Source organism: Adiantum capillus-veneris, chromosome 3 (genome assembly GCF_014529385.1).
Source record: "Adiantum capillus-veneris isolate H3 chromosome 3, ASM1452938v2, whole genome shotgun sequence".
NCBI lineage: Eukaryota > Viridiplantae > Streptophyta > Polypodiopsida > Polypodiales > Pteridaceae > Adiantum > Adiantum capillus-veneris.
In genome coordinates, this window is record NC_140933.1 from 87,253,046 (window position 1) to 87,397,224 (window position 144,179).

Below are 144,179 nucleotides of genomic sequence, written 5' to 3' on the forward strand. Positions count from 1 at the left end.
GGGTAACTTCAAGATTGCCACGATCTTCTCTGGGTTTGGTGCTAAACCTTTGACATACACCACATGGCCTAGAAGTGTGCCCTCAGTGACCAAAAAGTGACATTTGTTAGGATTGAGTTTTAGCCATGCCTCTCTGCACCTGAGGAAGATAGCAGAGAGCTGAGTGAGGTGTTCCTCTAGATTTTCCAGTGGGGTTGAACATTGAGCACCTGAGAAGGTCGAAAAATTGTCCATGAAGATGCAAAGATGACCCATAAGCAGAGGACAAAAGATGAGATGTTCCGCTCGATTGAAAGAAGGTGGAGCGTTTTTCAACCCAAAAGACATTCTAGTGTAGATAAAAATACCCCAGGGAGTCACAAAAGCCGTTTTCAGCTGATCACCTGGATGGATGCCCAACTGATTGTATCCACTAAACCCATCCATGAAACTGTACAAAACATGCCCTGCTACATCTTCGAGCACACGCTCAGTGAAAGGTGTGGGGAAACCATCTGGAATAGTTACCTTATTCAGTGCGCGGTAATCTACACACTCGAATTTTATTGGACTGCTTCTTAGGCGCTATCACCATGGGTGATAACCACTCAGAGTGCTCCACATGTACAATGATTCCTGCCTCTTGCATTTTTTCGAGCTTTGACTTGACAGCTTCTGCATACTTTGGGTTGAGCTTATAAGCTTGGCCTCTGATAGGCTTAGATCCTTCAACCAGAGGGATTGTGTGGAGACCCAATTCTGGTGGGATCCCTTCCAAATCCTTGTAGGACCAAGCAAAAACATCCTTAAAAGAGTGAATAAAAGAAACTACCTGATCAAGTAATGCGTGATTCTCCCATAACCAAGCTACTAAGAGGACGTGCTGAGGGTTGTCAGGGTCGCCCAGGTTGACTTTTTTGACAGAGTCAGGAGGTGTAACTGTGGAGGGTACTTCAGAAGTTGAAAAATGAGTTGACTCTTGGAGCTTCGAGACATCATGTGCTGGCGTTTGATCGATTGGAAACTCCGCATACTCTTCTTGTAACCATCCTGGTGGAAGCTCATCGAAGGGTAAATCTTCAGACTCAGACATAACGGAGTGCTTTTGAGTGGGCGGGGCATCCGACCTGGGAGATGTTAGAGGAAGGGGGGAATCATTGGCAAGTTCATGCAGAGGAGATTTTCCCCCCCTTCTGTGATGTGTGATAGGTTCCCCGAGGCCGACGGCTTCCATAGGAGGATCATCTGAATCATAAGAATTTGGGACTGACCCACTTATTTCTTTGACTGGTCCACTGTCTGCTGTAGGACCACTGTCTGGTATAGGACTTGTGACATCTTTTTCCACCTGAGGATTTGGGAGAGAAAGTGTTACCGGCACATGTGAGTTTTGAATAGAGACCACATAGCATGGCATCGAGCCGGTAGCTTCCAACCACTGCAGCAGGTCTTCGTCAGACCCGTCAGGTGGGATGGGCTGCTCAGGGTCGGGGTTGGACTGTACTAACAATGAGCCGTGATGAACCACTGGATCCGTACCTCCTTCGAGCCGAATTGGTTGCATGGGGGAGCCAGGAGTATGTATCCACATGGCGTCGTTTCCCAATCATGAAGTGCCTTAGTATGCCGCAACCATGGTCTACCAATCAGCAAAGGAAATCCTCCCTCCACCTGAGGAAGACTGACCACCACAAAATCCAAGCTAAATGTGAAGTCTTGTACCATCAGAGGCACCTTTTGTACTATGCCCACAGGGTAGATTGTCCTCTGGTTTGCCAATGTAACAGTGAATGGAGCAGGGCGAGTAGGCTGCAGACCTAAGGCCAACATAGTAAATTCTGGCATCAGATTGATCCCAGATCCACCATCCACTATGACGCCTGAGAATTGATGCCCAAGAATAGACATAGTGAGGCAAGGACTTTTGTAGTCGATGAGGGGAGCAGCTGGATATAAAATCATGTAGGACTCCAAGGGCTGCACAGGTAGGTGCCCGCCACTAGGTCCTGCACCAGGGTACAGAGACTGGATGATGGAAAGGGTGTCACTTCTAAAATTTGCATCAAGTCGAAGCATGTCGTACAGTGACACTTGCTGAAAAGTGTTTTTCAAGATAGACTCTGATGTGGGCTTGTTTCCTTTGATTAGAGCTTGCTCTGGTATCTTAAGCTTCTGCAAGTCCTCTACTGCTTCGATGAAAGCACCATCAATATCTGATAGAAGCGATGTAGGTTGGCTCTTGACACTACCTGCTGGTTTGTCAGCTACTACTGGAGTTTGACTCATTTGTGTGACAGGAGATGGAAAGATTGGACCACTAGGGAGGCTGAGGCCAAGAGCAGCTCTCTGTGCCTGTGTGAGCACCCCAGCCGACTCTCCCACTTGCTTCAACCCTTCTTGAGAGGCAACTACAAGAGTGGAAGGCGGTGCCTGTGGAATGGAGCTTACTGTGATGAGGTTAAACTTTGGAAATGTAAACTCTTGTTGGCTTGTGCTTGTAGATGTGGACGCTCGTTGTTTTGGAAAATCCTTAGTATAGTGATCCTTAGCTTCAGGGCAATGTCGGCAAGGAGGGGACCCTTCTGGTAAGGGACATTCGCTCTGATAGTGCCCATACTCCCCGCACCTGTAGCACAAAATTGGCCTATTTGAGGGCCGAGGTGGTCTCGGCCCTTACTGCATTGGACCGGATGCTGACGTATAGAAGCTTTGGGGAACTGAAGGAGTACTAGCATGATAAAAGCTGGGGGATGTAAAGTTGTTGTGCATACCTTGCATAGAGAGGTGTTGTCAGCAGAGGTGGCATCAGGTTCTGATGGCTATATGGTGACACCAGGTTTGATGCAGGTGTAAGCCCTTGTTGGAGAGAAGGACCTAGACTTTGTTGTATCTGTCGTAATCCCTTGATATAGTACCAATCCTTGTCTTCATGCCCAGACTTCTCGCAGAAGTGACAATAAGCCCGAAGGGGGCAGTCCTGTGGAGGATGTCCTGGAGAGCGACACGAGCTGCACCATACCATAGCCTTAGTCTCCTGTTGAGACCGCAGCTCTTCTAGCTCTCTCTTGATTTGATCCAAAGCCTCAAGATGTGGGGGTTTCTCCTGGCGAAGAGAGATATTTTTCTCCTCTTGAAGAGCGCGTTGTAGTTTTAGGGCTTCAAGTTCTCTACGTAAAGAAGTCAATGGATCAACAGGACTTTCCGAAGACATAGAGGGGGTTTCTATGTGAGGGGAGTTGTTGAACAGCCTCCTAACCCCCTCTATCCTAGTAGCAGTTGCGATGAACTCCTCCAAAGTGGCGTCGGGTCACAGACTCTCTCGGAGTTTTTGTTGAGAAGTTTTGGGAAGCGCCTTCTCCACCATGAATTCACCGGGTTGCTGAGGAAGCTTGGCAACCAAAGACTTGGTCTTAGTCATAAGCTCTGCAAAAGTCTCCTCTGGCTAGAGCACCATGTCGGCTAACTCATCCAACACCTTCTCCTGGTAGTCACCGGGCCTGAAAGCTGCACAGAACTGTTGTCTTAAGGCTGCCTAGGTTGCAAAATGGTTCTCTGCAAACTAGCTGTACCATTTGTTTGCTAAGCCATCCAAGGTGGATGGAAAGAGTACCAGATAAGCATCTTCCCTGTTAAGACCACGACCCCTACAGAGAGATACAAACCTCCTTGCATGGTCATCAACATCTTCTGAAGAGAGTCCTTTGAATGTAGGGAACTTGATGTTTACCTTAGCCAAAACGCTAGCCAACGGCTCCATGGCTCCTTGCTGAGCCTGTTACTTAGTAGCTTGCTATAGCAAAATAGGAGAGAGCTTTACTGGAGAAGGTGATCTGGAAGATGTGGAACCAGATGAAGGAATGGGTGATGTATGTGGAGGTATAGGTGATGAGGTTGATGGACTTCTACTAGGTACCAAATGTCGTCTTCTATTATAGTACTTCAGAGGGCTCAGTAGTGCGCTTTGACGCTCGACTCACCGCCTTGTATGTGTCATGCAGTGACCACCAATCCAACCAACCTTTGGGCAAAAAAACCTTGAACTGATTGAAGACTGGTCTAGACTCTACTAGACCAGGCAAGTGACTAGACCAGGCTGGACCAGGGACGAGGAGGACTAGACCAGGGACAAGGAGGACTAGACGAGGGTCGAGGAGGTCTAGACCAAGGACGAGGACAGGTTGGACCAGCGCGAGAGATGACTAGGGCAACAGAGGACTAGACCAGTTGGACCAGGCGAGAGGAGAACAGTGCAAGCCAAGGTCGGCGAAGCTAGCAAGGTATGCGAAGCTAGATAGACCCAACTAGCTTCAAGATTTGCACCTCAGAGAGTGAGATTTCAGTTGAGGTCCCATTGTGATCGCCAAAACGAGAGCACCTATAGCGCCGAAAGTGTGTCGTGCTCTCTACAGTGGGTGCTCCTCAGTGCAATGTGCGTGACAATCTCACTCAAAATAGATTGAAAACAGGAAACAATAGACAACGACTGAACTCACAGAGACACAACAGCAACAGTAGACCACAACAAATCACTCGACTATCTCAAGAACTGATACAGACTCTGGCATGGCAGCACACTCAACTCCAGCCCAGGGCTCACAGGTACAATGGGGTGTCGAGGCTCAGATGTGCAGGGATGGTGAAGACGTGCTGTGTGTAGACTCACTCTAAACGACCACGTGAAGATGATCCAACTAGCCCAAAACGACTACTCATATGCACAACCATAAAGAGCCACCAACGGCTCATAAATGTCTAGTCAGCTAAGCCTATCTCCAAACTGAGTGGTGGTGGTGACCTGGCCACGATGTCCACTAGACCACCGTCGGTACCCTGCCACGTGTCACCCCCCAGCCCAGAGGGTCCGTCTAGTGTGAACCAAACGCCCTGCTACACTCTCAACCAGCATTTTTATTTTCAAAGCCGCACTATTGTAAGTTGAGACACTTTTCCCAGACACCGTCTCGAACTATCCTCACCTGTATTCTATCTAGTAATAATCCTAAACTGTACCGAGTTTATCATAGCCAACAACCATCAACATGGCTCATCAAGTCATACATACATGAGGAGCAAAGAAAGACAAAGAGGTCACCTTTACGCCAACTTGTTCCATAAGAAGTGCAAGCTCGTATGGAGTGATAAATTTAGACCATTCATGGGTCCCCTTAGGTACCTATATTGCAATGGAAAGAGTGAAAACTTTAAACAACTTCAATGCTTAAGAATCAGCCAAAATAACTAAATTATGTAACCCATAATAGCACTCCTTAGAATACTAGGTTCTTGTATCAAATAGACATGCAATCACCCAAAATGATATTGGCTAGGAAACACAATCTCATGCAGCATTATACCCGTCTTAGATTGTATGTATTCTGGCCTACTGACATGGGCGCATGAAATTTCAGCTACTGATGTGTCCATCATCGAATGGATGCATGAAAAAATTGCAGGTGCTGACTTGTTTTAGTCATCGGAGGAGGTTCAGTCTTATTATTGCTGACGTGTTCGACATCCGTGGGCTACATGTGTTTATTACGCTATAGAAAGTGCTACTGATGGAGCGCTCACATGCAATGCCCACTGACCTCTAACTGCATAGATGTGTATATCAAGCTACTTTGTATTTTTGTGGCATGATTATATAGAAGGGATATTTGATGGCGAATTTGTAAGTGTAGGTATGTATCCTTGCAAACCATGTATTTATGGAGTGGGCGGCGGTACATGGTACAGTCGTACGATGAAATATGGCAAAGGGTTGTGATGTTTTTTTCAAAGAACTTCTAAAAACTATTTAATAGGTCGTTGTGTTATATCACATGGTCACACAATACAATTATTGGTGGACAGACTTAATTGGAAAACAAGGGCATTCGTTCTCTGAATGGAAACTTCTTTGAGAGGGGTGTTAGCTTGGTGTCGAGAACCCTTTTTGGTGAAGTCAACAAGCATATTTGGCATTAGATGAAGCCTTCATTTCTGTCCTACGTTCTCCCCATTACAATGAATGTAGGAAAGTTTTGCAGATATTGTAGCATTATAAATTTGGTTGTTTAATCGAGTACGTTGACCTTGCATTCCTATCAAGCTAACCTTCTATAACTTCAAACTAAAAGATTGAAAGCCCTTTGACAGAACATGCTTTCAATATGTAAAAAATTTCATTTGCAAATCTTGATTCCAACCACAACTGTTGTTTTAACACTTAAAAACATTCTTTTACATCCAAATTGATATGATCAATTGCTCTTGGGCCTTTTTTCGATGACCTCTCATGCTCTTTTCCACTTGACGGACAAGGACTCAAAGTGAAAGATTGGCTTACATTTTGCATGCCCCACAAAATGAATCCCAATGAGAAAATTAATAAAGCAAGCGCAAGCTTGACACGGTCATTGTCCATGTGCAAATACCAATTTCTTTCAACCCTTGGGACATTAAACTATCATCAAAGAAAGGTGGTAGTTGTTGACAAACTATAGAGAGGCTGGTATTTATAAAATGTAACAAAAAGTTTTCTTGTTTCATATACTACATTAAGGTCTTACAAAATTGGCCTTGTAAAAGTAACAAGATGATGGACAAGTCATGTGAATGGTCTTTTGAAATAATTACAAACTAGAATTTTTTTGGTGAAACAAGCACAAGGTTCATTAGAAATTTTTCGAGTGTTTAGGTTGGTATGTTATTTCTCAAATCTGGATAACATAAACAACCATTTTTTCTCTTGTTGGACTATATTAACTTTCAAAAGCCTCTATTGAGATCTAAAACATGGCTTTCACCCATACGGACTCGGATATATAAGAACTTGGAATCTAACCCAAGGTTTTGGCATGCTTCACATGCTAATGATATCATATTTCTACTATGAGTGCTGCGGTGCGGGTATGTGCTTTATGACATAGCCGCCATAGGATTTGATACATAAGCTAATTGTACATAGATAATGACATCATCTTACTACTACGAGTGTTGCGTGCTATATGCCATAGCCGCTACAGGGTTTGATACATAAACTATGTAATTGTCCATAGATAATGACCATTCCATGTCCATAACCGTTCATCTTATGCCGTAGTCACTACAGGCTTTGTTCCATAGGCTATATAGTTGACAGTGGTATTTGTGGATAATGACCATTTGCCGCTTATAGGATTAAAGACCATTCCAGCCATCTCCTGAAGCTGCATACACAAAACAACTACTAAAAAAACTTCAAAAATCATCTCATTTGTAGTACTGGCACCATATCAATTGAACTAGAATCCAATGCAATAAAGAATACACAATTCCTTTTTATGATTTTTCCAAGAGGAAATTTCAACCAGCATTTTTATTTTCAAAGCCGCACTATTGTAAGCTGAGACACTTTTCCGAGACACGGTCTTGAACTATCCTCACTTGTAGTCTATCTAGTAGTAAACCTAAACTGTACCGAGTTTATCGTAGCCAACAATCCATCAACATGGCTCAACAAGTCATACATACGTGAGAAGCAAAGAAAGACAAAGAGGTCACCTTTAGGCCAGCTTGCTCCATAAGAAGTGCAAGCTCGTCTGGAGTGATAAATTTAGACCATTCATGGGTCCCCTTAGGTACCTATATTGCAATGCAAACATTGAAAACTTCAAACAACTTCAATGCTTAAGAATCAACCAAAAGGACTAAATTTATGTAGTCCATAATAGCACTCCTTAACTAGAATACTAGGTTCTTATATCAAATAGACATAAGCAATCACCCAAAATGATACTGGCTAGGAAACACAATCTCTTGCAGCATGCCATTATATTAGATTGCTCATAAAGATAGATATGACAGTTGTACAGACCTTGTAAAACTGGCAGCCATTCGCAACACTCTCAAGTCATGATAGTCTTGGCCAACAATGGACTGTCTCTAAGTTTCAACTACTAGTAAGGAATACATCTTTGCACTTGCCTTAAACCCTCCCCCCCTCTTTGACAAAAGAACAGCTTGAGAAAACCCTTTTCTTCTGGGCCCCTATGCCTTCAGAGCATAGAGCTCAAGATTAGTAGCATGTTTAATGATAGCCTTTCCCATTCCCCTTGTTCTTTGTGCTTTGCCAAAAGAGTGAAGCCTGCCCAATGTTGTCTAATTCATATGACATGAACATAACAATAGGTAATTCTTCTTCTGAAAAGCATCTTTAAAAAAAAACCTTCTTGTTCCACCAAGCAGCTTTCCAAAAAAAGGAACTTCTGTAAAAAGATGCTTCAAAAGTGATTTCTGTAAAAACCTTTACCTTCAACACTCGATTGCTACAATTCTCAGCCGGATTGCTTTGAGAAGAACAATCATTTGAGCTCTGATACCACTATCTGGCAAGGCGTACTAAAGTCTGGTGCCTCTTTCGTATTTCTTTTTATATTAAATAATCCAGAGTACGACTGCTAGGGAGTCCCTCTAAAGATGTGCAACCATGATAGGCACAGACATGTCTCCTAGCGCCTGGAAAGGTACATCTACTTCAAATACGGCCGGACACAGCCGCAAAACAGCTCTTACTCCCTAAGTTTTGCCTAGGAGATACTGGAGCCACCACTGCATAGAAGATGAAACTCTTAACAATCTCAAGTCTAGAGCCCACGATCTTTACAATACAAACACGAATACACAATTTCTCTCAAAAATCGTTTTCTTAAAGAAAAATTAAATGGAAGTAGAGAGATGGTAATTGGACTATATACGAGTAAAAAAAACTCAAAACAGCTCACAATTATTCAAGATGTCTCACAACGAAGATAGACCAAAGCTCTGACCCAATGAACTCAAAGTATTGCATACTCCACAGATGTGCACAACAAAGACACAGCACACAGACTCCAGAGGTGTGAAAGATGAGGACGATTGCTGAAAACAATAGAAGATTAGGATGAGTGTTGGTGGTAGATCCATAGTCTGGAACTATTGGCAAGGGGAAGTAGCTAACCTGCAACATTCTCTGGTTGGACCACACTAAGGGACAGGATTTCTTGGACTTTAAAAGGCCCTTGCCAAGCCAGGAGTACCTTTTTAGCCCTTTACAGATATTTGGCTTGGTATCACAACACCAAGGAGCCCCCATAACAAACTTTGGTTTTCGAAGATGGCAATCATGACAAGCTCTGCGTCTAAGTTGCTTAATTCTCAGAGCTTGCACAGAGAGCAACTTGGTCTCTTCTAGAAGACTGCTGACTAAGTCGAGACAGAAGTAATTGTTGCAAACCATCTTCATCCCTAACTGTGGCCACATGCAAAGAACCTGCATTGAATTCAAAGGGAGCAATGGCTTCCTTTCCAAAAGCAAGTTGAAACAGAGTACCTCGGATAGTTTGAGCCCAAGTGGTTGGGTGCTTTCCAAAGTAGAGCAATCGGAATCTTATTTGTACTCTTGGCTTGCCATTGGCCAATAGGGTAGTAGGAGCAAGATTTACTGTGACAGGTGTTTTAGTGAGTTACTACCCAAACCTACAAAAGATACTATTAAAGTAGATACCCAGAGTGCAAGCTTTCTGGTCGGAGCTGACTCAGAGGACAATATGATTGGATCCAGGGCAACTCTGACAGGGCTGAAAAATAGCACCAAGCTTTCATTCAGTTCTGGGGGCCTAGACCGTTTTTCACTGCGGGTCATGGCATTCACTGGTACTCTCTCAAAACGAATGACAGAGGTACAATGGTGGAATCACAAAGGTGGCCTGTAGTCTGCTTCCTTTTGTACAGTGTACCCTCTGGGTACGGAACATGTAGCCCTTGGGGCAGTTTAAGAACTCAAAGAAGGATCTTTAAAAAAAAAAAAAAAGCGCAGGTTTTCATTGCAAGGAAAGGTTTGGAACCTGTGAATATCTGAAAATCCAGCCCCCCTCAAAGAGATTTCCCTCTTGAAGAACTGGAGACTGATTGAGATCTCTTGGTGCTAACTTGAATAATTAGAGCAATTGGAAGAGGGAAATGAAACCTTTCTGTTTTTCCGTTTGCCATGCTTCTAAAAAATTTCTCCTTCATAGAAAATCTGTGCCCTATTGCCCAAATTGTTCAATTTTTGTGTATTCCATTGGGTCTGCTGCTCCCATCTCATGATCCACTGGATAGTAGTACAAAATCTTCGAGAGAGAGGCAGCAGCACCTCACTTGAATTTCGAAGGAAATTGTACGTCAGCCTGTATAGTGCTCCTCTAACTCTACCTCATGAAAGCAATACTAGCATGATGAACTGTTATATCTACCTTGCTAGTAATTCCACTTTCAGATTACCTGAAGAGGGGTGGAGCTACTCAATGGCACTCTAGGAACGGTGTATGAGCTATGTCCATATGTATAGGATGCATGACAAATCCTTCCAACAAGAGCCATAGAAACTGGCCCTTATACTAATGGCTGTGGTGGGCTGATAGATGTCCTTGCTGTGTCATGACCCATTTCTCAAAATGTCAGTCCTGATCACCTTCAGACAGAGCGGCTAAGGGGCTGTCAATGGTGAAACCACACCACTAGTCATGTCCTGCAAGATGCACTTAGTACATTATCTGTGCATTTTAATGCTGGGCGAAAACACTGTATGAGTTTTAGGTAGGGCTGTTCTGTTGAGGGAATTCCCATAACATAAGGAGAGAATAGTCACTCCTCTACACAAGGCACCAGTGACCACTCATGCCATGAAAATTCATGTAGTGTTGATGATTACTCCCAATCATACGTGACACCATCATTACTATTTGGCCTCTTCATATGCTACTACCCCTCACAATGATCTTTCCCTTAGGTCAAATTATAAAGTCACATCAAAGATGGAAAACCTGTAGACAACTCTGAAACTGCCCGTAAGCTTGAAAGCAAGTCAACACTCAGTCTTGTTTTACAAGTCAAAATGCCATCCTGCCAAAAGACCAAAAAACCCTCCATAATTTTTATGTTTTATGCATTCACAGACCCATGAGTACATGAACCATATCCCATAAAGTTTAAAAAGAGGGAACGTGGGACAATCATCATAAATTATGCTTACCCAGTGCAGCAGGTGCTCGGCTGCAACGATTGCCAAAATGTATGCACTTAATGATCTGTTTATGGTAGATAGTGTGATAGCTCCATCTGTTTTCGTTAATGCAGACAAGGAATCTAAGAATGCCTTTGGTTCTGTCACATGTTCAATTACCTACACATCGTACAAGATATACGCCCATTGTTCAAATTGAGTTATGGTTAATCTAAAACTTACTACCATTCAGACAGATGAAATATGTCATGCTGGTACCATCAGTTTGGATTACCTCAAGGGAGATGACAGCGTCGAATTGTCCATAGCTTTCTGAAGATAAGTTATCTGTTGCAAGTGTAATATATCCTGTAAACTCAGAAGATCAATCAAAGCAAATAGAATTGGCGAGGTCAGGTTCACACCAGAAGTACAGCAGATATATTCAATTGAAGCTGTTACAGGATCTTTGAGCTGCAAGTGAAGAACTTGCTCAGTCAGAAAAAATAGTACCATGAAACTGTAATGATACGCGTGCAAAATACATACGAACTTGGAGGTCTATTTATTTTTTGTGTCAGAAAACACAGTGGAGGCCTGATTCTAGGGTGTTCGAAATACACAAAAAGATAATGTTGCATTGTGTGCTATACTCGTAATCATTACAGACCTAGGTGCTCAAATTCCAACACAATTTTCTCATTGTGACACACTCGACTTGTACAACAATAACGAGGGGTAAAGAATGAAGGGTTCACAACACACACGATTGTTACAAACTCCTACATCGGACCATGAAGATTTCAGGTTCATGGGACCTAATGAATGCACCAATTTGCTCATTCTTCTCAAATTGCACTCTGAAAGAGCTTGCTCATGTGATGATGACGCTAGTACGGGAAATGGCGTCACTTTGACCGATTACACAATTGGATAACCCTTCCGAAGAAAGAGCTTCTATAGAGGTGTGCAATGGGATTCTGGTAGTCAACTTCTTTGAACCACCATCAGCAACACGTAAAAAACATCGCACGGAATCACAGAATAAAGAAATAGGATCGCTAGTTGCTTCTGCTCCCCCTGCCCCCCCCCCCCCCCCCCCCCCCCCCCTCGCATTGCCACGCGCTGTCCCTCACCTGCCTATCTCGCTCGCTGCCACTTTGCTCGCACTGCCTCCCCCCACCTCAGCCTCCTCACCTGTTGCCCTTCCACCCGTGCCGCCTCTACCTGCATTACCCGCAGCCCCCCCCCCCCTTTTCCTCTTTCACTCCGAACTCTTCACTGCTTGGCCGGGTATCGTCGGGGGCTCCTTGGTTTTGTCGGCAAGATTCGCCCCAAGTTCCAACATGAACACTTTTCTCGCACTCATTTGTAGTAGCAGACAGATGGAAGCTAGTGCTCCGCCTTAGAGGAACTCAGATGAAGTCTCCTCATCCAACCCCGCCAAGCCCACCATCCGACTTGCTCTGTTGCTAGCAGAGGAAGCGAGCCTTGCAGTAGAGGTGGAGCGCCTTCAGGCTACCTCTCTTATCTGCAAGATCATTGGCAGTCGACCTAGTAGAGGTGAGGTGCGCGACCTCCTACAGGCCCGTCTCCTAGTAGAGGTGAGAAAGATCATCGACATACAGCTTCTTGGGCGAGGGTCGAGACACCCACACAATCCTGAAGGTAGTCCTTCTACCTAGGGTGAGTGGCGGGTGGCTCTGCTAGAGGGTGGAGAATTCGGGACTCCCGAATCAGTGCTTCATTTGCAGACAGATGGGCCATTAGCGAAGGCCTGTCCTCGTAGGAGATCTTGAGATTCATCCGCAGCTCGACGCTCTCTTGGTAATGCTTTCGCTATGAGCCGAATGGATCGGGAGGGACAGCCCTACTTGAGGACACCACTTTTGGTATAGGTCTCTCCTTTTGCGTCAGTCCCCCGTGGGCCGATCAGTTTTGACATTGGCCCGACGATGGGATTTCCTTGACCACAGCTTTACCTGATTTCTCGGCGATGCATCTCCCGACCTTGAGGCAACTTCTTTCCGTGTACACGTTCTCTTTCTAGCCGCCAGAGGCACCAAGGCTTTGTATACAGCGGTAGGCTTTTCCTTCCCGTTGTGTGGCAAGGATCACACAAAGTGGACTTTGCACAAAGTCCTTGATCTGCTTCAGGTCCAGGCTTTAGAGTTCTCACACCACACAAGGGACTTGAGGGTGATAGATTTGATACACACTTTGGCTGCTAGCCAAGTTCAGTGTGGCGCCACCAGATGCAGCTGGATGTAGGCATATTGTGGTTCACTTCTTTGCCGACACTCAGAGTACCCCTTACTATGCATATGTACACGAGGATTCTTGGACAGAGGATGTAGCCCTACGAACTGTACGCTTTGCTTGGGCTTGGGTGGGTAAGTCACTACAGACACGGCTATATTGGGGGGGTCGCTCGGATGCGGATTACTCCCCATTCACGCCGGCCTCGAAGATAGCGAGGTTCGTTGCTTTTGCAACATCGATCTTCTCTCACTGATCCCATGAGGATTGTCTCATGGAATGTGCAGGGTTTAGGTGGACCGCAGTTCTAGCGTCAGGAGCTTCAGAGATGACTTGTGGGTGGTATGATTGATATACTTATGCTTTAGGAGCACCATCTTTGTGAGAGTCGCATTCGGCGTTTCGACCAAATTCTGTGTGGCCGCTATGAGACCTTTTGGTCACCAGCTTTTGGGCTTGGAGGCATCCAGGGATAACTATCGTGGACTCATGGCAGCAGGCCATTGTGGGCAGAGGTATTATTGTGCCAGGTAGGGCCTAGTGGGTTACTATGCAGGTTCACGATAGCCTCATGGGCTTCTTGAACATCTATGCGCCCAACCATGCGAGTGCACAAGTTGAGTTTTGGTCACATAGTGTGGAGCTTTGCCTCATGCAGAGCAGTGGTGTGTTGGGAGTGACTTCAACATGCTGGAGGACCCCTTGGATAGGATTTGGAGGCAGCCATGCTACTATGCACGGGGCTGAGTTGGCAGCTTGGGAGTGCTTATGTACGACCTTGAGGATTTCAGATGTTTGGCACCATGCAGGCTTTGTATGACCCCCAGAGAGCCTATCTTTCTCTTGCTCTGACCGCAGAGTAGGGGGCGTGAATCTATCTCGGATAGATCACTTCTATGCCAGTGACCACATCTGTGACATGGGAGGATCTGTATGTATTTTGGCAAGGACTACCTTTTCAGATCATGTGCCAATGAATCTTTGTCACAAACTACGGACGTGTCAAAGCCCTGAAGAAGGGAGCCAACTTGCAGATGTCGGCCGAGGGGCCTAAACCCTAAGAAGAACAAGTAACAGAAGAAGAAGAAGTCCTACCAACTTATAAGGACCCCGTCCGATGGGGCCCCAAGTGACATAAAGGATTATTCTTCTGCCTCGGGTGAGTGGGGTTTGGTTTAGACAGAGCGTGGAGTATTCGGGCCTCCCTAACCAATGCTTCATTTGTCGACAGATGGGCCATCTTGCGAAGGCCTGTCCACGGAGGAGGCCCCGACCTACACCACAGACTCAGCCCTAGCCTGCAAAGGCTGGCCAGCAGCCACAAGCAGAGACACAGCGCACACATGCAGAGCCACCCACCGAGCCTAAGGCTCCAACGGAGGAGGGATGGCAGCAAGTTCGTGGTCGATGACGACAGGGGCCACAACGACAGCCTAGCACTCAGAGTGGTCCTCAGGCGCCTGCCCAGTAGCAGTGGGTTCCGTTTCGGTCCTCTTGAGCAGGATGAGGCCCCTGCCCCAGCCCCCACCTCAGCTTCACCCTCGGCAGCCCCTCCCCCCCAGAGTTCCCCCCTCCTCATCATCCTCTCCCCCGCCTTTTGCTCCTGCCACTTCCCCTCGCCCCTCTACCTCTGCCGCTCCCCTCCGCCCCTCTTCTCCCCCTCCTCCCCCCCCCCCCCTCCCGCTCCAGTTCCACAGTCGACCCAGGGGGCAGGGACATCTCCGGCTACTAGGAGATCTCTTGGCAGCGTCTTTGACACGAGTCGCTTGGCGAGAGAGGGACAGCCTTTCTTGCGACCCCCTCTACAAGTACAGACGTCTCCCTTTGCCGCAGTCCCTCGTGGTCTGACGAGCTTCGACATTCGGCGCCGATGGGACTTCTTTGACTACGACTTTACACGTCTTCTCAGCGACTCCTCGACAGACCATGAGGCAGCCTGCTTCAGGGTTCATGTTCTGTTCCTTGCAGCTAAGGGGATTGAGGCCTTGGACTCAGCGGTTGGCTTCTCTTTTCCCCTTTGCGGCAGGGACCAGACTGAGTGGACTCTTGACTCAGTGTTGGAGTGGTTGCATACACATGTCCTAGAGTTCTCTCACAACATGGGAGACCGAGGAGTTACAGACTTTCTTTCTACTCTCTGGCCATTGGCCAAGTTTGCGGTGACTCCTCCAGATGCGGCAGGATGTAGACACACATGTCCTAGAGTTCTCTCACAACATGGGAGACCGAGGAGTTACAGACTTTCTTTCTACTCTTTGGCCATTGGCCAAGTTTGCGGTGACTCCTCCAGATGCGGCAGGATGTAGACACATTGTGGTTCACCTCTTTGCTTGATACTCAGTGCTCGCCATGCTATGTATTCATTCATGAGGACTCCTGGACAGAGGAGGTTGCTTTACGTACGGCTCGCTCTACTTGGGCTTGGGCCAGGCACTCGCTGCAGTCATGCCTATCTAGAGGACGCTCGGATAAGGATTCATAGTTACAGGGGACGGAGGGTACGGACCCTAGGGACGAGGGACGTGAAACCGGCCTGTTCAATCCAAAAAGGGCGGTAGACTTTAACTTAAACCTTATTTGCTTTCACCCATTTAATTTGTCGTCCACTTTACCTGTACTTTCAAGACACAACAAAAGGGGAAGGGATACAGGCTGCTAGATTGCACCTGTATGAGTAGACCGACACCAGATTGGCCCCTAACTTAGGCGCCCCATTCAGTATTTCTTTATTGTTCTTTATTGTTGTGGTTCCCTACAAGCTGCCCCGCACAAACTTGGCTGAATTTCAACTGTTCCGGCCCGATTTCGGCAGCATAACTATACTAGGACCCTTCACAGTCAGTATTCCCACGCATTGAATGACTTTCCCAACGCATACGGGCACTTTGCAAAACCTCGCGAGAATCTGCAGCACGCTGAATTCTCTGTTTTCAGCCCCGAAAATGCGCCAGATCACCTGTACAGCAGTCCCCTCGCGTCCCCGAACCTCCTGGGGGTATTAGGGACCGTTTAGGGCCAAAACCCTAAACCTGCAAAAATACACAGCAGGCTGTAATTTACTGTTTCGGGCTCCGTTTCGCGTGCCGGTCGCATCCGTAGCAAGTCCTCGAGCTCCCGCACCTGTAGGGCTACTTGCCCTTTGAATCGGACGAGATTTCTGGCGTGAAACCTCTCCGAATTCACCTGTACCTGCGGGGGATTAGCCGCTAGCTACTCCAGTACCTGTGCAAGAGGCTCTTGCCTCGGCAATCGCGCATGAACCCACACAACTGTACATTGGTCAAATGAAAAGCCCGCTAGAGGGGCATAACATACTGCCATAGGGGAGAGAGAGGGCAGTGCGTAGCGTGCAGGGCATCACTCCTGGCACCGCACTGTACATAGGAGGGAAAGGAAGCACTCCATAGCTCTTAACCTGTTGACAGAAGCTGAAAATGAGCCTCTCCCAACTTAAAAATCAGCGCCACTTCTTGTTGCATGAGGAAAGTGCACCAGAAGGTGCCACTTGGCACATTTACAAGCATTTTCCCGTTTCAGGGTTGCCGCCTAAAAATCTCCCAACCGGTTGCCCAGTTGACTTCACGGCAGAGTAAGAAAATGTTCCCCTTGTCATTCCGGAGGTAATGACGCAAACACATTTTCATGTCCCAAAATAGCAGTCCCCTAAATTTTAGGAGATGCTGCCATTGTATCTTTCTAGGTCATCTGACCCCCTTTGTACATTGCAACCACACCCGAAACTGAAATGTAGCCTCTGTAGCAAAGGATTCCACTTTGGCTAACCATAGTCTTTGTCCAACCTTAGTGCTCTCTTGCCCTCAGGCCTAGACTCCCTCTGGACAGTTCCACACTAGCTATGCAATGCAAGGCAGTTAGATTTCCCGAGGGGTGTTTCCAAAAAGTGAAAGTAAATACATAATAAGAAAGAAATCAACAAAAAGGATAGATAGTAGTCACACGCTCGTGACATACCCCCCTCTTGAAATCTCAAATGTCCTCGTTTGCATCTATGTCGTACATGCTCACAGTGAACACTGATGTATTCAACACCTGTCGACACATGTACGATACATACATGCTCATTGTCAACCCTGGTGTATTCAACACCTCGTCGACACATGTATTGCCTGCGTGTGAACCCTGTCCCAATGACATAGTGGTAGCTTCGAACTCTGCCATTGCTTTGAGTCACTAACTTTCCAATGACAAAATGGTAGCTGCACATTTTGCCACCGTCTTATAGTACACGTTGGATCCCATAACACTTTCGAGCATACCCAAACCGACAGTCTAGGAATGCAGTTACACATGTACTCTTTAATAGAAGCAATTACTGTATCCTTGACAAAGTGACAAGAAATACTCACTTCTATAGCACTAACCAAACTTTTGGACATTTCCATAAGAGCAATTGCCAAACTGACAATCTGTACAGCTCTAACATTCATGTAACATTTATTTGATTTGAGCTCACTTTAAATACCATGTACATTATTTGTTTCAGAAGCCATTGTCACACTGACAATCCATGTAGCTTAGAAACTCAAGGGGTCAAGGTAGGTCGCAAATCGAAGGCTTCAAGGTAAAGTGATAACACAGTTGGTGACTCTGCAAGTTCACCTTCTTCCATCCACTTAGCATCCATTGGTGGATAGTTTCTGAACTTTACCAAGTAACGCCTAGCAACCTTGCCTTTCACTTTCCTTTCTTTGTGTGCCAAAATCTGTTCGGGGACCAAGATCTCGTCAAGTTCCTCGACTTCTGGCTGATCTTCAACTGGCATATCCTCTGGCACATCACCCACATAGGGTCTGAGAAGACTCACATGAAACGCATTGTGAATCTTCCAACTGTCAGGCAATTTCAGCCTATATGCAACATCACTAATTATGTCGCACACTTGAAAAGGCCCATAGTAACGCATGCTGAGCTTTGGAAACAATCTTTCCTTGCCCTTCATCTTCTTTAACCTTGTCTTTTCAAAGCGTAGAAGCACCCAATCACCAAGTGAAAATACCACTTCACGACGGTGATGATCAGCTGCTTTCTTTTGCTTTGCATGAGTCTTTTCCAAGGCCACTTTGACCTTCTTGTACATTTCATCCATGTCCTGAACATACTTATCTGCTTCAAATATCTTGTCCTTTGTATGCAGTATGGGAGGAACTTTCTTGCCACCTTCAACTATCTCAAAGGGTGCCTTGCCAGTTGATGAATGCACTGTATTATTGTATGCATACTCCACCAATGGCAAATACAGCTCCCACTTTCCTTTATGCTCTGACACATAGCACTTCAGCAGATCTAGGACAGTAGAATTTGCCTCTTCTGACTGCCCATCTGTTTGAGGATGAAATGACGAAGAGAATTTGAGCGTGGTGCCCATATTCTCAAACAAGCCTCTCCAGAACAAACTTGTCATGCGTGGATCACAGTCGCTAACAATCGACTGTGGCATGCCATGATACTTGAAAATATTGCTCATAAACAAGCGTGCCATTTGATCTGGCTTTATCTTCTTCCTGACAGGAATAAAATGAGCCTGCTTGCTGAATATGCAAATAATGGTCCAAATACCATCGTTTCCTGTCTGCGTTCTCGGAAGATCAAAGATAAAATCCATAGCAATACTTTCCCATGGTTTGTCTGGAATAGGTAGTGGTTGCAATAACCCTGGTGCCTTTTGCCTGTCAAACTTGACCTTCTGGCAAATTAGGCATTCTCGCACAAAGGCATCCACATATCTTCTCAATGTAGGCCAATAGAAAAATGTCTCAACCGCTTTAACTGTAGCATCGATACCACGATGCCCTGCATACGGTGGGACATGACTCTCTTCCATAACTTTGCGTCGCAATGGCTTTGTGACACACAATCTGCCATGCATCATCATGAACCCATCTTTGAGAAGATAGTGTTCATGACGTTGTCCTTGCATTAGCTGCTCGAAGACCCTTGCAAAATCTTCATCATTTGCATACTATTCTCTCATATCATCAAATTCATGATGATAAGGAATTGATACAGCTGAAATTTGTGGCTTCCTTGACAAGGCATCAGCCACAACGTTCTTCTTGCCTTCCACATGCACAATCTGAAAATGGAACATGGACAAGATATTTGCCCATCGCATATGCTTCTCAGATAACTTTGTCTGTGTCAAGAAGTATCGCAAGGTCTGATAGTCCGTTTGGACAACGAAATCTGCACCTAGCAGGTAGTGTTTCCAACTTAAGAGCGCATGAATCACAGCCAGTAACTCTTTCTCATAGACCTGCACGGTCATCTCTGGCCCTTGCAAAATTCTGCTCTCATAGGCTACTACCCTGCCATCTTGCATTAGCACTCGACAATGCTACTACCACAGGCGTCACATTGGACCACAAATGACTTCCTAAGATCTGGCAACACAATGACTAGATCTGAAGTCATCTTTTCTTTTAAGAGATTAAAAGCTGAAATCTCTTCCTGTGTCCATCTAAAGGTGACTGCCTTCTTTTGAAGAGCATGTAAAGGTGAAGCAATCTCAACGAAATTTCGGATAAACCTTCTGTAATAGGAGCATAGTCCCAAGAAACTTCGGACATCATTCACCGTCTTCAAATCTGGCCATGACTTGATCGCTTCAACTTTTGCAGGATCCATTCTGACACCATCCTTTGAGACAATGTGTCCCAGAAAGTGGATCTCTTCCAGAAAAAATTCACTTTTCTTTGCATTGATGAGCAACCTATGACTGCGTAGCTCTTCGAACACAATGGCCAAGTGATGCCTATGCTCCTCTTCATTCTTTGAGTAGACTATCATGTCATCAAAGAATGTACCAACAAACTGTTGGTGTGGACGGAAAATCCTGTCCATCATCCGATTGAACGTAGCAGGAGCATTTGTGAGACCAAAGGGCATCACTAAAAATTCGTAAAGGCCAAACGTTGTTCTAAAAGCAGTCTTGTGCACATCCTCTAATCTAATGCGGATCTGATGGTACCCACTCTTTAGATCTATCCTGCTAAACATAGCTGCTGCTCCTAATTTGTCCAGAATATCATCAATTCTAGGTATAGGGAACCTATTCTTGATGGTATTCTTGTTCAGTGCACGGTAGTCGATGCACATACGCCATGAGCCATCCTTTTTCTGCACCAACAACACTGGAGAACAGAATGGGGATGAATTGGGCTGAATCAGCCCCTTTTCTAACAACTCCTGTACTTGGCCCATTATCTCTTTCTGCTGAGCCGCACTAACCCTGTACGGAGGCTTATTTGGTGGGCTACCGCCTGGCACCAAATCTATCGCATTGTCCTCGGGTCTTTCTGGCGGTAATTGAGACAGTAATGAATCGGAAAAACAGTCACTATAATGTTGTGAAAACATTGACCTTTCTTTATCTACCACAGATAAATTTGATTCATCACAATCTGACACTTCACGTGCAAAAACCAAGTACGCAGAAAGATGCTTTTTCATTACAGAAGTAATAGCAGAAGCTGATACAGTGGGAATAGACTCCCCTTTAAGCTTTACATCCAGAATGTGAGTCTTTCCCCTACTTTGTACAATGATCTTTTTGTTGTAGGCATCCATGATTCCCTGTACACGGAATAACCAAGGAATACCTAACAACATATCACATCCGTCCAGTGGCATGATGTAAAATTCTTCAGCATCTACATAGGACTGGATATGTAGACGCAACTTTCCAATGATGGGTGTCACAACCTCTGTATGGCCAGGACATGCCAAACCTGCCTCTGTTGTATACCCAATCTCTTCAGGTCTGATTCCCAACTTTGAAGCCAATTCTGGGGAAATGAAGTTGGCTTTGGCACCTGGATCAAAGAAGATAAGCACTGTTTGATCCCTGACCTTTCCCCATGCTCTGCAAAGCTCACTTGCATCTGAATTTGGCTTGTCGCCCACCATATCTGGCACTAGACCAGCCATGGGCTTCTTTCCTTTCCTGTCCTCCTTGTCTTCAGAATCAGCTGGCCTTTTCTTTGTAGGACAGTTGTCAGCAATGTGGCCAGGCTGCTCACAGATAAAGCATTTGTTCTCTGACCCGAGGACCTTCTTTTGCTCTTCCGACTTGCGAGGAAAACGTCTTTTCCATTTCTTCGCTGGTCCCTTTTCTGATTCAGCCGTAGCTTTGTCTTTCCCTGCGTTGGCTGGCTCTTGAGTCACTTTTGGAGCCTCCTTGGCTGATCCTTCCTTGACGCTAGTATTGAATTCACAATCTTCGCCCTTGAGCAAACCATTGCCAGTGTTTGCTACCTCGATGAGCTGCGTCAAAGTAGTGACTTTGGTCTTCGTGTAGTATTTTCTCAATCCTTTGGGTAGGCCACAACAGTATTTTTCAATCTGTTCTGTCAATGGCACAAACCTATAGGAAGTTACTGGAAGTAGAGCTTTCCAAAACTTCCGATTGTAATCATCCAGATTCTTACAAGTAGCAGCATTAAGCTGGTGCCATTCTGTCGTGACATCTGCTTCAAAGTCATCAGATAACCATGCTGTTGCAAAAATCTGCTTGAAGTAAATCCATGTGGACGGAGCTTGCCCTTGAAGCAATAAAGTTGTCCACCATTGTCCCGCATTCCCTGTCAAGAAAGTGGCTGCCTTGCGGACCTTTGAAGCCTCTGTAAAGTTTCCCCCTGCATAGGCCTTGTCAAACTGCTGGAGGAATGAGAGAGCCTTCTTCTTGTCATCAAACCCTGTAAAGGTCGTGAAAGTCACACCTTTGCCACCTTCTTTGTACGGAGTTTGCCTCTCCAACGGCGTTAAATTGTCATATGGAAGTGACTGAAACATGGGAACACTGTTAGGGTTCATTTGTGTTCCCTGACCGCAATTAAGTTGACCTAGAAATGCCATATTTGGTTGCTGATTTGTAATTCCAGCCATACCAAAATTTGCCTGTGGCATCCCAAATTGGCCCTGAGTACTCTGAAACCCTGGTAGCATGCCCGTGACACCATACATCGGGTTAGGCATCATCGTTTGAGCACCCTCGAACACTGTTCCTGGCGTGTAAAACTGATTTCCAGGTGCATGACCAGCCATGCTCTGGAATACCGATCCACCTCCAAAATAGCCAAGGTGTACTGAAGGTGGTGGGAAGACTTGTTGCATAGCCTATAGGTTGCTTCCCTGCCCATTAGAACCAGCTATAGGCTGCTAAAAAGTGGCTGGCTGAACTGGTACAGCTTGAAAAACTGACATCTCAGCCACCTGTGCTTGCACCTTAGGCACAGGTTGTGGAGACTACATGTTCTCCGTCAAGTGTACAGGTGTTTCCATTGACTGTGCAGTATGAATCACCTGTGCTCGAGCCTTAACAGGCTTTTCAATATGATCCAGTGACCCAACTTGCTGAGACGGAACAGGAGGTTGCAGAAAGGCTAAAAACCTCGGGTTCTGCATTACTTGTGTGAACATAGCCACAGCAGTAGCCAACTGGGTCTTGAATATATCATCATCCGTCTGTGGTGGTCTTGAAGACTCACCCACTTCATGTGTCTATTGACCCTGTGAAGAGGAAACCTCTTCAGTCACATCATCTGGTCTGTTAGCCATAATTGCAATTCCCTGTGTCTGGTCTATGATCCCCTGTGTCTTCAAGCCCAAACTGACCAAGGCTCACTTCTATGGGAAAAAGTGATTTAATCCCGTCGATGGAACCATGAAACCGGCCTGTTCAATCCAAAAAGGGCGGTAGACTTTAACTTGAACCTTATTTGCTTTCACCCATTTAATTTGTCGTCCACTTTACCTGTACTTTCAAGACACAACAAAAGGGGAAGGGATCCAGGCTGCTAGATTGCACTTGTATGAGTAGACCGACACCAGATTGGCCCCTAACTTAGGCGCCCCTTTCGGTATTTCTTTATTGTTCAAAAGAGGGAATAAACGTTGTGGTTCCCTACAAGCTGCCCCGCACAAACTTGGCTGAAATTCAATTGTTCCGGCCCGATTTCGGCAACATAACTGTACTAGGACCCTTCACAATCAGTATTCCCACGCATTGAATGACTTTCCCGACGCATACGGGCACTTTGCAAAACCTCGCGAGAATCTGCAGCACGCTGAATTCTCTGTTTTCAGCCCCGAAAATGCGCCAGATCACCTGTACAGCAGTCCCCTCGCGTCCCCGAACCGCAGTGCGTAGCGTGCAGGGCATCACTCCTGGCACCGCACTGTACATAGGAGGGAAAGGAAGCACTCCATAGCTCTTAACCTGTGACAAAAGCTGAAAATGAGCCGCTCCCAGCTTAAAAATCAGCGCCACTTCTTGTTGCATGAGGAAAGTGCACTAGAAGGTGCCACTTGGCACATTTACAAGCATTTTCCCGTTTCGGGGTTGCCGCCTAAAAATCTCCCAACGGGTTGCCCAGTTGACTTCACGGCAGAGTAAGAAAATGTTCCCCTTGTCATTCTGGAGGTAATGTCCCAAAATAGCAGTTCCCTAAATTTTAGGAGATGCTGCCATTGTATCTTTCTAGGTCATCTGACCCCCTTTGTACACTGCAGCCACACCCAAAATTGAAATGTAGTCTCTGTAGCAAAGGATTCCACTCTAACCATAGTCTTTGTCCAACCTTAGTGCTCTCTTGCCCTCAGGCCTGGACTCCCTCTGGATAGTTCCACACTAGCTATGCAATGCAGGGCAGTTAGATTTCCCGAGAGGTGTTTCCAAAAAAAGTGAAAGTAAATAGATAATAAGAAAGAAATCAACAAAAAGGATAGATAGTAGTCACACGCTGGTGACAGGACGCCCATTTCCGGGACGGGTGGGGATGGATGGAAAAAGGGTTGCCAAGTGGGAACGCAAGCAAAACATCCCGGGGACGGCAGGGGACGGTAGGGGATGGGAGGAGACTTTTTTTAAAAATTTGAAAACCTCATAATTTCTAGAGGCTAGTTTCTCTCCAATAGCCATATGTTTGAACTTTGAAGCACCCCAATGGCTATAAAAGCCACCCTTTGGGTCCTCATTTCTCGATGTTTTATTAGCACATTTGCATCTATATGACTCATGTTCTTTGGTCTATTTAGTGTAAATTTGTGGTCAAAGTGATGCTCTCTGTGCGTGGCATGTGTATAGGTCAAAAAATGCCAAAAAAACTCTTTTTTTTTTTTGCCTTCCCGACCCTCGTCTCCGTTTCCTGACTTTTGCCGTCCCGTCCCCGTCCCCGTTCTCGACCCCAACCCGCCGTCCCATGTAACTATGTGCGGATTACTCCCCATCCAAGCTAGCCTCGAAGATAGCACGTTTAGCTGCTGCGGCAGCATCTTTTCTCTCTCGCTCCCCATGAGGATAGTCTCATGGAACGTGCAGGGACTTGGTGGGCCCCAGTTTCAGCGTCAGCGGGGCCGACTACGTCAGGAGCTTCAGCGCTACCTTGTGGGAGGAGAGATTGATCTCCTTATGCTCCAGGAGCATCATCTGTGTGAGAGCCGCATTAGACGTTGTGGTCAGCTCTTGCGTGGACGATATGATACTTTTTGGTCAACTGCTTTTGGACCTGGAGGCATCCAGGGTGGGATATGTATGACTATTGCGGATTCTTTGCAGCAGGCCATTGTGGGCAAAGGATTATTGTGCCAGGCAGGGCTCAGTGGATCACTATGCAGGTTCAAGGTTGCCTTGTGGGCTTCCTGAACATATATGCGCCCACTGTGGCGAGTGCACGAGCAGAGTTTTGGTCACAGATTGTTGAGTCTCTGCCGCAAGCAGAACATTGGTGCATAGGGGGTGACTTCAACATGTTGGAGGACCCTTCTGACAAGATTGGTGGTAGCCATGCTACTGTGCATGGAGTTGAGCTGGCAGCTTGGGAGAGGTTTTGTATGACTTTGAGGGTCTCGCATGCGTGGCAGCACTCTAGTTTTGTGAGGTCCCCAGACAGCCTGGCCTTCTCTCGTTCGGACCGCAGAGTGGGAGGAGTGAATCTATCGCGGATAGATCGCTTCTACACTAGTGACCATTTCAGTGACTTGGGTGGGACAGTTGGCATTTCGGCAGGGACCTCCTTCTCGGATCATGCACCAGTGATCCTCACAGTGGCAGACAGATAGAGGAGGGGGAGCATGATGCTTCGTATCCCTAAGAGGGTCTTGTTGGACTCTGCACTAAGAGAGCGAGTAGAGGCTCTCTTGACAAAGAGGTAGGACATGCAGGATTCTCCTGCTGACAGAGTGGCCTCAGGACTTGCTCAGATAAGTCGTTTCTTTCTCCAAGAGTCTTTGGCTCGCCTAGCTACAACGAGAGAGGAGGAGCAGCGTCTCAGACGGGGCGTTGCTTCCTTGCAGAGGATGCAGGAGCAGCATCCAGACAGTCCTTGGTTGGAGGAGCAGCTACAGCAAGCTCGCCAAGAGCTTGTTAGCACAGAGGAACGGCGCCATGAGTTTGCTTTCCATCCACAGGTTTGCTTTCCATCCACAGGCATCTTAGTGGACACAGGTGGGTGACAGAGTGGGTGACTGGTGCTTTCTTCGAGGCAGTGGGACCTCGGCATACGCATGCCAAGGTCAGTCAGTTGAGGAGGTCCGACAGGTCAGTTGCTTCTAAGCCAGAGGACATGCATGCAGTTGCTACTAACTTTTACCGTGAGTTACTGTCTGCTGCAGAGCCTCAATCAGAGCGTCAAGATGCATGTAGGGAGCAGGTGTAGGCACAAATGCCTTGCCTTGTGACTGAGGAGATACGTCAGAGGCTTGAGCTGCCACTTCAGCTTGAGGAGTTGCACACGGCTCTTAGTGCACTCCCCCGTGGTAGCTGTCCAGGTGAGGATGGCTTGACTCCCAGTTTTTTCTTGGAGTACTGGGACTTGCTTGGCCCAGATCTCTGTAGTGCTTTTCAGTACATCTTGCACACAGGAGAGATGCCTGACAGCATGAGTGAGGGTCTCATCTACCTCATTCCCAAGGAGGGTGGCTCCTTGGATGAGATTCGACAGTGGCGCCCCATAACCATCCTCAACTCAGCCTACAAAATTCTTGCCAAGGCTTTGAGTTTGAGGATCCAGCCACTTCTTGAGAGCCTTATACATGGGACTCAGACACGTTTTGTCAAGGAGCACAGTATCCTTGACAACATCTTTACTTTTTGAGAGGCTTCTGCCCTAGTGCGGCTCCGTGGTGAGGATCTAGTGATTCTGCTTCTCGATTTTGAGAAGGCCTACGACAGAGTTGACTGGGACTTCCTAGAGGGCACTCTTCGCAGGATGGGCTTCTCAGATGCTTGGATCAGAGGGGTGTCAGCTTTATATAGACGGGCACACAGTCAGGTTCTTTTGTCTGGAAGTAGAGGTGATCGTTTCATGCTCACACGTTTAGTCAGACAGGGCTGTCTTCTTGCCCCCTTCCTCTTTCTATTCTATGCTGAGGCGATGAGCAGGTTTTTGGTGTCGCAGCAGGTTGGTTTATGGGGTTTAGCACTCCCTATTCGGGGAGATGAGCTACTGGACGCTGAGTTTGCTGACGACTCAGCCTTGTACTTGGATGGCGAGGAGGCCAACCTTCACAGGTGTGAGCAGGCTCTTGAGAGCTTCTGTTGTGCATCTGGCGCACTGATCAACTGGAGAAAGACAGTCGCTTTTTCGGTTGGTAGTGCTCCTGTGCATCTGGCGCACTGATCAACTGGAGAAAGACAGTCGCTTTTTCGGTTGGTAGTGCTCCTGTGCCCGACTGGATGCTAAGTGAGGCTTTCAGGTGGATTCCCTCAGGGACTGCAGTTTGGTACTTGGGCTGTCAGGTTGGTTTGGACTTGTCTCCCGAGCAGCAGATTGCTCCCCTCCTCCTGTCTATCAGGAGGAAGTTATTACATTGGAGCTCCGCACGACTTTCTTTGGCTGGCAGAGTTGTAGTGGCCAATCAGGTGTTGTTGGCTACTATGTGGTACATCACTTCTTGCTGGATCTTCTCGAGTTCTTGTATCAACTAGGTAGAGCGGCTAATCAGGAATTTCCTTTGGTCAGGGCGAGACACTCTGATAGCCCGGGCCAAGCCACTAGCCCGGGCCAAAGTGGCTTGGCCCGGGGAGGGCTTGGGATCATAGACCCAGCACAGCAGAGCAGAGCCCTTCTTGGGAAGTTCATCGTCCGAGGTCTTCTTCCAGGTGAGGAGCCCTGGAAGGAGTTCTTGTTACAACGGCTTCGTGCTAGGGTGCCTCAGGCAGGAGGCCCAACCTTCGACCAGATGGATCTTCACAGAGATGCGTAGAGTTGGTTTGAGCAGGAGACTGGAGGATCGCTTCGCTGTGGGGTTGCTTCGATCTTGGGAGCACTTGCGGCGTGGCCAAGAGCAGCATTAGCCTACTTGCACGAAGGAGCGCTTGCGACAACCCCTTGTTTGGAACCCCATGGTTAGCACTCAGAGAGGTCACTTGGTGGGTAGTCGGCCTCATGTTTCCTGGGGTTCCATGGCAGCGGGTCCAGCACGCTCTTTTTTTAGGTGACTGGTTACAGTTTTCAAGTTTGTCAGAGGAGCTACAAGGCTTTCAGCCACAGGGCATGAGAGGGGTGCAGAGCATGTGCCAGGACATCTCAAAGGCAGTACCAGCTGAGTGGCTCACGCCTCTCGAGTCAGCAGCGCCCACATGGATGGGCGCCTTCACGCGACTGGAGGTTCTCATTTCTGTTCGGGCTTGCTCCAAGTTCCCTCCCTGTTTTTCGAGCTACATGGTGAGAGACGCTTACAGCGAGTTGCAGTAGAGGCCCCGCGCACTCAGAGAGGTCACTTGGTGGGTAGTCGGCCTCATGTTTCCTGGGGTTCCATGGCAGCGGGTCCAGCACGCTCTTTTTTTAGGTGATTGGTTACAGTTTTCAGGTTTGTCAGAGGAGCTACAGGGCTTTCAGCCACAGGGCATGAGAGGGGTGCAGAGCATGTGCCAGGACATCTCAGAGGCAGTACCAGCTGAGTGGCTCACGCCTCTCGAGTCAGCAGCGCCCACATGGATGGGAGCCTTCACGCGACTGGAGGTTCTCATTTCTGTTCGGGCTTGCTCCAAGTTCCCTCCCTGTTTTTCGAGCTACATGGTGAGGGACGCTTACAGCGAGTTGCAGTAGAGGCCCCGCGGGTGGCAGAGTGCTGTTTTCAGAGAATCCGAGTGGTGGGCATATGTGGGAGGACTTGTGTCATCGACCCTGACCCAGCTGCTCTTGCGACTGGACATTGGAGACTGTGGACTTGGGAGTGCTGTCCACTGGCACGAGTACAGTGGGATCCTGGAGAGTGGCTCTGGAGGGACCCCTCCTCTTTTGCAGACCACCCAAGTGTCCCTTTCTTTCAGTACCTTGTTCGACTGGGATGTCACATACTGGTAGCACAGAGAGAGGCTCGCCTTGCTGCAGCACCTCATTGGTAGGAGGAGGGTCTCACAGTTGAATTCTTGGCAGCTTTTTGGGAGAGACTGTGGGCTCCAGACTGTCGAGGCGAGTCATTTTGTTTCAGTGGCTAGTCGCACACAGAGCTACAGCAGTTGGGAGTTGGCTTGTGCATAGTGGCCTCTCGTCCGCATGCACAGCTTGTGACCACCTTGTGGAGAGTGAGCAACACTGTCTTTGGGACTATCCCTTGGCACAGCAGGTGTGGCTTCGTGTTCTTCGGCTGATGCCTGCTCTTTCCACGGCTCGACAATACACTTTGGGGGCAGCTGCTTGGTCCACGCTCACGGGCCCGGCACTTCAGTTTGAGCTATCATCCACCAGCAGGATGATAGTGATGCAGGGAGGGCGGCCTACGCTCCAGCCTGCCACAGAGCTTACTCCACAGGAGTGGTGCAGTGAGAGAGAGGTGTGTTGGGAGCTCATCAATGGCCTAACACTCTGGTTCATCTGGCGGGCCCGTTGTTTCTGCATCTTCGAGGCGTGGCCTATACCACCAGCAGAGATTGTTCGGGATTTTTGGCTTGAGGACAATTTGAGAGACTCCAGGGCAGTTCCGACCGCATGCGGGAGCGCAGAGAGGCTCTCCTTCAACTTTGGCATCCTGGGCCATTTTTCACCATGGACCAGGGTGTGCTCAGATGGCACTACCGTCCACCTGTGTGGCTCTTCCCTCCTCCCATTCCCCGATCTAGCCTCATTGTACATATGTTGTTTTTTCATTGGGAGAGTCTCCCCATCATGATTGTTGTAGTCCTCTCTTGTAGAGGAGGTTGTAGCCCTATGGGCAGTTTCATTAACTAATAGAAGGATCTTTTTCTCGGAAAAAAAAAAAGATAAACCTTGGCTCTGAAGATGTAGTGGTAGCATGTCCATGTGGCACATCAAGCCATGTGTACGTGATATCTTGTCCTCCTTAACGTGAGAGAATGGTGGCAAACTCCAACGCTCACCTCAAGATTGTACTCCCTGAGACCAATTCACTCCTTGAAGAGTCACAAGGATTACAAGGTTGAAGGGAGGCTAAGTCTGACACCTTCCATGGTACACAAGACGAGGTTGATCCTTGCTTCCATTCCACAATTTGATACAGATTTTTTAGGAGGGAATTTCACCGAGGCATCCAAAACGACAAAGGCCTCTTCTTTCTTTAAGGCAAATACATTACAATTCTGGTGCACTCTACTGATTCAACAACTTTTGCCAGTTTCTTTGGAAAAGCTGCAAGACCTACTACAACTATGGACCAGCTCCACAGTATATGGCAAAACAGATAATTAGACATCTAATGAACGCAAAAAAACCCGGCAATAACTTACAGCATGGGCAGAAGCGATTTTGATGTTCTTCTCAACTGCATCAATTCCCACTACTTCAGCTCCCAGCCTTGCTAAAGGCTGATACACGCATATTATACATCAATCCAGCTTATAAGTAATGATGGCAATTCTAAGAAATAACTAGTAGATGCAGGGGAAGGAAAATAAATGACACAATTCTCACAACAGTAATACCACCTCACTCAGAAGGCCACCTCCACAACCAACATCCAAGAATTTTAGCCCTTCAAAAGGCTTGGCACAGGAGGAATCTTTCCTGAAAGTACGCAAAGTGCCCATATTTAAGTATGATGTGCTAGACAAAACACTACCTTGGAGAAAGCACAACTGTGAACAAGGAAACAGGAAGGTAATGGCTAAACAAGATATACTTGAAGTGTCTGCACAGTGCTGATCGGATAAAAGAAATCCTTGTGGGATTCATCATGTGAAGCGGCTTGAATGGTCCTTTGCTGTCCCACCTATCAACAAAAATGTCCATGTGATCCAACAAAAGAAACAGAATCACAATTAAAAACTCAAAATCTTGCCTATTCACTCCAAGACTATAAAAACAACATATAACACAACACAGCATCAGAAACATAAACCACATTGATTCTCGGTGGGCTTCTCCCTGTCTTAAAAATATAATGGACAGCGGTTTTCTTTCTGATTCCAAAGAAACACAACTGCCTTCGTCAAGCATCATTGACAAGAGTGCTATCAGACCGTAGACAGATTCAGCAAGAGAGAGCAATGCATCCCATGAGATAAAAGTGACAGAAGTGAGCATTATATGCATGCATGTGACCTTTGATCCGGATCTTCTTGAATCAAGAGTCAGATAGATGATCACGAACTAGAATGAGAAACTTAAACTTGAACATCCTGATTTCTCTAATATATGAAATAAGATACATTCTGGCAACCTTATCTCTCCCTAACAATACATGACGGATACTTGTATTTGGATCAAACCATTTATGTGGCTCTCCCTACACAACGGGATGAAGCAACCTCACACTTCTTATGTTGGGCATACAGATATTACATCAGTACTTTGCAAGCATGGGGAATAAATTTTTGTCCCACTCTTGGCACAGACATTAAAAAACATGTTCGAGTCTGTATTATGCAAAAACAAAGGTGGGGTCTGCACGTCAATCCCGCCCAATACCCCAAGAACCTTGAAAAGTATAACCATGGACGTCATAATGCATGAAAATGGTGCAATCTGCAGAATAGCAGAGAAGGTTCAGTAAACAACACATTTCTTTCGAGTTCTAAAGACCGTCAAAGTGACCAGATGGCAAGAGTGTTTCTTACGCAAATGTACAAGATGCCAAAGAATATCATCAATTCCCACCACCCGAAAATGACTAGCCTCTTTTGACAAACATTTTTTCAGAATTTGGACATCGAGTTGAAATATTCTTCGGCTTTCTACCCACAAACAGATTGACCGAGTGACATAGCTAAGTCCATGGTCCTAGACCTTCTTAATTGTTATGTTTGTCTATGTCTCAGAAAGACAAACAGGCTAGAAGACATATTTAGTCTTAGTAGAGTTTGTATACATAGTTTTTCCATACTGCAAAACGATTACCGAAAGGGTGGAAAAAGTATGGTTTAGATTCCCGAGAAGCTCCATACGCTGGATAACGTTGTGACAATTTTTCCTATACATAGTATATTTAAATTTTGCATCTTCACTTAGGTTTCAAAAAGTGAAAAATAAATAATAGGAACAATGATTCCAAGGCCTTAGAGCAAGGGTTACATAAATCAAAGGTTGACTTAAATAGAGAAGCTTTCCATGCATGGGGTGGGCACATGGCTACCTAGGAGGTGTAGTTTCCCATAAAACTCACATGAGAGAGTTATGGGGCGTTTTCTCATGCATGGAAAGTCTAGTAGCCTTTATAGGAAGCCTCGTGCTTGTGAAGGGGGGTGAAAGATCTCGAGCCAATTCTAAGTGAGAAGAGGGTAGAGGTATGAGAGCTCACTAACTGGGGCTAGCGAGGACAGGAGAGGAAGCATCCTTGTGAAAAACCATTTGTGCCTCAAATTTTTTAGTAGGGAGAGGTGCTTTATCTCTACACATCCAATGACACTGTAAATGGAAGCTCATACACTGCGTTGGTGATTGGACCCTTCCTTGAATGTTGTCCTACTAAAAGCAACTTTGTTAAAAACAGGTGCTCTAAAAGCAAGTCTAGTCAAAAATTGGTGCCTCAAAAACCAGTCAAGCTTGCATAAAAATATGCCACATCAGCACCCAGATTGCATGCCGCCTCTACGGATGCCATGTCAGCAAATCCGCATGCATGCCATGTCATCATGTGTCATCAGTGACTCTCTCTTTAGCCAGTGGGAATTGCTGCCACATCATCAATTCTGTGACGGACGCACTAGGAATACCTGTTCTAGGATGGCTCAAGGGGTATTTTGACTATAATGCTCTATTATGTGATTCCCCTTATGATGCATCCATAATATTTCTTTCTTAAGGAGCCATTTCTAAGTAACAATTCAAATGTGCACCCATTTAAACACAATATAGATTTATTCATTCAACTAGAACTATACAAAGAAAGCTATTGAGTAGAAATGACCGTTCTTCTTTATATATGCTCATTGAAGGGACTAAAGATCGAAATTCCCCTAATGATGCATCCATAATATTTCTTTCTTATGGAGTCATTCCTAACTAGCAGTTCAAGTGTGCACCCATTTAAACACAATATAGATTTATTCATTCAACTAGAAATATACAAAGAAAGCTGTTGAGTAGAAATGACCGTTCTTCTTCATATATGCTCATTAGACGGACTAAAGATCAGAATTCAATTAGAGGATAAATCATAAGCCAAAGAAATTGCCACCATATAGCTTTTGTAACACTTGCTTTTGGGCCTCAATGCCTTAAAATATGAACCCTAGGGATCAATTATGGGGAGATCAGTGCATGGTTGCACATCTGCAGAGTGACTCCCCGGCAGTTGTACTCTGTGCATTAATATAAAAATAAGTGTCAAAAGGGAAGCTAGACTCCCCCACTTCATGTTGCAACTACTTTGAGTTTTCGAAGTTCACGTGTTAAAGTTTTCACTTTTGTTGTATTGTTCTAAGATTACCGCTTTGTCGATGCCAAGCCGGTTAAAGTCGTATTAGAGCTTCATTCGATTCTTCTTCTATAGAGAATCTGGTCTAACTTTTCACAACACACGTCATGGATTCTAACAGAGAATCTGATCGGGAACAGGACCTTTAGTTTTGTGAGATAGCGGGCTCATAGCTCTGACGATTGTTATTCTAAAAGCACTCCACTCCAGAGCTGCAGCAATTGCATTCTGAAGAAGACATAAGTTGTTTTGGACATTTTGCAAGATTTTCTTTTTTTTAACTCACTTCCAGAGGGATTGAGCGGAATCCTTTGATTAAAAGCTTGTAGTTGGCATGAAACGAGAAGTGATATGCCAAGGAGGACCCTTACACTTGGATGGTCACAACTCTTTGCTCTAGAATGCCTCTACGCCGAAAACCACACTCCTTCGACGACTCGTCACACCCCTTCAATCCATGGTTGCAACTCTTTGTCCAAAGGATATGTCTTTATGTCAACAATCATGTCTCTTCACCATGAGACGTGTCTTTTCATTTGTGACTCTTCATCTCCTATATAAGGAGCCTATTGTACTCAATTTCATTCATTCAATCAAATCAATCCAGCAAGTGTTCTCGTGTCTTGAGTCCCAATTTAATCTTAAGTATGAAGTTTTAGTCTTAATTCTAGGATTAGCACCACTAATCCTCACCACGAACTACTGTTATGAGGTAATCCTAACTCTATTTCTTTATTAATACTTAACAGAGATGGATACCTACAGATAGCACATGGAAGAGTACTTGTGCTCATCATTGTTGTGGTGTTCACCTTCGCATTGATGGGTTGTGCCCATTCACCATGAAGAGCCATCCCTCTTGTGAAGCGTCGCCTCCCAATTGGCAGGACTTGGTTCAATCCGCAGCCTTGGTGTCTATTTGACAACGTGAGGAGTTCTTTTTCACAAGGGCTGAAATTTACGCAACCACTAATGAATAAGTTGTTGAGATGGCATTTTAAGAAAATAACCCCTTCTTAGCCATCGAAAATTAATGGCAGCGTAAAAATTGCCTCCCTAGTCAGCGCCACATTTTTCTATCCCAACCCAGCTAGTATGGCACCTTGTAGCAATTAAAATTTGAAAACTCTTCCGAGTCCGGATGGCTCTCATAACCAAATTCAGCCCAACAGCCTTCTTGTTCTCACAAAACGGGTGCTGTATATGTGCAATGGCCAGTTCCATAGAGTTCTTCTTCATTTGTACCTGAGTCACATGGACGATCTCCCCAAAGAGCTATCGTCAGAGATAGCCCCTACTCCTACTCTTGAGCCTCTTTTGGAGCTAGAGCTTTTCTAGAGCTGGTACACGAACCTGAGCCAAAGTTTCAGATTCCCGCAGCAGAGCCCCCTCTTCCCGAGTCAGCCCCTCAGGACCCATTACCAACACTAGAGACAGACCCCATCGAACAGAAGTATCATGTGTATGTGGCACAACATCATGCCACAACTCCAATTACTTTCTCTGAACAATCAGCATGGCTGAATCACAAGGATGGCAACGACTCTATTCCACCTAAGGACCCGATAGTTCTCGGACGACTAATGCTGCCATGCTTCTGTGGATGACCACCAAGAACCAGATCCAACTGATGAGGTAGACAATCGTAAACTTCAATTACTTTAAAAAAATATTTATGTTGCTCAAAAGAAGAAAGAGAAAGTAGATGTTAAACTACCTGAACCCTATAATGGTCGCTGCGACAAGCGTATGCTGGACCAATGGCTATTCAAAATGGAAGTCTATTTGTCCAACACGATTTAGTAGAGAACAAAAAGGTTACACTTGCTAGTTCTTAGTTAAAAGACAATATTTCTTTGGTGGCAACGACGGGTTGTTGATGGTAAACACACACCTTGGGATAAATTCCGGCACAAGGTGGAACCATACGTGTTGTACGGTACGTGGAAGTACGTACTGTACGTCTGTAATGGGTAATTTTTTTATGTACGCAAAAATACGTGGCATTGGTAAATAAGGGTAGAAACCCCATAAATAATTGTTAGTTTTAGAGACGAAGCTACGGAATTTGTCAATTGGATGTTTCACAACTTTGAATATGTCTAAACTCTATACACAACAGCTAGAGACTCATGAATCACATACCTGGCGTGTGATATGCGCCAAAGAGCACTAAACTTTTACCTGTGTACTTTGAATAATAAACAGGCACAAAAAATCACGCTTTTTGTTCTCTTACACGCACGCTTTTTGTTCGCATGATTTACCTGAGTATTGAGCAAAAATCACACGAACAAAAAGCGTGTGTGTAAGAGAGACGGAGGGAAACATGAGAGGGAAGCTCCAACAAGTGTTGAGTAGAGAGAAACACACTCGAGAGAGGGAGAGAGGCACATACCTTCACTCTGTAGCAACTCTGCACAGGCTTTTTCTGGTTTCGTTTCAAAGTTTCATCTAACAGAAACGCCTCTGTGTCACAAGGCGGGCACCACGTGCCAATAGAAAAGAACAGACTGAACAGACTTTTAGCACTTTTATAACAACTAAACTGAAAGAGAGAGAGACGACACGCGACACGGAGTGGCGGAATTCCACCCCAGACAGTACTGGCCCCAAACCTTGGCGCCCCTTTTAGTATTTCTTTATATTGCATCAACACAGTACAAGCTGGTACTCCAGACTCTGCACCTTCTCCTGGAAGCATGCCAGAGAATGAGCCCTAGCCTCATATTTAAAGGCCCTTGGCCTGAAAAGCAATTACAGTAACAAGCCTTTAAAACTCAAAAGCTTCCGGTCCAGAAGCAAAGCCAAAAAGCTCCCAGCGCAATTTACGGAAATCCATACAGCCTGCCACATCATCAGCCAGCGCAAAATGCGAAAATCCGTACAGCCTGCCATGTCATCATGTCAGCGCAATTTTCAAAAATCTGCCACGTCACCAATTTTTGCGTGTGTGCGGGTCCTGCTTTATTTTAATCCCTTTATGTCACTTGGCCCTATCGGACGGGGTCCCCATAAGTTGGTAGGACTTCTTCTTCTTCTGCTACTTGTTCTTCTTAGGGTTTAGGCCCCTCGGCCGGCATATGTAAGTTGGCCCCATTCTTTAGGCTTTAACTGCGTCTACAGTTTATGACATCTCCCCTTCTTGAAAAAGAGTAATCGTCCGCGATTACAACATATCTGCAAAACAACTCAAGTTAGCTCAAAAAAAAATTCCGAGGGACATTCCGAGGGACAATCAATTTGCTCTTTTTATTAAGGAGTTAGCTTCTCCTTTCTGCTCTTTTGATCAAGGAGTTAGCTTCTCCTTTCGGCTGTTTTCATCAAGGAGTTAGCTTCTCCTTTCAGCTGTTTTGATCAAGAAGTTAGCTTCTCCTTTCGGCTGTTTTCATCAAGGAGTTAGCTTCTCCTTTCTGCTCTTTTGATCAAGGAGTTAGCTTCTCCTTTCGGCTGTTTTGATCAAGGAGTTAGCTTCTCCTTTCGTCCAAATCGGAACTCTTGATATTCTAGCGTAGTAAAATTAGCCATCACACCCAGACCGTACTGATCTTCACGGGTGTCTTGATGCACTAAAATTACGTACCCAGGCGATCTCATCCAATTAGGAATATTCAGTAATTGGCACATCACAATGCAACACAAATGCTTACATATGCATGTTACAAGACACAACAAACAGTGCCGCTGAGCACTCCCCCGAGACAAACGGTCTGCGATATGAAGCTACTCAACGACTACCTTGTCACTCCCCCCGCAAATAACCTAAAAAGGTCGAGGCGATGAGCTCAGAGGACTGTACAACCAAACGCTCCCCAGACCGCAGTCTGCGTCACTTGGAGGTTCAAGCATACAACCAAACGCTCCCCAAGCATCGGCCTGCGTCGTTTGGAGGTTTTCTAGCATACAACGGAACGCTCCCCAGGCATCGGCCTGCTCGTTCCGAGGTTTTCAAACATACAACGAAACGCTCCCCAGGCATCGGCCTGCGTCGTTCCGAGGTTCAAACAATACCAAAACAGTATTTCTCACTTCTCCACCCGGGAGTAAAATCACTAATCATTGAAACCAATATCAAACCAGAGTCAAACAATTCAAATCGGCACCAAAACAGGTTCAAAACAAATACCATCCATTTCAAACAAATTCCAAACAGGATCATCAAACAAGATCAAACAGAACTCAAACTTAAAAAGCAATCTCGACATCAGTCGAGCTCCAAAAGTCGACTGACTTTCCATCTTGAAACCTGCATCAAAAATTAAGGTTAGGTTCCTTCCATGAGGTCGTAAACGAGCACAGCATGGTCCATCAGCTCTTGGACAGACAGTGTTTCTTTGGCGGCGATGGTAGTCCCAAGAGATAGCAATCACATCGAACCTCCAAGGTCATCTGCTTGTGAAGAGACATCTACTGAGAGATGTCGAGAAATTTCAAGTTATAATCTGCTAGGGTTCCATGGCAAGCATTTCAGGATACCCCACTCTACCAGAAGTTGCACTCCGAAGGAAGATGTCAGAAACCATATAACTTCGGACAAATTTTTTTCTTGAAAGCTTGCCAAGTACTTGGAGTGTACGGCTTGGTAGCTATAGACATCAACATCTGCATGGCATTGCTTTTGAGAAAAATAGTGACTCGAAACAAATATCACATCCTTCTTTACAAGTGATCTTAATGGCTTATGCCCTGTAAGACATGAGCAGTGAAAACGGGAGCGCGCCTGATGCGCGATGAAGTAAGGGTGGGAGTGGCTAATAAGTCCGGGTTGGAGGGCGAAGATATCTCAAATAAAAATTCCAATAGCTCTGTCTACTCCTTTGTAAGACCGGTATGCTTTCAGAAAAGCACACGCCTGATGCTCTGATACCACTGTCACAAGGTGGCACCACGTGCCAATAGAAAGAACAAACTGAACAGACTTTTAGCACTTTTATAACAACTGAACTGAAAGAGAGAGAGACGACGCGACATGGAGTGGCGGAATTCCACCCCAGAGAGCATTGGCCCCAAACCTTGGCACCCCTTTCGGCATTTCTTTATATTGCATCAACACAGTACAAGCTGGTACTCCAGACTCTACACCTTCTCCTGGAAGCATGCCAGAGAATGAGCCCTAGCCTCATATTTAAAGGCCCTTGGCCTGAAAAGCTGTTACAGTGAAAAGCCTTTAAAACTCAAAGCTTCTGGTCCAAAAGCAAAGCCAAAAAGCTGCCGGACAATTTACGAAATCCGTACAGCCTGCCACGTCATCATGTCAACACAATTTTCGGAAATCTGGCACGTCATCAGTTTTTGCGTGTGTCCGGGTCCTGCTTTATTTTAATCTCTTTATGTCACTGGGGCCCCATCGGACGGGGTCCCCATAAGTTGGTAGGACTTCTTCTTCTGCTGCTACTTATTCTTCTTAGGGTTTAGGCCCCTCGGCTGGCATATGTAAGTTGGCCCCATTCTTTAGGCTTTGACACGTCAGCAGTTTGTGAACAGTTTCAAAAAGTGGGTTTTGTGGGATTCGTGGACAAATTTGGGAGAAAATAGGGATCGCTTGGCCAATTTGCTACCTTCCGCGGCCAAAAAGGTTATTATTATTACTTTTTTTTAAACGTACGGATCGTTTCATACGTACAGTATACGCTATGTACGATACGTACGTATGGTACGGATCCGTACGTATATATTGGTCCAACCTTGTGAATCTGGCATGCTATTTGCAAGGCGTACGAACTTGCCAATGCGGATTTTCATGCCCAATCCTCTCTCCGCTGCCTGAGCCAAACTGGTTCCTTGGCCATGTATATCACAAAGTTTCAGAAACTAACTTTGAAGATAGAGAATCCCAATCTCTCTGATAAATTACATAGTTTCATGATGGCTTGAGCTAACCTGAAGGACGATGTTCACAAGTACAATCCTACTACCTTGGTTGCTGCAATAGCTTATGTGGAACGTCTTGGCAATAATCGGCGCCCTACACGGAACTTTCTCCTTGGTGACCGATCTTCAAACAACGCTCGCTTTTCATAGCGCAACCGCAGAGAACGCTATAGCAAAAGTCAGCAACAACAATCTCAATTCAGGCAGCAAGCAATGGTGCCTTATTCAACTTCAAGGTTCTACTCTCAAGATCCACAATCTCAAAGCAAATCTCCTTTAAATGCTCCACTTGATCGTGGTAAAGGACGTAATTTTTCTCAAGATCGGCGTTCCAATATTCAAAAAGGCTCTTCGTCAAATGCTTCTTCGACTTCAAAGAAGGATGGATTATGTACAATTTGTGGTGGTGACCATAGATGGTACCAATGTCCCAAGAAACCAAATCCATATAATTTGAGAAGAAATTTCAATGTGGAAACATCAAATTCCGAGCAACCAGCTTCTGCTAAGGACAAAGGAAAATCTGTGATCAATACAATTTGTGTCTCGGCAGATACGACTATCCTTATGAAGCATGCTCAGTCCAATTCTCTAGTTCTGGAGACTCTCTCAGAGCAAGTTTTGAGCTTTCTTGGAACTATCAATGGTCGCTCCATCAATGTTTTGGTGGACGGCAGATCTTCTAGTGATTTCGTCAGCACTCACGTAGTTCAACAACTTGGCTAACCAACTCAGAAGATGTCTCACTTATAAAATGTGGAATTAGCAAATGTATCAGTTTTTACCTGTGATGAGACAATTCAAAAAGTTGCAGTTCGATATTCAAAATTATGCAGCTCTCTATCTAACTACAACATGATTCTTGGTCAGCATTGGTTGTTCCAGTATTGTTATGAGCATGTCTCAAGCTAGAAGGGAGCGAGAGGAGGTGCTCACAATATGCAAGAGCTTGAAACTTGACTATAATAATTAATCTTAATTACAATACTTAATACTTGATTAAGAGAACTTGATACAAGACTTGATACTTGATTAAGGAAACTTGATAAAAGACTTGGATTACAAGACTAGGGTACAAGACAAGGCTTGGTTACATCAAAAACAAGACAAGAACTGGAAGAGGACGTACCTCACAAGAGCCTCACAATTGGTGTTGGCAAGACTATGTGGTTTGTAGCCCAAAACCTCTATTTATACTCGAGCTTAAGGAGGTTAAGAACCTGCTAGGTGCTTCCTCAAGCTTAAGGAGGTTAAGAAGCTTCTACGTTCTTTCTCAAGCTTAAGGAGGTTAAGAACCTTCTAGGTGCTTCCTCAAGCATAAGGAGGACAAGAACCTTCTAGGTGCTTCCTCAAGCTTCTAGAACTTTCTAAACCTTCTAGATTCTTCTTCAAGCTCCTAGAACTTTCTAGGACCTTCTAGATTCTTCTAGAATTTTCTAGGACTTTTCTAAGAGCTCGCATTCATGACGGTACCTCCTCATCTAGCAACGAGTTCCACAAGGAGCAGTTATCCTTCTTGATGTAGGGGCAGGCTTCGATGGATATTTCTAGAATCTTCTAGATTCTTCTTCAAGCTCTTAAAACTTTCTAGGACTTTTCTAAGAACTCGCATCCGTGACAGTACCCCCTCATCTCGCGACGAGTTCCACGAGGAGCAATTGTCCTTCTTGATGAAGGGACAGGCTTCGATGGATAATGTTGATGAAACTCACGAACTTTGGTCAGTGTGTGATAGAGGTTAGATGCAGGCTCCCATGTTCGTTCGCTTGCATTATCATAACCTTTCCAATGTACAGGGTACTAAAGTCTTCTAGATTCTGGAGTCAAGGATTAGCTTGACTTCATATTCTTCATGACCATCAATCTCTAAGGGCAGTGGTGGCTGTAAGGCTTCATCAAATAGCGTCTTGCAACCTTTCCCTTAACTTTTCTTTCCTAATGTGCCAAAATCTGCTCAAGTACCAAGATCTCATCAAGTTCCTCAACTGCTCGTTGATCTTCATCTAGCATATTGTAGCAGGCTACAGTGTCACTTTCACAGGACGCAATTAGTACAGTTGCTCTGGTCAGCTCCACACTGGACGGACTCTCTGGGCTGGGCAATGACACGTGGCAGGATACGGACGGTGGTCTAGTGGACATCGTGGCCAGGCCACCACCACCACTCAGTTTGGAGATTGGCTTAGGTGGCAGACATTTATGAGCCGTTGGTGGATCATCTTCTTCATATATGGTCCAGCGTCATCGTCTTGAGGATAGAGTATATACACACAGCATGTCTTCATCATCCCTGCACATCTGAGCCTCGACACCCCATTGTACCTGTGAGTCCTCGGCTGGAGCTGAGTGTGCTGCCACAGTTCTTTGAAATAGTCGAGTCATATGTTGTGGTCTGCTGCTGTTGTGTCTCCGTGAGCTCAGTTGTTAAGCACATTGCACTGAGGAGTACCCACTGTAGAGAGCACGACACACTATCCGCGCTACAGGTGCTCTCATTTTGGCGATCATGGTGGGACCTCAACTGAAGTCTCACTCTCTGTTGAGGTACAAATCAAGAAGCTAGCTGGTTTTACCTAGCTTCGCCTACTTTGCCTTGCACTGTGCAACCTGCTGGTTTGGTCCTCTCTCGCCCTGGTCCAACCAGCTGTCGTCCTGGTCTAGGCCTTCCTCGTCCCTGGTCTAGTCCCTCCTCGTCCCTGGTCCAGCCTGGAGGTCTAGCCACTTGCCTTGGTCTAGTAGAGTCTAGACTTGCGTTCACCTGCGTTCAGCCAGTTAAAACTTAAAGGTCTTCTTGCCCAAAGCTTGGTTGGAGTTGTGGTCGCTGCATGACACATACAAGGCGGTCATTAGAGCTTCAAAGCGCACTACTGAGTCCTCTGAAGTACTACAACAGAAGGCGTCAACCCGTGGTACCAATCTCATCACCCATACCTCCACATACAGCCTCATCCATTCCTCCATCAGGTTCTACATCTTCCAGGTCACCTTCCCCAGTGAAGCTCTTCCCCATTTTGTTACAGCAAGCTATTGAGCAACAGGCTCCTGAGCAAGAGGCCATGGAGGCGTTGACCAGTGTGTTGACCAAGGTAAACATCAAGTTTCCTACCTTCAAGGGACTCTCCTCAGAAGATGCAGACAAACATGCAAGGAGGTTTGTATCTCTCTGTAGAGGTCGTGGTCTTAATAGAGAAGATGCTTATTTGGTGATGTTTCCATCAACGTTGGATGCCTTAGCAGACAAGTGGTATAGTCAGTTTGCAGAGAACCATTTTGCAACTTGGGCAGCTTTACGACAACAGTTCTGTGCGGCATTCAGGCCAGGTGACTACCAGGAAAAGGTTTTGGATGAGTTGGCCAATATGGTGCTCCAGCCAAAGGAGACTTTTGTAGAGCTAATGACTAAAACTAAGTCTCTAGTGGCCAAGCTTCCTCAGCAGCCAGGGGAATTTATGGTTAAGAAATGGGTGGAGAAGTCTCTTCCCAAAACTTCCCAGCAAAAACTCTGAGAGAGTCTCCGACCTGACGCCACTCTGGAGGGATTTGTTGCGCGGTTGCTACTAGGATAGAGGGAGCTAGGAAGCTGTTCACCAGCTCTCCTCAGGTAGAGACTCCCTCAGTGTTTTTGGAAAGTCCTTCTGATCCTTTAACTTCTTTATGCAAGGAACTGGAAGCCCTAAAGCTACAACGAGCTCTTCAAGAGGAGAGGTCCTTCACTCTTAGACAAGAGAAGCCTCCACATCACGAGGCATTGGAACAGATCAAGCGCGAGCTAGAAGAGCTCAAGTGTCAACAGGAGACTAAGGCTATGGTTTGGTGTAGCTCATACCGCTCTCCAGGGCACCCTCCACATGAATGCCCCCTGCGGGTTTACTGCCACTTTTGTGAGAAGTCTCGACATGAGGAAAAGGAATGCTACTACCTCAAGGGATTGCGACAAATACAGCAAAGTCTTAGTCCTACTCTTCAACAAGGGCCAACACATGCATCCAACATGGTTTCTCCCTGTGGCCATCCACACCATATGCCACCTTTATTGACAGCCCCTCCTATGCAAGGTATGCAAAGTACTTTTCCCTCTCAGAGCTTTTATCATATCCATGCTCCCTCATCACCTCAAAGCTTCTATGCTTCCACCTCCAACTTCATGCACTAGGAGCAAGGACCACCTCGCCCATTGAATCGGCCCATTTTGTGCTACAGATGCGGGGAATATGGTCATTACCAAATCATATGCCCTCTACCCGAAGGGTCCCCTCCTTGCCGTCGTTGCCCTGAAACGGAGGATCACTACAGTAAGGATTTCCCTAAACTTCGTGCATCCACGGCTTCGAACCCAAGTCAAAGCCAGAATGAATTTACCTTTCCCAAGCTCAATCTGATAGCAGTTAGTACAGTTCCTCAGCCGCCCCCTTCTACCCACGTGGTTACCCCTCAAAATAAGCTGCAGTTGGTAGAGGAGCCATCGGGTGTCCTCACTTGGGCCCAGAGAGCTGCTCTTAGTCTTAGTATTCCAACACGTTCAACTCCCCCACACATTCTTCCAACAGTGGATACCCTACCTTTAGCTACTGACAACACGTTCAACTCCCCCACACATTCTTCCAACAGTGGATACCCTGCCTTCAGCTACTGACAAGCCATCACCAAGTGGCAAGCAAGAATCCAAATCTTTGCTCTCCAATCTTGATGAAGCTTTCTTGGAAGTAGTTTCCGATCTACAGAAGATTAAGGTACCACAGAAACCATTGGTAGAATAGGAAAAACTTACAGCAGAGACAGTCTTGAAGAACACCTTCCAACAAGTGTCCCTCTATGACATGCTGCGAGTAGATGCGAGTTTTAGAAGTGACACCCTTGTTGTTATTCAGTCACTTTACCCCGGAGCAAGTCCTATTGGCGAGCACCTCCCAGTGCGACCATCAGAGTCCTATATAATATCCAATCCCGCTGCTCCTCTCACTGATTATAGAAGCCCTTGCCTGACAGTGTCCGTCTTGGGGCAGCAATTTTCAGGAGTAATTGTGGATGGTGGATCTGGGATCAATACGATGCCTGAGTTCACTATGATGGCTTTTAGCCTGCAGCCTACTCAAACTGCCCCCTTCACAGTAACATTGGCCAACCAGAGGACAGTATACCCTATGGGCATAATAAAATAGGTGCCTCTACAGGTACAAGATTTCACTTTTAGTTTGGATTTTGTTGTGGTTCGTCTTCCACAGGTGGAGGGCGGATTTCCCTTGCTCATTGGCAGACCATGGCTGCAACACACTAAAGCACTTCATGATTGGGGAAACGATGCCATGTGGATGCATACTCCTAGCTCCCCGATGCAACCCATTCGCCTAGGAGGCATTGATCCCGTCGTGTAACATAGTTCTTTGTCTCTAACAACCAGCCTTGAATTGGAACAGCTTACTCCACCTGATGGGTCAGACGAGGATCTGTTACCAAATCTATGCCCTGTTATGGAGTCTCTATTCACTCTTTGCCTGAAGGTACACCCCTCTTCCAATGTTTCTACAGTAACTATACCTAGTGAGCCACCTGAGTCAGTAGTATGTAAACCTAATGAGCCACCTGAGCGAGCTCAAAAGGTAAGGGTCACAGAAGCAACTCCCTGTGAGCCCTTGGTGGAAGCCCTTGGATTTGGTGACCCTATGAAGACCCATAGAAGCGGGAAGAAATCTCCCCTATAGGAGTTCACCCCCCTTCACCATCAGCCCCAGTGTATGCTTCTCGGACAAAGAATAAGCTCTCCATTGTGTCAATCAGTCTCCCCCCTTGTCCCTATCTATCCTAACCTACCCACCCCTTGCTCCTGCCATACATGGTCCGCAAAATCCCTCTGCAGTTTCTCCTCACCCTCAGCAAAACGAACAAGCTTAAGATTCTGCCATCACGATGGAGCGTACCCTTAGTTCCTGTGTTACTCGAGCTTATGGTCATCCCTCTTTTCGAGAAGAGTGCTGTTGCAGAAAGTGTTGCAAGGTTCATCTGCAAGCATGAACCAGGTCATAGATAGCTGGATCCAAACCGAGCATATCTCTTTGCTATGGAGCCTTATTCTGTTTTGCCAATTGGGATTCTTAGACTATGCAAACATATTGAGTTCCCGCCTATTCAAAGGCTTAAGTCGTTTGCAAGGAGCAGTCTTTTTAACTCCAAATTTGGGCCTAGAACCTGCTTTAAGAAAGTTGTACAGATGCAGTACCTAGTGGTTTTCTCTAGTGGTTTTCTTTCACAGTTTTTCAGTATCCCTCTCACCAAGACGGTGAGTGGTCTTGTGGCGGGCAACCTGTAGCAGGCTACAGTGTCCCTTTCACAGGACACACAATTAGTACAGTTGGTCGGGTCTGGTCCACACTGGACGGACTCTCTGGGCTAGGCAATGACACGTGGCAAGATACGGACGGTGGTCTAGTGGACATCGTGACCAGGTCACCACCACCACTCAGTTTGGAGATTGGCTTAGGTGGCGGACATTTATGAGCCGTTGGTGGATCATCATCTTCATATATGGTCCAGCGTCGTCGTCTTGAGGATAGAGTATATACACACAACATGTCTTCACCATCCCTGCACATCTAAGCCTCGACACCCCATTCATTGAACCTGAGTCCTAGGCTGGAGCTGAGTGTGCTGCCACGCCAGAGTCTGTATTAGTTCTTTGAGATAGTCGAGTCATATGTTGTGGTCTGCTGCTGTTGTGTCTCTGTGAGCTCAGTTGTTGTCTATTGTTCCTTTGTTTCCAGTCCATTTTGAGTGAGATTGTTACGCACATTGCACTGAGGAGTACCCACTGTAGAGAGCACGACACACTATCCGCGCTACACATATCTTCTAGCACATCACCCACAAAGGGTCTTAGAAGACTCATGTGAAACGCATTATGAATCTTCTAAGTGTCAGGCAATTTCAGCCTATACACAACATCGTTAATCTTCTCAAGCACTTGAAAGGGCCCGTAGTAATGCATGTTGAGCTTCGGAAACAACCTTTCCTTGCCCTTCATCTTCTTTAACCTAGCCTTTTCAAACCCTAAAAGTACCCAATCACCAGGTGAAAACAACAATTCACATCGATGACAATCAGTAGCCCTTTTCTGCTTTGCACGAGCGTTCTCCAAGGCAAGCTTGATCTTCTTATAAATTTCATCCATATTCTCAACATAACAACAATCTGCTTCGAAAATTTTGTCCTTTGTTTGCAAAATAAACCTTTTTGCCACCCTTCACAATCTCAAAAGGTGCCTTGCTTGTTGACGAATGCACCGTATTGTTGTACGCATACTCAAGCATGGGTAGATACTGCTCCCACTTGCCCTTATTATCTCACACATAACATTTCAACAAATCTAAGACAATAGACTAAGCCTCTTTTGACTGCCCATCAGTTTGTGGATGAAATGAGCATAAAAACTTGAGCGTGGTGTGGCATAGCATGGTACTTGAAAACATTGTACATAGACAACTGTGCCATCTTGTCAGATTTTATCTTCTTCCTGACAAGAATAAAATGGACCTGCTTGCTGAACCTCCAAATAATGGTCCATAAACCATCATTCCCTGTCGGCGTTCTTGAAAGATCAAAGATAAAATCCGTAGCAATGCTTTCCCATGGCTTATTTGAAATAGGCAGTGGCTGTAACAACCTTGGTGCCTTTTGCCTGTCAAATTTGACCTTTTGGCAAATCACGCACGCTCGCACAAAGGCATTCACATCTCTCCTCAAAGTAGGCCAATAAAAGAATGTCTTGACCGCTTTTATTGTCGCATCTATACCACGATGCCCTGCATATGGTGCTCAAGGCGTTACCCATCTTGCAACTATTCAAAGATCCTTGAAATCTTAGCATATTGTTCCTTCGTGTCATCAAACTCATGATGATAAGGAATGGACACAGCTGAAATTTGTGGCTTTCTTGATAACGTATCAGCCACAACATTCTTCTTGCCTTCCACGTGCAAAATCTGAAAGTGGAACATAGAGAAATGTTTGCCCATCGCATGTGCTTTTTGTCAAGAAGTATCGCAAGGTCTGATAATCTGCGTGGACAACAAAGTCAGCACCTAACAGGTAGTGCTTCCAACTAGAAAGAACATGAACCACGGCCAGTAGCTCTTTCTCATTTTGCATCGTTTTTTTCGTTCCTTGCAAGATTCTGCTCTCATAAGCTACTACCCAACCATCTTGCATTAACACTGCCCCAATACTAATGCCACACGCATCACACTGGACCACAAATGACTTCCTGAGATTTGGTAAGACAATTATTGACTCCGAAGTTATCTTTTCCTTTAAGAGATTAAAAGTTGAAATCTCTTTTTGTTCACTTGAACGTGACCTCTTTCTTTTGCAAAGCATGAAGGGGTGAAGTTCTTGATAAACCTTCTGTAGTAAGAGCATAAAGCCCAAGAAACTACGGACATTATGCACAGTCTTCGAATTTGGCCATGTCCTGATTTCTTCAACCTTGCAAGATCCATTCGGACACCATCCTTTGACACTATGTGGCCAAGAAAGTGAATCTCTTCCAAGAAGAACTCTCGTTTCTTAGGATTGACAAGCAACATGTGACTGCGTAGCTCTTCAACCACAATGATCAAGTGACACCTATGTTCCTCTTCATTCTACAAACTTTTGATGTTGACGGAAAATGCAATCCATCATCCTAATGAATGTAGCAGGAGCATTTGTAAGACTGAACGGCATCACTAAGAACTCATACATGCCAAATGTCGTCCTAAACGCGGTCTTGTGCACATCCTCTTGCCTAATACAAATCTGATGGTACCCACTCTTAACGTCTATCCTGTCACAAGGCGGGCACCACATGCCAATAGAAAACAACAAACTAAACAGACTTTTAGCACTTCAGCAACAACTGAAACTGAAAGAGAGAGCACACGCGACACGGATCAGCACAATCAGCGTGACACGTGGAAATTTGTACAAACTGCCAAGTCAGCACAATCAACGTGAAACACGAAAATCCGTACAAGCTGCCATGTCATCAACTAAGTACGCAAGTCCTCCTGTGTGTGTGTGGATCCTTCTTTATTTATTCTCTTTAGGTCACTTGGGCCCCATCGACGGGTTCCCATAAGAATGCGAGAACTTCTTTAAAAATAGACCAACTCGGTGAGGATTTGTAAGTTGGTGAGAACTTCAACTTCTTTTGCTGCTTCTAGGGTTTAGGCTCCTCGGCCGGGATCTGCAAGTCGCTCTGTTCTTCAGTGGCTTGACACGTCAGCAATTTGTGACATCCCCCCTTCTTGAAAGAAAGTAATCATCCGCGATTACACTCAAGTTAGCTTAAAAAAAATTCCGAGGGACAATCAATTTGCTCTTTTTTGTTAAGGAGTTGGCTTCTCCTTTCAGCTCTTTTGATAAGGGGTTGGCTTCAACTCCTCTTTAGAAATAGGCCACACAGCAAGTCTTTATAAGTTGGTAAAACTTCTTTTGCTTCTTCTTCTTAGGGTTTAGGCCCCTCAGCCGGGATTTGCATATTGGCTCCGTTAATCACTGGCTTGAAACGTCAGCAGTTTGTGAAACTTGTGACATCCCCCTTTCTTGAAAGAAAGTAATTGTCGCGATTACCATATATCTGCAGAACAACTCAAGTTAGCTCAAAAATTTCCGAGGGACATTCCAAGGGACAATCAGTTTTCTCATTCCATATCGGAGCTCTTGATTTCCTGGGTCGTTGGCTTTCCAGAAGAATCTCACTAAATCAGGAGTATATTCTCATTTCAGATTGGAGCTCTTGATTTACTTACTCGTTGGCTTCCCAGAAGAATCTCATCCAATAAGGAATATTCAGTGGTTGGCACATCACAATGCAACACAAATGCTCACATATGCATATTACAAAACATAGAAACGTAAGCCGCCGATGAACACTCCCCCCACAAATAACCATCTTGGTCCGAGCCATGAGCTGTTCAACAACTCCCTCATCACTCTCCAACAAATAACCTAAAAAGGTCCGGGCCATGAGATATAGAGGCCTTTTACAACCAAACGCCTCCCAGACCGCAACCTGCATCGTTTGGAGGTACTGAGTAACCACTGCTCAAACTTCTTAATACTCCCACCGTAAATAACCATCCAAGTGAGGGCCATGAGTAACAACAACAATACTCCCCCCGCAAATAACCACAAGGTCCGGGTCATGGGTATAAAAAACACTTTTCAAACATTCAATACTCCCCCCGTAAATAACCACAAGGGTCTGGGCCATGAGTATGAGCAAGCATTCTCAAACATCATTTCTCACTACTCCACCCACGAGTAAATCACCAAGCACTGAAACCAATATTAAAACCAAAGTCAAACAATTCAAATCGGCACCAAGACAGGTTTAAAACAGATACCATATATTTCAAACAAATTCCAAACAGGATCACCAAACAATTTCTCAAACAAAGAGCGGGGGGAGTATAAACAACACTTTTCAAACATTCAATACTCCCCCCGTAAATAACCACAAGGGTCTGGGCCATGAGTATGGGCAAGCATTCTCAAACATCATTTCTCACTACTCCACCCACGAGTAAATCACCAAGCACTGAAACCAATATTAAAACCAAAGTCAAACAATTCAAATCGGCACCAAGTTTAAAACAGATACCATATATTTCAAACAAATTCCAAACAGGATCACTAAACAATTTCTCAAACAAAGTTAAAACTTAAAAAGCTGTCTCGACATCAGTCCAGCTCAAAAAGATGACTAGTTTTCCTCCTTGAAACCTGCACCAAAATTAGGGTTAAAATTTCTTCCATAAGGTTGTAGCCGGCCACAATATGGTCCATAAGCTCTTGGACAAACACTGTTCTTGCGACAGTGATGATAGTCTCAAGACATAGCAATCACACCGGACCTCCAAGGTTATTAGCTTGGTAAGAGACACCTATTGAAAGATGTCCCAAGTTTGCAAGTTGTAATCTATCAGGGTTTCCATGGCAAGCATTTTAGGATACCCCACTCTGCCAGAAGCTGCACTTTGAGGAAAGATGTCTGAAGGCATGTAACTTTGGGCAAAAATTTCTTGCCACGTCCTTGGGGTAGCTATAGACATCCACCACTCCATGGCACTGCCTCTGAGAACAAATGTTTCATATGCGAGCAGCCTGGTCACTTTGCTACAGATTGTCCACAAAGAAGAAGACCAGCTGATTCGGATGACAAAGAGGACAGGAAAGGCAAGAACCCACAACAGGTCTAGTGCCAGATAAGGTGGGTGATAGGCAAGTTCAGATGCTAGTGAGTTATGCAGAGAGTGGGGTAAAGTTAGAGAACAGACAACACTTATCTTCTTTGATCCAGGTGCTAAAGCAAACTTTATCTCACCATAATTGGCCATCAAGCTGGGCATCAAAGCTAAAGAGATGGGGTACACAGCCGAGGCAAGGTTGGCATGTCTTGGCCATTCCGAGTGTGTTACAAGTTTCCGAAAACTTCAGTCGGAGGTGACTTTCTAAAAATCTGGAAGGGCCCATAGTATCTCATACTTAGCTTTGTGAAAAGCCTCTCCTTACCCTTCTTCTTTTCAAGGCGTGCCTTCTCAAATTGAAGCAACACCCAATCACCTTGCTTCAACTACAAGTCATGGTGATGCTTGTTTGTTGCTCTCTTATGCCATTCTTGAGACTTGGACAGCCTCCTTAACCTTGGCACAAGCAATCTCCACATCTTGTACAAAATGCTTTGCTTGAAAACTCTTGTCCTTGGAGCAAAAAATAGGTGGAACCTTTTTGCCACCCTCGACAAGCCAATACAAGTAGAATTGATTCGCCTTTTGAGTTTTACATCAATGACTGCTTCCCAGCCCTTACTATTCTTTAACTAAATCCTCTTTGCCCCATAGTCGACCACAACGCTATTCTGGTTGTGCGAAGGCGTCCCTAAAAGAACATCACGTCCTTACAAAGGCATGATGTTGAAGTCATCATGCCCTACGTGACCCTGACAATGTGGCCAAAATTATCGCGACTTCATGTCCTAGTGCCACTAACACTGCATCCATTTGTGGCCTCATATCTTCACGCTTCTTGATCCTGTACTTTGCCCCACACTTTGAAAGCTGGATCCTCGTGATCCTCGAGCATCGCCATAAAATTTGGTACAAGTCCTGTCATTGTCTTCCCCTTCTTAGCTCTTTTCTCTGCCGCTTTAGATGATTCCGTTTTGTCTTCAAATTTCTCCTCTTTCTTAGGAAATTTAACTAAGATATGCCCTATTTCTCCACACCCAAAGCGACTTGCTGATATGGCAAACTATACGGACAGTTCCGCGTTTTGCACTGACAGCTTGTTGACGTGGTGCTCCATACGGACAGCCCATGGGGCGCACGCTTTTGGAGACCATATGCTTTTAGACTATATGCTTTTCATGCATTGCTTTTGGATGGGCCTAGGGCCCTTAAATATGAAGGGTAATCTCTCTCTCTCTCTCTCTCTCTCTCTCTCTCTCTCTCTCTCTCTCTCTCTCTCTCTCTCTCTCTATAGTGGGGCATGTACGCACCCTAGAGGGTATATCCACACCGGTTTACTCCACTATTGGGGTGAAGCAGGGCTGCCCGCTCTCTCCTACTCTATTTGGTATGTATGTGGATGAGGTTTCTGACTACATTGAGAGAGATGGTGATAGAGGTGCACAGCTGGCAGGGACATGGATTTTACTATTGTTATATGCTGATGATATTGTGTTGATCTCCGACTCTCAGGAGGGGATGCAACGCCACTTGGATGCTTTGCATAGATTTGCCCAAGAAAGTGGTTTGTCCGTCAACCTTGGTAAAACCAAGGTCATGGTATTTAACACCACCCCACAATGGATCAGGAGGTCAGCGCCCGCATTCACTTACGGCCAGGAGACGGTGGAGTATACAGATGCTTACACTTACCTTGGAGTGGTTTTCAGTGGGCCAGCATTTTCATTGAGGAGAGCAGCACAGACTAGATTGACCAGAGCCCATGCAGCATTGGGTAGATTAAAAAGGATGTGTTTACAGGCTCAGTTTCAGGAGCCTCGGACGAAGCTCTGGCTCTTTGACACTTTGGTGGCTTCTGCATTGCTTTATGGAGCTGAGATTTGGGGACCTTCACTGGATCATCACGGGAGGACAGGCCGCAGTGATGGATGGGGGGACATGGAGAAGCCTCTGATCTCTATGATCTCGCAGCTCATTAGAGCCAAGGCTTCAGTACCACGTGCTATTGTACGAGCAGAGCTAGCTGGCCCCCCACTAGTGGTTGAGGCGCTCACCAAATCTGTCTCCTTCATACACCGCATGTGGGAACTTCCCAGAGACAGATATGCCCGCCTTGCACTTGAGTCCTCTCGACAGTTAGCCATGCAGGGAGATACAGCATGCTGGTATGGGGAGATGACATCATGGTTTCAGGCGCATGGGTTCAGCATAGACAGATTGCCTCCATTCCAGTACTCACTAGATGCGCCCTCTCTAACTCGTACACAGTCCGAGATCACCAGGCTCATCCGCCAAGACTTGACTCAGCTAGACACCAAGAGGACATGGATACAGCCAGCACAGGAGCTGGGCACGAAGATGGCTTTCTACAGAAAGCATCTCCTCTAGCTTACGGAGGATGGGTTTGTGACGAGGCCCAGATCCATGGACACCCACTTGTCTCATGGGGTACCATGTGCTATTGGCCAGATATGCACATCTTCACACCAGCTGCGGATCGAGACTGGGAGGTACAGTGGAGTACCAGCAGAGGCCAGGACATGCCCCTTGTGTGACATTGAGCCTGAGACAGAGTTGCACTACACATGCCACTGCCCCGTCCACTACGAGATACGAGGCCGCTTCCATTGCTTGTTCAAGGAGGGCTTTGGACCATTCTCTAGAGTCATGCGGTACGAGATCAGAGATGCCTGGGCTTGTTTTTGCTCGAGCTGCGCAGACACAAAGAGAGCCTGATGAGAGGAGAGGCTAGCCAATCTCAGAGACAGATCACAAACTTCTTTAGAGCTGCCACTGGACACCCGGAGGAGTTACTACCACAGCGGAGCGAGTCGCCTCACGCCAGAGGCACACTGATCGACCGAGCGACTGAGTTGGGGAGATCCAGATGCCCACGACTACGGAGGACTACACAACATCGACGGAGGCTACATCAGAGGATTCGGATCACTTTGGCTCGACATACACGACGCCCGGTCAGACTACTGACCATGGAGGAGATTGATGAGATCCGCCAACGACCGATGCTTGATCTCTTGTGATCTAGCTATCCCAGCTAGCTGTTTAGCTGCTTAGTTCACACTTAGCAGTTTAGGATTCCATAGTACTTTATTTTGTCATTATGTCATTTTGTCATCTTGTTACTCTGACTTCGTATCAGATCCACCACATTGTAACTTTCTGGTCTCATAGGTCACTTTGGCCTTTTGAAGACGTTAATATAACATTTCATTTCTCTCTCTCTCTCTCTCTCTCTCTCTCTCTCTCTCTCTCTCTCTCTCTCTCTCTCTCTCTCTCTCTCTCTCTCTCTCTCTCTCTCTCACAAGCGAGAGCAGAGCAGAGCCACTGACCTTGTAAAATGTTGAAGCAATATAAAGAAATACCCAAAGGGGCGCCAAGGTTTGGATCTAGTGTTCTCTTGGGGTTAAATTCCGCCACTCCGCCTCTCGTGTGTCGTGAATCTCTTTCAGTTCAGTTGTTATTGAAGTGCTTAAATGTTTGTTCAGTCTGTTCTTTTTGGCACATGGTGCCTTCCCATTACAGTGGTATTAGAGCTCCAGTCGTGCGCTTTTTTGAAAGCATATCGGTCCTACCAAGAACAGACAGAGCACAATGGCGTTCATGGATTCAACAGAGTGCCTACAATTTCTTCTCGACGAGCTTTGTAACATACTTTCACGGCACCCTAGGCAGAATCTCTTGATGCAGCAAAGTTTCCAACAGTTTATGAACTACATTTGAACTCCTCTATTGCCCCAAGTGGTACCCCCTCCTCCGGCACCAGAAAGTGCAAGAGCCTCTGACCGACAACCTTCTCAATCGTCTGTTCTGATTGGGGGAGTTTTTAAAAACATGCAACCATCTGACCCTGATCAAGTGCAACCCCCTTTGCCACCGCAGTTGCCACCACCACCGCCTCTTGGGCACAATGGTTGGAGCCTATATGGTTCGAGCTTTGCAACATACTTTCGCGGCACCCTAGGCAGAATCTCTTGATGCAGCAAAGTTTCCAACAGTTTATGAACTACATTTTAACTCCTCTAATGCCCCAAGTGGTACCCCCTCCTCCAGCACCAGAAAGTGCAAGAGCCTCTGACCGACAACCTTCTCAATCGTCTGTTCTGATTGGGGGAGTTTTAAAAAACATGCAACCATCTGACCCTGATCAAGTGCAACCCCCTTTGCCACCGCAGTTGCCACCACCACCACCTCTTGGGCACAATGGTTGGAGCCTATATGGATATCTTGTAACAAACTTGGACACCCCATGTCAAGATTCTACCGCGACACAGCAAAGATTCACTTCAGCCCGGCGTAGTACCGTGCATCCAGATGCCCTGAGAAGTGAGGCCCTTGGACTTATTTATTCTTACAAGGGATGCCCAAAAGCAGAGCCCCAAAAGCTCAAACTCAATAGCTCTAAAATTAAAAGCAATTGATCTTCAAAACTGCCAAAAGCAATTTTCTCCAAAAGCTCGCAGCGCAAAACGCGGAGTGTCCGTACTGTAGACTTGGACACTCCAAGTCAAGATTCTATCGTGACACGACAGGAATTCACTTCAAAACAGTTCACAGTTCACAATTGATTCGACATGGCCCGGCAGAGTTTCGTGCCTAGAATATTGGCCCCAAAAACTGGCACCCCTTTCGGTATTTCTTTTTGTTTTAATCTGCAACTCAAAGTACAAGGGAGCAAGAGGCTCTCACTCTCAGACTTTGTGTCCAGATGCTCTTAGAAGTGGGAGGCTTGCCCACACTTATAAAGAGATTACAATGCCAAAAGCAAAGTGTGCTCTCTCTCCCCTTGCGTAGAATCCAGCCACGTAACTGCTTTTCCGTACGTTGTTGCCACGTGGCTGTCTGTCCATAAAACGCGCCGCTTTTTCCGAACGGCTGTAAGGCAGTGCCACATCAACATTCAGTCCGCGTTTCCTGAGAGCTGTCCCTGCAAGAGAGTGTGTGTGTATGCCATTATGCCACGTCATTGAGTTGTGACATACCCCCCTCTTGAAAGCATTGTAATAGCCCTCGATTACGCCTGCAAAACAGCCAGTCCACGTTTCCCGAGAGCTGTCCCTGCAAGAGAGTGTGCTCTCTCTCTCTCTCTCTCCTTGCGTAGAATCCAGCCCACGTAACTGCTTTTCCGTACGCTGCTGCCACGTGGCTGTCTGCCCACAAAACGCGCCGCTTTTTCCAAACGGCTGTACGGCAGTGCCACGTCAACATTCAGTCCGCGTTTCTCGAGAGTTGTCCCTGCAAGAGAGAGTGTGTGTGTGTATGTCATTATGCCACGTCACTGAGTTGTGACATTGCCTCTTGAAAGTATTGTAATCGCCCTGGGATTACGCCTGCAAAACAGACAAAGGCCATAAACCGTCTTAGCAGACACTGACTGTTAGTACCGACGCACTAGGAACACACATCTAGCACATGTACCAAATTGACAGTCAAATCACACGACATCACAAGACATCACTTGACATCACAGGACAAATCACATTCAAAATTCATTCGGATCTCAGACCATGATTTATCGGCAATGCAATTAGCAATCACATCTAGATCCACTCAGGACCTCATAGATGCACGATTGACTGCAACCATGTCTATCAAGATCATTCAGACCAAAATGCTGCAGTCATTTCGTCTATCAATTCCTGCACTTAAACAAGTCAAGAACAAATCAATATCATATTATTGGGAATTCCAGTTCATAAAGTCATTCAACAGAATATTGTCCGCTCACAGTATCCCTGAAACTCAAAGAGACATCAATGACTTTAATATCAAGAATCGAGGCAATCTGTTGACACAGGAGCGGAGCAACTCTCCTCTTGTGCATACCCGCTACAAAAGATTCCACCCAAGCTGATTTTGGGGTTCCATTTGGAATAGACTATGCTAAACCAAAAGCTTCAAGGTAAAGATTCACAATCTGAGGAGTCTCTGCTAGGTCCTCCTCCTCCATCCACTTCGCATCCAATGCAGGATAGTTCTTGAATTTAACCAAGAACCGCCTTATCACTTTACCCTTAATCTTTCTGTCTTTATGTGCCAATATCTATTTCCGGAACAAGGATCTCCTCGTTTTCTTCCACTCCGGGTTGCTCATCAGGCTCCCCATCTTCGAGCACATCGCATTTAAAAGGCTCAAGAGACTCACAACTTCAGTTGAAAGGAGACATCATTTATCTTTTCGGAGATCTGGAAAGGTTCATAGTAACGCATACTAAGCTTTGGAAAAGTCTCTCCTTTCCCTTTTTCTTTCTCAGGCATGCCTTCTCAAAACGTAAGAGCACCCAATCGTTCTCCTTCAATTTCAAATCGCAACGATGGCGATCTGCTGCCTTTTTCTATCTTTCTTGAGATTTCTGCAAAGCCTCGAGGACCTTGGCAAAAGCCGTGTCCAAGTCACGCGTGTACTCATCAGCTTCAAAAATCTATCTTTTGTGCTCAGGAAGGTGAACGATGGCGATCTGCTGCCTTTTTCTATCTTTCTTGAGATTTCTGCAAAGCCTCGAGGACCTTGGCAAAAGCCGTGTCCAAGTCACGCGTGTACTCATCAGCTTCAAAAATCTATCTTTTGTGCTCAGGAAGGTGGAACCTTCGTAGCACCTTCAATAATCTCAAATGGCGCCTTCCCCGTCGAAGAGTGTATCGCGTTATTGTAGGCAAATTCCACCAAAGGTAAATACTTTTCCCATTGAGTCTTCTGATCTGAGATGTAAGACTTCAATAAATCTAGTATCAATGAATTGGCAATCTCAGATTGCCCGTCAATCTGCGGGTGGAAAGATGACGAGAACTGCAACCGCGTGCCAATGTTCTCCCAAATAGCCTTCCAAAACAAACTCGTGAATCTGGGGTCCCTGTCGGAGACAATCGTCTAAGGCATGCCATGTAATCTGAAAATCTGGGCCACAAACAATCTCGCTAAGTGATCCGGCCTAACTGTTTTCTTCACTGGAATGAAATGAGCTTGCTTGCTAAATCTGTCAATAACAGTCCAAATACCATCGTGACCACTCTATGTTCTCGGGAGATCAAAAATGAAATCCATTGCAATACTTTCCCAGGGGCGGGTGGGTATTGGCAAAGGCTATAACAATCCCTATGCTTTATGCCTGTCAAACTTGACCTTCTGGCATATCGAGCAACTGCGCACAAACTCATCCACATCCTTCTTGAGTCTCAACCAAAAGAAGTATCTCTCTACACCTTTCAAGGTGGTAGCAATGCCGCTGTGACCCGTAAAAGGTGGACAGTGGCATTCTGTCATAACCTTTTCCCTCAACAGCTGTGTTACGCACAAAACGGTTTAAAATTTTCCTCATCAAGTAGCCATCCCGAATAGAATATCCCGCTACTATCTCCCCATTCCGTATCCGAGTGAAAATATCTGCAACATCTATATCTGTGGCATACAGATCGACCATATCCTCGAAGCTCCTATGATGAATTGCGGAAATAGCCAGAACAAACGGCTTCCGGGACAAAGCATCTGCCACCAAGTTCTTTTGTCCCTTCACATGGACAATCTGGAAGTGAAACTGTGACAAGATATTTGCCCACCACATCTGCTTTTCCGATAGCTGCTTCTGTGACAAGAAGTAGCGTAAACTCTGGTGGTTTGTGAAGAGAGTAAAATCCGCTCCTAGTAGGTAATGTTGCCATTGAGTAAGAGCATGGATAACCGCCAAAAGCTCTCTCTCATAAATCTGTGTTGTCAATTCCGGCCTTGAGGACAGTCGACTCTCGTAGGCGCTTGCATTAAGACCGCACCCAGACTACGACCACAAGCATCACAATATACTTTGAATGACTTCAGCAAATCCGGCAAAGTCAAAACTGGTCCTGTAGTCAAATTTTTCTTTCTATGTCTGAAAGGCAGCCACCTCTGTGGGTCCCCACAAGAAAGGGACTCCTTTCTCCGTCAACAAATGGAAAGGGAAAGCAACCTCTGCAAACTTTCTAATAAACCGCCTATAGTACGAACACGATCCCAAGAAGCTTCTAACTTCATGGACATTCTCAAATCGGGGCAATCACAGATAGTCTCTATCTTGGCCGGGTCCATCTGCACTCCTACTGCTGAGACAATGTGTCCCAAAAAGTGTATCTTTGGTAGGAAAAATTCAGCTTTCTTTGCATTAATCACCAACTTGTGATCTCGTAATGCCTGAAAGACCCGTAGCAGATGTTCTCTATGTTCTGCGTCATCCTTGGAGAAAACAATGATGTCGTCAAAGAAAGTGCCAACAAATAGTTTGTACTCTCGAAAAATCCTATCCATCATCTGGTTAAATGTCGCAGAAGCATTGGTTAGCCCAAAAGGCATCACCAAAAACTCAAATAACCCAAAAGTCGTTCGAAAAGCTATCTTGTAGACATCTCCCGGCGCGATTCGGATCTGATGATATCCGCTCTTCAAGTCGATCCTGCTAAAGCACGAGGATCCCTGTAGTCGGTCAAGAATATCATCGATCCTGGAATCGGAAATTTATTCTTGATGGTGATTTTGTTGAGAACTCTATAATCGATGCACACCCTCCAAGATCTCTTTCTTCAAAACCAACAACACTGGAGAGCAGTACGGTGAAGTACTAGGCTAGACAAGGCCCTTTTCCAAGAGGTCTTTCACTTGGTTCATAATTTCTTTGTTCTGGGCTCGGCTCACACGGTAAGGTGGCCGGTTCGGTGGTGTACTTCCAAGGATCAGATCAATGGTATGATCCTCAGAACGAGCGGGTGGTAACTCGCCTGGCAAGCCCTCTGAAAAGCAATCGGCATGAGAGTGGAGAAAATCTTGGCGTTCTTTATCAAGTTCAAACATATTTGTCCTATTCTCATCATTCAACTCTCTCAAAAAGATCGAGTAAACAAACAGACTGGATTTCATTAATTTTAAAACAGCCGAAGCCGATACAATAGAGACAGACTCGTTCTTAAGTTTTACATCAAGCACAATGGTTCGGCCCTTCTCTGTAGTTAAAGTCGCTTTTCTCGCCCGATAGTCGACCACAGCGTTGTTCTTATGGTACCAGGGAATTCCCAAGAGGACATTACAATCTTCCAAGGGCATTATGTAGAAGTCCTCATGTCCCAAATACCCCTGACAATGCAATTGAAGTTTGCCAATGACACGTGTAATGGCTACATCCTTGCCAAGTGCCGCTAGAACCGCTAGAACTGCCTCTGCTAGTGGTCCCATCTAATCAAGTGTGATCTCGAGCCACGCCGCCAATTCAGGTGACATGAAGTTTCCCTTGGCTCCTCCATCAAAGAAGATCAGGGCTTCTTGGTCTTTCACTTTGCCCCATGCTCGGCAAAGTTCTGTACTCTCGTCCATCGTGCTTAGGTCAATACCCATGCAATCTGGAACCAATCCTGTTTTCATCTTGCATTTTCGTCCACGTTCCTCAGCTGCTTTCAAACTCTCAGGCCTTTCTTCGTCTTTGTCGTTCTGTTCTTTCGATGCCTTTTTAGGGCACTTCGCAGAGATATGTCCGGTTTCCCCGCATCCAAAGCACTTCCCCTCTTTAATGTAGAGAGCTCTCTCCCGAAGAGTGAGCTTGGGTCGTGCATCCTTTTCTTGCTTTTCTGGGTTGCTCTTCCTCTTTCTACTTTCATTGTTCGAAGTCTGTTTGGTCCTTTCCGTCATGATTTCATCTGTGGGGTAGGTCAAACTACCTGAGTGAATGGCAAAACCCCGTTTCGCATGACTCATCAGTTCTTGAATGGAATCTGACTTTTGCTCTAAGCAAAGATCTCGGATCTCTGTAGGAAGTCCCAAGTTAAACCGCTCAATCTATTCTTTGAACGAGATCTTCTTAAATGAAGAGGCTGGTAGAAAAGAGCTCCAAAATCTCTTGCAATATACATCCAATGTATCCTTCTTGGTCATCCAAAGATGGTTCCAAGCAGTTCGTATGTCGCATTCGTACTCTCGAATCAGCCAAGAAGAAATAAAAAGCCTTTTAAATTTCAGCCATTTAACTGGCACTGTCTTGTTCAAAAGAAGCGTGGACCACCAAGTTCGAGCATTTCCCTTGAAGTAAGAGGTAGCCCTCCGAATCTTGGAGTGCTCTGAGTAATGCCCTCCAGAGACAACTATGTCAACAGCTATATGAAAGCCAAAGCCTTCGAAGCATCTCTATAACCAAAAAACGTGTCAAATTTAATTGATTGTCCACCTTCCTTAAACTCTCGGACTTTCTTGCTTTTATCGTCCAGAAAGTCATACTGGTTGGCTTTATAAAAAATTCTTCTTCTTTGCATAAAAGTTGTTGTCGTCAGAGTCCGAACTATCCGAAGACGAGTCCTCTCTAGAACTGTCAACAACTGGGCGAGATTTAGACTTTTTTGCCTTTTTCTTGCCCTTTCCGAAGCTTTGCTTTTTGCTTCGCTTTATCCATTTTCTATCTTCTTCGCTCAAGTCAGAGGAGCTAGAAGAACTGTCAGAAGAAGAAGAAGAAGAAGAAGAAGAAGAAGAACTGGGTACTCCTTCAAATCGAGCACGCTTCTTCTACTTTCTTGCCGATGCAAATGTAGACTGACGACCCAAACAACCCGGGAGGTCAATTTCTTTCTTCTGCTTTTTGTCGTGCTTTTCTACTTTGTTCTGCGTATCAAAAAGCTGAGAAATCCGTGCATCAACCACCTCTTCTAATTTGCTTTGTAAACATCCTTGGAGTAGGAGGTTTCTTGAGTGCCAGTTTGAGGACTGGTTCTGTGGTTTGCCGCCACTGTGAATGCACCTCGTCGAAGGAGGTCAGGCCCATAAATTTTGCAAATTTCGGGTCCTTCGCAAAATTTAGCATCATCTTTGTTGCATCGTCAATCAATCGTCGACGCTCCATCTCTTCGAGCTACGCCTGAGTAGGCCGAGGCGGGCCGTACTCCTCGCATGAATCTTCGTCGTGATCTCTTCCCGCATCTCCGGATGCAGAGGAAGTCGACTGATCTCTGTCTGAAGCCATAAGTGCCGTGTAAAAAGGATCTGATTTTCCGGTAGGAGAGAAATCGGCCGTGCTCCGATACCGCTGTAACAAACTTGGACACTCCAAGTCAAGATTCTACTGCGACACGACAGGAATTCACTTCAAAACAGTTCACAATTCACAATTGATTCGATACGGCCCGGTGGAGTTCCGTGCCTAGAGATAATGGCCCCAAAGACTGGCGCCCCTTTCGGTATTTCTTTTTGTACTAATCTGTAGCTCGAAGTACAAGGGAGTGGGAAGCTCTCACTCTCAAACTCTGCGTCCAGATGCTCTGAAAACTCAAAAGCCTTTTAAAATAAAGCAAAAGGCTCTCTCTTTCTCTCTCCTTGTGTAGAATCCAGCCCACGTAATTGCTTTTCCGTATGCTTCTCCCATGTGGCTGTCTGCCCGCAAAACGCGCCGCTTTTTCCGGACGGCCGTAGGGCAGTGCCACGTCAGCATTCAATCCGCGTGTCCCGGGAGCTGCCCTTGCAAGAGAGTGTGTGTGTGTGTGTGTATGCCATTATGCCACGTCACTGAGTTGTGACAGTTGTCCGTACGGCTTGCCACGTTAGCATGTCAGTGCATTTCCCAGAGATCCGTACACTCTTACGTCAGCTTGTTGACGCAATTCCCGAAATTTATGTACAGTCAACCGCATGTGTGTGTGTGTGTTCGGGGGCTTGCCACGTCACCACTTTGTGACATACCCTCCTCTTGAAAGAATTGTAATCGCCCTCGATTACGCCTGCAAAACAAACACAGGCCATAAACTGTCTTAGTAGACACTGACTGTTAGTACCAACACAGACCATGACCATCGGCAACGTATTTAGTAATTGCATCTAGATCCATTCCGGACCTCACGGATGCCCGATTAATTAATCCTTATTGCAATCAAGTCTATAGAGATTTATGAGACCGAAATGCTGCAGACATTCCGTCTTTCAGTTCCTACACTCAAACAAGTCAAGTACAAATCAATCATTTTCATTTTTGGGAATTCATGTCATAAAGTCATACAGCAAAATACTACTCAGCCCATTCGTATCCCTGAAACCCAAAGGGGACATCAATGACTCTATTCAAAATCGGGGTAATCCGTTGACAAAGGAGCGGAGTGACTCCCCTCTTGTGCAAACCCGCTGCACTAGATTCTATCAAAGTAGACTATGCTAAACCGAATGCTTCAAGGTTAAGTTCCAAAATTTGAGGAGTATCTGCTAGGCCCTCCTCCTCCATCCACTTCACATCCAATGCAAGATAGTTCTTGAATTTAACCAAGAACCACCTAACCACTTTACCTTTTATCTTTCTGTCCTTGTGTGCCAAAATTTGTTCTGGAACAAGTATCTCCTCGCTTTCCTCCACTTCGGGTTGCTCATCAGGCTCCCCATCCTCAGGCACATCGCCTTTAAAAGGCTTCAATAGACTCACATGAAATGCATTGTGAATCTTCCAAGTATCAGGCAGCTTGAGTCTAAAGGAGACCTCATTTATCTTTTCTTTTACCTGGAAAGGGCCATAATACCTCATGCTAAGCTTTGGAAAAAGCCGCTCCTTTCCCTTTTTGTTTCTAGGCGTGCCTTCTTAAAACGTAAGAGCACCCAATCGTCTTCCTTTAATTTCAAATCTCGTTGACGTCGATCTGCTGCCTTCTTGTGTCATTCCTGAGATTTCACTAAAGCCTCCCAAACCTTGGCAAATGCAATGTCCAAATCCCTCGTCGTGTACTGTGTACTGGTCAACTTCAAAAAAAAATTAGTGCTTAGGAAGGGTGGAACCTTTGGAGCACCTTCAACGATCTCAAATGGTGCTTTCCCCGTCGAAGAGTGGATCGTGTTATTGTAGGCAAATTCCACCAAGGGCAAGTAAATTTCCCATTGAGTCTTCTGATAAAAAATGTAAGACTTCAATAAAACCAATATAAATAAATTTTGCAATCTCAAATTCCCAATCTGTCTGCGGCGAGTGAAATGATGACGAGAATTGCAACCGTGTGCCAATGTTCTCCCAAATAGCCCTCCAAAACAAACTCGTGAATCGGGGATCTCTATCAGAGACTATCTTAGGCATGCCATGTAGTCTGAAAATCTGTGCAATGAAAAGTCTCGCAAAATGATCCGGCTTGACTGTTTTCTTCACTAGAATGAAGTGAGCTTGCTTGCTAAATCCGTCGATGACAGTCCAAATGCCATCATGCCCACTCTGAGTCTTCGGGAGATCAAAAATGGAATCCATAGCAATACTTTCCCAAGGGCGGAGGCTGTAACAATCCTTGTGCCTTATGCCTGTCAAACTTGACCTTCTGGCATACTAAACAACTGAGTACAAAGTCATCCACATCTTTCTTGAGTCTCGGCCAAAAGAAGTAACGCTCCACACCTTTCAAGGTGGTGTCAATGCCGTGGTGACCCGTAAAATGTGGACAATGGCACTCAGTCACAACCTTTTCCCTCAACAGCTGTGTGACGCACAACATCGTTTTCTTCATCAAGTAGCCATCCCAAATGAAACATCCCGCTACTACCTCCCCATTCTGTATTCGAGTGAATACATCAAATAAATCCGGATCTGTGGCGTACTGATCAACCATGTCCTCGAAGCTTCTGTGATGAGTCGCGAAAATAGCCAAGACTAACGGCTTCCGAGACAAAGCATCTGCCACCAAGTTTTTCTATCCCTGAACATGGACAATCTGGAAGTGAAACTGTGACAAGATGTTAGCCCACCGCATCTGCTTTTCCGAAAGCTGCTTCTGTGACAAGAAGTAGCGTAAACTCTGATGATCAGTGAAGACCATAAAATCGGCTCCGAGTAGGTAATGTCGCCACTAAGTAAGAGGCATGGATCAACGCCAAAAGCTCTCTCTCATAAATCTGTGTTGTCAATTCTAGCCTTGAAAACAATCGGCTTTCATAGGCAATCACATGACCTTCTTGCATTAAGACCGCTCCCAGACTACGACCACACGCATCACAATATACTTCAAATGACTTTTGCAAATCCGGAAAAGTCAATATTGGTCTAGTAGTCAATTTCTCTTTCAGTGTCTGAAAGGCAGTCACGGCTATCAATCCCCACAAGAAAGGGACTCCTTTTTGTGTCAATACGTACAAAGGGGAAGCTACCTCTACAAACTTTTGAATGAACCGCCGGCAGTACGAACACAAGCCCAAGAAGCTTCTAGCTTCATGAACATTCTTTAAATCGGGCAATCACTATATCTCAATCTTGGAAGGGTCCATCTATTCTCCTGTTGCTGAGACGATGTGTCCCAAAGAGTGTATCTCTGGCAAGAAAAGTTCACTCTTTTTGGCATTGATAACTAACTGGTGATCATGCAATGCTTGAAAGACCTGTTGCAGATGGTCTCTATGTTCTGCTTCATCCTTGGAGAAGACTATAATGTCATCAAAGAAAGTGCTGACAAATGATCCGTACTCTCGGAAAATCCTATCCATCATTCGGTTGAAAGTCACTGGAGCATTGGTAAGGCCAAAAGGCATCACCATAAATTCATATAAACCGAAGCTTGTCCGAAAGGCCCGTCTTTCTTTAATACCAACAATACCGGAGAGCAGTAGGGTGAAGTACTCGGCTGGATAAGACCCTTTTCCAAAAGGTCTTTCACTTGGTTCATGATCTCTTCATTCTGGGCTCGGCTAACACGGTAAGGTGGCTAGTTCGGTGGTGTGCTTCCAGGAATCAAATCAATAGTGAGATCCTCGGGACGAGATGGGGGCAACTCGCCTGGCAGGCCCTTAGAGAAACAATCAGCATGTGTGTGGAGAAAATCTTGGCGTTCTTTGTAAAGCTCAGACATGTTCGTTCTGTGTTCATCATTTAACTCTTTCAAGTAGATCGAGTAAACAAAGAGACTGGATTTCATTAATTTGGAAATGGCCGAAGCCGATACAATAGGGACGGACTCGCCCTTCAGCTTTACATCAAGTACAATTTTTCGGCCCTTTTCACTCGTCAACATTGCTTTCTTTGTCCGATAATCGACCACGGTATTGTTCTTATGGTACCAAGGGACTCCTAGGAGAATGTCACAGCCTTCCAAAGGCATGATGTAGAAGTCCTCGTGCCCTAAATACCCTTGATAAAGTAACCGAAGTTTGCCAATGACAGGTGTAATGGCTATGTCCCGTCCGAGTGTCGTTGGAACTACCTCTGTTGGTGGTCCCATCCTGTCAGGGTAAATCTTAAGCTATGCCGCCAATTCAAGTGAAATGAAGTTGGCCTTCGCTCCTCCATCAAAGAAAATTAGAGCTTCTTGATCTCACTTTGCCCCAAGCTCGCCAAAGTTTTGTACTTTCATCAATCAGGCTTAGGTCAGTACCCATGCAATCCGGTACCTCCTGCTTTCATCTTGCCTTTTCTGCCATGTTCCTCTGTTGCTCTAGAACTCTCTGGCCTGTCTTCAGTCGGTTCTTGTCTTTGCGGAGATGTGTCCTTGTTCCCCGCAACCAAAACACTTCCCCTCTCTGATATACTTTGCCCTTTCTCGAAGAGTCAAGCGGGTTCGTGTATCCTTATCCTTCTTTTCTTGGGAACTCTTTTTCTTTCTATTTCATTGTTGGAGGTCTGTCGGGTTCTCTAAGCCAGAATCTCATCGGTGAGGTAAGTCAAATTTCCCAAATGTATCGAGAACCCCGTTTCGCATGACCCATTAATTCTTGAATAGAATTTGACTTTTGTTCAAGGCAGTAGTCTCGGATCTCTGTAGGGAGTCCGCAGCAAAACCGATCAATCTGTTTCTTAAAAGAGACCTTAAATGAAGAGGTTGGCAGAAAAGAGTCCCAAAACCTCTCGCAATAAGCGTGCAAAGAATCTCCCTTGGTCATCCGAAGATGGTTCCAAGCGGTTCGTATATCCTATTCATACTCTTGGGTCAGCCAAGACGAAATAAAGAGCCTTTTGAATTTCAACCACTTGACTGGAGCTTCTTTCTTCACAAAAGAGTGGACCACCATATTCAAGCATTGCCTTTTAGAAAAGATGCAGCCCTCCTAATCTTGGAGTGTTCTGAGTAATGCCCTCCAGAGAAGGCTATATCAAATTGCTGGATGAAGGCCAAAGCCCTCGGAGCATCTCGGAATCCAGAAAAGGATTCAAATTTTATCAACTGTCCACCTTTAAATTCTTTTGCTTTCTTGCTTTTGTCTTCGAGGAAGTCATATTGGTTGGCTCTATAAAAGTGCTGCTTCTTTGCATAAAACATATGCTCATCGGAGTCCGAACTGTTAGAGGATAACTCCTCTATAGAGCTATCGAAAACTGGGTGGAATCTCGGTTTCTTTCCCTTTTTCTTGCCCTTTTCGAAGCTTTGCTTTTTGCTTCGCTTTTTGCCCTTTCTGTCCTCCTTGCTCGAGTCCGAAGAGCTAGAAGGACTGTCAAAAGAAGAGGAAGAAGAAGAACGCGATAGTCCTTCAAATCGTACACGCTTCTTCTGCTTTCTTGCAGATGCAAAAGAGGATTGACGGCCCAAATAACTAGGGTAGTCAGTCCCCTTCTTGCGCTTTTTCACTTGCTTTTTGGATTGATTGTTCGCGTCCAAAAGCCGACTGATCTGAGTCTGAACCACCTCTTGAAGTTCTTGTTCTGTAAACATCCTTGGAGAAGGAGGTTTCTTGATTGCCGGTTTGATAGGTAGTTCAGTGGCTTTCTGCCACTGAGTGCGCACTTCAGCGATGGATTGCTGAGACAAAATTTTGCATACTGAGGATCTTTCGCAAATTTAATCATCTGCTTTGTGCACTCGTCAACTTGCTGTTGACATTCCATCTCTTGAAGTTCGTACTAAGTAGGCCGAGGTGGCCCGTACTCTTCCTCTGTTAATTCGGTTGAATCTTCTTTGTGATCTCCTCCCGCATCAGCAGATGCAGAAGAAGTTGACTGATTCCTTTTAGAATCCATAAGTGTCGCGAAATAAGGGATCAGATTTCCCAGTAGAGGAGAAATCGGCCGTGCTCTGATACCACTGTAACAAACTTGGACACCCCAAGTCAAGATTCTACGACGACACAGCAGAGATTCACTTCAAAACAGTTCACAAAAGACAACATGGCCGGCGTAGTTCCATGCCAAGAGGTATTGGCCCCAAAGCTTGGCGTGCCTTTTGGTATTTATTTTTTTATGTTAATCTGTGAGCAAAGTACAAAGAGCCCATGGGTGCTCACTCTCAGTCTCTGCGTCCAGAAGCCCTGAGAAGTGAGGCCCTTGGACTTATCTATTCTTACAAGGGATGCCGAAAAGCAGAGCCCCAAAAGCTGAAACTCAAAAAGCTCTAAACTTAAAAGCAACTGATCTTCAAGACTGCCAAAAGCAGTTATCTCCAAAAGCTGGCAGCACAAAACGCGTATTGTTGTCCGTACGGCCTGCCATGTACTTTGCCATGTCAGCATGTCAGTGCATTTCCCAAAGATCCGTACACTGCCACGTCAGCCTTTCAACACAAATCCCAGAATTTCCGTACAATCAGCCGTGTGTGTGTGTGTGTCCACGGACCTACCACGTTACCAGTTTGAGCCTAACCAACCAAAGGATTTCAAGGATGGCAGCACAACAGTCAAATTTTTCACCTTTTCTGATCGGAAGAAAGCCTTGCAATTCCTTTAACAATTGGACAACATTTATGCTTTGGGGAGCTATACAAAAGAATCAAAGATTTCTCGACCTACGGGATTTCTCAAGGATAATGTTATGCAATGGTGGAGTTCAATCACGACCCAACTGCATGCTCCAAGGACTTGGCAAGCTTTCAAGACAATTTTTGCACGAAGTTATATGACCTCTGTTTGAAGTCCACATTTTGTCAGAATGGAGCAACTTGAAAATGCTTGCCACAGAGACCATGGAAATTACAACCAAAGATTTCTTCGTGTCTACCTTCCGATGTCTTTCACATTCCCTTGGAGGACCAATGCGAACTATACCATTGGACTGCCATCACCTTTACAGGAATATTATTTGTCTAAACAAGTATGGACAATGCAAGAGCTTATGGACCATGCCGCGGTCGGCTACAAACTTACAAAAGGCAAGCTAGAGTTTATTACAGAAGCAACTCCGACAAACAATTAAAACTCCCGACAACAACGAACAAATCCCCGAGAATCTCGTGAAACATAACCTCAAAGGCAATCTCGTGAAAGTCAACCTCAAAAGCCTCGTTTGACACGACGTCAATGAGAAACCCTGTTACAAGAAGGCCAATGCTTTGAACGTTTTCAAACAAAGCGTACTTTCAATTCATGTTCTCAAAGAGCCTCAACGTCCTCGGAGCAACCTCCATCTCCAACAGCGGATAGACCCGCAAGACCACTTCGAGCTAAGAGAGCTAGACCACCATTGGACTTGTACCTAATATTTATGGCATTAATCTTGAAAGTTCAAATGAATTGTGCAGAGCTTATGGCAAAATCAATGCCTTGAAAGCCTTGATCTTCCTTGACCCAGGAGCTACTGAGAATTTCATAATTTTGATTGATTGCACACGGTGGAGAATTTGAAGCCGCGTAGCCACGGGGCAAACTCAGAAGGTGGTATCGCTCATCGGTGCTCTTCCAATGACTATAACAAGGATACCAGGGAAAAGCTCATTTCCACATCATGAAGTTGGGCAATTGAGACGCTCTCTAGGGCATGCCCTCGCGAGACAAGAATGACCCCACACTCCATATCTAGAATTATATGACTACCTTGATGCAGGAGAAGCCAATCGTCCTCAAAGTTCTGCTGAGCGAACAAAAATCCACATGAAGTTTCTAATTGCTTTGTATTTAGATATTTTTGAACTTTGTTTGAGAAAGTACTATTTGAAATATGTTTGAAACGGATTGTATCTGTTTTAAATATGTCTTTGTACCGATTTGACAATTTTTTTACTCTAGTTTGATTACTGGTTTCAATAATCTGTGAATTACTCTTTGGTGGAGTACTGAAGAATTATTGTTTGAAAAAGTTTGCACCTTGAAACAAAGCAGACTGGGCGTCTAGGGAGCGTTTTGTTGTATGTTAGAAAACCTTTGAACGATGCAAACCGAGATTCTAGGAGAACGTTTAGTTGTATGCTTGAAACCTCCAAGCGATGCAGTCTTCCCTCTGCCAAACCTAACCCTAGCCGACTTGCAGATCCCGATCCAAGGGCCTAAACCATAGAGGTTGTAGAAGTTCTCACCACCTTACAGATCATTGCCGAGGGGGGGCCAACTTATAGGACCCATCCCCCCATCCCATGGAGCCTAAATAATGAAGACCCACACACACACACAAGACTGCCTAGCATAAAAACCAATTACGTGGCTCTATACAAACGATTTCCGCAAACGTGGCAGACATTACGAACAGTTCCGCGTTTCGCGTTGATAGTTTGCTTACGTGGCGCTCTAAATGGACAGCCCATGGGGCGCACGCTTTCGGAGATCAAATGCTTTTAGATTGTATACTTTTCATGCTCTGCTTTTGGATTGGCCTAGGGCCTTTGGGCTCTCTCTCTCTCTGGCATTCTCGTGGGAGCGGGAGTGGAAGCCGTTGACCTTGTAAAGTGTTGAAGCAATATAAAGAAGTACCGAAAGGGGCACAGAGGTTTGGGGTCAGTGCTCTCTTGGGGTAGAATTCCGCCACTCTACGTCTCGTGTGTCGTGCATCTCTTTCAGTTCACTTGTTATTGACGTGTTTACAAGTTTGTTCCATCTATTCTTTTCCATTGGCATGTGATGCCTTCACGTTACACGTTCCACCTACTCCTTCAAGGACAAAAGCCACTTGTAGCAACTTGTCCCAATATCTCTGATTGTAGGTGGAAAGGGTATCTTTCTCTTTCATCCTCACACAGTTCCATGCCATCAAAACATCGGCTTCAAAGGGGGGATTTAACCAAAGTAATGAAACTACTTTTTGAACGTAACCCAGATTTCGGACATTTTCCATGCGTAAAAGTGTAGACCACGATGTCTATGCATTCCCTTTGAGGTGAGATACCACCTCTTGAACCTTAAAGGTTTTTGGTAAAATTCCCTCCAAAGAAAGTGGTGTCGAACTCTTGAATAAATATATTCTGAGCGGAAAAACTATCGAACTTCACGCTTTGGCCACCGTGTTTAAATTCCTTCTTTCCCTTTCTACGCTCAAAGTTATCGTACTTTGGCTCTAAAGTCACATGATTCCTCTTTTTGCCAAAAGTCGTTCCAAGGGTGTCAGAGTCAACTTTGCAAGGGTGATGACTTGCAGTTGCCATGAGAGATCTGCAAGCTGCAGATACGTGATAAGAATTTCCTCCAATTGGTCATCCAACTCCTCATCAATCGATCCATTGTTACTTGAATCTTCATTGCCGTTACATTGGTCTTGCTACAAATCTGTAAGCGGGATAGATTACCGTTACTAATCAGATTCTCTATCAGAATCCATGGCGTGTGTTGTCAAAGTCTGACCAGATCCTTCTGTAGAAGAAGAATTGATCCATTGTTACTGGAATCTCCATTGCCGTTAGATTGGTCTTGCTACAAATCAGTAAGCGGGACAGATTACCGTTACTGATCGGATTCTCTATCAGAATCCATGGCGGGTGTTGTCAAAGTCTGACCAAATCCATGGCGTGTGTTGTCAAGGTCTGACCAGATCCTCTGTAGAAGAAGAATTGATTGAAGCTTTGGTACCACTATGACGGGCTTGCCACTAAAAAGGCAATTATCTCACAGCAGCACACAAACAGAACTGAAAACTTTCACACTTGAACTTGAAAACACCAAAGTAATCGCAACACGAAGTGGTGGAGTCCACTTCTAGATGCACTAGCCCCAAAGTCTTGTGCCCCATACCACACTTCTTTTTGTATTAGTCAATCACACAGTACAAGAGTTGGGGTGTCAATCCACGATCTGTGCTTCCAAGCTGATTTGCCAAGAGTGGCCATCCTTATTGAGGCCCTTGGCCTAAAAGCAACAATTATAAAAAGCTAGCATTGTTTAAAGCAACTAAAACTAGTGCCCAAAAATCCTTGCTGAAAAGCTGCCGCATAACTGTCACATCAGCAGCCCTAAAAAGCTGCTGAAAATGCAGAAATGCCACGTCAGCTCTGTACGGATGGCCACATCATCATCTACGAACTTCTTTCTCCCTCTTGCAGGTAGTTGCCACGTCAACACTTTGTGAGACCAGGGGGGCTATGTCAGCATCTCGTTCACCAAAGCAGCAGCATGGAGACAAATAAAACCTTTGCCTCAGCTTTAACCTCGCACACTTGACGCCCCCCCCCCCCAAAACCCAAAACCAAGCAGTCTGGAATGCAAGAGATGAAGCAACTACTCATCAAAATGGTAGTCATGAAGCACGAAATGATCAAGAAAGACGAGTTGATTCTAGAGTAGTGAAAGCAAGTGCAAATCAAGCTTTGAAGTAAATTCATCTAGCTCAGACCACTTTGTGAATGAAGCCATATCACTGGTTAAAAAGAAGGAAAGGGTGGGAAGCATCAATAACGAAAGAAGGATTGGCACGCCTCCCCTAGGTTGGGATAGAAAGACATTGCAAAGGAAATAAAGGATGACTACCTTGTCGACACAGATGTTCTCACAGAACAACTTCACAGGGTAGTCCTGTTTGTAGACCTGAAGACCTCTTCTCCCTCATATTAAAAAGGAACGCACGGAAAGGTCTCATTTATGAATAGATTTGACAAAAGTAGCAGTAATGAAGCAGAAAAAGTCACTGCAAGAAACAAAGGTATGGATAGCAAATGAGCTGATACCACTACAACTTAAAAATAAACTAGCAAGATTTTCCAGACGGAAAGAAGCAAGGAAGAAGGGCAATGGGCAGTCTATAAAGAGGACTCAGGCAATCAGTGGAGAATTTTGCACCCCACTCTCCAAGGAGTGAGCACATGCCCTATCTAGATTAAGTACTTTTCACTTTATATATTGAAACCTCATTTCAAATATACCTCTGAGGAGGTTCTTCAAAGCATTGTTATTTTTTATTTTGCACTTTTTCCCCTGTATGGAATGGATAGCCAGAGTGGATTGTAACAAAGATGTATCTCATCTGTCCTACGGGTCGACTTTGTCCAAGGGACGTTAAAATAACTCTCTTGCTTTCCTTCTCTCACAAAAAACATGCACCCTAACACTTACCACGTTTCTGCCATGGCTGAAAACTTGGATATTTCACTGGCACTTATTAAAGGTTTTCTGTGCCCAGAAGCTTCTTGCGTGACATTGTGAGCAGGTTGGTGATGGTGAGGAGGATGGGCTGGCGTTGATGAGGAGCTGATGGTGCAGAGAGCCGCGCGTCTAAGGTGTCGATATGTATGTCGGAGCGATCCATCTTTCAGAGTTGCTCGCAGCATCGGTGATAGCTTTATGTTTGCAAGCTCGCAGCTTACAACGGTACTAAACGTATTCCTAAAGCTAGTGAGGTTGCCACAATCGTCATATACTTTTGGGAAAATTACGAAAATACCCTTCTAATTTGTGGAAATTCTCAAAATACCCTTGTATCTATTTTGGTTGTATTGTTCAAGATTTTCTGTTCTTTATTCCTTTTAGACAATTGAGATCCATTTTCGAGTGCTTAGCATGTAATTTGTCACAAATTACCTTTGGAAAAAGGCAATTACATCTAAAAATAATGAAACAATTCATCTCGAAAGCCTACATAACGAACTCAAATTCTAGTTTTAGCATCTTATACGATAGACAATCGGTCATCTTATGAAAAGCTACAAAAAAAAATTATTTTATGAGAAATTTACTCTCACAATTAGGGGTATTTCAAAAAATTTAGAAAATTTGAAGGGCATTTTTGGAAATTTCCACAAATTAGAGGGGTATTTTGGTAATTTCCCTATAATTTTTGCTATGTGGTAAACATGGACCACTCCTTGTGGTTAAGCTAGTACAACCAAGTGGGAGCTATGAGCTTGTTCAAGATTCAAAGTGCACCTCTTGCAAAGTACTAACTCTAGGGTGGACACATAGGCCACCACAATATAGTTTTATTCATGCTAATAGCATTATGCATTCCCTCTATGGTTGGGTGGTGCCCACAAGTACCTTAACTCTCCTCTCTCAAGGCTATGGTGGCATCCATGGTGAAGAGTGAGCGGTGTGTGCGGAGTGAGAGGGAGAAGAAGAGCAGACACTGAGTGTTGGTGAACCTCTAAGTAAGGATTCTGAATTTCTCTCACTACTCGTGATTGTTCTAAATGATCAAAAGAATAGATAAAGGTATTATGGTCAGTGTAATGGTTGTCTAATCAGTTGGCCTCAACCCTAGCAATCTCCCACTTGAAGGCCAATGTATCGCGCACTCGAAGGCCAATGTGGCCCGTGTGGCTATGTATTTACATATGTACTGCGGCTTCACCTTACACCAATCATCTCTATGCAATATATAAACCGCTATGAAGGTATTCTCTTGATGAGAGCATCTCCAGGATTGTCCATCCGTAAACAACCTTGACTATCTCAATGCGTTTGCTAGCCATATCACATGATAATGGACTTCTATGTGTTTTGACTTACAGTGAAACACGGGATTCTTCGCTAATGTAATTGCATTCTGACCATCACGATGCAACACTGGAGTTTGTGTAATGTCAAGATCTCCCACTAGGCGAGTTAACCACATGGCTTCCTTGGTAGCATCAAAGACGGTCACCACATACTTTGCCTTTGTGGTGGAAGATGACATGCAATTTTGAAGATATGATCTCCATGACACGGTTGCTCCAGCAAATAGAAACACATAGCCATATGTGAATCTTGGACTATCCACACAACTCGCATAATCCACATATGTGTAATTCACAATGGATGCATCACTATTCCTAAAGCATAAGCACTTATTTGTCGTACCTTTTAGATTTCTCAAAATGCACTTCACTACTTCCGAGTGCTTTCTGTCATGATTTTCCATAAATCACCATAAATCTGCTTACCACTCTCACTGCAAAAGCAATGCTTGGTCTCATGACTACCATGGCATACATGAGACTACTAACTACTTAAGAATATGTCACCTTGGCCATTTCTGTTTTCTCAGCATCCAACTTGGGAGGATCATTCTTGCTATGTTTTTCATATGCCTGCATTGGGGTACTCAATGTTAAGTATGGAGCCTGATTTACCCCTTTGTAATTTTTTGTGGTAAAAACGCACATTTTTAAGGCCCCCATTATGAGGAGAAGCCATCGTGCGTGAAGAAAAATAACTCGCTGGAAAATAAAATCACTCACCCGAAACCAAACTCCGGAATATTCCTTTTCGCCGGAATATTATGGCCGGACGGTGGTCGGAAAACGATTGGTCGATTGACCTGTTGGCCGGTGGTGGCTAGTGGTTGGAAGTCAATGGCCGGTGGCCGAATTCAAAAGCAGACTTGTCTTCTCAAGGGCGGCCACACATGGGCGGATTGGAGGGTTCGATTTGGACTTATCTACACAAGGGCGGCTACACATGGTTGCCTCTCAGGAGAGAGGGCAGCCCTTTTGGCCAATAAAAGGAGGCCATTTCTACACACATTTCATAGTGTGAAGTTGATGCAACAAGGTGAGTGTGAGGTGGTGAGAGTGAAGCAAGGAGGGAGCTCTATTAAGGGTATAATCCCTTTGTAAACTACTTCTTGTTTTGAAGTACTAAAGCCATTGAGCGGCTGCTTTCCCGTAGACGTAGCCCACATTGGGTGAACCACGTATATCGTGTGTATACTCTCTCTCTCTCTCTCTCTCTCTCTCTCTCTCTCTCTCTCTCTCTCTCTCTACTCTATAATCTCTTGTGTGTGTGAAATCTCTCTCTCCATTAAGTAATCTACTCAAATATCTATTTAGCTACGTCTTATTTCCTAACACTCAATGTAGCCTTTCCCCGCTGCAAATTAAAAAGTTGCAAGACCTTGTGGATATACATTTCCTGTGATAACTCCAGTATTCCACGTTTTATATCCCTCTTGATATACATATCAAGAAAGTGACTTGCGTGCTAAGTGGATTCTTCAAGATGGCAATATCATCTTTAGACTTCCCAACAATGAGTATATTATCAACGTAGTGTATGAGGATGATGAGGGAACCATCGTTCAACCTCTGGGTATATAAGCAGTGATCTTCTTGACTTCTTACGTAACCTTAGGACTTCACTTAGCTCACCACATCCATACGTGTTCTTGTCCATTTTCACTCAAAGAAAAAAACCCCTTGCACACACCCCATATATAATCTTCCTTGCGCACACTCACCCCCTCTTAAATCAACCCCACTTACAACCTACATGCTTAACAACTAATACCCATCAACTCATATATTCTCTTATAGCCTCTTTTCCTTGTTCTATTCACCAGTGTGGCAAAGAATGTTGTAAAGCTATGAGATTTCCAGTTCTATTTTTCAACAAAGATTTGACTAAGTAAATGGGGGATTTTTGGCTTGGTTTGGACTAATCTTACCAGAAACGTTGTGATCTAAACCTTTCCAATTGAAAGGTTTTACAAATTTCACACCCCACCGATTTTGAAAGCAAAGCAAGCCTTGTTGTTAGAAAATTTATACCACAATTTGGCTAAATTTAGGGTAAAGAGATGACAAAATTAGGAGGACTTGGAGCTATAAAAGCGAGGAATTGAGGCTTATTTTCACACCTAGTGAATACAAGAGTTTGAGAAATGAGTACTAATCTTCAAGAGCAGTGTTTCATTCAGCAATTTTTAGGGTTTAATAATCATGTATAGAACATTGTGGTTTGCATATCAAGATATCAAGGGTTTCTTCAAGACATGGGTAAGTGGTAAGTGGTATATACGGTTTTATCAAGCATTGTGTTTCTTCAAGACATGGGTAAGTGGTATATACGGTTTTATCAAGCATTGTGTTAGCATGTACCAAGTTAATAGCAAGTATCAATTGTACAAACATCAAGAGTTGATATCTCTCACATGCATACACTTTCTAAAGTGAAACAAGTGTAAGGAATTTTTTGGGAGTTTTTTGTTCGAGGTTATTTGTGTATCATGCTTGCTTCTTCTTTAACCATAGAGAAAAAGGAATGGTGCCTTTCCAAGAACGTACCCCCTTAGTTGAGTTTTTCTTCAACAATGCAAGTGTATGAGCTATCCATGTGATCCTGTGTCATAAAATCTATAGAACAAAGAGGCAAGCATTGGATCAAATGCATCCATTGGGAGGATTTCCCCTCCCTCTTGGCCTCATTGGGCCCACTACCCAACGTTGTCTTTTGACACTCAGCCTTTGTGTGCCAAACCTCATTATAGTTAAAGCAACAATTTTTCTTTTGTGCTTTTTTCATACTACTATTGCTTTAGGGATTTATGTTGGCTTTTCTCTCTCAATGGGCATGGTTTCTTTGACCACCTCTTTCCATGGCCATAACGATCATGTTTCTCCCCCTTTGTTGTCCTTCTTTTTTTTTACCTGACCCTTTTTTGGTTCTGCTTGTATGGTCTGAATCAGTACGATGCTTGATATCATCGTACATTTGTGTACATGAAATAGCATGAGCAAATTCCTTTGATTTTAGGGGCTCTACATACTCAAGATAATCATATGTGAGGCCTCTCTTAAAGCCCCAAAGTGTTTGGGAATCATCTATTCCTTTGAATTTGAGTACAAAGGATAGATTATTTCAATGTTTGCCTACCATGGTGCAAGCATCCCATTGATGCCATGATCTATTCAATCATTGGTAGGCAAAAAATTTCATCAAAATAGTATTTCAAATTGGCCCCAAGATGTGGGATAAGCCATCAAATTCATTCATCACTTGTCTGATTTCCCTACCAAAGACATGCTAGCCTCTATGGTGTAAGCCTCGATTAAGGCTAATAATGATTAGTTGCAAACATAATTAGGCCATTAAGTTAATGTGTTAATATAATAAAAGGCATAGGCAATTCACGTACAAAATAATGCAAAATAAGTAGATTGATATAGTAATACTTGTACAATGGGGTGCGTGCTTATATAGGACTATGAGAGGTAGGTTATCATATAGCATCAAGCCAGATGTCCTAGAAAATGACATAGGAGGTGACACTCTTAGGTGTGAGAGATAATGGCATGTAGGTGGAAGATGGGTAGTCATGCAAAGTGTAGGGATGATTCCTACTAGTGTGTGCTAGAGTAGCATCATTAGAGGTAGTTCACATAGATGGAAGTAGGTTTAACCCTAACAATCGCCCCCTTAAAACTAATTTCATCCCAAGATTGCCTAAGATACATCATGCCTAGATCTCAATGGATTCAATAGGTCATGGTTCATACAAATTTCCTAAGTAGATACATGGGTTCACATTTGATGTAAAAACATGGTTCTCATACTAGATACATCCTCGATACATAATGTTTTGCTCACATTGGATACATCATGCAAGTGCAGAGGGTAGTTTCAATGTGTAGGGATTCATTGTTCATCCTTAGCCTAATGTGATCCTCGTTTGTCGTGTCATAATCATCGTGTTGGTGATAATCTTCTTCCTTGATGATGATTTGAGTTCTCTTGTATCATCCTCCTCTTCACTATGATCTTTGTCTTCTCCTTTGATCTTTATCAATGCACTGACTGTTGCAACTCATCCATGCTAGTTGTCTTTGGTAACTTCATCTTTGATTTTATTGATGTGGTTGCCAATCTTCTTCACAAAGATATTTGACACATATATTTTGTGTGTGAAAATCACCTCAAAAAAGATACATTAAAATTTCCATGCTCAACATGTGTACTTCTTTCGTGATTCAAACTCGTACTTTGTATGCTAGTTGAAGTGCAATACTCTTACTAAGAGGAGGAGCCCAAGGAGCTCTACTATGGGAATCTTCTCTAAAGCAAATGAACTTTCAAGGCTTCAAAAAATCCATGCGTGTAATTATTCAAGCTACAAGTGCCAATAATGAGGTGAGTTAGTGTGTGTATGGCGGATGCAGCACGAGCATGTGAGTGGGAAATTGTGTTGATTTGTTGCGCATGGAAGACTTGGCTTGGCAACACTAATGCAAAGTAGTAGCATGAGTGAAAGGGATGACATCAAATGGATGTAATGATCTATCAAGCAGTCTTGGTGTCAGAAGCATGAGGGGTTGCAAATGATGGGCGACAAGCCTGAGGCAAGTGGAGCTACAATAGTCAAGGTTTGATTAGTGACACCATGCAAAAGCCGATTCAGGATTAATGAGATAATGCCTCGAAGGAGGTCTTATGAGTAGTGCTTGTGAGGCTTTTTGAGGATGCGAGTGCAAGAAAATGATTTGATTTGCCCCTGATACATGAGATCAGCCCAAGTCCTGATGCCAGCTTCATGGGACTTGTGGGATTTCCTACATGGTTGAGTATTTTCTTTATCTACAAAAAACCCAAACCAAAAAGAATCCTGCAAGAAGCTAAGAGGGTTAGAAAAAATTTAATTGGAAGGTTTCTAGTTTGCCTTGATTGAGTCCCATGCCTTCCACATCCTGCAAGCCAGCTCGGTTCTTACAAGATGGATAGGGAAAGGAGACAACATTATTTCCCTGAGTTGGAGATTTTTCCAAGCTCTATAATAAAGACATTTGAACTTATGAGTGTCTCTCTTGAGGAGAGCAGCCCAATAGTCATTGGAATCTGAGGCTTTGAGGATCCATTTGGCTACCATTCTTGTGCAAATCCTTTCAGGATTGAGAAGTCCTAGTCCCCCCTTGTCTTTAGGTAAACAACAAATGTCCATGGGACCTTGAGATCTTGCTCTGCTCATTATCACCTCCCCATCATAAATTTCTTGCGAATGAAATGATATGCTTCATTTGATACTTAGGTGGACACCATCAAGAGAAAATATATATTAAGGATGACAGTAGGTAATGATCCAAAACAAATGCTCTGGCTGAGATAGAGCTTTGGTATTTTTTCCACTTGATAAGCTTTTGTCTAAATTTGGTGACCACCCTTTCCCATCTCTGAGCATACGAGACCTTGAAGCCCATTGGTATACCTAGAAGTCTGAATAGTTTCCCATTCCTTATCTCCATGCATCTAAAATCTGAGGACCTAACCATTAGAACATTTAAAACCAGTTTTGGAATGGTTTATCATTGAACCACTCAATTTGCAAAAGGTGAGACATTGAAGAAAAGTCATTAGGCAAAAGAGAGTGTCGTCTGCAAACTACTCCAAAACAAGATCTTTGTCAATAACAGGGGTTTCAATGCCTTTCATGGAGCCAATGTCTAGAGCATTCTGCACTAGCCATCCAAGAGCATCAAACTCTTTTATGTATGAGCTTGATAACTCATGTATACATAGAGGTAGATAGAGATCCTATCTTTAAAGCTTCCCCTTCCATATGGACAAGAGATAGGGCAGGAGAAAACCTTTAAGAATTTCAAAAAATTCATTACGAAGACCATCCAACCCTCATCAAACCCAGGAGATTTCCAGTCTTGAGAGCATCAATGGAATCCATCACCTTCCCCTCTGTTAGAGGCTGATCCATCACTTTAGCTAAATGCTCAGGTGCACTTTTTTCCAGTGCTCTAGCAATAGTGGCTCTGGCAGCTATGAGGTCAGTCCCTCTTTTTGGGGGGGAGAAAAAAATATCAGCAAAGAATTCTTTAGAATTATTTATGAGAAGCTAATAAATGGCCATCCTTAGTTTTAAGCATTTGGATAAAGTCTTTGATCTTGTTTTTTTAAAGGAGGTTGAACATATGTTTATCAGGTTTATTTATTTTACCTGCCCAAAATTCTCTTGTCCGTAGCATGGGGATGGAGTATTTAGCAGTCAAGGTCTCTTTCTCTCTAAGTTTTGTTTTTAGCTCACATAAGAAGGGGGGAGGAGAACTACTAGGGTCAAAGAGAGCTTCTAGATCTTCTATATCTTTCCTTAGCATCATCCTTCTATTATCCCTTATAGCCCTAGCCCTCCTTTTGTACTCAGTAAACAACCTCTGAGTATCTCTAACTACAATATCCCAACTACAATATCCCAAGCCTTAAAATATGACACATTATTGTTAAAAGCAGAAGCAAATATGTCCTTTACTTTTCCTTTAACAACATCTAATGAAAGGAGAGACAAATCCATGTGTGGCCACCTTGCCTTATACACACGCTGTTCCTTTTGAAGCTCAAAAACCACTAGCACATGATCAGACAGTAAGACAAAATTTTCCTTGAAACAGCTTACCTACCAATACTCTTGTATAAGGTTAGAGCTCATGTAGATTTTGTCTAGCCTTGCTACTTTGTAGCAATCCCTCAATTGTTTATTGCTCCATGTCAACCCTGTGCTCTAAAAAATATCCATAAAATTGAGCTTGTTTTGCGCCATCTTCCACTTCAATTTCTCATTACCACCAATGGTGAGGCTTAGCTATTTCCATTAGTGAAAAGAGGATTCAACCATGGTAAAGTCTCCTACACAAATGCAAGGCCTTGATAGATTAGATAGCTCGTCCCAATCTTTGGCTCATTACACTGTTGAATTTGAAGCATAAACAAAAATCAAAGTGTAGTTAAATGGGTTGCAAAGGGATACATCTACCCAATTACCCCTTTCTAAGATGTGTGTTTGTTGCACTAGATGGTTGTATTTATCTGAAATTCCCAAAGATGCACCTCCTCTGCCATGCAAATGGTTCATAAAGTACCAATTGTACCCAGTGCCAATTCTTTGCAGGTTAGAGATTTCCTACAAAAAGATGAAATCAGACCTAAGGTTAGTATCAAGTAACCCTTTTTTATCACATGGTATCTAGGAGGATCAGTTAGACACTTGCAGTTAAAAGTGAATGCTTTGATGTTTGGGTACTTCATTTTTTATTGCTTTTTGCTTGTTTAGCTAGAGATATTAAAGATCTATTAGGGTCCTTGGAGGATCCCTTATTCCTTTTTGAAGAGAATTTAGGGGCCATAGGTAGCCTCTCCTCTTCTACTTGGGTCATAACTATATCAATTGATTTGTCAAAGCCACTACTTAGTTAAGATTTAGCTAAATTGTCTTGTTCCTATAACTGAGTTTCAAATAGATTTGCATCATCCTTATTTTTATCTTTAAACTGAGTGCTAGGCATTGATGCCTCCTCAGAATCTAATGAGTTAGCAGAGGAAAGTTCCCTATCAGAGGGGATGGTACATTCTGTCCTGGCACATTGTTTTGATTACCTGGAGAAATAGGTGATGTATCATTTTCTCCCTCTTTATCCTTATTATTCAAAGTACCTTCCTTCTAGTCTGTCATGTTGGCTTCCTCCTCTTGCATGTCATAGCTAAAGGGGTCAGATACCTCTTGCAAAAGAGGACTAAAGCTATTTTTGTTCTTGTCCCAGGCTGTTTGGGATTTTTGGAATTTTTAACACTATCTTTTTTTTTGAACTGGTTTAAAAGAACGTTGCTTTCCTGATGGGTCTCCTACCGTGAAGGGTTGGGTTTAAGGTCAAGATAGTCTTTTATATAGTTTCCCTGCCTCATACAATGAAGCATGTATTAGGAAGGTTCTTATACAAAACTATCTAAAGGTAAAGGAGATTCTCAGTAGAGTCCTTGATTGGACTCATACTCTTCAAATCTGCTTTTAGATCAAAATTCAATTAAGATCTGAGGATCCCATTTAGGGTTCATCCCTGCTCAACTTTTCCCCAAGACCATGCCTACATTGGCACCTATATTTTTAAGCCATGGGTAGTATTCATTGGAATATTAGGTAAATCAACCGTAATCGGGGCCTTGGTTGGTTTAGGTCCTATGGGGTTGAAGCCTTGGTGCCAATTAAAGACAGATAAGGGAGATTTTTTTATTAGCCATTGAACCTGGCTAATAATCTGTAGAGTTTCATTAAAATCATCACAGAAGAATGGGTAATAGTTATTTGGTAAATAATGCACATGGAAAACCTTAATGTTTCTTTTTTCCCAATTATGAGCCATCCAGCTTCTCGAAGCTTCCACAGAGGACCTAAACCCATGCAACAACCCTAATACTACCATGTCCTGCATCTAAGAATAGTTCAAGTTCTTTAATGGGAATAACAATAGCTTCTTCAGCACCTTGATCAATGCTTGGTTTAGAGGCACTGCATTCCTCCTCTCCAAGTTCACCCACTGGTTCAGATGAGGGGACTAAGGTTGAGAGGGGATCTCTCCCCTTTTTAACCTATAAGCTAGAATTTCTATCTCAAGCCCTTTGAGCCTGATGTAGTTGCTTAAGAAATCCCGATGTCCTCTTGAATGTCAAAGGGTCTAAGTAACATGGAGTGAAGCATGTTACCTGCTAGCAACTGAATCTGAGGTTGAGCCTAAGGGGGCAGGAGCAAGATTTCTCCTAGTTGGAGGATTGGGATAAGTTGAGGTTTGCTTCAATGGTGGCATACGTCAGTTGCTATTGGGATCAAGGGTGGGCTTCCACCCTTGGCCATGAAACTCCACTTTGATCTTACGATGATGGAGAAGGGAAAAGAGAGATATGGACAGGATTGATGTTGATAGAGAAAGGAAAAGATGGAGATGTTGACATGCCTACACACATAATTCTACACAAGGAATTCATAGGAGACAAACTCTTACATAGGAAGGTGACACAGTCAAGGTCCATAGCCCAAGACATAGCTTAAGAGAGGAGAAAGGGAAAAATTGAAAGCATCTACACAAGAAAGGCCTAAAATCGTAGCCCCAAACTCCATGGCACCTCTCTTGTGGAGTTTGGTATTTAATTTATTATTTGAGTTATGGGTGCCCAAATTGGAGGCCCCTCTTTTACAACTCGTCCGCTTTAGTACTTGAGTGGAGCACATCACTTATTGCATGTCCCCTAAGGTGAGTTCTCACTAGAGCTATTTACAGCAGCCATAGTGGCTTATTGAATAAAAAATCTAAAATACAATAGGAGGGTGCCCAGTTTCGTAACATCCCTCCCACCGAGTATAGCAACGGTCCTCAGTTGCTCAGTAGAGAATCAACTTGCCCATGAGTGATGGGAAGTGTGGAGAAGGTCTGGGAAGTTGCAAAAAATCTTTTCAGGCATCCATTTTGCATCCTCTCTAGGGTGGCCTTTGAAAGTCAAAAGATAGCAGTTATAAACCATTCCAGTGCGTGTGGTGGTGGTCTCGTGATCAACTATTTGTGCAGGGAGGAGTTGTTCTTCTTGGTCCACAAGTGAAGGTGGCTCTTCATATATATGATGTGTAGGTAGGGGTCCTCTGAAAGGTCTTAAAAAGCTATTTATTCAGTGAGCTTTGGCGAGCGTTCGTAGGTCGACAAAAATTTTGGGTGAACTCGAAGAGCTTGGTCTGCTCAGAATTTTGATTTGGGCTCATTTCGGTCTCCGTTTTCACTACAGGCAGTACTGCATAGGCTATTTCGTCATTTTGTGCAAAATTTCTGTCAATGTCGTTTTCTGCATAACATGTGCCTTATAGTCTTCTACGGTTTGTGCTATATAGCACAGGTTGTTCCCGCTCCATTTCTCCTATTTTCGAGCAGTTTTCACATCAGGTGCAGCATTTACCATGGCTGACAACAACAACACAGATGTGTTCAAGATGTTTGCTACTGAGGACAGGTTGGATGGGGACAACTACCCTATGTGGGCTTATATGATGCAACATGTTCTTGTGTCAAAGGGTGTCTGGAACATTGTGCAGGGCATTGATGTACGTCCTGGTTCTGAGGATGTAGGCGATGTTGAGGATGTTGCAGGTCTTGCTGCAAGGATTGCAGCTGTTAAAGTTGTTTTGCCTACGGCAGAACAAGCTCGTTGGGATGTTAAGGATGCGCAGTCTCATGCATTGATTGCGTTGTCTGTGAAGCGCACCATTGTTCCTCACATCCGTTCAGCAAAATCTGCAAAACAGGCTTGGGATATTTTATCAGGTCTTTATGCAAGCCACAATGAGGCTAAAATTGCTTTACTGCGTAAAGAACTGGAGTCGAAGATTATGCATGAGGAAGATGATATGGACACTTTCCTTGCTAGTGCCAAGGATATCAATGAGCAGTTTATTTCTGCAGGTGAAGTCATTTCAGACAGTTCCCTTGTGCAGACTGTTCTTGATGCCTTACCATACTCCTACCAGACTTTTGCTAGTACTTGGAGACTTATGACCCAAGGAAATCCAGAAGTTGTCAAGTTTGATGCATTATGCACATTGCTGTTGCAAGAGTCACTGTCCAGAAAAAACAGGACTAGACAACGTGCAGTTGAACAGGCTTTTATTGCTTCTCAAAGAAAGGGTGGTAACAGTAATGCAGCCACTTCTTATGGTTCTGCTGCGAGTGGCAAAAATTCTGTTCCTAATGCTTCTGCTGGCAGGAGTTCATCTGGCAATTCTGGTGATAAGGAAAAAAAGAAGATGCGTTGCCATTATTGTAAAGCCAATGATCACTTGATCAAGTCGTGTCCTAAGTTGAAGGCCAAAGAGGCTAAGAAGAAAGAGGGTGGTTCCACTGCAAATGCTTGTTCCACTACAAATGCAGCCATTGTTGAGTCTTCTGTGAAAGGAGACTGTAATGCTGATGTTGATGCAGAATGGGCTTTTAGCGCAGAGTGCACTTACAATCCTGCTGTCCATGATGCATTCTTGTCAATTGCTGCAGATTCACATGTGTGGTATTTCGACAGTGGTGCTACAAAGCACATTACCTCACATCGTGAATTGTTTACCTCTCTTGAGTCTGTCCCTCATGGGAATTCAGTCACTTGTGCCAACAACGCCTCTTATCCAGTTCAGGAAGTTGGAAAGATTGTGTTCACTGCTGCTAATGGAAGTTCCTTCACACTTGTTGATGCACTTTATGTACCTGGGATCAAGAAGAATCTCTTGTCTGTATCCGCACTTGCTAGACTTGGACTTGTAGTCAAATTTGTGGATGACAGATGTACAGTTCATGATGTCAGTTTTGGTGATGAAATTGTTGCATCTGACCTTTTGTGCCGTGGACTTGTAGTCAAATTTGTGGATGACAGATGTACAGTTCATGATCTCAGTTTTGGTGATGAAATTGTTGCATCTGACCTTTTGTGCCGTGGGCTGTATAAGCTCACTTTGTATGACAAGTGTGGACAAAATTTTGCAAATGCTTTTGCAGATTCAAGGGCTATTTCAGATGCAAAACTTTGGCATGCACGTTTTGGTCATCTGAATTTTGCCAGTTTGCTGCGTTTGCAGAAATCTGATATGGTTGCTTCTTTGCCGCCTCTTGAAGCACCTGTCAAACATGTTTGTGAAGGCTGTATTTTGGGTAAGATGCAGCGTTCTAAATTTCCAAAGGATGGTTCAATTTGGGCCACATGCAGGTTGCAGCTTGTGCATAGTGATGTTTGTGGGCCCATGCAAACTCCGTCCTTGGGCAATTACCTGTACTTCGTGACTTTCATTGATGATTACTCCAGGCATGCATGGGTGTTTCCGCTTAAAGCGAAGTCTGAAGTTTTTATGTGCTTCAAACAATTTCTGGCTATGGCTGAAAATGTCTCGAAATGTACTATGGGCACCCTCCGTTCCGATCGAGGGGGGGAGTATATGTCTCATGAATTTAATGCATTTCTGGCTAGTCGTGGGATAAAACACCAATGTACAATGCCTTATACACCTCAGCAAAATGGTGTTGCTGAGAGGAAAAACGGGTCACTGACGGAAATGGCACGATGTATGGTCAAAAGTCAAGCTTTGCCGCATTCTTTTTGGTTTGAGGCCATTATGTGTGCCACTTATGTACTTAACAGGTGTCCTACGAAAGCTTTGTAGTCTATTACTCCATATGAAGCATGACATGATAGAAAGCCTTCTATTGAGCACATGCGTGTTTTTGGCTGTTTGGCATATGCTTTGGTGCCACAAACACGGCGCAGAAAATTGGATGATAAGGCTGTCAAATGTATTTTTGTTGGTTGTAGTGCTGAAAGCAAAGGTTACAGGTTGTATCATCCGCAAACAAAACGTATTCTGGTTTCTCGGGATGTAGTGTTTGTGGAAGATTCTGTTCAGCCCTTGCTGTCATGTACTAGAGACAGTAATATAAGCTCATAGGACATTTATGACACTTTGTTGCCTCTTTTCAGTGGTGGAAATACGAATGTAAGTTCCAATGAGGCAAATGTACGGCCTATGGGGGTTTCTAAAAATGTTCTAGATCAGCCTATTAGTGATGCAGATGTACATGATGTACTTGATGAGGAAAGGGCTGAAAATGAGCAGGCTAGAGGTATGCCAAAATGGCTGGTGCACACTTTGCGTGACAGTAAATTGGATGCACCTTTGTCTAGTCGTACTCGTTCAGGCTCTCGCCATGCATCTTATGCATCAGATTTTTATGCTTTGGCTGTGTCTAGCTTACATGATGTTGAGGAGCCTCTGTCTTTTGATGAAGCACAAAATTCAGAAAATTGGATGGCTGCCATGCAATCAGAATATGATGCACTTATAGAAAATGACACATGGACTTTATGTGATTTGCCTCCTGGCAAAAAGGCCATTGGTACGAAGTGGGTTTACAAGTTGAAACGCAAACCGGATGGTGAGATCGATCGCCATAAGGCTCGACTTGTTGCAAAGGGTTATGCACAGCCAAAAGGCATAGATTATGAAGAGACTTTTGCTCGCACTTGTCGTATGACTACTGTGCGTTTTGTATGTGCATTGGCAGCTCATTTTGGTTGGGATGTACATCAATTTGAGGAATGGTGACATATTTGAGGAAGTTTATGTTACGCACCCTCGCGGTTTTGTCATAAAAGGACAAGAGGACAAAGTGTGCAAATGTAACAAGGCTTTGTATGGGTTGAAGCAATCTCCTCGTGCTTGGTATGAGAAAGCTGACACTCATTTGGTCAAACAAGGCTTTCGTAACAGTCCAACAGAAAGCACATTGTATGTAAAGCGTGAGGGTGATGTACTTCTCATTGTGGTTCTTTATGTTGATGATTTGCTGATCACTGGACCAAATGAGAGACATATTGCTGAATTTAAGGCTGATTTGAATGCTACTTTCAAGATGAAAGATTTGGGGCTGTTGCATCATTATTTGGGTATACAGTTTAAGCAGTGTGATGGTGGTATTGCCTTGTGTCAGAAAAGTTACATAGAGACATTGCTATGTAAGTTTGGACTTGAGGATTGCAAACCTATTGCCACTCCCATGGAAACATGTTTGAAGTTGAGTCTACATGATGCTGGTGATCCTGCTGATGTCACTCTTTACCAAACTGCTGTTGGCTGCCTCATTTATGTATGCAACACGAGGCCGGATATTCAGTTTGCAGTCTCACAGGTCAACAGATTTATGCATAGCCCAGGGTCTAAGCATTGACAGGCTGTCAAGAGGATTTTCCGCTACCTTAGTGGCACTTTACATCTTGGCTTGTTTTATCCCAAGGGGGGATCATTGCCGCCAGACTTACATGCTTTTTCGGACTCAGATTGGGCTGGTTGTTTTGACACGCGAGTGTCCACAAGTGGTTTTTGTTTCATGCTTGGCAGTTCATGTATATCATGGTTGAGCAAGAAGCAACCTACTATGGCCACTTCGAGTTGTGAGGCTGAGTACAAGGCAACCTTCACAGCTACGGTTGAGTGTGTATGGCTCAGATGCCTTATGGTTGATTTGGGTGTTGTACAGGACATTGCCAACACTATCTACACTGACAGTCAGAGCGCATTGGCAGTTGCGAGGAACCCAGGTTTTCATGCTCGCACAAAGCACATTGAGGTGCATTACCACTATGTCAGGGAGAGGCTCTCAGCAGGAGAGATCAGCTTGCCAACACAGGACAACCTTGAAGATCTTTTCACAAAGGCATTGTCTCGTGAGAAGCTTGAAGCTTTCTGCAAAGCTTTGGGCTTACTCCCCTTTGTGGACTGATCCTGTCCTCAGGGCATGGCACTTCCCTTTACTCATGTGCCAGGTCTCGTTCACCGCATCACTCCAGGGGGGATTTGTTACCATATACATGTGGTACTGATGTGTGTGAACACACTAAGTAACACACTCTCTATTGTGTGCCTTGAGCTTCCTTCGTCTTCTCCAAGCTGTGTGTGTTTCTCTGCAACCCTAATTCCAACATTTGATTCCCAATTCCTACTATTAAAGTTTCGGCCATGGATCAAATCCTGATCGATATGTGAGTCATAACACTAATTGGACTCAATTTTCACTATCTTGATGTTGCATTCTTAGATCTAGGTTGTTTTCTCTCTCATTCGCTTATTGGAGAGCTCTTTTCCTTTGTATCAAGATAGTCATGAGCGAGCAAATGTTGATTGTTGTCCTCCATTTAAAAGTACGAGAGACATCTTTAAAGCTAATATTAAAACAAATTACATAAAGACATACATAAAATTAAACTTAGCTTTAATGATTGATAAAGAGAACCTCGATGGTTATGAATTTTCGTTCTTTGAAGAGAATTCCAAAGGCTCCAAATCCAAATTTGCATCTTTATCTTCATGGTTTCCGGATTTCCAAGAGTGTCATGTTGCTTTCATACCACTGTTGGGAGCAAGGGTAGGCTTCCACCCTTGGCCATGAAACTCCACTTTGATCTTACCATAATAGAGAAGGGAAAAGAGAGAGATGGAAAGGGTTGATGTTGATAGAGAAAGGAAAAGATGGAGATGTTAACATGTCTACACATAGAATTCTACACAAGGAAATCATAGGAGACAAACTCTTACATAGGAAGGTGACATAGTCAAGCTCCATAGCCCAAGACATAGCTTAAGAGAGGAGAAAGGGAAATTGAGAACGTCTACACAAGAAAAGCCTAAAATCATAGCCCCAAACTTCACGACACCTCTCTTGTGGAGTTTGGTATTTAATTTATTATTTGAGTTATGGGTGCCCAAATTGGAGGCCCCTCTTTTACAACTAGTCCGCTTTAGTACTTGAGTGGAGCACATCACTTATTGCATGTCCTCTAAGGTGAGTTCTCACTAGAGCTATTTACAGCAGCCATAGTGGTTTATTGAATAAAAAATCTAAAATAATGTGCAAGGATAAAATGACCGAGAGGATTATTATTTGCCGGCGCCTCCTTCTGAACTTCCAGAATTCCAATCTACAAATCATCATGCATTCACTATTAGTAAAATCAAATAGACAACACGTAATTAACCATTAACATAGCTATCCCAATTGTAGTTAACCACTACAATAGGAGGGTGCCCAGTTTTGTAACATCCCTCCCACAAGGGATATCAACTGTCCTCAGTTGCTCAGTAGAGAATCAACTAGCCTGTAAATGATGGGAAGTGTGGAGAAGGTCTGGGAAGTTGCAAAAAAACCTTTTAGGCATCCATTTTTGGCATTCTCTCTAGGGTGGCCTTTAAAAGTCAAAAGATAGCAGTTATAAACCATTCTACTGCATGTGGTGGCGGTCTCGTGATCAACTATTTGTGCAGGGAGGAGTTGTTCTTCTTGGTCCACAAGTGAAGGTGGCTCTTCATATATATGATGTGTAGGTAGGGGTCCTCTGAAAGGTCTTAAAAAGCTATTTATTTAAATTACATTATAAGGTTATGTATGTTGTTTAAATCTGTTTGGGCATTACACCATGACCCAAAACATATTGACTATCCAAGTGTAAGCTAAGAGCACTAAGAATGGAAAAATTTTAACAGTCCTCTTGCAACATACTCTACATTAAAATCAAATCATAGAATCTGGCACATAAGGTGGCGAAAAGGCTGAATATCTAAAAGGAAAACTTCACCAGAAATTTAATACCTGCTAGGGCTATTAAGCCCAAAGCTACAAGATATGCAGTACCATATCAACTTGTTAAACTTCACTTTTTTGTCAAATAAATAAATGCTATTAGGAAGAAATAAGTGTATTTCATTATACATACATGTTTCTATCTTCAAATGATGTTAGCACATAAATAGTAAATAAATTAGTGATGTAAGCTTATCACACATCAATAATTTGGCATTTGGCCTTTTGAAAAGTGTGTAAACCATTATAACTTGGATACTTATTTGGAGTTCGAAGCTCACGATCCTTGAGAGAATGTTGTACTTACAAGTGACTGCATTTGTGATCTATCAGTATTAAAGCTAAAAGTAGCCTTTGTGCCTTGATTAGTAGCATGAAGATTGAAAAACATATAACATGGAGTTATCAATGATACTTCACAATGATCAAGTAATGAATTATAAATGATAGCAAAATTGATTATTACCATGAATGAATGTCAGTAAATTTTGTTCTAAAGCGACTGAAAAGAGAGAAACTTACAAATTTGAACAATTATAGTTCCAAACACACACAAGATGGCACGTGATAAGGTGGGTCAATCAGTATAGACTTTTAAGATACTGGTTGTATCCTGGTCATGTTGGCTCAAGTTCTTCATTCGATTGACTTCAGTACAGAGATTTGATTGTTGGTGGTCAGTGTGTCCAAATGGATTCAAATATAGACATGTGCTAAGACGATACTTTCATTGTATTCCAAACATACAAAATTCCATTTCTTGAAATTTCCAAGAGGAAACTTTAAGAAATTAGGTTTATTTTTTGGGCTTTTACACTATTTTGCGACATAATTTCTCCTATTTCCCTTTCCTCGATCGGCTTTTTTTAAATTGAAGACTACATTATATTAAGCCGAGACACATTTTTCTCAAACACCGATGATCGACCATGAATTCGAGGGGGGTGACTGCGCATACTAAAAGTCTTTGGAAATGAAGGGACAACTAGGGCTTTATTTTCTTCTTGCATTTGGCAGATGACCAAGAAATTGAAGTAGTTGGGTGATTGGCCGCTAGGTTAAATGTGGAAGGTGGGTAAACATGCAGTGGGCAGCAGGCTAGTGCTTAAGTAAGCACTTAATGTCAAGTGGCATGTGAATGTATGGGGCAAAGCAGTGGTAGTGAGCAATCGACATTGTGCAGGGTCTGAGGACAACAATGGGAGGAGAAAGTAGGATTTGGTGACCAAATTGTGCCGTTTCAGGCAGCGGGTAGATTTGCCTTCCCAATGGCTCACCTTAACACGCTGGTATAAGGATTGCGAGATTGGTGGGCCCACGACAGACAACTGGCCAGTGGTCACATACGTATAGCTTATCTAAATTAGCCCTTGGACTGCAGTGGCGGCCTTGAGAAGCTGGGAGGGGATGACGATGATTGGCTAATTAACTTTGACTTGTACCCGCCCCAACACCAGGTGATTCTAATGATAGCATTGAAAACAAAATCCTTTTGAGGCTTACGCACCCACTTTCACAACATGCCTAGTGAGTTTTGATGATGCCGACACCTAGCAAAAGGTCGGGGCAAAAGTCTGGGGCAAAACAACGGCTGCAATGCCTCATTCATCGTCCAATTTGGGCTCGACTGCAGCCTGCAGAGGAAAAGAATGATGGGGATAGCAAGTCAGGGGGTGATTTGAATGAATTTTTAAAGCACCAAATCTTGTGCACATGGGCTCGTTCCCACGACTCTCGAATCTCTTTTGGGATTGAGTGTGGGGTTCAAGGGTTTTTGGAATTGTCTTGGCAACTCCTCCAAAGTCCTCGCCTTTTTCTCCAACCCCACAAACATTTCTCTCTACCATTTTTCGTGTCTATCAATGTGTTCACCAATTTAATCCACCTTCTTCTTTATTAATATTCCCTATATACTAATATCGTTCAATTAGTGTTTAGAATCTTCTTCGACATCTACCCTTGTTTTGATTCCCAATTCCTACTATTAAAGGTTCAGCCATGGATCAAATCCCAATCGAGATTACCATATGTGAGTCATAACACTAATTGGACTCAATTTTCACTATCTTGATGTTGCATTCTTAGATCTAGGTTGTTTTCTCTCTCATTCGCTTATTAGAGAGCTCTGTTCCTTTGTATCAAGACAGTCATGAGCGAGCAAATGTTGATTGTTGTTCTCGATTTAAAAGTATGAGAGACATCTTTAAAGCTAACCTTAAAACAAATTACATAAAGACATACACAAAATTAAACTTAGCTATAATGATTGATAAAGAGAACCTCCATGGTTATGAATTGTTGTGCTTTGAAGAGAATTCCAAAGGCTCCAAATCCAAATTTGCATCTTTATCTCCATGGTTGCCTCATTTCCAAGAGGGTTATGTGGCTTTGATACCACTGTTGGGAGCCAGGGTAGGCGTCCACCCTTGGCCATGAGTTTCCACTTTGATCCTACCATGATAGAGAAGGGAAAAGAGAGAGATGGAAAGGGTTGATGTTGATAGAGAAAGGAAAAGATGGAGATGTTGACATGCCTACACACATAATTCTACACAAGGAATTCATAGGAGACAAACTCTTACACAGGAAGGTGACACAGTCAAGCTCCATAGCCCAAGACATAGCTTAAAAGAGGAGAAAGGGAAAAATTGAGAGCATCTACACAAGAAAGGCCTAAAATCATAGCCCCAAACTCCACGACACCTCTTTTGTGGAGTTTGGTATTTAATTTATTATTTGAGTTATGGGTGCCAAAATTGGAGGCCCCTCTTTTACAACTAGTCCACTTTAGTACTTGAGTGGAGCACATCACTTATTGCATGTCCCCTAAGGACGAGTTCTCACTGAGCTATTTACAGCAGCCATAGTGGTTTATTGAATAATAAATCTAAAATATTGTGCAAGGATAAAATGATCGAGAGGAATATTATTTGCGGGTGCCTCCCTTTCAACTTCCATAATTCCAATTTACAAATGATCATGCACTCACTATTAGTAAAATCAAATAGACAACATGTAATTAACCATTAAGCTAGCTATCCCAATAGAGGTTAGCCACATACAATAGGAGGGTGCCTAGTTTTGTAATAGCTGCTGAGGACAAAAGCCCACTCCTCGGTAGCTAGCATTATCATGTGCTGAGGCTATGGAGATGGAAGCACTACCCATGGGGGTTGCTTCCATCTCCATAGCCTCAGCACATGATAATGCTAGCCCCATGGGTAGTGCTTGATAGAATGGGTAGAGGTAATATTTGTTGACTGAGCTTGTACCCTAGGGCTAGCGTGAATAGAGTTAGCCAACAACCCATTACAAAGTGCTTCATGTAGTTCCATGAGACGCCCCCCCTCCCCCTGTTTGGGGAGGGGGTGAGTTTGCGACTGAATGAGAGGAAGACAAAGTCGATAGGAATCAGAAAGGGGAGAGGGGTAGACGACATGGCAAAATATGCAATCCGTACACATCATGCAAACACAAAGACCTCGACTAGAGAGCCCCTCTCACCCCTTCCCTTTGTTTATTCCCCAAAAATATTCCATTGATAAAATGTTGAAAATGGATTGGATGCATGTGCGAGCCCTAACACACACACACACACACACACACACACACACACACACACACACACACACACACAGAGAGAGACAGAGAGAGAGAGAGAGAGAGAGAGAGAGAGAGAGAGAGAGAGAGAGAGAGAGAGAGAGAGAGAGAGAGAGAGAGAGAGAGAGAGTTCGATTGTAAGAGCATGCCAGTTGAGAGGGGACATGCACATGCACATGCACTGGCTATAGCCTCTGAATTGATATTTCAAGAATGTAAACCCTAAAGCAAGGAAAATTCATCGACTGGAACCAAATATAGGATACAAAATCGCACTTCATTGTTACATTTAAGTGATATGGAGGTGTGATGGAGAAGGTGCGCAGAGTTGAAGGGGCTTTCACCACAAGTAGGAAGGGGGGAGAGAGAGAGAGAGAGAGAGAGAGAGAGAGAGAGAGAGAGAGAGAGAGAGAGAGAGAGAGAGAGAGAGAGAGAAATAGAATATATTATCATCCTCGGAGGTCAAATATGACCTATGGGACCAAACGTACATGTGATGTAGTATGTGTGTGGCTGATGAGTGACTCTCGATGCTCTAAAATTGTGGTGATGAGAGTCACAATGGAGAGCCCACACTATGGCTAGGAGAGGAAAGTGTGTAGGTCTAAGTGATGGCTAAAAATGTGAGGGAAGCAAGTTCGGATGTGACCAAAAGCTGAGCAGTCTAGTAGTGTGTGGTACTCACTCTCGAACTTGTAGTGAGCATAATGTGCATAATTGATTTGACTCCTCCATTGCCCCGCTCAAGCATCTAAGGGTAAGTACGGTTTCCTCTTTCATTGAAGAACATGGTTTTGTAGTTGGGGACAATATGGGTGGTGTAATGTATGAAGCGTGTCCCACCGAATTCCTCCCAAGCCGTCATACATTGGCGTTGTAGAAAAGCTTCATTCACTTTTGAGTCAATTGAGGAATCATGTAGCAAGTGTAATGCATCCCATCTCCCAAACCACTTCTTTATGTACTGCATCCATCTTGTGCTCCATATCTTGCTTTTATGTGTCTTTTGAACTATTTTTCTTGCTTCCCATGCAATTGTAGGAAGTCGATGTGAGGGGCTTTGACGCATCTTTATCATGTACTACACAACCCTTTCCATGCCCATCACCTCAATTGGAAGAGATCGTGACTCAAGAACTAGGAGCATATATGGTGTTTGTGTCTTAACCTGGAGAAAGTTTGTAAGAAATGCTTTTGAATATTCTCAAACTCTTTCCAATTAGACTTTGAGATGCTTCTGCCCCACACTTCAACCCCAAAAAGAAGGACCGGTGTCACCAATGTGTCAAGAAGGTACTTTTTGAGAACCAAACTTGATTTTTCCCTCATTATACATGTTCTCAAATGCATATTATGCTCTCTTTCATGCTTCCAAATGAGGCATAGCACATTCATGCCACTTGTGATTGGCCCCAGAACCTCAGGGCCAAGGTACTATAAGCTCTCAACAACTTCAAGTGTCTCCTTGTTGTACACAACGCATGGCTTCTCCTTATGGTTGTTTTTCACAAGCATAACCTTTGTTTTGGATTCATTCACAATCAGCCAACTATGCAAGCAAAAGTTTGCAAGGACAATCATAAGCTTTTTTGCATCCTCTAAAGTGTGTGCTAGAAGCACTACATCATCCGCATACAACAAAAACATGATTACTGCATTGCAAATAGTGACCTCTTCAATGCCTCCTTCTTGCATAAAGTCAAGTACCATTTGTTCCAATTGATCGATGCATAGAACAAGCAGAGTTAGTGACAATGGACATCCTTGTTTAACCCCAATAGTGCTTGCAATTTTTTTTTTGAAATTCCTCTTCCCATGCGCAATTCACACATCATCTTCTCATAGATTCAAGAAACTGCAAGCATCAACTCACTTGGCACTTGGAGTTCTTCCATCCTTGTCCACAAATTGTTACGTGGAATCATATAAAAGGCTTTCTTAAAGTCCGCAAAGCAACAATATAATCGCTTGCCTTTCAATCGACTTTCCTCCATAAGAACACAAAGAGTGAAAAGATGATCAATGGTGCTATGGTGTCGATAAAAAACCCGCTTGTCCTTCTACACGCTTGCCATTCTCTTCAGCCCAATCACTCAATTTTATTTCCATTATGCACCCAAACAACTTTTCCATAAGAGACCCAATCATGATAGTCTAGTAGTTATTTACATTCTTTACATCCCCTCCTTTATGCAAAGGATTGACCCAATTAGTACTCCAATCACAAGGCATATCATGTTGAAGTGCATGGTTGAACATATCACACATCCACTAATGTGTAAAATCTCCGTTCCATTTAATCATTTTTGGCTTGAGACCTTGAGAGAGAGAGAGAGAGAGAGAGAGAGAGAGAGAGAGAGAGAGAGAGAGAGGTGCTTTGTACCTTGAATGGCCCATCACCACCATAGGCCAAATAAGCGAGAGATAGAGAAATAGATATGTCGATTTTATTATCATCCTTGGAGGTCAAGTATGACCTATGGGACCAAAGATACATGTGATGTACTATGTACGGAGTTGATAAGTGAATCTTGATGTTGTTGGGTTTGTGGCCTTTGGCCTAAACACCGACAGATGGTGTGAGAACTATCTCTTACTTGGTGAAAAATCCTATGTGAGGATAATTGCTTGTGTGGCAAGATATTTGCATTCTTTTTATGAAAGTCAAGGGCTCTCATCCTGATAGCCTTTGGGCCTTATAAATAAAGGCCTTTCAATGTACATAACATGTCCTAAGCTAATGTATCACATTGCTCTTGCAATTTGAGTTTACTTTACTTTCTAGCATTGTACTTCTCTCTCTATCGCTTATTGTGTGAGCTATAGCTTCCTACCTTTTCAAGCCCCCCTTGAGCTCTATTGCACCCATAGTCGTCCCCAACAAGTGGTATCAGAGCCATGGTTGGGGGGGCAATTTTGTTTAACATCTTCTCTCCTATTAAGCTCACTAGTTGAGTGTTTCTCATTTTTCTTACTTAGATTGTGTGCACAATCCTACTAAATCAGCCCTTATATTTGCAATTTATATATTGTGTGTGGAGTTATCCATTAATTGTAAATCACAATCTCTGATAAGAGAGTTTGGCACAACCTTGGGTATTGCAAGTGATTAATGTACTTCATAGATGTGCAATCCCTTTGCACCATATTCAACCTTGCTGATCTACCGGATCTATCGGAGTAGACAAAGCTAAACCGAATGCTTCAAGTTAGAGTTCCAAAATCTGAGGAGTATCTGCTAGGTCCTTCTCCTCCATCCACTTTGCATCTAATGCCGAATAGTTCTTGAATTTAACTAAGAACCACCAAATCACTTTACCTTTCATCTTTCTTTACTTGTGTGCCAAAATTTGTTCAGAAACGAGTATCTTTTCGCTCTCTTCCACAATTAACCATGTTGAAATCTACTCCCACCCAATATTTTGTTGACTAGTGAAATCCGACATCTGGTTGGCATAATTAGTGAAGTAGACCGTACAGCAGCAGTAATTGGCAATCAACATCGACTATTGCCTACCAACAACACACAAGGCAGATCATCACACAGTTGTTAGTGAAGCTTATGCAAGAACCACTAATCATCAACATGCATGTATAGTAGTGCCTCAAGATCATTGGCCACCATCTGTAGCAACATCTGACTGAAGAAAGCCCTCCTCTTCACACAATCAACATCTTGTAGTGTGTAGCAACACAAATTTCATCTTTGTAGAAGCATCCAAGGGGAAATGAATTTCTTACAAATACAACATCTTTGGCTCTTTGGGAACCTTTTGAAGCTCTTTGTGCAGCGAGTGTAGAAGCTGTGAATCTAACATACACACACACACACACATACACATGCTGCTATTAATACAAGGATTAAACTCCTTCTGGGTATAGGAGTGGCTTGTTGCCACGGCCTCAATGTAATTAACTAGGGATTAGCCTCAATATCTTGTATTGGCCCTAGGAAATCTCTTGTAAAAAAAAAGGGGTTTGTATTTACGAGGTGAAATTCTTAATAGGAAATTTGTGGGTGGTTGCTTAATGTACTGTACCTAACACCTAGTGAGTTAAGGAAGATAATGGGTTTTAAACGAGCTGGCCTAACTCTGTATAATGTGTCCTCATATGCTTGATGACGCGGTGGTTCCCTCCTAGCGGCATCTGCTCTATAGTGCATCTCTCTCTCTCTCTCTCTCTCTCTCTCTCTCTCTCTCTCTCTCTCTCTCTCTCTCTCTCTCTCTCTCTCTCTCTCTCTCTCACGAGGCGGCACTGTTGGTTCTTACCCTCTTGAAGAGGGACCCGCCTTGCTGCTATGAATGGAATGTGGCTACTAGCACCAAAGTGTTAAGTATGGAGCCTGATTTACCCTTGTAATTTTCTGTGGTAAAAGCGCACATTTGTAAGGCCCCCATTATGTGGAGAAGCCATCGTGCCTGAAGGAAAATCACTCGCCGGAAACCAAAATTTTCACGGCCAAAAATCAGGGGCAACTTTAGGGGCATGGGGGCGGAAGCCCCCGAGACTTTTTTTTCCCCCTCGCCGGAATATTCCTTTTCACTGGAATATTATGGCCGGATGGCGGCCGGAAAGTGGTCGGAGAACAACCGTCGGTTGGCCGATGGCCGGTGGCCAGTGTGGTCGGAAGTCCATGGCCAGTGGGGCCAGTGGCCGAATTCAATGGCCGGTGGCCGAATTCAAAAGCGGACTTGTCTTCTCAAGGGCGGCCACACATGGGCAGATTGGAGGGTCCAATTTGGACTTATCTACACAAGGGCGGCTACACATGGCTGCCTCTCATGAGAGAGGGCAGCCCTTTTGGCCTATAAAAGGAGGCCATTTCTACACACATTTCATAGTGTGAAGTTGATGCAACAAGGTGAGTGTGAGGTGGTGAGAGTGAAGCAAGGCGGGAGATCCATTAAGGGTATAATCCCTTTGTAAACTACTTCTTGTTTTGAAGTACTAAAACCATTGAGTGGCTGCTTTCCCGTGGACGTAGCCCACATTGGGTGAACCACGTATATCGTGTGTACTCTCTCTCTCTCTACTCTATAATCTCGTGTACGTAAATCTGTCTCTCTCCATTAAATAATCTACTCAATTATCTATTTAGCTACGTCTTATTTCCTAACACAAAGCCTATAAAAGGTGATCTTCCATGCTAACTTAGCATTGGTACAGCTGTGCATCTGTTGTGTGTGTGTGTGTGTGTGTGTGTACTAGTGAAAGGTTGTTTGTATCTTGAGATTGTGAGGATTCAACTCACAAGAGTGTGTGTTGTTGGATCTATGGCAAAAGGCAAAGACAAGCAAGCTATTGTGGAGCTAGCTGCTCGGACTCAATCTAAGGTGACTTTGTCTCCAATATGGACTACTGTCTGAGCTGCTTGGTTGTGTTGTGATTCACCTTTGATATGGTAGTAGAACTCATGCATGTTCTTGACTATACTAAGTTGATGTTTGATTGTTATGGGAATAGTTGGCTACTTCTTCTGACCCTTAGGTAACCGCGGCACTGCTTTTTTTAATCTCTTTTGATTTCAATTAAAACTGTCGATATTTGTCTACTAGACTATCGCAGGGATGTGTATGAGTAGTGAAATACATTGAAAGGTATTTCTCAATGCAGGTTAATGGTTGCCTTGTGTTCTTTTTTTAAACTAAAAAAGTAATGACTGATGGTCTCTCTTACAAATTGATAGATGACCCTATTTTATGGTAGGTATTAGCTTACCATAGGGGTTTAATTCAAGCGGCCTGGTAATGTTTTTTGGGGGTAGCTACTGCGTTTATATTTCTCTGATGTGGTGCCTCTAGGGTTTGGTATTAAGCTTACCTATCTTACTCAAGTACGGTCTATAATTGTTGATCGTTATGTGATAGATCATGGACAAAGCTGCTCTTGTGGCCGAATATAGTTGTGAATGATTGGTTGAGAATATGGTTAAAATTGGTTGTGGCCAAATGATTATGGTTGTGAAGGGTGTGAAATGTGGCCGAATATGGTTGTGCATGGTACCTTATGGCTGCCCATGTGGCCGAATATGGTTGCTACATCTGGATATGGCTGCTCATATGGCCGAGTGGTTGTGAATATGGTTAAGAAGGGTTGTGGTTGAATATGGTTGTGAATATGGTTGCCAAGTATGGTTGTGCATGGTTCTGTATGGCTGCTCATATGGCCGAATATGGTTGCTTATTGCATCATTTTCATATTATGTAATGGGCATTGATGATACACTCCCTTGGCTTATGGAACAACTAAGGGACTCTGGAATGTCTCACTATTATGGGTTTATGGTTAAAGGGAATTGAGCATTCATACTTACTATTTTTCATATGGTTTTTTTAACTCCATCTAGGTAGGAGTAGTACACACTTACTAACATTTTTTTTGTGTTACATGCGACTCCAAAGTATATAATGACTGCATGTATGAGCACTATTACTGACCCAGAAAAAATTGCGGCAATTAACGTCGAACTTCCTAAAGTTAGGAAACATGTATATGTGGCCCATTTTGGGGCTAAAAAATCTCATAAAACTCGTCTTCGACCTTATCTCATGAGAACTTGCAAAGCAAAAAGGGCTCCATTTGGTTTCCCAGCAACCCCTTATAAATGAAACCATCTCTAAATATATGTTATGATACCCATGCATCACCTGCATACGGTGCCAATGCTAATTATATGTTGTGTTGTTTCCATGGGTGCAGGTGAGGGCTACCTTCTCAACTATGGTTTTCGAAGTTCCTTGGCTTGAAGATGGCGGACTTTTATATCTTCAGGCTCTTGATTTTAGTACTTATGTATAAAGACTAATCTATACTATGAATGGGAATTATACCACATTTTCAATGACATAGTTTCTAGTGTCTTTTGTAATTTGAAAGGATTCTTTGGTGTACATGTTATATCGTTATTGGAACACACACACACAAACACACGTTCAACACCTCATAACAATCTTCATTTTTGCTAAGCAAAGCTCCAATCCACATTCACGGATGCAATCACGAGGCTAAAGCAACTCCTTCTGCTCATTAGATCACCCAAAAGCACTAAAATTCCATTTCGGCAAATTGGATGGTTTTTGCTGCTTTTTGACAGAGTTCAAATTTCACCATTTTATTTCTTTCTTTGTTTTTGTTTGATTTTGTCAATTTATGAGTCATATTATAAAAAAATTGTTAGTCTCTTAACTAGAGGCTTCTCACACCCAAAAACTCCTTGGTTTCACCAAACCATTGTGCTTCTAAGAAAATTCTAAAAGGCCTCCAAGTTCTCAGGTTGATATTCACACGCCATTCCTACTTGCAGAGAGCTTTGAAGGCTTTGAGCTCCAAATCTAAAGTTTCAATTCTTAACTTCAAGGAAGTCAAGGCACACTATTGAGCTTCAATTTTTTCAAATCCTTCAAGAGGTTGTTCAAAGCATCAAAAAGCTTCAATCAAGCTACAACGATGTTCAAAGGCACTTCACGGCCAGAGCAAAGTTCCACACCACAGCCAAGCCCGACTATTTCAAAATGACTTTTTAAGGCTTGTGGTGAATAAAAGCTCTTGAGTAGAGCTTCAAATTGTTGCCGACCTTCAAAACTATTTAAAGAAAATTTATATAACTATTTGTTTTTTTTGCCTCTTGTGAAGAGGTGCTTCACAATTTTTTCTGTGAAAAGTAGCTTCACGATTTGTGCACCATGTATAGACATGTCCTTAGTGGATATAAAAATCTTCAGTATAGTGTCCTAGTCCAAAGTCGAAGGGGAGGATTGTTGGGTTTGTGGCCTTTGGCCTAAACGGCGACAACCGGTGTGGAGAACAAAATCTTACTTGCGAAAAATCCTATGTGAGGATAAGTGCTTGTGTGGAAAGATATTTGCATGCCTTCTATGAAAGTCAAGGGCTCTCAGTCGGATAGCCTTTGGGACTTATAAATAAAGGCCTTTCAATGTACATAACATATCCTAAACTAATGTATCTTACTGTCTTGCAATTTGAGTCCACATTATTTTCTAACATTGTGCTTCTCTCTCTCTCTCTCTCTCTCTCTCTCTCTGGCTCTCTCTCTCTCTCTCTCTCTCTCTCTCTATATATATATATATATATATATATATATATATATATATATATATATATATATATATATTCTTATATTGTGTAAGTTATGGCTGTTGTGCGCTTTACCGCATGTGTCGAAGGCTGGGAACTTGCCAAACACTATGTGCGAGCCACGAATGGCTGCAAGCACACAACTAGACAGTTCTAGTAAGCTCAAAGGGGCAATGATGTGTCACTCAACGCTTAATGCTTTCCGTCGTGAAGCATCCTGTGCCGCGAAGAAGAAGGAGCCATCGTCGCTGATGTCGCCGCAATGCTCTCTCTCTCTCTCTCTCTCTCTCTCTCTCTCTCTCTCTCTCTCTCTCTCTCAATGCAGCCGTTTTTTGACCTAGTAGACAGCAGTCCACTCTTTTGATCATAACTTCTTCATCCGAACTCCGATTTGGGTGATCTATAGCCTCAATCGAAGAGCACGAAGTCCTCTACGCATTGATGTAAAGACAGAAATTTTCAGAGTTATGGAAGGCGTTTCTGTAGCAGCATTTCCGAAGTGAACAGGTTCAACAAAATTGATTCTCATCCCTATTTTACATACAATGTCTTCCGGCACTCGCAAGGGTTCTTCTTCTTCAACAAGGTCCACAACCATTGTGGAAAATGATCCAAAATCTCCTAAGTGTGGAGATAGCAACACAACCACCCAACCAACGACATCGGAAACCATGATCATGACGTACTTGGTATCATTGCAAGAGACAGTAAACAAACAAGGCGAAGACTTACGAGCACTTGCAATGGAGAATGGCACACTAAGGGTACTTGTGGTTGAGAATGAGAATCTCAAGAGGACACTTGAGATGCAAACAACACGTTTGATGCAACTTGAAGAGGAAGTCAAGGAATGTAAACGCTCTCTTGTGGACTTGAATGCTTTGAAGGAGCGGATGAGCAAAGTAGAGCATGACCATGTATTGAAAGAGGAGAAATTTGACACTATGAGCCGGGATGTATGCGACATGAAAAATGTATGCACAAACAAGTCTTGGGCTGATGTATGTGGTAGCAATGTGGTTTCTAATTCCTCACTCATGCAAGCTATGGTTCAAACAAAGAATGTTGAGAATGTAGATGTGGAGGAGTTGAAGGAACGGGAGCGACGTTCCAAGAACATTGTTATTCGTGGAATTCCCGAAGAGAAGTTAGAGACACCTCCTTCTCTTGCCATTGTTATTGAAGATTTCTTCAAAACCCACTTTGGCATGTCCGGAGTTATGGTCTATGGAGCACATAGAGTGGGGAAGCAAGGAGCTCCTCGCTCGGGAGAACGGCCAATTGTATGCACCATGCCGGATGAGACCAAGCGAAAGATTATCCTTGATAATAGTTGGATCTATTTGAGGAATACAGAATGTTTTGTATGTGAAGATCGCACTATTAAGCAACAAAATATGCGTCACAAGGCATATGAGGAAAAGAATAATAAAAACAAGGAAATCTCTCATGAAGAAAATGTGCCCAAGGAGGAGGCAAGTCTCTCAAGCAAATAGGGATGCGTGACCTATGAGACCGAGTTACAATTGAAAATATGCTTTTGGAATTGTAATGGATACCCATGGAATGCGGGGGTTGGCATTGATGAACTAACAAGCAAAGCCGATGTTGTACTTCTTGTTGAAACTTGGGAGCATGATACACAAAGGATTAACGGCTTGGAGGATTACAATGTACATTCATTGATGTGGTCAAAGAATCTCAAGCAACGAAGAGGACAAGGAGGGTTAGCATGTATGGTTAAGAAAGGATTGGAAGATTTTGTATCAATTGTGAAAGATGACAAGTACAAACGTTATGTATGGCTGAAAATTATGACACCAAAAAGAGCACCCATTTTTGTAGCCGGTTGCTACATTCCTCATCATGATTCTCCCTTTTATGCTTGCATGGATAGAGATCAACCATTTTCTGATTTGGAAGAGGACATTGCTTATTTCAAAGGTGAAGGTGATGTTATTGTATTTGGGGATATGAATGCTCGCACAAAAACATTGCAACATGATACTTAACAATTTGATATGCCATACATTTCAAGGGAGTTGGAGGAAGTTCACTTGTATGATCGTACTTCAATGGATGAGAAAGAGCCGGATCACTATGGAAAGTTACTTTTACACATGTGTAATAGCATGGGTATGCTCATTGCCAATGGTGTATCTTTGTGGAGTGGAACCAATGGATTTACATGTAGAAGACATAATGGGGATAGTGTGATTGACTATATGCTACTCTCTGAAGCCATCATGTATCGCATAAAGAGTTTTATGTTTGGTCAATGGACCCCGGAATCCGACCATCGCACCTTATGTATTGACCTTTCATGTGGAGAAGCAACTAAGCATGATAATCTCAGCCAAAGAAAAGAGAAGTTATCACTATGTATGGATTTTAAACGGGCACCAATGTACATTGAAATGGTTGAGCAAAAATTATGGATGACAAAGCTTCAATGTGATGCACCATTGGAAACTAAATGGGAAGCTTTCAAGAAAGCTATTTGTTCTTGTGCGGAAGAATGCTTTGCCATAAAGCATCTCCATGGTATCAACAAAGATAGATCACGCAAAAGGTGGTTTGATAAAGAATGTCAAGATGCTCGAAAGTCCTTGATAAAGCTTGATGCAACTATGGACAAAGACAACTATCAAAGTCATTTGCATACATACAAGGCATTGATTCAAAAGAACAGAAGAAGATGGGAAGTAAAGCAACAAGAATTTCAAGTCCAAGAAAAGGCGCATGCATGTGGAAGATTTTGGAGAAACTTGAGAGGCAAGCGGGTTGAGAATTTTGGTAACACATTGTAGGCAATTATATGAGCAAGACAATACTGAAAAAATGCCATTTTATGGTTCACTCCCATGTATGCCGTCTTTTTTTACTATTGAGGATGTATGCGGTGGGCTTGAAAAGTTGGCCACTCGCAAAGCGGGAGATCTTCAAGGTATCAAGCCGGAGATGATCAAATGGACGGGAGATTTTACCCATGAGTGGATGTGTGATATGTTCAACCTTGCACTTCAACATGGTATGCCTTATGATTGGAGTACTAATTGGGTTAAGCCTTTGCATAAAGGAGGGGATGTAAAGAATGTAAGCAACTACCGGACTATAATGATTGGGTCTCTTATGGCAAAGTTATTTGGGTGCATAATGGAGATGAAATTGAGTGATTGGGCTGAAGAGAATGACAAGCGTGCAAAGGGACAAGCGGGTTTTCGTCGATGCCATAGCACCATTGATCATCTTGTCACTCTTCGTGTTCTCATGGAGGAAAGTCGGTTGAAAGGCAAGCGATTGTATTGTTGTTTTGTGGACTTTAAGAAAGCCTTTGATATGATTCCACGTAACAATTTGTGGAGAAGGATGGAAGAACTCCAAATGCCAAGTGAGTTTATGCTTGCGGTTTCTCGAATCTATGAGAAGGTGATTTGTCAATTGCGCATGGGAAGAGAAATTTCAGAAATTTTTGTAAGCACTATTGGGGTTAAACAAGGATGTCCATTGTCACAAATTCTCTTTGGTCTATGCATCGATCAATTGGAACAAATGGTACTTGACTTTATGCAAGAAGAAGGCATTGAAGAGGTCACTATTTGCAATGCGGTAATCATGCTTTTGTTGTATGCGGATGATGTAGTGCTTCTAGCACACACTTTAGAAGATGCACAAAAGCTTATGGTTGTCCTTGAGAACTTTTGCTTGCATAGTGGGCTGATTGTAAATGAATCCAAAACAAAGGTTATGCTTGTGAAAACCAACCATAAGGAGAAGCCATACATTGTGTACAACAACGAGACACTTGAAGTTGTTGAGAGCTTTAAGTACCTTGGCCTTGAGGTTCCATCCAATCACAAGTGGCATGAATGTGCTATGCGTCGTTTGGAAGCGGGAAAGAGAGCATATTATGCATTTGAGAACATGTGTAATGCGGGAAACATCAAGTGTTGGGTTCTCAAGAAGTATCTTTTTGATGCATTGGTGACACCGGTTCTTCTTTATGGAGTTGAAGTGTGGGGTGGGAGCATCTCAAAGTCTACTTGGAAAGAGTTTGAGAATGTCCAAAAGCGTTTTCTTACAAACTTTCTCCAAGTTAAGACACAAACACCATATATGCTCCTACTTCTTGAGTCGGGATCTCTTCCAATTGAGGTTATGGGCATGGAAAGGGTTGTGGAGTACATGATAAAGATGCGTCAAAACCCCTCACATCGACTTCCTACAACTGCATGGGAAGCAAGCAAAAAAGTTCAAAAGACGCATAAAAGCAAGATCTTGAGCACGGGATGGATGCAAGACATAAAGAAGTGGTTTGGGAGATGGGATGCATTACACTTGCTACATGATGCTTCAATTGACTCTCAAGTGAATGAAGCTTTTCTACAACGCCAATGTATTACGGCTTGGGAGAAATCCGGTGGGTCACGCTTCATACATTACACCACCTATATTGCCCCCAACTACAAAACCATGTTCTTCGCTGAGAGAGGAAACCGTACTCACACTTACATGCTTGAGCCTATTCCCTTGTCCGCGATACGCACTATCGCAGCAATTCGGCTTAGCTCCCATTTCCTTCGATGCGAGATAGGGCGTTGGGGCAATGGAGAAGAGTCAAATCGATTGTGCACATTATGCTCACTGCAAGTTCAAGAGTCTGAGTACCACACACTACTAGAGTGCTCAGCTTTTGATCACATCCGAACTTGCTTCTCTCACATTTTCAGCCATAACTTAGACCTACACACTTTCCTCTCCCAGCCAAAGTGTGGGCTCTCCATTGCGACTCTCATCACTACAATTTTGGAGCATCGAGAGTCACTCATCAGCCATACACATACTACATCACATGTAACTTTGGTCCCATAGGTCATATTTGACCTCCGAGGACGATAATAAAATCTATCTCTCTCTCTCTCTCTCTCTCTCTCTCTCTCTCTCTCTCTCTCACAAGCATACACACACACACATCCGTGAGCACACAAAGGAGAAGAAGATAGAGGTAGAGTAAGAGCACTCCTTAGCGTGCACCTCAAAGAATGGGAATTTTAGATCAAAATGGACCTTTTATAAGATTCTAACCCATTCACACATGGGTGCTCATAGTGGCCGATCATTGCAAAAATACTGTAAAAATAAGATAAGTGGTGCGTCTCTCATCAGCGATCACCTACACACCTATAGGATCAACAAGCCCGTCCATGACTCAAATAAGGAGATAAGGCATCCGTCAAAGGTGATAAGGTGTTCGTAAGGGTTAACATGCCTCCCTTCTTGATGTAGATTCAGTCCTTGAAAGCTAGTGAGATGAAGCTCGTTCGTCGAGGTGGAAGAGAATTTGAGTTTGTAGTCTTGAATTTTCTTCAAACATTGCAAAACCAACCAAAAATGGCACACTAATGCATCCCATATATAATTAAAAAGCATATGCAATGAATAGGCACACAAATTGATTGGTAACAAAATATAAATAATTTGTGAGTAGTAAACATTAAACTGTAATATAATCAAATGCATAAGCAGCTGTAAAGGTCAAAAAATAAACAAGTCTGGGGTCGCTAATTTAACGGTCAGGAGGCACTAGAGGTCAACTATTAATACCATGGGCAAGCTTCTCAATTCTCTTTTGTCAATTAAGTTGTTTGATCGCGAGAGCAAAGTATTTCATGTCCGAGGGCTAACTAGAGGCTATACATAGAAGACCTTCTAGTTAAGCTACAATAAAAGGAATTGCTTATGAAATCATTGCATGAATTATTCCCTTTGTTTGACCCCCCAAAGTGTTTTCTACATGGATTTAATTTTTGACTATGTGGGCTTTTTGCTTTTCAAGGAAAAGCGCTCACACTGGGAACCTCTAGGGCTCTAGTACCATAGGCAATACATGTGAGTGAAGTACCAAATTAGTATTTTTGTGTTGGCAATTTATTTTCTGCTTGTTTGTTTTTCATTGCCTTCCAATCTCAAGGGGTTCACCGTTCAGTACCCCCTATATAAAGTGCGTTCGTAGGACATTTAAAAAACCCCTCTTTTAACATGTCTGAATGAATAAAATGACCCCTTATTTTAGGAAATTTCTCCAAAATTGAATATAGAAACCCTTTATTTTAGAGTATCTCTGTTATATTGCCTAAATTTTTTTCATTTTAAAACCCCTCCCTTCGAACTCACGTTATACATTAACGTGAATACGTAGTGCACCCCCCAAGCTTTCAATTTTGTAACTTTGGGGGGCATATTTACATTGTCACCCTCCCCAGGCTCATCACAATAGTAAACTCCCTATATAATAGTTAAACTAAAGGTCAAGAGGGGTTAAGCCCCCTAGAAAGTGCTAGTACATTGCACACAATGCTGCCTAAATTCGATTTAGAACCTAAAGTAACCATTGACAATCATGAAGGCATTTCCCATGGTATTAAGAGAAGAATGTCTATTTGGGTCAAACTAGCTTAGTTAGACTACTTGATTCTTAAACCTAAACAAGGGATTATGATAGAAAATTATATTGAATCTAATGTTTTATATTAACTAAATGTGCTAAATATTATGCTACCAATCACAATTAAAGCAGACAAACATGGATGCTAAAAGAAACAAGAGGCAATGATAATGGACAAGAAATACCTATTTGTGTTAATGATCACGCTCGATTTGAAGAGTGAACTAGACAAGGATTGCATGAAGCTCAATATCTCAACAACGGTAACACGTTCTTTCACACACTAGAGAACACAAGGGATACCTCTAGGAGGCACATCAATGGGAAGAGGCACCAACCTTTATTAAACCCAATAAAAAAAACATAAGAATCCTAACCTATTTATTTGCACCCCCCTAGAGGGTCAAGGGAACAAGATATTGTAGAGATGGGAAAGTAGCCCTAAGTCTAAACCCCTATCCTTGTCATCGTTGAGAAAAATAAATTCATCATCCGTGAGATCATAAGTGCCATCCATGTAATCATGTAATTCTTCCTCATCATTAGATGCACATATGTTCACTAAGAATGTCACTAGGTGTGTATAGTCATCTTGGTCAAAAGGGTAAGCTTGTGCAATTGAAGAGACGTTCTCTACTAAGTAGGGATCAATCATGGTCAAGAGATGTATCAGCCATTCTAATTTTTCAAAATTTCTCTCACATGTTAGAATATCTACCAATCACCGGGTAGACTATGTGAAACACTTGTGAAAAGTAACGAGGGTACCTGTCACCCAACATAGGAGTGGATGACTCTATCGTACTAGCCATATCTGCATATAACTGAGCCATTCTACGGTAGATCTCTTTTCATTTATCCTAGCACGCACATTTTCTCGATATTGTCACCTCTTATATCTCTTACTCCTCTTGTCTAATTTTTTATTACGACCTTCCTCTAATGAAGAGTCACTAGATGAATCGCTGCTTGTGTCATCTCCTCTCCAGGATAGATTGTCATTTACGGTATCATTGGGCCCTAAATGGTTTGTCCCCACATTTGCACCAAGATTTAACTCAGATTCTTTGTCCTCAGACTCAATCTCATTGATGATTCTAATTCCAAATCTTTTGGGCCATAGTCATTTGAGACACTACTGGTTCCAATGTCAGTCAATCCTTCATCTTGTAGGTCATCAGAAGCTAAATGCATTAATCCTATCATACTTAAAGGTACGAGTGGTGGCATTTCATCCCCCTCAGATGTTACCTAGGTCATCCCCCTATTTCCCCAAGTGTCTATGGTTGCTGCTAGGTGGACCCAATCCACATTTTCATACTCAGTTATCCCAAGTAGAGCATCCATATTCTTCCCCGACATCAGTGTCCTTTTTACACGTGTAACAATACTGCAATGGGGCCGAGTGAATTGTGGCGTTGGATCTATGATCAATTATAAATCTATTTCCTAGAGGATGTGCTCGACTAGTTACAAGATCAACTCGAATGATAGTCTTGGAATTGCAAGTAGACATGGTTTTTAGACCAGTCATGCACCATTTTTTCTTCCCTCATGAAAGGACATCCTAAGATCGTCTCAGATGACATAGTATGCTTGGAAAAATCCATAACAATGAAGGTATGCCTTATTTTGTATCCAAAGACCTTGATCTTACAATCTTCCAGCATTCCACTAGGTTTAACAATACTCCCATTGGCCATCTTTACCACTATGTTTGTAGTCCCAAGGTGAGGTCTTCCGATGAATTCCCATCAATTTTTAGTTACAATGCTAAATCCAACGCCACCATCAAGGATTCCCTTCATAGTTAATCCCTTGGTAGTGATTGGTATGGTCGCATTGGATTCATCACCTTCAAAGTATTGTCCCAACTTGTTAACAGGTATTTCAACAACAGAGTTCTTGTCTAGGTTGGGTTGTGAATCTAAGCGTTCCTCCTCTCTATTGGAACCTCCCTATCTCCATCCATTTGTGCAAATTGTGATAGCCCAACTTTTAGTTCCCTATTAAGGAAATCTTGAAGAGCTAAGAATAGCTCGGGGTCTCCATATAGTTTAGACATGATGGTGGTTCTAACTTTTGAAGCCATTAAATCCATCAATTTGGCAATATTTAACGGTACTTTTTGGGCTTCAGCCCCTTGACATGGGGAAGATGGGATCTTCATTTCTTCAATAGGGTCAGGTAATCCCTCTGTAAACATTGTCTCCAACAAGAAGGGAGTACGCCCACTTCCTAATGACTTAAAGTCATTTTCTTCTTGGATGACACTAGATATGGCTAGTGGTCTATGGACTTTATGAGGTTGATTTTGCGTAAGGAACACTGTGTCGATAATCTGGATCTGCCTAGGTGATGGCTGCTCTAGATCCCTTTGGGTCTCTTCTACCAAACCTGTTAATTGCTTAACTCACTCGATCTCCTCTGTAGGGTTTGGGTAAGTTCATATCTTCTTCTTGGGTTCCTTGGCTCTTGGCCATTGTGGCTCATGACGATCTTCCCTGTTTTTCTTTTCTAATGGTCGTTTTAGTCCCCATGGTCTCACCTCAATCAAAATCTTCTTGAGAGTCGTTCATATATACGAGGTCGTCACCAGACCCTATGTTGGTATTTGAACTGGAGTTTGACTTCGCTGATTTTTGCGATCTTTTCCTTCGTGTTTTCTTCTTCTTCTAAGATTGGGCAATTGATGTTGTGTCTCTTTTTTCAAGAATATAATTTTGGTTTTGGAGCATTGATCGTGTACTTTTTTATGGCTCCTCGGTAACCTCGATTAAGTTCAATGGCGTGATCTTTGGTACATTTGGATTATTAGGACATTGAGCAATCAAATGATCTATGCCACATTTATCCTATGATGGCCAATAGACACATCTATCCTTGGATTGATGACCATACCTCCCACATGCATTGCAATTCCCATTAAATTTTACTCTAAACGTGGGGAATTCATTGGTACTATGTGACCATAGGAAACTGAGCACCATTGTTGCTCTCTTCTTGGATATATATAGTTGTTTTGTGGAGCATGATTGTCTCTAAGAATTTCTTGAATGACCTTGGTGAGATCTACTTTGGCTCTTTAGCAATAGGCTTTATGGTCATTGGCTCATGCCCCAATGCTTGCGAGCTAGTAGATTTAGGCTCAACATACAATCTTTCTCCTTCAATCATTAATTTGTCCTCCAATTGGATCGCATTGGTGGTGACTGCTTCCCAAGTGGTGATTCCTCTAATGACTAGGCCATTGTAGATATCCTCATGTCGTAGTCCCCTAATGAATCTATCGAGAAATTGGTTATTATTGAAGCGCTCATTTGGATTACAACGAGAATGCAAATGCTTCAAGCGACTAATAAGGTCTCTCACGGACTTCCCTTCCTCTCGTTGGGCTTTCTGGAGCAAAGATGCTACACCCCAAAGTACTCCCTCTCGTATGTACTCTTTCAAGAACAGTCTCCTAAGAGTAGGGTAAATCATTTTCTCTTCCACCCTTACGGTTCTATACCAATCCCCAGCCTTTCCACTCAAGGTTAGGTTTAAAGCATTACTTTTATGCAGGTCATTGTGTTCTCCTGTTAGGAAATAAGACGTAGCTAAATAGATATTGAGTAGATTACTTAATGGAGAGAGACAGATTTATATACACGAGATTATAGAGTAGAGAGAGAGAGAGAGAGAGAGAGAGAGAGAGGGAGAGAGAGTACACACGATATACGTGGTTCACCCAATGTGGGCTACGTCCACGGGAAAGCAGCCACTCAATGGCTTTAGTACTTTAAAACAAGAAGTAGTTTACAAAAGGATTATATCCTTAATGGAGCTCCCGCCTTGCTTCACTCTCACCACCTCACACTCACCTTATTGCATCAACTTCACACTATGAAATGTGTGTAGAAATGGCCTCCTTTTATAGGCCAAAAGGGCTGCCCTCTCTTATGAGAGACAGCCATGTGTAGCCGCCCTTGTGCGAATAAGTCCAAATCGGACCCTCCAATCCGCCCATGTGTGGCCGCCCTTGAGAAGACAAGTTCGCTTTTAAATTCGGCCACCGGCCATCGGCCATTGACTTCCGACCATCGGCCACCGGCCATTGACTACCGGCCACCAGCCAACCGACCGGTTGTTTTCCTGACCACTTTCCGGCCGCCGGCCGGCCATAATATTCCGGCGAAAAAAAAAGTCTCGGGGGCCTCCGCCCCCGAGGCCTTTAAAGTTGCCCCTGATTCTTGTCCGTGAAAATTTTGGTTTCCGGTGAGTGATTTTCCTTCACGCACGATGGCTTCTCCTCATAATGGGGGCCTTACAAATGTGCGCTTTTACCACAGAAAATTACAAGGGTAAATCAGGCTCCATACTTAACAATCTCCCACTTGGAGACTGATCTCCAAACCAAACCTGTGACCACTTTCCATTATGGCTTCTTATCCTTGAATGCCGATTGAAGATGAGCAAAAGCTCAACTTCTCCTTGTTGACCACCTTTGTAAACATGTCTGCAGGATTTTCACTTGTATGCACCTTTCCTAGCTTTAGTTGTCCCTCTTCCAAAAGAGTGCGTATGAAGTGATATCTCACCTCAATGTGCTTTGTCCTTGAATGAAAGGCTGAGTTCTTCGCAAGATGGATAGCGCTTTGGCTATCACTGTACAAGACACAATTGTCTTGTTTGAATCCAAGCTCTTCTTAGAATCTGTGAAGCCACAGAATTTCTTTGCTTGCCTCCGTCATTGCTACATACTCTGCTTCCGTGGTAGAAAGTGAAACCACTTTCTGTAGCTTTGAAGCCCAGCTTACTGCTGTGCCTCCAACCATGAACACATAGCCAGTAGTGCTCCTTCGAGTATCTTTGTCACCTGCCATATCTGCATCAGCATACCCTTCTAGAAAAATATCAGTTCCTCCAAAATACAAAGCATTTGTTGTTGTCCCTTTTAGATACCTAAGTATCCACTTCACAGCTTGCCAATGCTCTTTACCTGGGTTGTCCATGAACCTACTCACAACTCCCACTGCATGTGCAATGTCTAGCCTTGTCCAGACCATAGCATACATTAGAGAACCTACCGCTGCAGCATATGGAACTTTAGACATATAGGCTATCTCCTCTTGTGTCTTTGGACACATATCCTTCGTTAGTTTAAAATGACCAGCCAAAGGTGTAGAAACTGGTTTTGCATTTTGCATTGCAAACCTTTCTAGTACCTTCTTGATGTAATCTTCTTGAGATAGCTTTATTGTCTTCTTCGTCCTGTCCCTTGATATTTTCATACCAAGTATCCTCTTTGCAGCACCTAAATCTTTCATTGAAAAAGATTTGGACAGCTCCTCTTTTAGGTCTTTGATGTCCTGCATGTTAGCACTTGCAATCAACATGTCATCAACATACAACATTAGGATGATGAATTTCCCATCTCCCAAATTCTCCGTGTAGACGCAGTGATCCGAGTTGCATCTTGTGAATCCATGATCCAACATCCATCGATCAAACTTCAAGTACCATTGTCTTGATGCTTGCTTTAAACCATACAAGCTCTTCTTTAATCTGCAAACCATTTTCTCCTTACCTTTTACTTCATACCCCTTTGGTTGAAGCATGTAGATTTCCTCCTCAAGTCACCGTGAGGGAATGCCGTATTTACATCCATTTGCTCGAGATTTAGATCATGAGCAGCCACAAGGCTTAAGACAAGCCTAATTGAGTTCATTTTTACAACAGGAGAAAATATTTCATTGAAGTCAATACCTTTCTTTTGAGAAAAACCTTTTACCACAAGCCTAGACTTGTACCTTTTCTTCCCACCTTCTTCTTCCTTTAGCTTGTACACCCATTTGTTTTGAAGTGCCCGCTTACCTTTAGGCAACTCAACCAACTCCCATGTTTGGTTGCGATGTAGTGAGTCCATCTCCACTTGCATGCTCTTCGTCCATTCTTCTTTGGATTCATGTTGCATAGCTTCTTCATATGATTCCGGCTCTCCAGAATCTGAGATCAAGAGATGGTTGAAGGAAGGAACAAACCTTTCTGGAGGTCTACTTGCTCTTGTAGATCTTCGGGGAATAGGTTGAGGCTCCTCATTTGGTTGACGTTGTTGCACATTGTCACCGTTTGCAGTCCTTGAGTCTTCACCGTCCTCAAGCTCCATGTACTCATCACCTGTTTCTTTTGTTTGTTTTCTTTCCAAGTAATCTTTGTACATATTTTGTTCGTTAAAAATTACATCCCTACTCCTTAAGATTTTACCATCTTCAGGATTCCATAGGCGATACCCAAAGTCTCCTTCTCCATAGCCAATGAAGAAACGCTTTTTGGACTTTGCATCTAACTTTGATCTTAGGCTTCTATCTATGTGCATGAAAGCCTCACACCCAAACACTTTGAGAAATGCATAATTCACCGGTTTACCTGTCCAGACCTCTTCTAGAACTCCCCCATCCAATGCCGTTGAGGGTGACCGATTGATTAAGCACACAGACGTACTTACAGCTTCCGCCCAAAGCTCAAACGGTAGGCCTGCATGTAGCCGCATGCTTCGTGCTCGTTCCATGATTGTCCTATTCATCCTTTCCGAAATCCCATTTTGTTGAGGTGTCCTTTGGGGTTGTCCTTTGCCTCCGAATGCCATTGCTAGCACAAAAGCTTGGCTGCAATATTCGCCTCCATTGTCGGATCTGAGGCATTTAACCTTGGTTCCTGTTTCATTCTCCACAAAGGCTTTCCACCTTTGAAATATGGAAATACATCGGATTTATTCTTCATGACATAAACCCATGTTTTTCTAGTCGCATCGTCTATGAATGTTACATAGTACAATGAGCCACCAAGTGATGGTGTACTTGCAGGACCCCAAATATCAGAATGAACCAACTCAAGTTTTTTATTTTTTCTTTCATTTCCTGATTTTTGAAATTTTATCCTCTTTTGTTTACCATAAACACAATCTTCACAGAACTCTAAGTCCACTTCTTTCAAACCTGGTAGAAGCTTCTTTCTTTGAAGGATTTGCATTCCTTTGGCACTCATATGCCCAAGTCGGTAGTGCCACACCGCACTGTCAACTTCTGTAGTTGCTGCACAAGCTGAAGGTTGCGTGCTAACAGTACACAAGTAAAGTGTACCGACTTTTTCACCCTTGGCAACCACCAAAGATCCCTTTGAGATCTTCCACCGTTTGTTTCCGAATGCAATGTTGTGACCTTCATCGTCCAATTGTCCTGTAGAGATCAAATTTTTGTGAAGAGAAGGAACATGCCTAACATCTTTAAGCTTCCATTCATTTCCGTTAGCAGTTTTGACAGAAACTGTACCTTTGCCGACAATCTCACAAGCTTCATCATCTCCCAAGTATACATACCCAAAATTACCTTTGGTGTAGTCTTGGAAATGTTGCTTGTGTGGTGTCGCATGGAATGAAGCTCCGGAATCTACTATCCAGGAATTAGACACATTGTCTAATGAGAGAATTAGAGCATCTTGCTCTACTTTACCTGCCACATTGGCCTCCGATGTTGGCTTGTTGTCTTGAGACTCTGTCTTCTTCTTCTTCTTGGACCAGCAATCCTTCTTGACGTGGCCCTTCTTGTCGCAGTTCCAACATTCAAGAACTGACTTTGTGCGTGACTTGCTCCGCCTTGAGCGATCACGACCCTTTTGGTTTTTCAACCTCTCCTTAAGCCTTCCTCTTGTTTCCACTGATAGTGCAACACTTGATGATTCTCCTGTGCTTCTCCTTCGCATTTCCTCGCTTAGGAGAACACCCACAACATCATCAAACTTAAGAGTATTTGTGCCAGAGATAGAATTACTTACAGCCATCACAAGGCAGTCCCAACTATCCGGTAGAGATGATAGTATAAGGAGAGCTCGCACTTCGTCATCGAAATTGATTTTCACTGATCGAAGTTGACTTTTGTTTGTGTTAAAGTCATTTAGGTGTTCTGCAACTGAACCATTCTCTGCCATCTTTAGATTGAACAAGCGCTTCATAAGAAATACCTTATTGGATGCCGATGGTTTCTCGTAGAAGTCGTCAAGTGACTTCATCAAGTCCTCCGTGGTCTTCATCTCCGAAACATTGAAGGCCATCGTTGACGCCAAGCTTAACCGGATTGTTCTTAGTGCCTTTCGATCAAGGACAATCCATGCTTCATCTGCCATTGTTGCGGGCTTCTTCGCAAGACCGCCTAGTGGCAAATAAAGGTCCTTCTGGTAGAGATAGTCTTCAATCTGCATCTTCCAATGTTGGTAGTTATTGCCGTTGAACTTCTCAATCTTGAGCTTCCCTTCCTCCGCCATAACTCCCACTCAATTCAAGGAATCCTTTCCTTGAGATAATTTAGCTACGAGCAAACCTTGCTCTGATACCAGTTGTTAGGAAATAAGACGTAGCTAAATAGATAATTGAGTAGATTACTTAATGGAGAGAGACAGATTTATATACACGAGATTATAGAGTAGAGAGAGAGAGAGAGAGAGAGAGAGAGAGAGAGAGAGAGAGAGTACACACGATATACGTGGTTCACCCAATGTGGGCTACGTCCACGGGAAAGCAGCCACTCAATGGCTTTAGTACTTCAAAACAAGAAGTAGTTTACAAAGGGATTATACCCTTAATGGAGCTCCCACCTTGCTTCACTCTCACCACCTCACACTGACCTTGTTGCATCAACTTCACACTATGAAATGTGTGTAGAAATGGCCTCCTTTTATAGGCCAAAAGGGCTGCCCTCTCTTATGAGAGACAGCCATGTGTAGCCACCCTTGTGCGAATAAGTCCAAATCGGACCCTCCAATCCGCCCATGTGTGGCCGCCCTTGAGAAGACAAGTCCACTTTTGAATTCGGCCACCGGCCACCGGCCATTGACTATTGGCCACCGGCCAACCGACTGGTTGTTTTCCTGACCACTTTCCGGCCGCCAACTGGCCATAATATTCCGGCGAAAAAAAATATTCCGGTGAAAAAAAAAAGTCTCGGGGGCCTCCGCCCCCGAGGCCTTTAAAGTTGCCCCTGATTCTTGTCCGTGAAAATTTTGGTTTCCGGTGAGTGATTTTCCTTCACGCACGATGGCTTCTCCTCATAATGGGGGCCTTACAAATGTGCGCTTTTACCACAGAAAATTACAAGGGTAAATCAGGCTCCATACTTAACATCTCCTAGGGAATTGCATATTTGTTCAAACACTTCAATATGCTTCCTCACATCCCCGTCTCCACTAATTTTTTGTGTGAGCTTGGCTATTTGTACTGCCTTACTTCTAGGCTCTCTATCAGTTGTGTTACGCATATTTTTAGCAATAGATCAATCGATAGCTTGAGCAAATGCTGCCAAGTCACCCAAGTGAGCAGGTATAGTGGGGACAGGTGCTCTTGGGACTGTATGTGGAATGGGGGTTGGCATTGGGTTTGGCGTATAGGAAGCCCTTGGGTTCCAAGTTGGGTACGATGTTGTGCCATGTGGTGGCCCAAAGTTCATATGTGTGGCCTTGGGCATAGCAGACATGGGATGTGACATGCTAATGCTAGCTGGTATGGTCTCATTGAAATAAGGGCGTGGGTGTTGTGGTCGGGGAGCGTAAGTTGTTGAAACAATGGGAGGGGTAGGGGCTACATGAGCACGAGGGCCTATAGGTGCATATGATTGATACACACTTGTAGGTACTTTTGTAGGCATTGAGCCACTATGTAGCGGCGCTTTACTAATAAATGAGGTCCATGGCCTGTTTTTTGTCATGCCCATCACTTGGGTAGGCATGGTAGCCGTGGTGTCATCAAGAGAAAGATGAGCTAAACTTGGAAAGGTAAAGCTATCACTTGTGGGCTCAGATTGTACTGAGACCCCTAGAAAAATAGCATATGAAGGATCCATCGGGCTTACCGAGGGAGTCTTCATTTGTGATAAAGTTGGTTTCTTAGCCTTCCCTGTATCGAAGAATCTCATGAGACCCATTGAAGGTATGTGGATCCCCTTGTTCTGCCTCTCCAGCTAAATAACCCTATAGATGATATCACAGACTCTTTGTTGTTGCTCCTCTATGCTAGTAGCACCTGATGTGGATTTTAGGACATCTAACCAATCCACGTGATGGGTGTGACATGTGTATAGGTCGGTTAAAGTCTCCATTTGTAGTTCATACTCCCAGTTTTCATTTAGAAACGCTCCATCTAGGATTGAGGTGCTAGGGGTGTCCTCTGAACTAGATGCAATGTGGCATTTGATGGGTTGACCCTTAGTGGTTGTTGAGTCAGGAGCACTCGATTGCTCAACTAGCATGGATGTTGACCTAGGGGCCTTCACCTTTAGCTCTCTCCATTGCTATGCCTCGCGTAAGCTCTCGATTTCCTTTTCCCCAACTGCAAGGATATATTACTCAACCTCTTGCACTTTGGCAAGGCTTCTACCATTAGGTAATATAACCTCGAAGGGGAATAGGATCTGAAGAGTCAGGGGGTGCAGTGAATGGAGTATTCACATGCACACTCTCCAAGAGCATGGAGCCTACATTGGTCATGAATGGTGAATTTACTTCCCCACCCCCTTCATTTACATCACTAGCTCCATGTTCAGAGTGAGTGGCCCTACTAAAAGTCTCCTTCAAGCGGCTAAGCATGCTTGGCCCGGACCGTGGGCCCATGGCATGCATATCTTGGCTTAAACTATAAGGATTAGGCATCGGGTAACCTTCCATGACGTTGTAGTCAGAGGAAGAGTCACTAGATGCAATATGTGGGTCTTGACTGGTACTACCTTGGGTTCTTATTGAGGGCCTAGAGCCTAATGTGGAGGAATAATGAGTGCCCGCATAAACAGAGACACTTTCTATGTGATCGTCCTCTAGCACATGACCAGAGCATAGGTGCATGTTGTAAAGTGTGAGCTTTGTCCTAAAGTGTGAGTCAAGGAGAGACGAGTTGAATTATCCCACATGTTGTGGGTGCAATGCTGTAGAGCTACTTAAAGCTCATTTTCATGAATGAATAAACACAACTCTTTTTTGCACTACGTGCTTGTCTATGGTGAGCCTTTGCTAAGCTAAGTCAATACTCAAGATTGTGTTTATGAGTCTAAGCTAATTCTTTTCTGGAACCTAATTCACTTGAGTGATGATTTTCCTTACACACACACTCACACACTTGCTCTATGTTTCTCTTTCATCCACCTAGCTAGCACAATCCCGGTCCCAACAAGTGGTATCAGAGCCACGGGTATGCTAGCTAGGTTTGCTAATTATGCATTTGTGTGTTTGTCCAATTAGCATTGCTTAATCATCATTAACTAGATCCATTAGTCTTGTACTTCTATTACATACAACATGCCTAATTAGTATTCCATTGGCTAGCATGAGCATGTTCTTGAGTTAAAGACTCTTGGGCCACTACTCACTGGCTAAATTGAAGCTTAATTAGCGTTAGAGTTCATTAATTTGCCATTAGGAACTTGCACTTTGCATTCAAAAGCTGCTCCTTATTTTAGCAAAAATTAACCTTTGCAATTGATGTGTGTGCATAGCTTGTCTCAAGAGCTTTCTATTGACTATCTCGTCGCTCAAATCCGGCTCCATTAATGCACCAGATCATTTATTTTTTGTTCCATTAAGTGCATTCTCAATCTTGTGTAATCCCTGCAGTTTTGAAACTCAAAAGTGTGTGTGTGAGTGTGCCTAAAAGCATGCCATCTGCAAGTCAATGCTAAAAGGGTCCAAGGAGTGGTCCTACTTCGGTGAGAACATTGCCTAAAAGGGGCACTTTTTTTAACTTTGGCCAAAGGGAGGTGGTCGCCCTGGACGGATCTCAAAACGTGCCAAAAGATCAAATCAACTCCGTTATTGGTGTTGGAACTAGGGTTGGAGGAAAACACACACAGCTTGGAGAAGACAAAGGAAGCTCAAGGCACACAATAGAGAGTGTATTACTTAGTGTGCAATGAAAAGATAGACAGCCCTAGAGTGATGGGCGTATATACAATGCACGGGGAAAATCCACCTCTTAAAGAGGGAAAAAATGCCCCGGCAGTCCTAGTGTGTTCACACACATCACTATCACATGTATATGGTAACAAATCCCCCCTGGAGTGATGCGGTGAATGAGAGCTGGCACATGAGTAAAGGGAAGTGCCATGCCCTGAGGACATGATCAATCCACAAACAAGAGAAAGCCCAAAGCTTTGCGGAAAGCTTCGAGCTTCTCATCACGAGACAATGCCTTTGTGAAAAGATCTGCACGGTTCTCCTGTGTTAGCACATAAGCCAAGCTGATCTCTCCTGCTGAGAGCCTCTCCCTACCATAGTGGTAATGCACCTCAATGTGCTTTGTGCGAGCATGAAAAATTGGGTTCCTCGCAACCGCCAATGCGCTCTGACTGTCAATGTAGATAGTATTGGCAGTGTCCTGTCCAACACCCAAATCAGCCATAAGGTGTCTGAGCCATACATACTCAACCATAGTTGTAAAGACTTCCCTCTACTCAGCCTCACAACTAGAAGTGGAACAGTAGGTTGCTTCTTGCTCGACCATGATATACATGAACTACCAAGCATGAAGCAAAAACCACTTGTGGACACTCGTGTGTCAAAACAACCAGCCCAATTGGAGTCCGAAAAAGCATGTAAGTCTAGCAGCAATGATCCCCCCTTGGGATAAAACAAGCCAAGATGTAAAGTGTCACTAAGATAGCGAAATATCCTCTTGACAGCCTACCAATGCTTAGACCCTGGGCTATGCATAAATCTACTGACTTGTGAGACTGCAAATTGAATATCCGGCCTCGTGTTGCATACATAAATGAGGCATCCAACAGCAGTCTGGTAAAGAGTGACATCTGCAAGATCACCAACATCATAAAGACTCAATTTCAAACCTGTTTCCATGGCAATGGCAATAGGTTTGCAATCATCAAGTCCAAACTTACATAGCAATGTCTCGATGTAACTTTTCTAACATAAGCCAATACCACCATCACACTGCTTAAACTGTATACCCAAGTAATGATGCAACAACCCCAAATCTTTCATCTTGAAAGCAACATTCAAATCAGCTTTAAATTCAGCAATATGTCTCTCATTTGGTTGAGTGATCAGCAAATCATCTACATAGAGAACCACAATGAGAAGTGTATCACCCTCATGCTTTACATCCAATGTGATTTCTGTTGGACTGTTATACGAAAGCCTTGTTTGACCAAATGAGTGTTAGCTTTCTCATACCAAGCACGAGGAGATTGCTTCAACCCATACAAAGCCTTCTTACATCTGCACACTTTGTCCTCTTGTCCTTTCTTGACAAAACCGCGAGGATGTGTTACATAAACTTCCTCAAATATGTCACCATTCAAGAAAGCAATAACAATGTCTGATTGATGTACATCCCAACCAAAATGAGCTGTCAGTGCACATAGAAAACGCACAATAGTCATACGACAAGTGGGAGAAAAAGTATCTTCATAATCTATGCCTTTTTGTTGTGCATAACCCTTTGGAACAAGTCGAGCCTTATGGCGATCGATCTCACCATCCGGCTTGCGTTTCAACTTGTAAACCCACTTCGTACCAATGGCCTTTTGCCAGAAGACAAATCACATAAAGTCCATGTGTCATTTTCTATAAGTGCATCATATTCTGATTGCATGGCAGTCATCCAATTTTTTAAATTTTGTGCTTCATCAAAAGACAAAGGTTCCTCAACATCATGTAAGCTAGACACATCCAAAGCATAACAATCTGATGCATAAGATGCATGGCGAGAGCCTGAACGAGTACGGCTCGAGTAAAATGCTTCCAATTTATTGTCACACAATGTATGCACCAGCCATTTTGGCATACCTCTAGCCTGCTCATTTTCATCCCTTTCCTCATCAAGTACTTCATGTACATCTGCATCAGTAATAGGTTGATCTGTAATATTTTTGAAAACCCCCATAGGCTGTACATTTGCCTCATTGGAATTTACATTCGAACTTCCATCACTAAAAAAAGGCAACAAAGTGTCATTAATGTCCTGTGAGCTTACATTACTGTCTCTAGTACATGACAGCAAGGGTTGAACAGAATCTTCCACAAACACTACATCCTGTGAAACCAGAATATGCTTTGTTTGCAGATGATACAACCTATAACCTTTGCTTTTAGCACTATAACCAACAAGAATACATTTGACAGCCTTATCATCCAATTATCTACGCTGTGTTTGTGGCACCAAAGCATATGCCAAACAGCCAAAAACATGCATGTGCTCCATAGAAGGCTTTCTGTCATTCCGTGCTTCATATGGAGTAATAGACTGCAAAGATTTTGTAGGACACCTATTAAGTACATAAGTGGCACACATGATGGCCTCAAGCCAAAAAGAATGCGACAAAGCTTGACTTTTGACCATACATCATGCCATTTTTGTAAGTCAGCTATTTTTCCTCTCAGCAACACCATTTTGCTGAGGCGTACGAGGGACTGTACATTGGTGTTTTATCCCACATCTAGCCAGAAATGCATTAAATTCATGAGACATATACTCCCCCCCTCGATCGGAGCGGAGGGTGCCCATAGTACATTTTAAGACATTTTCAGCCATAGCCAGAAATTTTTTGAAGCACATAAAGACTTTAGACTTCCCTTTAAACGAAAATACCCATGCATGCCTGGAGTAATCATTAATGAAAGCACAAAGTACAGGTAATTGCCCAAGGACGGAGTTTGCATGGGCCCACAAACATCGCTATTCACTAGCTGCAACCTGCATGTGGCCCTAATTGAACCATCCTTTGGAAACTTAGAATGCTGCATTTTACCCAAAATACAGCCTTCACAAACATGTTTGATAGGTGCTTCAAGAGGCGCCAAAGAAGCAACCATATCAGATTTCTGCAAACGTAGCAAACACAGCAAACTGGCAAAATTCAGATGTCCAAAACGTGCATGCCACAGTTTTGGATCTGAAACAAACCTTGAATCTACAACTACATTTGCAAAATTTTATTCACACTTGCATACAAAGTGAGCTTATATAGCCCACGGCATAAAAGGCCAGATGCAACAATTTCATCACCAAAACTGAGATCATGAACTTTACATCTGTCATCCACAAATTCGACTACAAGTCCAAGTCTAGCAAGTGCATATACACACAAAAGATTCTTCTTGATCCCAAGTACATAAAGTGCATCAACAAGTGTGAAAGAACTGTCAGTTGCAGCCGTAAGCACAATCTTTCCAACTCCCTGAACCGGATAAGAGGCATTGTTGGCACAACTGACTGAATTCCCATGAGGGACAAACTCGAGAGAGGTGAACAATTCATGATGTGAGGTAATGTGTATTGTAGCACCACTGGCAAAATACCACACATGTGAATCTACAGCAACTGACATGCATGCATCATGGACAACAGAATTATAAGTGCACTATGCACTAAAAGCCCATTCTGCATCAACATCAACATCACAGTCTCCTTTCACAGAAGACTCAACAATGTCTACATTTGTAGTGGTACCAGCATTTGGAGTGGAACCACCCTCTTTCTTCTTAGCCTCTTTGGCATTCAACTTAGGACACTGCTTGATCAAATGATCATTGGATTTAAAATAGTGGCAACGCATCTTCTTTGTGCCCTCATCACTAGAATTGCCGGATGAAGTGCTGCCAGTAGAAGCATTGGGAACAAAAGTTTTGCCACTCGCAGCAGAACCATAAGAAGTGGCTGCATTGCTGTTACCACCCTTTCTTTGAGAAGCAATAAAAGCATGTTCAATTGCACTTTGTCTAGTCCTGTTCTTTCTAGAAAGTGACTTTTGCAACAACAATGTGCATAATGCATCAAACTTGACAACTTCAGGATTTCCTTGGCTCATAAGTCTCCAAGTACTAGCAAAAGTCTGGTAAGAATCTGGTAAGGCATCAAGAACATTCTGCACAAGGGAACTGTCTAAAGTTACTTTACCTACATAAATAAGTTGATATCCTTGATACCAGCAAGGAAAGTGTCCATATCATCTTCCTCATGCATAATCTTCGATCCAGCTCTTTACGGCTTGCATAAAGACCAGCCAGAATATCCCAAACATGTTTTATAGATTTCCTTGAATGAATGTGAGTAGTAATGGTGCGCTTCATAGACAATGCAATCAATGCATGAGCGTGCGCATCCTATACATCCCAACGAGCTTGTGGCAAAACAACTCTAATAGCAGTAATCCTTGCAGTAAGACCTGCCACATCCTCAACATCGCCTACATCCTCAAAATCAGGACATACATCAATGCCCTGCACAATATTCTAGATGCCCTTTGACACAAGAACATGTTGCATCATGTAAGCCCACATAGGGTAATTGTCCCCATCCATGTCCCCATCCAACCTGTCCTCAGTAGCAAACATCTTGAACACATCTGTGTTGTTGTCAGCCATGGAAAATGACTGCACCTAATGTGAAAACTGCCCGAAATGAGGAGAAACTAAGTGAGACCAGCACGTGCTATATAGCACAACCCGCAGTAGACTGTATGGGACCTGTTATGCAGTAATTGGTGCTGATAGAAATTTTTTAGCAAATGACAAAATTGCATGTGCAAACCTGGTTGTAGTGGAAACGGAGGCCGAAATGAGCCCGAATCAAAAATCTAAGCAGACTAAGCTCTACGAGCTTACCCAAAAATTTTGTCGACCTGCGGGAACGTTCGCCAAAGCTCACTGAAATCGGAGAAAATGAGCAGGCGTGTGCTGGAGCTGCTGTCGACTAAGCCCGGGAGGATGCAACCTACTCTGATACCAATTGTTGGAATTAGGGTTGCAGGAAAACACACACAGCTTGGAGAAGACGAAGGAAGCTCAAGGTACACAATAGAGAGTGTATTACTTAGTGTGCAATGAAAAGATATATAGCCCTAGAGTGATGGGCGTATATACAGGGGGAGAACCTCCTAAAGAGGGAAAAAATGCCACGGCGGTCCTAGTGTTATCACACACATCACTACCACGTGTATATGGTAACAGTCGGTTCCGGTCAAACTGACGGGCCGCAGACTATGTGCAACCCGCTATGACCGACGACCTAACACTCTCCTGCTGTGACCAGTGACCAAACATGCACCTCCTCACCTCAGTGCTCCGACCGATCGGCGGCTTGCCCATGCACTCAACTCCTTTTGAAGGATTTTTTGAGTCCGCCCCTACGGGGGGGGCCTTCTCGCGGCTGCCTAATGTTTGTCGCCTTGTAAGCCCTTGCGCCAAGCCTCCAAGGCCACAAAAGAGCACGACCCCATGGCCTAGCTCGGCTAAAGGGAATCAGTGCTAAAGCCTCAACCCCTCATAGGGGTGTTGTCCCACCATCTGAAGCTCCAAGGCCTCTAAGGCAAGCTCCAACTCCGCAGCAACAAAGGCATCAAAGAACCTGACCCGAGGCTACAAAGACACACCATGCAAAAGCATTAAAGAGAAGGACGAGCATTCAAACATCACTCCAAGCGGCCCTCAAAGTGTTTCAAACTTCAAACAAAAGCAAAGCAAAAAAGTCGTGAAGAGGGGCTTTACTCCCGTGAAGAGGTGCTTCACTTCGACAAAACTCTCTCTCTCTCTCTCTCTCTCTCTCTCTCTCTCTCTCTCTCTCTCTCTCTCTCTCTCTCTCTCTCTCTCTCTCTCTCTCTCTCTCAACTTGCAATGAAGTGAACCCAACTTGCAATGAAATGAACCCAACTGAGTACAATAACTTCAAATAAATTTCAAATTCTTGTGCACCGTGTAAAGAGGTAGAGGCTGGCTAGGAGAGTCTCCTAAGCTAAGACCCCTCTATTAGCACAAATGGGGGACAAGGGAATAGAAAAACTCAATGGGGAAGGGTTTCACACCTAGCAAACAAAGTTACGAGGATACCTAATGAGAAAATGTTTATGGTATGTCATTAGCACTGCCTTAGAGCAACAAGTCGAATCTGATGGAGTGCACACTAGGGCATCTACACTCATAGCAAGTGCACAGAATTTGGCCAAAGATGAACAAGCATTAGGAATTATCATCACCTCCTTGCATGACAACTATGTGCATTTCCTAGACGAATGTAAGCATGCACATGAAGCTTAGCATGTCCTAAAAAGCAATTTTGGGCCAAGGACAAAAGAAGTAAAGTTAGTCTCAAAAGACAACCTTACAAAATCATTATGAGTGAAGGGGAGGACCTTGCTAGCCTAGTAAATAGGCTTAAGAGCATTGTCACGTAGCTCACTTATATCCAGGTCAAAGTACCAGAAGACGACAAAGTGGTCGTACTATTAAGTGCACTTCCACCTTCTTATGACCACGTAGCTCACTTATATCCAGGTCAAAGTACCAAAAGACAACAAAGTGGCTGAAATATTAAGTGCACTTCCACCTTCTTATGACCACTTAGTCACAATTCTTGAAGAAAAAGAATCCATTCCACCTTTCCAAGATGTCATCAACTCAATCCAAGCAAAAGAAAGAAAGAAAAAAGGTTCATTAACATCATTAGGAGGGGATTTTGTCACGACATCCTCAAGGGGACGATATTCACCATCAACACCATCAATTGAAAGAAATTTTTATGAATGTGGAAGAATGGGACACGTAGTGAAAGACTGCTACAGAAACAATCCTTGCAAGAAATGCGGTAAGAAGGGACACCCTCCTTCTTGATGCTACTCAAGAAGTGAAAGACTGCTACAGAAACAATCCTTGCAAGAAATGCGGTAAGAAGGGACACCCTCCTTCTTGATGCTACTCAAATGGAGGCAGTAGTAGTGGAGAAAGCAGCAGTAGTAGAAGCAATAGTAGAAGCTACAAAGGCAAGAGACCTATCAAAGGGTCAACTCACATGGTAGAAGATGAAGAAGACGAAGGCGAGAACAACCTCATCTTTTATGAAGACATACTTTGAAGATGTATCCTCTCTACTTGCAAGGGAGGACTTTTCTTTTTCTATGTGGATTTTGTCAACCTGTGTGGATATTACCATCCTGTGTGGATACCAACTTATCATCCCGTGTGGATATTGCATATTTAGTATTTTGTCTTAGTCCAAACCTCAAGGGGAGGATTGTAAAGTGTGAGCTTTGTCCTAAAGTGTGAGTCAAGGAGAGAAGAGTGGAATTATCCCACTGTTGTGATGCAAGGTTGTAGAGCTACTTAAAGCTCATTTTCATGAATGAATAAACACAACTCTATTTTGCACTACATGCTTGTCTATGGTGAGCATGTGCTAAGCTAAGTCAATACTCAAGATTGTGTTTATGAGTCCACGCTAATTCTATCTTGGAACCTAATTCACTTGAGCGACAATCTTGCTTACACACACACTCACACACTTTCACTATGTTTCTCTTTCATCCACCCTAACTAGAACTATCCCATTCCCATCACATGTGACCTCAACACTCTAGAAGTGTTGGTGATTGCCCGTGAAGGCCGCTCACCTAGTTTTTTGGGTGTTTGCAACCCAATTTTACTCTCATTGTTTTTTTGTTTTTATGGTTCTTTATTCTAACCAAGCCACGGAATATGGTGTTGATAGCTCAAAACGAGCGTCTTAGTTAGAGAGAAGTGTTGTGTTTTACAGCCCCCGATTCGATTACTTAAGGCCCTTGGAATCCTAAAAAACAGTCTTTTCCTAGTCAAGAAGAAGGCTAAAATTAGTAAGTTCAAGGGGTAAGTGTGAAGGGAAAGGTGGAGGACTTGAAGGACTTATCCCACATGCCCTCCGCTCACTTGAGGTGCTACTCTTTATATATATAGTAGCGTCTATACTATATCATAAGACTAAGGGCCGAGGCCTGGGCCCGGGCTCGGGTTCGGGCTCGAAAAATGATCTCGATCCTTCCTTTTAAAATAAGTTTTTTTTCTTTTCTTTTCTTTTTTCCTTTTCTTTCTTTTTTTCTTTTATTTTTTAATTTTCTTTTTTGTCTTAGATATTTTTTTCTTTTTTTTATTAAAAAATTGTGGGTAATGTTGTGCGTGGGCGTTGAGCTCACGCGCACACAGCCTGGTAGCTCTGTCTAACCTACTTATAGCTAACAGTACTAATTAACATTAATTAGCACTGTGCACACAGTTTCTAACACAACAAACTGCACACTCACAGACTACTCGACCTGCTCATTGTCTATCGCACATTACAAATCTACACTAACTAACATATCTGCTAACACCTGCACATTACAGAACTTTTAGCAGATCTAACAAAATATGTACATTGCACTTAACAGAGCTGACAAATCCTGCTAAAACCTGCACATTACAGTCACTTAACAGATCTAACACAAACTCAGACAAAAGCTGAAAACAGTTGAAAGAATGGCTTCAAGTGGTAGCATTGGGTGCTCCTCAAGCTTAGTGCAAGGCAATCCCCGGCAACGGCGCCAAAAATGTGAGCTTTATCGCACATGTTGAAGGCTGGGAACTTGCCAAACACTATGTGCGAGCCACAAATGGCTGCAAGCACACAACTAGACAGTTCTAGCAAGATCAAAGGGGCAATGGTGTGTCACTCACCACTCAATTCTTTCTGTTGTGAAGGATCTTGTGCCGTGAAGAAGAAGGAGCCGCCGTTGCTACTGCGCTCAACTGTCTTGCCGTTGCAATGCTCTCTCTCTCTCTCAAGCGCGCACACACACACACACACACACACACACACACACACACACACACACACATGAGAACACGAAGGAGAAGAAGATAGAGGTAGAGCAAGAGCACTTCTTAGCATGCACCTCAAAGAATGAGGATTTTAGGTCAAAATGGACCTTGTTAACCCTCACGGCTCACGGACACCCTATCACCTATGAGACGGACGTTGTAACCTACGATGGACATTGTATTATTTATTTGATAGAGTCAGGTACCGGGCTTGTCTCTCCAATAGGAAAAGGGTAAGAGTGATCGCCGATGAGAGGCGCACTCTAACTGGGACATTCAAGGGATAAGTTGGCTAAGCATGGGCGCCAAAGTGTGAATGGGGTGAGCTCATATAAAAGCCAACTAAACCTAAAATTCACTCATTCTCTCATTTGTGCAATAGAAGAGTGCTCTTGCTCCATCTCCATCTCCATCTTCCTCTTCTTCACCTCCTTGTGTGTGTGTATGTGTGTGTGTGTGTGTGTGTATGTGTGTGTGTGTGTGTGTGTGTGTGTGTGTGTGTGTGTGTGTGTGAGTGTGAGAGAGAGAGAGAGAGAGAGTGCGATCGAGCATTGCGGCGGCACGACGGCGATGAAGCGGTTGAGCGCGACGTAGCGGCGTCTCCTTCTTCTTCGTGGCGAGGAATCCTCCACGGCAGGAGCATAGAGCAGTGAGTGACACACCATTGCCCTCTTTTGAGCTTACTAGTTAAGCTAGTTGTGTGCTTGGAGCCGTCAGTGGCTCGCACACAGTGTTAGGCAAGTCCCTTGCTTCAACAGTGCAGCAAGGAGCGCACATTTTTGGCGCCGCTGCCGGGGAATCGCCCTGCACTAAGCCCAAGAGGCACTTTGTGCTTCTCCTATGAGTTGTTTGTAGTAGGAAAGAAGAGGAAGAGGAAGAGGAATGAGTTATTTTTCTGCAGGTTGTTAATTTTTGTATTGTCTGCAAGTTCTGTGATTTCTGCATAATGTTGTGTTTTCCATTTGCACACAGTCTTTGCACAATTAGTAGTCGTTAGCTTGTTCGCAGTGAATGAATAAGTAGGTAGACAGTTAGCAATTTCTGTTTGCACACAGTCTGTACACAGTTTTCTGTCAAGGTTTGCCTGCACACAGTCTTTGCACAGTAAGGTAGTGAGAGAGGAAGTAGGTGGACAGTTAGCCCACTGTCAGTAAGTAGTTAGCAGAGTGGTTAACAGATTAGTTAGTAGATTAGTTAGTGGTTAGCAGCACTGTTAGTAAGTAGATAAGGTAGTGAGTTGTCTATGAGCTGTGAGCTGTTGACAGAGAGGTTAGGTAGGTGTTGACAGTGTGTGTGGCCAAGAAAGGGTCACCTAAACCGCGCGCGGTCGTCGCCTGGAAAAACAAAAAACAAAAACCGAAATATTTAAGCGTGAGTGACTGGGGGGCTACACTAAAATTTTGATCGGGATCGGGATCATTTTCCGATGATTCCCCAAGCCCAAGCCCAAGCCCATGCCTCAGTCCTCAGTCTTATGATATATACTAGACTCACTCTTATATATATACCCTACCCCCTCAAGAGGGAATGCGAGCATGTGGGGCAAGTCCTCCACTCTCCTCCCTTCTCTTCCCACTTGCATCCTTAGAATTTCTAATTTGGGCCTAGTTCCCTACTAGAAATTGACGGTTCTAGGGATTCCGAGGGCATAAAGTGACCAAACGGAGGGCTGTAAAGCACGGCACGTCCCCCCGACTGAGACGCTCGTTTTGAGCTATCATACGTTCTATTCTATCGCTGGGTCAGGGAAAAAAAAGGACCAAAAAATCAAAAAAAAATTAAGACTTGGGTTGCAAAACACCCAAAAATACTAGGTGAGCAGCCTTCACGGGCACTCACTGACACTTCTAGGGGATCAAAGTCATATGAACCTATGCTCTGGACGAGTGTTAGAGCACGAGCATATTGGTAGTGCCTCCATTTACGCGGGCACCCATTATTCCTCCACCCTAGGTTTTGGACCTTCGGCCGGGACTCAAGGTAGCGCGACCCAAGATCCTCATATCGTGTCTAGTGATTCTTCCTCTGACTACGAAGTCATGGAGGGGTATCCTACACCAAACCCTGATAGTTCAAGTCAAGACATGCATGCCATGGGCCCACGGCCCGGGTCCAACGTGTTTAGCCGCTTAAAAGAGACCCTTAGTAGAGCTACTCGCTCCGAACATGCGGTTAATGAAATAAATGAAGGGAGTGGGGAGGTAAATTCGTCATTCATGCCTAAAATAGACCCTATGCTTCTTGAGAGTGTGCATGTGAATGTTCCATCCACTGCACCTCCTGATCCTTTAGGACTATCTCCCTCTGAGGTTTTACTACTCGATGGTAGGAGTCTTGCCGAAGTACAAGAGATCGAACGCTATATGCAAGCAACAAGGGAGAGGGAAGTTGAGAACCTACGAAGGCTAGAACAAAGTCGAGCCCTGAAAGCAAAGGCTCCTATGACAACAATCATGCCAGCCGAGCAACCGAGTGCTCCCAAGGTAGCAGTCACGGAGGGGCAAGCAATGGGGATCAATAATGCTTCCACTTCGAGGGAAACCTCCAGCACGCCAGGCGTAGATGGGATATTCCTAAACGAAAATTGGGAGTATGACCTACAAGCAGAAGCTTTAACTGATCAGTACACAGGACACACCTATCATGTGGGTTGGTTAGATGTTCTACAATCCACATCGGGTGCTACTAGCATAGATGAGCAACAACAGAAAGTCCGTGATGTCCTCCATAGGATTGTCGAGTTAGAAAGACAGAACACAGGGATCAACATGCCTTCAACAGGCCTAATGAGATTCTTGGATACGGGAAAGGCCAACCAACCAACCCTATCACAAATGGAGACTCCCTCTGTGAGCCCCATTGATCCTCCATATGTTGTTTCGCCAGGAGCCTCAGTACAATCTGAGCCCACAAGTGGCAGCTTTACCTTCCCAGATCTAGCTCATCTTTCTCTTAATGACACTACGGCTACCATGCATATCCCAGTGGTGAGCATGACAAGAAGTACACCATGGATTTCATTTGTTAACACTGCGCCGATGCCTAGTAGCACAGTGCCCCCAACTATACCTACATGTATGTATCAATCATGTGCACCTGTCGTACCTCAATCTCATGTAGCTCCTACACCTCCGATTATTCCAAGAGCTGACAATCCACAATGGCATTATCCAAGCTCTTATACAAGTGGAGCCATGCCATTTAATAATAACATGCCATATCAGGCACCCCCTATGCCTAGGGCCATGCCTGTAAACTTTGGACCACCGTCTGGTACACCACCATACGAAATATGGGACCCAAGAGCCGCGCGTATGCCAAGGCCAAGGCCAACTCCCATCTCACATGTGGTTCCAGGAGCACATACACCCATTATACCTGCTCAAATAGGAGATTTGGCAGCATTTGCTCAAACTATCGGTCGCTCTTTTGCGGAAAACATGCGTAGTGCACCTGATAGAGAGCCTAGGAGCAAGGCAGTTCAAGTAGCTAAGCTCACACAGAAATTCAGTGGAGAAGGAGATGCTAGAAAGCATATGGAAGTCTTTGAACATGTGTGCGATTCCTTGGAAGAGCACAATGAGCTACATAAGTGTAAGGCTTTGAGTTCGACCCTAAGCGGAAAGGCTGGAGATTGGTATAGAACCTTAAGAGTAGAAGAGAAAACGATCTACTCTACTCTTAGGAGACTGTTCTTAAAAGAATACATACGAGAGGGAGTACTTTGGGGTGTAGCCTCTCAGCTCCAGAAAGCCCAACTAGAAGAAGGTGAATCCGTGAGAGACTTCATTAGTCGCCTAAAGAATTTGAATTCTCGATGCAATCCAAACGAGTGATTCAACAACAACCAATTGCTCGATAGATTCATTAGGGGACTACGACATGAAAGTATCTATAATGGCCTCGTCATTAGAGGTATCACTACTTGGGAAGCAGTCACCATGAATGCAATCCAATTGGAGGATAATTTAATGATTGCAGGAGAAAGAGTGTCTGCCGAGCCGAAGTCTAGTAGCTCACAAGCATCAGGGCATGAGCCAATGAAGATAAAGCCAATCGTGAAAGAGCAAACGATATCTGAGATGACTCTGGCAGATCTCACCAAGGCCATCCAAGAAAGCCTTAGGGGTAATCATGCTCCACAAAACACTCATATGTATCCAAGAAGGGAGAAACAATGGTGCTCAATTTGCTTGGGCCCACATACTACGAGTGAATGCCCTACTTTCAGAGTAAAGTTTAACGGGACTTGTAACGCGTGTGGTAGGTATGGCCATCAAGCGAAGGATTGCCTAATGCTTAAACGCATCATGGAAAATAGACCGCCTATAGCTTGGGCAGACTCACCTCGAGTTCCTGCATTGATGCCTACCCCACCCATGGAGCAACAGTTTCCATTACAGCACATGGTGCCTAGAACCCAAAATGTGGTCCAAACCACACCATTGCCACCTCCAGTGCTAGGACCGCAACCCCCTCATCCAAGAGTTACACCTATGAACCAAATAGGTTGCGAGTCATCTAGTACTTATGTAGATTGCAAAGAGGACATAGACTCTAGTATCACCTATGGAGTCGACATGCTTGAGGAGTGTCCCATGACTATATGGAAGACCATTGGGGACAAATCAAACCGGTATATCAAGCTACTGCGCTAGCAGCAAGAGGCCAAAAGATTAATAGTTTTGCCAGGAGACCACCTTTTCAGTGCTATGAATGTGGTGGACCACATCGAGTAGCTGAGTGCCCCATTAGAATGCAAAAGTATGCTGCACTAATGCAAACAAGTCAAGGGAGTGCATTGGCAATGCCAATACTCACTTGTAATCGTTGTGGCATAGATCATTTGATCGCTCAGTGTCCTAACAATCCAAACGCACCAAAAATCACACCATTGAACATAATAGAGATTGTTGATGAGACACCACCAACTATAAACATAGCACCGGTGAATGCACTCACACGGTCGATGCTCCAAAAGCAAAATTACATCCTCGAAGAGAGAGATGCTGCATCCATTGGCCGAGCGAGAAAGAAGAAAACACGAAGAAAGAAATTCCTTAATGCTTCTAGCTCAAAACCTAGTTCAAAGACTAACATAGGGACAGGAGAGGATCCCGTGTATATGAATGACCCTGAGGATGACTCAGATTCGATAGAGACCACGGAGACCAAAACTGTTACTACAAAGGAAAAAGCCAGTGAGGAGGATCACGAGAGGGAATTACGACGAACACCAAAAGAGTATTCAAAGTTAAACCACCCAGTTGCGAACCCCCAAGATAAGCCACGAGAGACAAAAAATGAGGATTGCAAGAGAAAGATTGGAACCTATCCAAACCCAACAGTGGAAATTGAACGAGTCCAACAACTGAGGGGTTTGGTGGAAGAAACTCAACGAACATTAGAACCTGAACCCAAACATATCCAGATGTCGGGCACAGTGTTTCCCACACAAGTTCAACCTCACAAGAACTACAGGTCGTTAGCTATACCCAGTATCATTCAGGAAGAGAGTGAGGGTAGGACATCTGAAAGTGGACACACACCTTTCCTACTAGAGAGAATGTTCAATGAGGGAATGCCCGACCCCCTTGAGGAAGTGGAGATTCCATCTTCACCATTCTCTTGTCAGGGTCCTACGTCCCACAAGATGCCATTAAATGTTGCCAAGCTAATGGATTTCATGTCCTCAGAAACACGTACGACTATCATATCTAAGTTATACGGAGATCCAGAATTATTCCTAGCACTGCGAGCGCTTCTCAATGGAGAATTACAAGCCGGATTACCACAGTTTGCACATATGAACAAACTTGACTCGGTGATGAATGATGAGGAACATTTAGCACCACCATCTGACCTAGCGGGACATGAATCTGTAATTGAAATACCCGTTAACAAGTTGGGGCATTACTTTGAAGGTGATGAATCTAATGCTACTCTACCAATCACTACTAAAGGATTAACTGTAAAGGGGGTCCTTGATGGTGGTGCGAGAGTCAGCATGGTGACAAAGAGTTGTTGGGAGTCTATGGGGCGACCTCACCTTGAAGCCACAAGCGTAGTGGTAAAAATGGCTAATGGATCTATTGTTACGCCTATTGGAATGCTAAAGGATCTCAGGATCAAGGTCTTGGGACACAAGGTAAGGCAAACTTTCATTGTTATGGATTTTTCCAAGCATCGTATGTCATTTGAGATGATCTTAGGGCGTCCATTCATGAGGGAAGCAAAAACGGTGCATGACTGGTCCAAAAACCACGTCTACTTACAGTTCCAAGACTCTGTCATTCAAGTTGATCTTTTAAGTGGTCGAATGCATCCTCTAGGAAATAAATTCATCATTGATAATCGATCAGACACAACAATTCACTCAGCTCCATTACAGTATTGTTACACGTGTAACGAAGACACGGATATTGGGGAGAACTCTCCTTATATGGATATCCTACCCGGAATGGCTGAGTCAGACAATGTCGATTGGGTACACCTAGCGGCAACTATAGATACATGGGGAGCTAGAGGAACAACCTGGGTAACACCAAATGGGGAAGAGATACCACACATTGCACCAGTAAACATGTTAGGTGTAACGCATGTAACATCCGATGATAAGAAAGAGGTACACCTACCTCAGAGTGAAACTGATGATTCCTCAAAGGCTTCAGGCCAATACACATCGGAAACGGAATCTCAGGAAGAAATGGATTCAGAACTTGAGGAAACATCGAGTGAACTAAGTATAGAAAATAAATACTCAAGGCCTAGTACGACCGTCTATGGTAATTTATATGAGAGTGAAGAAGATACAAGCGAAGACCTATCAGGCGAGTCGAGTTCAAACATTTACCAAAATCAAAACCTTAACAAGAAACAAAGGTCATATAAGAGACGACGATATCGAGCAAATGTGAGAGCTAGGATAAACAAGGAAAGATCTATTGTAGAATGGCTTAGCTATCTAGGGGCATGTGATGCTCATCGAAAGCTAGTAGACAATTGGGGTGAACATCTCCAGAGTGTCATGTGGTGCAGCCCGCGACCCATTGACCTCGCTCAATTGGAGGTTATAGAGCCGAAATTGAGTCGAACTATAAGAAGACGTCAAAACCGAGAGTTAGCTCAACAACAAAAGGAGGCAGAACTAAAAGAAAGGTCTCTGTCAGGACAAGAGCCTGCTGAATTACATACAACTCCTGAACATTTTAAATCTTATACCACGGGGGAGCGAAAGGTTGTGTATGCCAAAGCCCAACGAATACCTACCAATGGAAGCAGTGGAGTCTATGATGGTCCAGCGGTAGTTAAAGAGATAGAATTAGCAGAACCAAGTGAGGAGTCTAAACCAGTCTTTATTGCTCAAGACCTTACCGAAACTGAAGAGGCTGTACTTAAGGAGCTCCTCAAGGAATACAAGGATATCTTTGCTTCGACATATCATGACATGAAGGGCGTTCCACCTTCTGTGGTGCAACATACAATTCCCATGATCAACACTGCTAAACCCGTCCAGCAACGACCGTATCCAATGAATCCTAAGTACGCCAAAATTGTACAAGGGGAGATTGAAAAACTTATCCAATGTGGATTCATATACCCTATTGAGCACTCAGAATGGGTTTCTCCAATAGTCATTGTGCCAAAAAAGAATGGTAAACTAAGAGTGTGCGTGGACCTCAAGAAAGTTAATGCAGCTACTAGGAGAGATCATGCACACTCCTAGTGCTTGAAAGAGTTGCGGGCAAGGAAGCTTATAGCTTTTTAGATGGGTACTCTGGTTACAATCAAATCACAATTGCATTAGAGGACCAAGCTAAAACTGCTTTTATCACGGAGTTTGGAGTGTTTGCATTTCGTGTTATGGCTTTTGGCTTAACAAATGCCCCTGCTACATTCCAACGATTAATAAACACTGCGTTTAAAGAATTTCTAAGGGAGTTTTGTGAAGCTTTCCTAGACGACCTTTGTGTTTATTCTTCTTGGGAGAAGCATTTGTTATATCTACGAAAAATATTTGAAAGGTGCAGATTTTATCGCATCTCATTGAACCCTTTCAAATGCCAATTTTGGGTTAAGCATGGAGTCATTCTAGGGCATATAGTGTCCAAGAACGGGATATCCACAGATGAGAGTAAGATTAAAGCCATTGTCGATTTGCCACCACCTACTAACTATAAAGGAGTTCAAAGATTTATCGGTCATGTTGGTTATTATCGAAGGTTTATTTTAAACTTTGTCGAGATAGCGCGTCCATTGTACAAGCTTCTTATCGAGTTTCACTGGACGGAAGAATGTCATCAATCTTATGAGTTATTAAAGAAGGCCCTAACAAGTGCTCCAATCCTTCGAACACCTGATTGGAATGTACCTTTTCATGTGCATATTGGTGCATCAAATTTTGCTATTGGGTGTGTTCTAACTCAACCAGGAGAACATAAATTGGACTACCCTATTAGCTTTGCAAGTCGCCAATTAAATGATTCCGAGATGAACTACACTACTACAGAGCGCGAAGGTCTAGCTATGATTTACGCAATAAAGAAATTTCGCTATTACCTTCTTGCTACCAAGTTTGTGTTTTATATTGATCATCAAGCATTGCTATATTTGGTAAACAAGCCGTGTTCCACAGGTCGAATTACATGATGGTTGTTAATTCTTCTTGAGTTTGACTTCACCGTTGTTGTGAGGCCTGGGAGGAAACATGTCATGGCGGATCATTTATCTCGCATCCCTAATGGCGAAGCTCCTACAGGGGTTGATGATGAATTGCCTGATACTCCTTTGTTCATTGTTGAGACAATGCCTGAATGGAGTGAAAAGATTGTTAACTTCTTAGTTAATGGTTTTCCACCCAAAGAGCTGCGAAAAGATATAGCTCGAAAATTAATCAAGGAATGCCAACCCTATTGCTTACTGGCTGGAACTCTCTATAAGAGAGGAAAAGATGATGTTCTTAGAAGCTGTGCCCGCGAGGATGAGTATTTATATATTCTACAAGAGGCACACATGGGCGTAGCTGGTGGTCACTTTTCAGGAAAGTTGACTACCCGAAAGATCTTACAGTCAGGCTATTGGTGGTCCACTTTGTTTAAGGATGCATCACTTTTTGCAAAGGGATGTGATGAATGCCAACGCTTCAACAAGCCACAAAGAAGGGATAGGATGCCTCTACATCCCATCAAGGTAACCCAACCATTTGAAAAGTGGGGCTTAGACTTTGTAGGACCGATTAGTCCGGTTGCATGTAACACGCAATCACGATATATCATTGTGGCTACCGACTATGTAACCAAATGGGCTGAAGCAAAAGCAGCACGAAAGGCGGATGCAAAAACAACAGCTAAGTTCCTCTTTGAGAACATTATCACACGTTTTGGATGCCCCTTTGAACTTGTGAGTGACAATGGAACTCATTTTATAAATGAAGTAATAAAAGAACTCACATCAAACTTCATGATATCTCATCACAAGTCTACACCCTATTATCCCCAAGCAAATGGCCAAGCTGAGAGTACCAACAAAACTCTCATCTCCATTTTGACAAAGACAGTTGAGGCTCATCGCACTGATTGGGACCTAAAGCTTACATCAGCTTTATGGGCTTATCGTACTGCGTATAAAGTTGTTATTAATTGCACACCGTTTAAAATGGTGTATGGCCAAGAAGCAGTTATGCCATGGGAGTTTGTCGTTTCTAGTCTTCGAGTAGCTTCTCAAGAAGGTTGGGATGGTAACCCCTTAGTGGAGCGATTATATATCCTAGAAAGGCTAGATGAAGAAAGGCAATTAGCTGTGCGAAATGCTCTAGTGGAGAAGGATAGGAGAAAGAAGTGGTTTGATAGCCATTTAAAGGATAAAGACATCAAGGTTGGTGATAAAGTTCTCATGTACGGGGTACGTAATGAAAAGAAGAAATTGAAATACGCTGGTAAGGGACCATATCGAGTGTGTGAAATTACCCCGCAAGGTACCATTCGTGTGGAGACTCTAGATGGAGTTGAAACCATTGGATTCCTTAATGGGAGTAAATTCAAAAGATATTATGATCCTCTAAGCCAGGAAGAGTTGCAAGCCATCCATCAAAACAAGGCTGCCAAGGAACAAGCAGAGCTTTAAAAAATCCAAGCAAGAGTTGAGGCTCGAGAACGACAACAACGTCTTAGACGCCAACGAGAGGCTAATCTGGGAATCACGCAAGCATTTTTCGAGGACACAGATGACGACTCATTAGAATCTGAGCCACCCCTACGATACCCAATTGAGCTAAATAGCCCCTATGGGAAAGTACTATACAATGCCTTATTAGATACGGGAGCTAAACACAATTTGTTATCCTATGGAGTTTGGTGTCAATTAGGGAAACTGACCCTATCCCCAAGTACGATGCAAGTCAAGGGCATTAATAAAAAGAAAACTGCTATTCTTGGAGTCCTTCATACCCCTGTTGTCTATGACAATGGAAGCATAGTGCAGAGGTTTCTAGTCATGACCGCGGGAGCTATGGAAGGCAACGTAAACCCTGGACGCACGTGGATGTTGGCAACCAAATGCACTATTGATTGGGATACTGGTAGTGTCACGACACGACCACCGACTCTTACCCTTATCATTCAAGCAAAGTCACCTACGTTGCAAACTCTAGCAAAGTTGAAGGATAGCCAACATTCACAAGCCAAGGTGGTTAACTCGTCCTTGCCGGCTACCCATGAACCTAGCACTTCAACACTTGTAGTTGCAGCAAGCAGTAATATTGCAAGTACTCAACCTGCACGACCTAAGAGTACATATCAATGGGTCCCCAAGGCCTTACTTCCAACTACCTCAACCCTCCCATCCATTCCAAGAAAAAATTCCCCTGGAAAACCAAGAGCGCGCTCTAGGAGAGTCAAGACCAAATCACGATGGATTCCAAAACTACTATTAGAAGCCCAAGGCTACTATGATAGAAATGAGCAAATTTGGGTACCTAAACGTAAAATGTGTCCTTCCCTATCGACAACAAACCCATATGAGTCAAACAGTGTAACGCTAAAGCCAATGGCAGACCGTGGGAAGGGAAAGATCACAGAATGCTACACACCTAGTCTAGAGCTAGTTTGGGCTCCAAGGCAAAACCAATTTATTCCACCTAGCTCAGGAAGGGGGGAGTTCCATGAAGCTTCTAGCTCCTCATGTAATACATCCATAGAGGTAAAAGCTTCTACACAGCCTCCATCTACAATAGTGGACCTCCATGAAGCTACAAAGGAATCCACACCTTCCAGTGTTCAAGAATCACCTGATGAACCACTTCAATTTCGATCCTGGGAGAGTACCTTACCACCCTTGCAACTCGACGAGGCACCTAAGGTAATAGAAAACTACTGGCAAAAATCTTCACCTATAACAATTTGGAACAACTGGTTTCAAAGGGTGACGACTTCATTTCAAACGGTATGATCTACCCAAGGAAGGGGGGAGTGTTTGTGGATATCCATTATTCACTTGCTTCCCTCTCAACCTTTCTCCCTGACCTCTTAATCTCCAATCTTCGGGAATGTATATATAAAGCCTTATACTCACAAAAACAAGATAAAAAAGTAAAAGAGCAAGAGCCATAACACAAAATCATAAAAACAAATTATGCACAACAACACGACCCTTGTAATATTTGCACTCTAACCATCATCTATTTGCGTGTACAGATATGGCTAGTACGCTAGAGTCATCCACTCCTGACTTGGGCGAGAGGTACCCTCGTTACTTTTCACAAATATTTCACATGGTCTTTCCAGTGCTTGCATGTGAATGGGATTTGATAGGTACGCTAGCATGTGAGAGGAATTTTGAGGAGTTAGAATGGCTGATACGTCTCTTGACCACGTCTGATCCATACTTAGTAGAGAGCGTTTCTCCCATTGCACAAGCCTACCCTTTTGACCAAGATGACTATAGGCGTCTAGTGACCTTCTTAGTAAACATGGGCACCTATGATGAAGAAGAGAATTTACAGGACTACACGGATGGCACATATGGTCTCATGGATAATGACTTTGTTTATCTCGACGACGAGGATAGGGGTTTAGACTTAGGGTTTCCCCCCAACCTCTACAATATCTTATTCCCTCGACTCTCTAGGGGGAGTGCAAAAAATTAGGTTAGGGTTCCTTATGTTTTTCGTTGTGTTCAATAAGTGTTGGTACCTTTTCCCACTAATGTGCCTCCTGGAGGTATTCCTTTTGTTTCCTAGTGTGTACAAGAGTGTGTTGCTATTGATAGGATTTGGACCTTCATGGAACCTTTCTCTCGTTCACACTTCAGATCAAGCGCGACCATCAACACAAACAGGTGTTTTTTGTCCATTAGCATTGCCCCTATCTATTTTGCCTCCATGTTTGTCTGCTTTAATTGTGATTGGTAGCCTAATATTCACCGCATTTGCTTAGTATCAAACATTTAATTCAATGTAATTTTTTGTCATAATCACTTGTCTAGGTTTAAAAATCAAGCAGTCCGACTAAGCTAGTTTGACCAAGCTACGTGTTAGAAATCTTCTCTTAATACCATGGGGAATGCCTTCCTAATAAGCAATGGTTACTTAGGTTCTTAATCCGATTTAAGCAGCATTGTGTGAAATGTACTAGGACTTTCTAGTGGGCTTGACCCTATTGACCTTTAGCTTAAGTATTATAAAGGGAGTTTACTAGTGTGATGAGCCTGGGGAGGTGTATCAAAGTTATATGACCCCCCAAAGCTACAAAATTAAAATGATGAAAACAAACAACACAAAAAAATATCAAAGTGCCACAATGTAAAATTTTAAGCTGGAAGAGAAATCCCTGCTTAAATTGGTACTCCACTCACATGTATCGCCTATGGTACTAGAGCCCTAGAGGTTCCCAGTGTGGGCGCTTTTCCTTGAAAAGCAAAAAACCCAAGGCATACAAAATAAGCACACACATCAAAATTGAATCACTGTGAAAAGATTTTGGGGGGTCAAAGCAAAGGTAATCAGTCAGGCGATGATTTCATGAGAAATTCCTTTTATCGTAGCTTAACTACAAGGTCCTCTAGGTATAGCCTCTAGTCAGCCCTCGAACATGAAATACTTGGCTCTCGCGATTAAACAACTTAATTAACCAGAGAAAATTAATAAGCTTATCCATGGTATTAATAGTCGATCTCTAGTGCCTTTCGACCATTAAATTAGCGACCCCAGACTTGTTTAATTTTTTACCTTTACATCTGTTTATGTATTTGATTAAATTGCAATTTAATGCTTATTGCTGACAAATTTTTTAAAATTCTGTTACCAATCAATTGTCTGCCTAAAATTGCATATGCTTTTTAATCGCTTATGAGAATGCAATTACTGTGCAATGTTGTTTGATTTTGCAGTGACTGAAGAAGGATAAGGACATTCATCTCAAATGCTCTTCCACCTCGACCAACAAGCTTCAACTCAATAGCTTCTGAGGACGGAATCTACATCAGGAAGGAGGGCATGTTAACCCTCACGGCTCACGGACACCCTATCACCTACGAAACGGACGTTGTAACCTACGGTGGACATTGTATTATTTATTTGATAGAGTCAGGTACCGGGATTGTCGGTCCAATAGGAAAAGGGTAAGAGTGATCGCCGATGAGAGGCGCACTCTAACTGGGACATTCAAGGGATTAGTTGGCTAAGCATGGGCACCCAAGTGTGAATGGGGTGAGCTCATATAAAAGCCAACTAAACCTAAAATTCACTCATTCTCTCATTTGTGCAATAGAAGAGTGCTCTTGCTCCATCTCCATCTCCATCTTCCTCTTCTTCACCTCCTTGTGTGTGTGTGTGTGTGTGTGTGTGTGTGTGTGTGTGTGTGTGTGTGTGTGTGTGTGTGTGTGTGTGTGTGTGAGAGAGAGAGAGAGAGAGAGAGTGCGATCGAGCATTGCGGCGGCACGACGGCGGTGAAGCGGTTGAGCGCGACGTAGCGGCGTCTCCTTCTTCTTCGCGGCGAGGAATCCTCCACGGCAGGAGCAAAGAGCGGTGAGTGACACACCATTGCCCTCTTTTGAGCTTACTAGTTAAGCTAGTTGTGTGCTTGGAGCCGTCTGTGGCTCGCACACAGTGTTAGGCAAGTCCCTTGCTTCGACAGTGCGGCAAGGAGCGCACAAACCTTTTATAAGATTTTGACCCATTCACTCATGGGCGCCCACAGTGGCCCGGTCGTTGCAAAAATATTGTAAAAATAAGATAAGTGGTGTGCCTCTCATCGACAATCACCTACATACCTATAGGACCAACAAGCCCGGTCCATGACTCAAATAAGGATATAAGGCGTCCATCGACGGTGATAGGGTGTCTGTAAGGGTTAACATCTGCCTACCTTTGCAAGTCTCCCTTGAGATCTATTGCGCCCACCGTCACTCCCAACAGATGCTCCAACATTGTGGTGTTGAGAGTCACAAATGAGAGTCCATCCCACCCTCAAGATCTTGCTTTTATGCGTCTTTTGAACTTTTTTGTTTGCTTTCCATGCAATTGTAGAAAGACGATGCGAGGGGTTTCTAAGAATCTTTATCATGTACTCAAAAACCCTTTCCATGTCCATAACCTTAATTGGAAGAGATCGTGACTCAAGAAGTCACATGTGTGGGGGGGTGGGGTGGGTGGGGGGGAGAGAGAGAGAGAGAGAGAGAGAGAGAGTCGTAAGGGCTTAGAGACATTGTACTATGCCTTTTTTCTTCCAAACATGTTATTGTTGAGAGGCACCAAGTACTAGTTAGCTAGAGCAGTTGGGGTGGGGGATCCCCATGCCTCTTGTGGCAGGGGATTGCAAGTCCCCCTTTGACCTCTTGACAAGCCCTTATCAACAACTACACTTAGCTAGGTATGTGTTGACGGGCGAGAGTCAATGACATGCATTATGCTTCAGCCTTCCATTGATGTATATGAACATGTGTATATGTACCTTTCTTTGTGTCTACGGGCTCTATGAGAGTCCCAGCTTGTATTTGTGAGCCTAGGCTTTTTATGCACATTTGGGTGACCTGCCACTTCTTTAAAAACCCTAGGCATAAATGTCAAATTCTACAATGTGAAGCTCATTCTTCAGAGAGCTAGGTTGGAGAGTAGAGAAGAGAGGTGGCTACGGAGATGGAGCTCCCCTCTCATATCGTGGCTAGCATTGGGTTGATAATTGAAATCTATTTGTCTCTCTATGCTGCTCTCCCATGTATCTATGTGTTGTGATGCTTAGATTTGTGATTACTAGTCTCTACTTTCATCTAATCATTCTCTCCTCTTGCTAATATCCTCATGTGTTGTGCACTTTCATAATGTGTATGCTCAATTAGAGTGTGTGTGCATTTCTCTAATCTTGGCTTCCATATGCTTGTGTGTGCATGATTTTGTGTGTGAATGTTAGTCATTAGTGAGAGATTAGCATCGTGTCCTTGAGCTTGTGAGAGTTGAGTGATGGATCGAGGTGTGTGTGTGTGTGAAGAGCTTCCCATATCTTCTTGAATTCCCTCTTCTCTAGTCACTCTCCTACTCTCTCATTAGAGTCCCCAATCCATTGCATTTGGTGCATCCACGCCTCCT

The 144,179-nt window shown here is 43.8% G+C and overlaps 1 protein-coding gene across 2 annotated transcripts; it reads right to left on the reverse strand.

Annotated features, from left to right (window-relative positions):
• Window positions 1–6,742: 6,742 nt before the first annotated feature.
• COQ3 (coenzyme Q 3) lies at window positions 6,743–72,549 on the reverse strand. 2 transcript variants are annotated; one of them, XM_086508845.1, is made up of 9 exons: window positions 72,275–72,546; window positions 30,320–30,409; window positions 30,126–30,204; window positions 29,928–30,005; window positions 11,389–11,437; window positions 11,259–11,311; window positions 10,994–11,143; window positions 7,504–7,584; window positions 6,743–7,169 (listed from the first exon to the last, which is right to left on the reverse strand). In XM_086508845.1, the coding sequence occupies exons 1-9, from the start codon at window positions 72,487–72,489 to the stop codon at window positions 7,053–7,055; spliced, it is 912 nt and encodes a 303-aa protein (XP_086364971.1). In that variant the 5' UTR covers window positions 72,490–72,546; the 3' UTR covers window positions 6,743–7,052. The 2 variants fall into 2 exon arrangements, with proteins under 2 accessions (XP_086364971.1, XP_086364972.1); XM_086508846.1 differs by lacking the exons at window positions 6,743–7,169; window positions 7,504–7,584 and adding an exon at window positions 10,750–10,863 and having other exon boundaries at window positions 72,275–72,549.
• Window positions 72,550–144,179: the final 71,630 nt, after the last annotated feature.

Coding starts and splice junctions, on each gene's coding strand:
- COQ3 (XM_086508845.1), bottom strand. CDS start 72,489: ATGCTGCGAGCAACTCTGAAAGATGGATCGCTCCGACATACATATCGA. Junction 11,312..11,388: donor ATATATCTGCTGTACTTCTG/GTGTGAACCTGA, acceptor CACTTGCAACAG/ATAACTTATCTTCAGAAAGC. Junction 7,585..10,993: donor CCGAGCACCTGCTGCACTGG/GTAAGCATAATT, acceptor ATTGCAATATAG/GTACCTAAGGGGACCCATGA.